We start from the raw sequence: 144,179 nt of genomic DNA on the forward strand, positions 1-144,179 counted from the left end.
TTTCTAGTAATATCTGTTTTTAATATCAAGTAATGCCAGCCTCATAAAATGAGTTGGATAGCATTCCCTCCTTTTTTATTTTCTGGAAAAATATTGTGTAGAATTGGTATTATTTTTTGAAATGTTTGAGAAATCTTGACGGTACAGCAATCTGGCCTGAAGAGCTCTTCTTGGAAGGTTTTTTAACCACATATTCTATTTTTAAAATACATATTAGATTATTGAATCTATATATTTCTTCTTCATATCCATTTCATCTTTATAGTTATAAATGTCTGTAGGATCTGCAATGCTGTCCCCTCCTTTGTTCCTCTAATTGGTAATTTATATCTTTTCTCTTTTTTTATCTTTGTCAATATAGCTAGTCATTTAATAATTTTTAATTTTTTTTCCAAAGGACCAGCTCTTTGGTTCATTGATTCTTTCTCTCTGTTTCTCTTTTAATGTTTTTCCATTTTTTATCTGTTGCTATTTATATTATTTTCTGGGAATTCTGGAACAATTTCCAGGAATCAACACTGTAGGTCACTGTGTTTAAAACTTAAAATAAATTGTGACTTATAAGAAATACTCTTTACATCATATCTTGATATGTGTACAGAAAGCCTACATACATATAATTAAAACAAACTTTCTTGTATTACGTGTGATAAATTTCATTTTTCCCTAATTTAATTCCATTCGGTTCCAACCTGGCTATATTCTCTTGTGTTAAGAAAAATCTGTTCACAACCTGCTAACTATATTCACTGACCGCTAGTGGTTAGTGATCTACAATTTGAGAAACTTTGCTGAAGATTATTCTGATAACAGGTCATATATACCACACTTTGTGAAAGTGGTTACTATTTCTTGATCCATGTCATTGATAAAAATAAAAAACAAGAGAGGATACATTATCTAGTCCAACAGCATATCCCTAGAAATCTATTGACAGGTTGAAACAGAGCCATTAATGAATATATTGATACTTTGCATGTGGTGGTTTATATATCCATTGGACAAACACTGAATTTAGGTAATGTGAATACAGCAGTGAATAAAGCAGTCCTTCACCTATGATATTTCTATCTTAGTGGGTAAAGTAGTTAATAAACAGAATGTATAAATAAGTATGTCAAATGATAATAAATGCAATGATGAAAAGTAAAGCAGGATAAAGGAGAAAGACATGGGATGCCATGCTATTTTATTTGGCAGAGTTAGTGACTATTTCTCTTAAAAGAGAAATGAAGAAATGAGAAATAGCTGGGGAATGAGTGTTCCAAACAGGGGAAAGAGCAAGTGCAAAGGCCCTGGGGCAGGATCAAGGAGCTAGAGAGGAGAACATCGGGGGAGGAGAGTGGTAGAGATGGGAGCAGAGAGGTCGTAGAGTCCAGGCCATGGACTGCTTTACAGGCCTTGACAATGACTGGATTTTACTCAGAGAAAGGGGAAGCTACTGAAGTGCTTTTGCAGCTGAGTTACATGATCTTATAGACTTACATGCTAAAAGACACAAACTGCTGTGGGGAGAGTAGAACACAGGGAAGTAAGATGGGGCAAAGGAAGGTATTGCAAAGGTCCAGGCAGAAGGGGGTGGTGACTTGCGTTAGGGAGATAACAAAGGTGGTGAGAAGTGATGAATTCTGCTTCTATCTAGTACGTAAGACTGACCATACCTGCTGATAAATTGTATGGGGGTTCAAAAGAAGGGAAAAAGCCAACCCCCAGTCCCTATCATTCCATTTTATGTATTTTTATAACATTAGTTGCCATTTATAGTTACACTATGTATTTTTTATTTCTTGTTTATTGTCTTCCTTAACCCATAGATTAGGTATTGCATGAGATTAGAAGCCTTGTCTCTCTGTTCACAGTCATATTCCAGCACCTAGAAGAGTGCCTGGCGCTAAAGATGCTCATTACATATTTGCTTGTATGAATGAGTGAAAGGAAGGGAATTTGACATCCATATTGAGTCCTAAATATATTTTGGCCTTTTCACCTCTAATTTCACTTCTAGGAATCTATTTTGAGGAGATCTTCACAAATACAAAGACTTATCCCCATAGACACTCATCAGAGCAACTGATGCTAATAGTGGAAAATCAAACACATCCTAATTGTTCAACAAGAAGAAAATCTGGGGCACTTCCCAAAGGTTTAAGGAAGACTTTGACCACTTTCAGGGCAGGACAGTGGATGGCAGGAAAGAGCTCTCTCTGCCAGGGCTTTAGCACCAGAGCCCAGCAGACCCATGGGCAGAGGACCATGCCAGCTGGATGGCAGGGTGATGTTAGTTCACTTCAAATCATGCATTCTAATCACAACTCTTAAAATCTTGAGGGTTTAATTTTAAAAGTTTTACAGCGGGCTTTGAGCCAGTTCCTGGGGCCTCATTATTGTCAGCTGTCTTCACCATGGGCCTGTGTGGAGGGACTTAGGGGGAAGGAGAGAAGTAACTAAGGGAGGAAAAGGGAGGAGAAGTGTACATATAGAAAAACACGAGGGAAAGTGAGTGCAGAGCTTCAATTAAAACCCAGCTGGGCAATTTACATCAGTGAGTCTAACTCTGAGAAGGAAAAGGTAGTCTTAGGAAATGCTGTGGGAATATGGGTTTGCTTGGCCCCTCGGAGGTAACACTTCCCATAGACATTGCAGTATAGCTCATGGCAGGAATCCGGCATCTTCCTGTGGGAACTCATGCTGCTGTGCTCAAACTTGACACACTGGCATGTACAATTTTACTAATTAATGAAACCTACACTTACTCTGAGTGCTGAGTGCTGGGGAAAATAAATGAGATATAACCCCATTTTTTCCTCACCAAAGAAAGAATCCTTTTTAAAAAACCTTGCACACAACAGAGTCCTAGTATCCAATCTTCAGTATATTTATTCCCAAATCAAAGGATTTCTAAGCTGAATGGTAATCTGAGCTATTTTGCTTCTTTATTTTACGAATAAGGAAAATGATGTCCATAGAGTACCTCAAGGTAGTAGAGAAAAGAAGAGAATGCTTTGTTTTCTGACCCTTATTTCAGCTCTCTCTCCATGATTCTGTACTGTTTTCTCATTTTTTAATGGATTTACTTATTCAACAAATATTTACTGAAAATTTATGTGCAATGCACTGGTTAGCCACTGGGGAAAGATAAAAAGGAAATGAATTATATTTTCCAGGGATGTATACTCTGCATGTACATGTTCTTGTACTCATTCTTTCTCTCTCTTCTCTCTGCCTAACTCTAAAACCAACTTTAGGTGCCCAAGATTTTGATCATCGGGAGCCAAATGCAGGACCTAATGCAAAGGAGAAAATGTAATTACCATTTAGGTTTCCAGAGATTCTAAGATTTGGGTGGAATTCTTGGAGGAAGAGGCTGTCAGGTTGGCCTGGGGATCCTACAGTTGTGGGTATATCTAGTGTAGCACTCAGGGATCTTGGCTGGATAGCAACAGAAAAGAAAGCTTTGGCTAAATTTTGCAGGAAGGAAATTTACTGGAAGTAATTTGGGTAATTCTCATAACTAATGTTATGTATGGAGAACTGGGCCTGAATACCCTAGGCACCAAGATCTAGATGTTTGGAAGTGCAGCAAAAATTATGCCACAAGAAGAGTTTGGTTGACATGTGGCTGCTGTGGTCACTGGTCACTGGATGCCACCAACAGAATTAATTCCATACTTTACACTCCCCATGTGTCATCTGTTTGGTTTCAGTGTCCCAGTGGACATGACTGACTACTCTAGCTACAGGGTTGAGGGGAAATATATACGTATCTGGCATTTTTAGCACATGTGTTGTGAAGAAGAACCTTGTCTTACATGGTGACTTGGACTATTTGAGAAGACCCCAAACAAAATGAGGGTCCAAATGCTGAGCAGCCAAAAAAGAAAAAAACCCCAAACTCTAAAAAGTCTGTTTAAAATTGAATATAATTGAGTTGCGACCAAATAGGCAATCTGTATAAATTTAGTCAAATTTCCACTTTTTTATCCATAGAAGGTTTCTAGGTATGAATTAATAAATCTTTTGTCAATATAGGTTTATCCTAGATACTCAAAGATATATTGGGAAGTAAGGTGCTATGATTAGGGGGAAAGCTCCCAGATATTTTACTATAATGAAAATAATCTCTGAGCTAATTAGATATCTGTAAAAGAAAAAATATCTTTTACACATTAGTCTCTTAAACGTCAAGCATATAACAAAATTCAAATCCAATTGAATTAATAGAAAATCACTTTGGCTGACTTATGGAACATGTTCTATCTAATCTCTTTCCTTTTACTTGAGAACTACTTTATAATTTCCTATAAAACTAAATTTAATTTACTTCCCCCCCTTTCAAGCACGTGTCAAAATTTCTCACTCCATACTGGATTATTCACATTTTCATTGTAGAAATATTCTCTAGTATTTCATTATCTTCAAAAACAAACTTTTCTCTTAGTCCTTTATCCCTCTAGTTATCACCCTTTTTCTTTGCTTCCTTACCAAGAAAAATGTGTCAAAAGTGTTTCGAATATGGGTCGTCTCAAATCCCTCACCTCCCGTTCTCCTCGACCTGTTTTCTGACTCAGCCACCACCCACCTTGACAAGATTGCCAGCAGCCTCCACAAGGACCGACCCCAAAATTGTGTCTCCACACTCGTTTTACGTGACGTTTTCACGAGCATTCAACAACATGAACTGTTGACATCTCCCCCCTTCTTTGCTATAAAAAAATATTTTCTTCTCCACAGTTCTGTGATACTGTAATAAATTTGGGCTTTCTTCTTATCTCACCAAGCTAGTCTTTCCCAATCTCATTTGCTTTCATTAAAATAGTGGCTTGCAGCATACTAGTGTTCTTCTGCTTAAGGAATCCAATGTGGCCTAAAGCTTTGAATACCGTCTATATTCTAATGAGTTCTAAATTTATATCGTCAGACTGGACCACTGCTCTGAAGTCTAGACTAATCTATCAAACTGCCTATCTAATAACTCCTCTTAATTTTGTACTCCAAACCTCTAAAGTCTAGACTCATATATCAAACTATTTCATGTTTTCTCTTAATCCCATACTCTCATTTCCCATTATCTCAGTTAAAGGTATGAAAAACACTGAGGGCTCATTTGCAGCAACATGGATGGACCTAGAGATTTCCATACTAAGTGAAGTAAGCCAGACAGAGAAAGACAAATATATGATATCACTTTTATGTGGAATCTTAAAAAAAAGATACAAATGAACTTCTTTCCAAAACAGACATAAAAAAACAAACTTATGGTTACCAAAGCAGAAAGGGGGGTGGGGGAGAGATAAATTAGGAGGTTGGGATTAATATATATATACACACTACTATATATGAAATAGATAACCAACAAGGACCTACTCTATTGCACAGGGAACTATACTCAATATTTTGTAATGACCTACAAGGGAAAAGGACCTGCAAAAGAACCAATCTATCTATCTATCTATCTATCTATCTATCTATCTATCTATCTATCTATCTATCTATCATCTACCCATCTACCTACCTATCTATCATCTATCTATCTCTAAATTGCTGTGCAGTAAACTTGAAACTAACACGATATTGTAAATCAACTATATTTCAACAAAAAATTAAAACAAACAAACCAAAAAAACCCAGTGAGGGCTCAAGCCAAGAGCCTAGGTGTCATCCTCGACCTCTCTTTACCTGTCCCCATCACGTCCACTTCATCAGCTGTCTATTAGATACAATCCCAAAATATAGAGGGTCATATTTTCTGAAAATAATGACTATTTTCCCCTTCCTTTCCAGTCTGTTTTTCTTGTCCAAATGCATTAATAAAGACCTCCAAGGATATGCTGAAGGTAGCACTAAGAGTGAACATTCTTTTCATATTCTTGAGTGTAATGTGAGTGCTTCTACTTTTTACTACTGAGTATAATGCTTGCTAAAGGTTTCTGGTACATACACTACTTGTTATAGGAAGTTTCTACTTCACTGTCTTACAAAATGTTTAATCATGACTGTGTCTTGAATTTTTCAAACTATTTTTTGTCATGATTGTAAAGTTTTTCTCTTATAATCTGTAAATTCAGCGAACGTATTAGATATACTATAAATGCATCATCCTTGCATTCTTGAGATTTATCTGTTCCCCCAAGCTACCTTCTCTGGATTTGGAGAACTCCTGTGGTCACTTATGCTCTGTAAAGCACTTTGCACTGAGCAGGTTCTTGGTTTTCTTTTACCATGTGATACCATCTCCCTGGATCTTTTAGGGGGAGGCTGCCTTCTGGCTTTCCAATGCTGTGTTAGAATTTTAGAAAAGATCTGGTCTTTCTAGTAATCTAGGGCCAGGGGTTGAAAGAGGCTGGAGCCTGTGCTTAGTGTGCCATCTTGAGGACAGACAGGAAAGGACTGGATTACTTTGGTTGATGATATAAAAAGATTTGGGGATCATTCTGACTTAGAGGAATGCCCTTGATCCAGAATTTAATGACCTATAGCAGGACTAGGGGGAGTGATAATTCAGAGAAAAGAAAAACCTCTCCAAAATTAATGTTGGCTGAAGTTCAAGTGAAGAGAGAAAAGAAACAGGTATGCGAAGAAGTGAAGACAGAGACCATAAAATGTCAAGACCTAAGGAATTTATTTTAAAAATGATTACATCCCTTGAAAGTTTCCATCTTCATTCCCCACAAAAATTTTGCTGAAAACAAACATTCTCATAAGTACTGAATCTTGAATATATGAGTGGTTGGGAGGAGACCAATGGAAAGTTCCCACTCATCCAGTCTGACCACAAATATGACCAAAATTTTTGTAGCCGGGTATGAGGTGTAAAAAAATAGAGGAAAGGCTAAAGTCATATTACTGCTTCCTTTTACAATAATGGAAGAATTTCTTTGAATTTCAGTAAATATCATAGGGCTCTATAAGATATTCAATGTGGACAGGCGTTGGGAGTACTTAATCAGTCTGGTCAGCCAACAAATACCTATCCATAAAAAACTTTCGATGCGTCAGGAACTGTGCTATTTATTGGGGATAAAGTCTGAGAATACAGATGTCAGCCTTGCCTTCATGAAATGTGCAGTCTGGTGAGGGAAGAGAACATTAAGCACACATTAAATGTGAATGTGATGAGAAGTATTGAATGAAGCATGGGTGGTGTGGCTGCCAGTAAGCAGCGTGCATGGTCAGGACACAGCTGGGCATGGCGTTTCCTCTAAAAAAGGACTTTTAAATTGAGACCCAAAAGAGAAGACCAAGAACCATTGTTCAGCCTTTCCGACCAGACTCCTGTCTTTCCAAAGATGGGAAAAAAACCAAATTCTTTGTCTAGCCTCTCTGTCCAAAGGTACCTTTAAAAACAAGAGTGTATGGTTTCAGAATCATGGAATTCTAGAGGTGAAGGCTTTGGTGACTGTTGGTTATCTTTACCATCAGTGGAAAACTGGCTTGTGTTACCACTGTCTCAACTCATGTTATACTGCTGCTGCCCACTGTGAGTAGAGGAGAGAGATGTGAAAGCAGGAGGGTCTATTCCAGGTAAATCCTTCCTGAGAAAAGGCAGGAGTCACATTGCTCCAATAGCAAACTGGAGAGGACTTAAAAAGGGGAAAAATTTTATTTGGACATTTCTGATGACAGGTAACAGGAACTCAGCTCAAACTGGTAGAAGCAAAAGGAAGCAATTTATTGATTCAAGAAACAGAAGAGTCTGGGTGTTGCCATGGAGCTTGCAGCACTACTAGATCTAGATTCTTGAGCAATGTTCTTAAGGATATAGATCTTTGTCTTTGATTGTCATTGTTTTTCTTTGTGTGGGTTTCATTGTCCATCTCTTTATGCAAAGATGATATTGCAAGGCAGCTCCTGCCTTAAATGGCTCATGGAACCCGTGATCTCAGAAAAAAAATTGTTCTTCCTCCACCAATGACTTTATTACTTATCAAAAAAGGACACTGCCTGGTTCTACTTAAGTCATGTGAACATCCACAGTCCAGTCACTAGGTCCAGAGGATGGAGTACTCTGGTTGTCCATGGTCTTGTGCCAGCTCTTATGATGGGAATGCTGTGGTCCCTTGATTGACCACCCCATTCCAATCATGGAGAAGGTAGAGGCAGCTCTCAAGAGGAAGCTTCATAGAACAGATGAAAAAGTGAGTAAGTCCACTAAAGAAAGGCGCATTTATGTATTTTTCCTCTTTGAGCTTACATTTGGCTCCTGTAACTAGAGGAAGAGTAGCTATGATCATATGTTCTTACAGTTAATGCAATGATTGGTTTCAAATTCTTGCTCTGCCACTTGTTAGTTTGTCACTTTGAAATGTAAGCGTCCTTGTGTGCCAGTGAAGATTATATATGCATACATGGCTTAGCAGTACTCCATTCAGCATGGATTTGCAGCAGCATTAATCCTCCAGCACAGAAGATACTGACCAAAATGCAACCACGTGCCTTACAAAGGTGTCACTGATATGCATGGAACAAGCCAATATTTCTTTTTTTTTTTTAACATCTTTATTGGTGTATAATTGCTTTACAATGGTGTGTTAGTTTCTGCTGTATGACAAAGTGAATCAGCTTTATGTATACATATATCCCCATATCCCCTCCCTCTTGCGTCTCCCTATCCCACCCCTCTAGGTGGACACAAAGCACCGAGCCGATCTCCCTGTGCTATGCGGCTGCTTCCCACTAGCTATCTATTTTACATTTGGTAGTGTATATATGTCCATGCCACTCTCTCACTTCGTCCCAGCTTACCCTTCCCCCTCCCCGTGTCCTCAAGTCCATTCTCTACATCTGCGCCTTTATTCCTGTCCTGCCCCTAGGTTCATCAGAACTATTTTTCTTTCTTTTTTTTTTGGATTCCATATATATGTGTTAGCATACGGTATTTGTTTTTCTCTTTCTGACTTACTTCACTCTGTATGACAGACTCTAGGTCCATCCACCTCACTACAAATAACTCAGTTTCGTTTCTTTTTATCGAGCCAATATTTCTTTCATTTGCTTGCCTTGGTCTATCTTTCTGACACTGACATCAAATTTTCTCAGATAACAGGCTTTGAATTGTCAGCAAATTGTTTGATCATTTCCCAAAGGAACCACATGGGGTGTTTGGTAGGCTGTGTGGCAGCTCCCATCTGTAGAGGTGAAATGGATGGTCCTCTATGCTACAGGAATAATTCTAAAGAATTTTGTGAAGTAGTAAATCAGTACCCCCTCCCCTATGCATATGGAATATATCCTCATGAAGTTTAACCTATTATAACGTTAGAGCTTTAATTTCCAGGAACACATTTTCCTACTTGGAACAGGACCTGTAATAGTTCCTAACTCAGGGTCACTGCAATCAGGAAATGACTTGGTCCAGTTAAAGCACTTACTAGCTGGCACACAGTGAGTTCTCTATCATGTAGTTGTTATTATTCATTTTCTTTTTATTATTATCATTTATTTATTTTTATTTATTTTTAAAATTTAATTATTTATTTTTGGCTGCATTGGGTCTTCGTTGCTGTGCGCGGGCTTTCTCTAGTTGCAGTGCGCAGGCTTCTCACTGCGGCGGCCTCTCTCGTTGCGGAGCATGGGCTCCAGGCGCGCGGGCTTCAGTAGTCGTGGCTCGAGGGCTCTAGAGCGCAGGCTCAGTAGTTGTGGTGCACGGGCTTAGTTGCTACACGGCATGTGGGATCCTCCTGGACCAGGGCTCGAACCCATGTCCCCTGCATTGGCAGGCGGACTTTTAACCACTGCGCCACCGGGAAAGCCCCTATTATTCATTTTCAACAAGTATCTGTTGACCAACTACTGTGTTCAAACCATGCAGACAAAAGATATTTGTGAAACATATGAAATAATTTTAGGATAAGGAGAAATGTGCTCTAAAGGGATCCAAGGAAGGACATTCCTGGGTTAAGTCTTTGGGTCTGAGCAGTTCCTGTCACCCAATAAAGCAAATGTAAAACACTAAACAAATCAAGAAAGAAATCTCTTAGGATTAAAAAATAAAACTAGAGAAAACATGGTTGAGTTATGCAAATTACTAATTTTGAAAATCACTGTCTAATTTAATCTCTGTGTTGCAAATGAATTAGGATATTCTGAACAAGATTGAGAAAAAAAATAAAGCTGAGATTTGGGTTGATTATGTGAGGATTAGATCTTTTTTTTTTTTCTTTAAAGGAATTCCTTTATTTTTATTATTTATTTATTTATTTTTGGCTGTGTTGGGTCTTCGTTTCTGTGCGAGGGCTTTCTCTAGTTGCGGCAAGTGGGGGCCACTCTTCATCGCGGTGCGCGGGCCTCTCATTATCGCGGCCTCTCTTGTTGCGGAGCACAGGCTCCAGACACGCAGGCTCAGTAATTGTGGCTCACGGGCCTAGCTGCTCCGCGGCATGTGGGATCTTCCCAAACCAGGGCTCGAACCCGTGTCCCCTGCATTGGCAGGCAGATTCTCAACCACTGCGCCACCAGGGAAGCCCCAATGATCTGTTTTAAAGTGAACATTTCTACAGTTCTTCACTCCTTTCTGTAGTGTGCATATGATTTCATGGATTTTCTTGCCACTCAGGCAGACAGGCTAGGCTGGCAGCCACTTCCTTCTGGACAGGCCAGCCCCAGGCCTCAAAGGAAGGAGCCAGATTCTTCTGCACCTTTTCAGAGAACTTCTTCACCACAGATTCATCTTGCCAGGGTTGTCTTTGGGGATGTCAGAGAGGGTCTGGTACTCAGGAAAGAGCTGGACAAATGGCTCCCACCCAAAGGCCTCCTGGAGCTGGGAAGAGAAGGAAGGGGCAGAATGAGGTGTCTGGTCTACAAAAGCCATGCCCCCCCCCCCCCCCCGGCACATACACACATAAAATTACATGGTAATGCTTAGTTATAAGCTATCTTTTAACACTGATTTAATTCTCATCAGTGGGTCTCTCCTTCTCCATTCTCTCATATGCTCATTCCAGTGACTGGTGTCATACCTTATTCTCCCTCACTCCAGTCTCAGAGACGGAGTCTGTGCTTGCCCTTTACTTGGTCTAGAATAAATGATAGTTACTTTTAGTGTTATTATTTTTCTCACTCCTAAGCTTAGTGGTAGATAAAGATTTTAATCTGACATAGGTGAGGATCATCTTGTGTAGCTGAAAAGTGGAATCCTTCCATTTGAAAACACAGACACCACCCAGATGTAATGATATTTTTATTCTTTGTTGAAGACTCGACTCTTAGTAAGTCTGCCACATTGTCTTATGGAGACAGGCAGATGTGTAAAAAGAATGCATTTTTTGTGGGTAGAGCTAGGATGAACTCAGACATAGGGAGAGATGTGTACTCAGAGTCAGTTCCTGGAAGGCCCTCTGAAATGGATAGTTGGGATTATAGAACTTTAGAGCTAGAAAGCACACAATCCTGGTCCATCATTTAGGAATCTATGACCCTAGAGAAGCACTGCCTTGAAGACAAGTTAAAGTAGAATGTTTCAGCCAACACCACTATCATTCTTTCATTACTGCTCAGCTGCGATCACAGACTGAGCCATTAGGAGATATCTAATACTAATTATAATCAACTTATTAAATTAAATTTTAATTAATTAAATTGAATTAAACAAATAACTGACAACCTGGGGTCATTTCAACACAAGTGTAACATGGGGGAGCAAGTAAATAATACCTCAAAGGAACATATTCAGGGAAGGCTTCTTGGAGAAGGTGACAATGGTCTGATTTTGAAAGACGAACAGTTTTCTTGGTATATAAAGAAGGCAAAACTATTTCAGTGAGAAAGAGCAATATTTGCAAATGTACAGAAACGTGAACCATGGTAATGTGTTCTGAAAACTGTAAACAGTTTGGATTTGCTGGCGTATGAGTAAGAAGGCAAGAATCTGGATCTCGAGGCAGGAGGAGAAGGCAGAGCCAGTTACTAAAGAGTGTGGCATTCTACCTGAAGGCACCAGGGAGTTACTGAAGTTTTATTAGCTGAAATGTGTGGGTTTTTTGTCAGCACCTTTGGAAGACAGGTCAGTTGGGATCATGGATAGAAGTAGGGAGACTAGTGAAGAGGCTATTGGAATAGTTTGGATGACAGATGCCTGGGACTTGAATCTTGACCATGTGGTGGGAATGGAAGGTGAGGGGTCAGGGAGGTGGCCGCCTGACCTGAATCCAACCCCAGAGCTATGGAAGTCCAGGTTAGAGAGCAGTGAAGGGAGTCTGCCCCCAAGGGCTTTGAACTGAACTTGTAGGTCAAGCTTCTGGGACACTATGACTCTTTCATGCATATGCTCAGACAGATTAGTTATTGCTAAGGAAAATGGAGCAGTCCAAATTTATTTTGCTGCCTGAAGTAATCTCGGAATCTTTGGAATCGTGAACATCCAGAGACGGTGTGCGGTAGTGCCAAAGGCGCGGGGGTCTGGAGTCAGAACGCCAAACCTGAATTCTAGGTCTTCCCCTTTCTCTCAATTTTAAGGTCGATGACAGACTGCTTATGCCCTTTAACCTTCAGCTTCTGCACTTGCCAAATGAGGACTGTGATAATACGTCCTTAATGTGTTTCATGAGGCTGGCAAGGATTAGATGGGGGAAATGGAAGGGGAGGTTTTGAAAAGCTGAAAAACACTACACATGTTACTTATTTTATAATGGAACTAGGATTTGTCCACACTTGGGGTTTGAGTAGGAAGATACCATTTTGAGAAACTTGCTACCAGGTCACTTTCCCCAGCCTGTGTCCTCGTAATGCATTGTTATAGTGAGGTGATGTTCTTGTCTTCTGAACTATAAAGATAACTCAGGAGAAACCACTCAATTTTGTATTTGGCAAAGCTGCGAGTCTACCTCAAGGTTTCATGGCCAGAACTGTGTTATCATGGTATACTTTTCACAATGATTCCACCCACTTTCATTTATTTCCACAAAGTTCTGAGGTGGAGGGGAGGAGTAGGACACGTATCATTATCCATTTTAGGCATGTAAAACCTGAGCCACAGAGAGACACCACCATGCAGCCATCTCCCATGTCCAGGGGAGGCGGTGCACCCATGGCTGGTGGCGGTGTTGAAGGAGTTGTAGTGTGGTCCCCGTTTCCCTCCATTTCTGCTCTGTACCTGAAGATACGTTTCCAGAGCCGTCCACATGTTCCGGTCACTCAGGGGGGTTCCCTTGTCCATGTGCACTTTGATCCTCTGCTCCCGACTTTGAGGACTCAGACGAGAGTGGGCCTGATTCCTGGGGATGTCCAGCACTGTCTCACTCACATAGACTGACCAGAGGTTGCACATGGCCTCACTGGTATGAGGATGGATAATCCATCCAGAATGCTGCAAGTTGTGGCCCATCTCTTGGAAGAGACCGCAGATGCCTTTGGATCTTATGATCTTCTCATCAAGGAACACAGGCACTGACTGCACATGGCACATGATGGGGTGTCCAGAATGCATCCAACCTGAAGGAAGCAATAGGGAAGAAGAACTGAGGTGATGAACGATGTTCTTTGTAGATTATATCTCTCCCACCATCCCAGGAAGCCCAGAACATTTTAAGTAGTCCCAGATTAATCAGAAAAGCATCCGACTTTACGCTCCTGTCCAAGCTTATTTGTAATCTAGCCGGTCTCCTTCCCAGTTTCTTGGACTTTTTCATTTTCATCCCTACTTGACCCCAGGGGTATATGTACATGGAATGTGACTATTAGTGTCATCATTCTTTTTTTTTTTTTCCATTTTTGCTTGGGTGACTATTCCCATGAATTGCTATGTGGGTGATGATGTCCTGTGTCTGCATTTGGGACTCTGAGGGAGAACGGTATAATTTCTCCCTTCTCTAATTTAGTCTTAATCCATTTTATGGAATCATTTTGAGAGCCTGAGGATGGCAATCAGGCTTCCTCATTTTCTCTAAATACCTATATTTACACCAGGTTTTTTTTTGTTTGTTTGTTTGTTTTTAACATCTTTATTGGAGTATAATTGTTTTACAATGGTGTGTTAGTTTCTGCTTTATAACAGTGAATCAGTTATACATATACATATGTCCTCATATCTCTTCCCTCTTGCATCTCCCTCCCTCCCAACCCTCCCTATCACACCCCTCTAGGTGGTCACAGAGCACCGAGCTGATCTCCCTGTACTATGCAGCTGCTTCCCACTAGCTATCTATTTTACGTTTGGTAGTGTATATATGTCCATGCCACTCTCTCACTTTGTCCCAGCTTACCCTTCCCACTCCCCGTATCCTCAAGTCCATTCTCTAGTAGGTCTGCATCTTTATTCCCTTCTTGCCCCTAGGTTCTTCCGACCATTTTCTTTTTGTTTTTGTTTTTGTTTTTCTAGATTCCATATATATGTGTTAGCATACAGTATTTGTTTTTCTCTTTCTGACTTACTTCACTCTGTATGACAGTCTCTAGGTCCATCCACCTCACTACAAATAACTCAGTTCCGTTCCTTTTTATGGCTGAGTAATATTCCATTGTATATATGTGCCACATCTTTTTTATCCATTCATCCGATGATGGACACTTAGGTTGTTTCCATGTCCTGGCTATTGTAAATAGAGCTGCAATGAACATTTTGGTACATGACTCTTTTTGAATTATGGTTTTCTCAGGGTATATGCCCAGTAGTGGGATTGCTGGGTCGTATGGTAGTTCTATTTTTAGTTTTTTAAGGAACCTCCATAATGTTCTCCATAGTGGCTGTATCAATTTACATTCCCACCAACAGTGCAAGAGGTGTTCCCTTTTCTCCACACCCTCTCCAGCATTTATTGTTTGTAGATATTTTGATGATGGCCATTGTGACCGGTGTGAGATGATATCGCATTGTAGTTTTGATTTGCATTTCTCTAATGATTAATGATGTTGAGCATTCTTTCATGTGTTTGTTGGCAATCTGTATATCTTCTTTGGAGAAATGTCTATTTAGGTCTTCTGCCCATTTTTGGATTGGGTTGTTTGTTTTTTTGTTATTGAGCTGCATGAGCTGCTTGTAAATTTTGGAGATTAATCCTTTGTCAGTTGCTTCATTTGCAAATATTTTCTCCCATTCTGAGGGTTGTCTTTTGGTCTTGTTTATGGTTTGCTGTGCAAAAGCTTTTAATTTTCATTAGGTCTCATTTGTTTATTTTTGTTTTTATTCCCATTTCTCTAGGAGGTGGGTCAAAAAGGATCTTGTTGTGTTTTATGTCATAGAGTGTTCTGCCTATGTTTTCCTCTAAGAGTTTGATGGTGTCTGGCCTTACATTTAAGTCTTTAATCCATTTTGAGTTTATTTTTGTGTATGGTGTTAGGGAGTGTTCTAATTTCATACTCTTACATGTACCTGTCCAGTATTCCCAGGACCACTTATTGAAGAGGCTGTCTTTTCTCCACTGTATATGCTTGCCTCCTTTATCAAAGATAAGGTGACCATATGTGCATGGGTTTATCTCTGGGCTTTCTATCCTGTTCCATTGATCTATATTTCTGTTTTTGTGCCAGTACCATACTGTCTTGATTACTGTAGCTTTGTAGTATAGTCTGAATCAGGGAGGCTGATTCCACCAGCTCCGTTTTTGTTTCTCAAGATTGCATTGGCTATTTGGGGTCTTTTGTGTTTCCATACAAATTGTGAAATTTTTTGTTCTAGTTCTGTGAAAAATGCCAGTGGTAGTTTGATAGGGATTGCATTGAATCTGTAGATTGCTTTGGGTAGTAGAGTCATTTTCACACTGTCGATTCTTCCAATCCAAGAACATGGTGTATCTCTCCATCTATTTGTATCATCTTTAATTTCTTTCATCAGTGTCTTATAATTTTCTCCACGTAGGTCTTTTGTCTCCTTAGGTAGGTTTATTCCTAGATATTTTATTCTTTTTGTTGCAATGGTGAATGGGAGTGTTTTCTTAATTTCACTTTCAGATTTTTCATCATTAGTGTATAGGAATGCAAGAGATTTCTGTGCATTAATTTTGTATCCTGCTACTTTACCAAATTCATTGATTAGCTCTACTAGTTTTCTGGTAGCATCTTTAGGATTCTCTATGTATAGTATCATGTCATCTGCAAACAGTGACAGCTTTACTTCTTCTTTTCCGATTTGGATTCCTTTTATTTCTTTTTCTTCTCTGATTGCTGTGGCTAAAACTTCCAAAACTATGTTCAATATTAGTGATGAGAGTGGGCAACCTTGTCTTGTTCCTGATCTTAGTGGAAATGGTTTCAGTTTTTCACCATCGAGGATGATGTTGGCTGTGGGTTTGTCATATATGGCCTTTATTATGTTGAGGAAAGTTCCCGCTCTGCCTACTTTCTGCAGGGCTTTTATCATAAATTGGTGTTGAATTTTGTCAAAAGCTTTCTCTGCATCTATTGAGATGATCATATGGTTTTTCTCCTTCAATTTGTTAATATGGTGTATCACATTGATTGATTTGCGTATATTGAAGAATCCTTGTATTCCTGGGATAAACCCCACTTGATCATGGTGTATGATCCTTTTAATGTGCTGGTGGATTCTGTTTGCTAGTATTTTGTTGAGGATTTTTGCATCTATGTTCATCAGTGATATTGGCCTGTAGTTTTCTTTCTTTGTGACATCTTTGTCTGGTTTTGGTATCATGGTGATGATGGCTTTGTAGAATGAGTTTGTGAGTGTTCCTCCCTCTGCTATATTTTGGAAGAGTTTGAGAAGGATAGGTGTTAGCACTTCTCTAAATGTTTGATAGAATTCGCCTGTGAAGCCATCTGGTCCTGGGCTTTTGTTTGTTGGAAGATTTTTAATCACAGTTTCAATTTCAGTGCTTGTGATTGGTCTGTTCATATTTTCTATTTCTTCCTGGTTCAGTCATGGAAGGTTGTGCATTTCTAAGAATTTGTCCATTTCTTCCAGGTTGTCCATTTTATTGGCATAGAGTTGCTTGTAGTAATCTCTCATGATCCTTTGTATTTCTGCAGTGTCAGTTGTTACTTCTCCTTTTTCGTTTCTAATTCTATTGTTTTGAGTCTTCTCCCTTTTTTTCTTGATGAGTCTGGCTAATGGTTTATCAATTTTGTTTATCTTCTCAAAGAACCAGCTTTTAGTTTTATTGATCTTTGCTATCGTTTCCTTCATTTCTTTTTCATTTATTTCTGATCTGATCTTTATGATTTCTTTCCTTCTGCTAACTTTGGGGTTTTTTTGTTCTTCTTTCTCTAATTGCTTTAGGTGTAAGGTTAGGTTGTTTATTTGAGATGTTTCTTGTTTCTTAAGGTAGGATTGTATTGCTATAAACTTCCCTCTTAGAACTGCTATTGCTGCATCCCATAGGTTTTGGATCATCGTGTTTTCATTGTCATTTGTTTCTAGGTATTTTTTGATTTCCCCTTTGAATTCTTCATTGCTCTCATGGTTATTAAGTAGTGTATTGTTTAGCCTCCATGTGCTTGTATTTTTTACAGATTTTTTCCTGTAATTGATATCTAGTCTTATAGTGTTGTGGTCGGAAAAGATACTTGATATAATTTCAGTTTTCTTAAATTTACCAAGGCTTGATTTGTGACCCAAGATATGATTTTAAAGTCTATTTTGTCTGATATGAGAATTGCTACTCCAGTTTTCTTTTGCATGGAATATCTTTTTCCGTCCCCTCACTTTCAGTCTGTATGTGTCCCTAGGTTTGAAGTGGGTCTCTTGTAGACAGCATATATACGGGTCTTGTTTTTGTATCCATTCAGCCAGTCTAGGTCTTTTGGTTGGAGCATTTAATCCATTTACATTTAAGATAATTATCGATATGATTGTTCCTATTTCCATTTTCTTAATTGTCTTGGGTTTGTTAATGTAGGTCCTTTCCTTCTCTTCTCTTCTCTCTGTGTTTCCTGCCTAGAGAAGTTCCTTTAGCATTTGTTGTAAAGCTGATTTGGTGGTGCTGAATTCTCTTAGCTTTTGCTTGTCTGTAAAGGTTTTAATTTCTCCATCAAATCTGAATGAGATCCTTGCTGGGTAGAGTATTCTTGGTTGTAGGTTTTTCTCCTTCATCACTTTAAATATGTCCTGCCACTCCCTTCTGGCTTGCAGAGTTTCTGCTGAAAGATCAGCTGTTAACCTGATGGGGATTCATTTGTGTGTTATTTGTTGCTTTTCCCTTGCTGCTTTTAATATTTGTTCTTTGTATTTAATTTTTGATAGTTTGATTAATATGTGTCTTGGCGTGTTTCTCCCTGGATTTATCCTGGATGGGACTCTCTGTGCTTCCTGGACTTGATTTACTATTTCCTTTCCCATATTAGGGAAGTTTTCAACTATAATCTCTTCAAATATTTTCTCAATCCCCTTCTTTTTCTCTTCTTCTTCTGGGACCCCTATAATTAGAATGTTGGTGCATTTAATGTTGTCCCAGATGTCTCTGAGACTGTCCTCAGTTCTTTTCATTCTGTTTTCTTTATTCTGCTCTGCAGTAGTTATTTCCACTATTTTATCTTCCAGGTCACTTTTCCGTTCTTCTGCCTCAGTTATTCTGCTATTGATCCCTTGTAGAGAATTTTTAATTTCATTTATTGTGTTGTTCATCATTGTTTGTTTCCTCTTTAGTTCTTCTAGGTCCTTGTCAAACGTTTCTTTTATTTTCTCCATTCTATTTCCAAGATTTTGGATCCTCTTTACTATCATTATTCTGAATTCTTTTTCAGGTAGACTGCCTGTTTCCTCTTCATTTGTTAGGTCTGGTGCGTTTTTACCTTGCTCCTTCATCTGCTGTGTGTTTTTCTGTCTTCTCATTTTGCTTAAGTTACTGTGTTTGGGGTCTCCTTTTTGCAGGCTGCAGGTTTGTCCTTCCTGTTGTTTTTGGTGTCTGTCCGCAGTGGCTAAGGTTGGTTCAGTGGGTTGTGTAGGCGTCCTGGTGGGGGCGACTAGTGCCTCTGTTCTGGTGGATGAGGCTGGATCTTGTCTTTCTGGTGGGCAGGTCCACGTCTGCTGGTGTGTTTTGGGGTATCTGTGGCACTATTATGATTTTAGGCAGTCTCTCTGCTAATGGATGGGGTTGTGTTCCTGTCTTGCTAGTTGTTTGGCATGGGGTGTCCAGCACTGTAGCTTGCTGGTCGTTGAGTGAAGCTGGGTCTTGTCGTTGAGATGGAGATCTCTGGGAGATTTTCCCCGTTTGATATTACGTGGAGCTGGGAGGTCTGTTGTGGACCAATGTCCTGAAGTTGGCTCTCTCCTCTCAGAGGCACAGCCCTGACGCCTGGTTAGAGCACCAAGAGCCTTTCATCTACACGGCTCAGAATAAAAGGGAGAACAAATGAAAGAGAGAGAGAGAGAGAAAAGGAAGGAAGGAAGGAAGGAGATAAAATAAAATTAAATAAAGTAAAATAAAATAAAATAAAGTTATTAAAATAAAAAATAATTATTAAGAGAAAAACTTTAAAAAGTGAAATTAAAAAAAAAAAAAAGGACGGACAGAACCCTAGGACAAATGGTAAAAGCAAAGCTATACAGACAAAATCACACACAGAAGCATACACATACACAGTCACAAAAAGAGAAAAAGGGGAAAAATATATGTATCTTTGCTCCCAAAGTCCACCTCCTCAATTTCGGATGATTCGTTGTCTATTCAGGTATTCCACAGATGCAGGGTACATCAGGTTGATTGTGGAGATTTAATCCGCTGCTCCTGAGGCTGCTGGGAGATATTTCCCTTTCTCTTCTTTGTTCGCACAGCTCCCGGGGTTCAGCTTTGGATTTGGACCCGTCTCTGCGTGTAGGTCACCTTAGGGCATCTGTTCTTCGCTCACACAGGACGGGGTTAAAGGAGCAGCTGATTCGGGGGCTCTGGCTCACTCAGGCCGGGGGGAGGGAGGGGTAGGATGCGGGGCGAGCCTGCGGCGGCAGAGGCCGGCGTGACGTTGCAGCAGCCTGAGGCGCGCCGTGTGTTCTCCCGGGGAAGTTGTCCCTGGATCATGGGACCCTGGCAGTGGCGGCTGCACAGGCTCCCGGGAGGGGCGGTGTGGATAGTGGCCTGTGCTCGCACACAGGCTTCTTGGTGGCGGCAGCAGCAGCCTTAGCGTCTCACGCCCGTCTCTGGGGTCCGCGCTGATAGCCGCGGCTCGCGCCCGTCTCTGGAGCTCCTTTAAGCGGCGCTCTTAATCCCCTCTCCTCGCGCACCAGGAAACAAAGAAGGAAGAAAAAGTCTCTTGCCTCTTCAGCAGCTCCAGACCTTTTCCCGGACTCCCTCCTGGCTAGCCGTGGCGCACTAGCCCCTTCAGGCTGTGTTCACGCCGCCAACCCCAGTCCTCTCCCTGGGATCTGACCTCCGGAGCCTGAGTCTCAGCTCCCAGCCCCCACATGCCCCGGCGGGTGAGCAGACAAGCCTCTTGGGCTGGTGAGTGCTGGTCGGCACCGATCCTCTGTGCGGGAATCTCTCCGCTTTGCCCTCCGCACCCCCGTTGCTGCGCTCTCCTCCGTGGCTCCGAAGCTACCCCCCTCCGCCACCCGCAGTCTCTGCCCACGAAGGGGCTTCCTAGTGTGTGGAAACCTTTCCTCCTTCACAGCTCCCTCCCACTGGTGCAGGTCCCGTGCCTATCCTTTTGTCTCTGTTTTTTCTTTTTTCTTTTGCCCTACCCAGGTACGTGGGGAGTTTCTTGCCTTTTGGGAGGTCTGAGGTCTTCTGGCAGCGTTCAGTAGGTGTTCTATCGGAGCTGTTCCACATGTAGATGTATTTCTGATGTATTTGTGGGGAGTAAGGTGATCTCCACGTCTTACTCTTCTGCCATCTTGAAGCTCCTCCTGTATTTTAAAAAAGTTACTTAGAATCAAATCCCAGCAGAGTTTATTGTTGTAGTTGTTCGCTTATGTGTTTTGGTGGGACGCAATGAGCTGATTCTAAAATTTAAATGGAAGCAACAAAGAACCAAGAATAGTTGAATGTTCCTGAAGGAAAAAAAAAGTAGAACAAATATCAAGATTTATTATAAAAATATTGCAAAAGCATAGCATTGTCATAGAGATAGAAAAATTAATCAACAGAAAGGAAGAGAGAGTATCCAGGAAGACCCACCCATATACAGACACTTGACCCTGTAGATGAGAGGAGAGAGGGGGAGCTTTTTAATGAACAGTGCTATGATAACTGGGAATCCATGTTTTTAAAAACTGAAATTGTGTTTCTACTTCACACTACACACAAAACTCATTCAAAGATCTAAAATTGAAAGAAAATTTATAAAACGTTAGAAGGATACTGTAGAAAAAATATCTACATGAAATTTGGGTAAGCAAAAAAATTAATCAAGATACAAATAGCACTAACCATAAGGAAAAGATTACTAACTTTGACTACATAAAGTTAAGCTACAATGTTTATCAAAAGATACCCTAAGAAGACGGGCAACCCAGAGTGGGAGAAGTTATCAGCTACACAAAGAACTGACCACAGTTATATACACGAAATATCATGACACAGAAAATCCAACAGAAAAATGCATGAGAGAATTAAATGGGCACTTCAAAAACAAAAACAAGGGGGCTTCCCTGGTGGAGCAGTGGTTGAGAATCTGCCTGCCAATGCAAGGGACACGGGTTCAAGCCCTGGTCTGGGAAGATCCCACATGCCGTGGAGCGACTAGACACGTGAGCCACAATTGCTGAGCCTGCGCGTCTGGAGCCTGTGCTCCGCAACAAGAGAGGCCGCGATAATGAGAGGCCCGTGCACCGCAATGAAGAGTGGCCCCCACTTGCCGCAACTAGAGAAAGCCCTCGCACAGAAACGAAGACCCAACACAGCCATAAATAAATAAATAAAAATTAAAAACAAAAACAAAAACAAATAACCAAAATCTAAATGTCTAATTAATATATGGAAACTGTTCGACCTCATTAGTAACCTCTGTGCTGGATCTCTGAACATGTGAGATTTTGCATGAGCCGTTTAAAAGCAGTCTCTGTTTCCTACAGCCCTCTGGCTCTCCTGTACACAGGCCCCACAGGCCTAAAAGCCAGAGGTTTTGGGGCTCATCTTCCCAGTGCAGGACCCCTGGGCTGGGAAGCTCAATCTGGCGCTTGAACCCCTCGCTCTTTTGGGAGAGCCTCTGCAATTGTGATTATCCTTTCATTCAAGGGTGTTCTACCCGGGGTGTGGGTGTTGACTATACTGCATCTCCACCCCTCCTACCCATCTTGTGGTTCCTATTTATAGCTTTAGTTGTGGAAAATCTTTTCTGCTAGACTTCAGGTCATTCTCATCAATAGTTGCTCCGTAAATAGTGTAATTTTGGTGAGCTCATGGGAGGAGGTGAGCTCAGGGTCTTCCTACTCTGCCATCTTGGCCACACCTCCTACAATTATTATTTGAATTGTACATGTTTTATGCAATTTTTTGTGAGCATGATGTATTTCATAATAATAAGAATATTGTTGGGTTGCTTATTGTGACTCTAAAAACTCCAAATTTAGTTATTAGAGCACATTATAACTTGTGTAGAAATCATGACAATGTTCATAAAAATACTTTTCCCCCATTTTTAAAGTCTGTATTATAACAACAGGATTATGGCAAGTAAAGATGAAAGTCCTACCTGCTTCTCAGTTGTATCGTATTGCTTCTTCATTCAAATTGTCCCTAGCACAGATTCAAAGAATTTCCATGTTTCCTTTAAATTTGATCTTTAAACGTCTTAAGACTATATCCCAACTTCCAACCCCTACTCCAAGATCTCAGTATCTCTGGAGGGGTTCCCAAGAGGTTTGAATATTTTTGATAGGAAATCATAATATTCTAGTCAAATTAATTTAAATCACTGTTGCCTTAAACTGAGTACTGTGTACATCAAGGAGTCTTGCTTCAAGTGAAGACAAAGAAAAATAGAGTAGAATCTCCCTCAGTACTCTGTTCTTCTTTGTCCTTTTCCACTTGAGTGTAGGATTTGGGTAACAATTAAAGGGATACATTGACTCAGATCCTTCTAAGGGCAACCAGCTATTCACAGTCATACATCAATTTCTTGCCACTAGAGGAATAGCTAGAGCTCCCTAGAACATCAATTCTGATTAAGATATCCACTGCATAATTCTGCTTAGAATCTTTATATATATATATATATATATATATATATATATATATATATATATATATATATACATATACACACACACATATTTTTATGTATATTTGGTTGATATCAATATATGAGACTAAAATTGTACTTAATCTGTATATTTGACCAGCTGTTTTCAGATTTACTTGTTCTATATTAGTTTGGATCCAGTATACCAATTGTCCCACACACTAGGGCTTGATCCCAGGTCCCAGATCATTGGAGGTGGTGCAGGAATTTTCTTTGTACCTAAACATTTGATTCTGCAGCCTTTCAAGATCTTTGGGCAGGACATAGATGTTGCTTTTAGTGCTGTCTTAAGCAGGGCCACAAAGTTCTTGACAAAAAGTTTGAGAGCAGAGAATCAAAACTAAAGACCCATGAGGTCAGAACTCTGCTCTTAAGAGTAGACTTTAAGAGATCCTGGTCATGGATCCTATTTTGGTGAGGTGATGAATGACCAAGATATGGATGAAACTCCTCATGCATTTATTTCCAAATGTACTTGGACATATTTTGGTAGAGGTCTTATTAGCCTTAATTGTCCTGTGGCTGGAGATATTTTCATTACTCAATTTTTTAAAAAATATATATTTATTTATTTTATTTATTTATTTTTGGCTGCATTGGCTCTTTGTTGTTGCGCGTGGGTTTTCTCTAGTTGTGGTGAGCAGGGGCTACTCTTCGTTGCCGTGCGCGGGCTTCTCATTGCGGTGGCTTCTCTTGTTGTGGAGCACGGGCTCTAGGCACGCGGGCTTCAGTAGCTGTGGCACACGGGCTCAGTAATTGTGGCTCGTGGGCTCTAGGGCACAGGCTCAGTAGTTGTGGCACACGGGCTCAGTTGCTCCGCGGCATGTGGGATCTTCCCGGACCAGGGCTCGAACCCGTGTCCCCTGCATTGGTAGGTGGATTCTTAACCACTGCGCCACCAGGGAAGCCCCATTACTCAATTTTTAAAAAGTAGTTTGTAGCACTTGACGTCCTTCTGTGAGTAGCTTTTTTTCCCCCAAATATTGGCCCTTAGAGGCACCAAGCGGCCAAGTTTCCTTTTCTGTGTGGTATGAGACAAATGGAAAGGCAGCCTGTACTGTGACCTGAAAAGCTTGTAAACATCTTACTACTTCTTTTCCCCAGTGGGAGGTCACTAATTTACACATGTCCCAAAGCGTTAGGCTGGAGAAGCCTACCCAAATCTTGAATGGGCTACCGCTAGTTATAAGGCTACTAATCTTTGTACCTCTTTCTTAGAAGAGCTAGTGTAAATGAGAGAAAGGTAATGTTTATTTTGGGAGAATATTTCTCTGTGGTCTAGATGGCCCCAAAGGTATATTTTGGGAAGCCTCTTGGGCTTGTTCTAATAATCATTTATTTTATGAAAGTCATAAATTTAGTAAAAAGTGTTAACTAAAACTTCATATGTGTAATTGATAACGGCAATAACTCTTTTCTATGCCAAGAATCTAAATCCATTTTAACAACATTATGAGCTAAAGAGTAGGTGAATTTGTTTCCATTCCAGTTGAAGCAAATTGATTTGGGTGGTTTTTTTTATGGATATTAAAAGTGAAGAGCATATTGACCAATCTGTTTCTTCATGGGAAGAGTCACATGAATATGTCTTTTAAACTAAAACTAAGACAGAAACGGAGTTTGCCTCCATGGGAATAATTACACTGTTACAACTGATGGTCAGGAGCTGTAAGGTTTTCTAGGTGGCCATAAGGGGGAGACAAAGAGCAACATAGGCGACCAGGGAATGCACAATGCCAGAGATTTAGTCAAGATAGAAGATCACTTTAATTCCCTTTAGAAGTGCTTGTTATTTTATTTCAACAATATTTGCCACAAGTATGAGGTATTGTGGTTCCATTTAGTGTGACCAACCACTAATGCTTTAATTTTTTGAAATTAATTGTCCATTCTTCTAATAAGTCGGTGGCTATCTTGTGCTCAGGGGATAAGATAGAGGTATAGTCCTTTTTAATCTCCTTTAAAACTTTAAAGTAGCCATTACTACTTCCCTGAAGTGTCCTATGGTGATTTCTTGCCTTTGAAAATTATCCAATTTGCTAGAAATTTGGGTATTTCAGATATTGGATCTAGTAACCTATAAGAATGCATGGGCTCCTTTGTCTAATAACAGTCTTAGACGTGAGTATGGAAGTTTGGGTATCCTTTAGAATGAGCAAAGGACACTTGGATACAAGCCCTGAGGTTAAGACAAGCTTCCTCTAGGACTCCACGAAGTTGTTATTTGAAGCATAGGATCTTTAAAACCTTTCAGACTTGGTAGGGCAGGGTCTTGGTATTGAGGGATGTGTGCCTTGGATGCATGACCCTTATGGTTAAATAATTCCTGTTTGAGTAACTAGAAATAATCTGTTTGGTTTTTAGTAGTTTTTATGTGGTCATTTTGTGATACAGTAGCCATACACATAGTTCCATGCAAGTAGAGCTGCAGGTTGTGGCAGACCCAGTAATATAATATACAGTAGTATATAGTATGCTGGCTAAAGTGTGGGTCCTGAGTCCAACTTCCAGGCACGGAAATGTGGTTTCACCACTTGCTACCCCTGTACCTCTGCTTCTTTCTCTGAAAAATGGAGACAGTCATAGTACTTATTCCATAGGACTGTTGTGAGGATAAACAAATAAAAAGCACTTATAACAGTTCCTGGCAAATGGCATTTATTGATGATTCACCGGACCTGCATAGACATCCTTCGGAGCAAGTTTGCTCTGGAATACAGAATACTCTGAGAGTGTCGCAGTTACACGCAATTAATTCTGAACTTAGAAACAAGCGGCAGAGCCACAGTCTCTCTGTAAGAGGGAGAAGGGCTCCAACTTCCACTACAGAGAATGTGGGGAAAAGTCAGGTTTTGTCTTTGTCTCTATGGCAACCTCTTAAACCCAGCATTATCCATTCATTTACTCATCCCTAGCATCATGGGTAAGAACACCAGTTCTGGAGTTGAATTGCCTGGGTTCAAATCCTTTCTCTACCTATAGAGAAGCTAATCACATGCTGAGACAACCAGAAAATCAGGTACCAATATTTTCTTAGAGGTTAAATTTTATATTTAATAAAAATTCAATAGTGAACATGGCATAAGTCAGAACTTTGTTGAACTTCCATTTTCTCGGTGAATTTGTGTCTAAATTGAAAATCATTCTCGGAGAAAAGCTCTACAGTTTTTTCATTGCTGTGGGCTTCAGTCAAGCCCCGACTCTTCCTCTTATTAGCTTTGTGACTTCAGAAGCTGTTTAATATCCTTAAGTGTTCATTTTCTCGTCTACGAAATGGGATAATAATAGCACCAACCTCAGATTCCGTAAGATAACTCATAGGAAATACCTCACACAATGTCTGGGACATAAAGACTGTCCATTATGTGTTAGGTGTCTTTACTGTTCTTTCAATTAACAAATATTTACTGAGTACTTTTCATGTGAAAAGCACCTGATGAAGGACACTAGTGAAATAAAAGGAAATTATCCTAGAATTGGGAGAAGGATGTGCTGATGGGATTCAGAAAAAGACATTCCCTAGGTTAGTTCTCCACCTGAGGAGTCTCTCTATTCTCAACAAAGTTAATGGAATGATATTGAAAACAACAAAAATATGGTTTAAAAGCAAGCTAGAGGAAAATGGGTAGATGTACACCCCATTAATCCTGAGGAGGCATCTCTAATTGGAATGCCACCCAGCCAAAGAGCCGGGATGGGTTGGAATGAGATTATGAGAAAGCTTGGGGATGCTGGTTTGTGGGGTGATAAGTGAGTGTGGGTTAATTCGGTCTGCTGCACTCAGGAATCCTGTTCCATTGGAGCCTGTCCTGTCCATGGCCCTCTCAGCACAGTAGCTGTCAATAACTGACAGTGCCTTGATTCCAAGGTGACCAGAGGAGTCAGCCACCTGTTTTGTGCTAAGAACCAATGGGCTTATGGAGTTGGTAGGGCTGCTGGAATGGGTTTTTCCTTTGGTTGAAGCAAATGTACTCGAAGATGAAACTAACCAAGAAGACCAAACCCCAATAGCTTTGTGACCTCCAGTTTGAGTTCATACCACATTCTTGGGGTTAGGTTATACCCAAGAATCTTTCCAGAGGCAGAAGAAAGGACATATAGGATGGGCTAGGATCTTGAGGACTATCATTGATACCATGTCTGGGAACAACACTGGTGTTCACTAAATACTCTCACACAAGGACTGAATGCTAACCTCAAGGAGGTTGACTCTGAAGGGAGATTCAGTTTTCAGGTTGTCCACACGAAAGTGGGCAGACAGGCTACTATGGGGCCTGGTGAAAGCTGAAGAACTCCCTTATTTGCATATGCAGGTTGTGTTCAAAGACGTTCACCATCATCAAACAATAGATTTTTATCCCATGTCATGGATAAGAATCCAGATGCAGACAGAGTTTAGTGATTTTCCATGGAACCAAAGCTGGTTCAGGGCCCCCTCCATTATACCAGCCTGTCTCGCTTGCTGTTAGAAAGCTTTTCAAAGCAGAATTTAAGAGCTTTGTTCAGGGCTGGCTGGGGTGAGGGAGTGATATCAGATTATAATGGAATCCATGGTCTTTAGAACTACCGGTCATAAATAGAAACGAAGAGCCTGCAGAAACTCAAGATGCCAAGATGAAACATCCTCTTCTGGAGGACGAGGATGGTGAAGCAAGTCTCTTGATGAGAGCAAGAGTACAAGCAGAGAAACAATCAAAGAAGCATAGCAGCACTTTCCTGAGAAAGTTGGTCTCATTTTGTCTTAGGACCTTAAAGGCCTTCCTGAGGACAGGTAGGAAGTAGGATTCAGGCTCAAGGTACACTAGGCAAGAAAGAGGGTGGCAGAGTTGGTGAGTGATCACCCCCCTTCCACACACACACCCCTTGGTGCACATCTTTTAGTCCTCAGTTTGGATGTACATCTGCACGGGGTTTTCCTGCCACTCAGGCAGACAGGCCAGGCTCGCAGCCACTTCCTTCTGGACAGGCCAGCCCCAGGCCTCAAAGAAAGGAGCCAGATTCTTCTGTACCCTTTCAGAGAACTTCTTCACCCACAGATTCATCTTGCCAGTGTTGTTTTTGGGGATGTCAGAGAGGGTCTGGTACTCAGCAAAGAGCTGGGTGAATGGCTCCCATCCAAAGGCCTCCTGGAGCTGGAAGAGAAGGAAGGGGCAGGATGAGGTACAAGTTTATGAAAGTACCTGCAACATGCGTGTTCATGAGTGCATCTCATTTCTGGTGATTTCTTCCCCTTAATCATTCACTAGCTTCACTTCTTTGCTTGCCCTTATCTCCCCATCTCAACCCTGCACATAAACACAGTCTTGTTGGCTCATTCCACTTCTTGGCCACAAACCCTGTACCCCCTGAATGTAGTAGGGGACTACACGAGGAACCTAATGGCTGAAAAGAGGTAAATACTCAATAAATGACAGTTATCATTATTATCTCTATTTTAAAAAATTATATCCCCAGTTCCTAAATGTTTTCTCAGGCATCAGACAGGTTTGAGCCCGACTGAGATGGGGATTGGGAGCCAAAATCTGGGAACTTCCGACACCTTCCAGACATAATAAAACCCTTGTTTTTTTTCTCTTTTTCAGCCATCTCAGAGCTGTGACTATTTTCAAGGCTACTGTTTTTCTCTGTGGAACACTGCCTTTGGGGCAAAACAAGGAAGAAGCAGGTATGTCACAAGGGGCTCAAAATGAGAGTGACTCATGCTTTATAGGGAACAGCCCACCTGAAAGCCATGGGCAGGAGACTCTTACTTGCCAAGATTTTAGAGATTTAGAATTAGCAGGGATCTTGAGGTTTCCGAGACCACCCCCTTTTATGGAGGAGAATCCTCTGACTCTGAGGTGTAAAAGCCTGAGGGCAGGTGGCACTTTGATCAGCCTCCCTCTGATCTCACTGTTGTGCTCTCACTGCTTATCTGCTCTCACTGCTTGGCCTTTGACAATCGTCCTGCTTATCTCTCTTAATTAATAATCAACAAATTAAACATTTATCACACATATAGCATTAAAAAATATCTACAGTGTGCCAGGTATTTCACTAGGCAAAATGATTAAGGCTCTTGTTTTTCTGGCGGTCACTGGTCAATGGGAGAGACAGATGTGTAAGTAAACAAATTACAAAAAAATTTGGCTTGTCAAGGAGATGATGTCGGGAGAGAGGACAAGAGAGCTCAATTTTGCCAGGTGACTTGACAGGTAACAGACAAGGTGTTCAAGCACATTTCAGCTGCAGGAAGGAAACGTGAGGAGGTATAGAAGCGAAAACAGCAAGATGTGTTCATAGTGGGAAGCAGCTCGGTAAACTGCAGGATAATTATGGAGATGGGAAATTGGGAGATGGAGCTGGAGGTGTTGGCCAAAGCCTGATGATAAAGGGCCTTCTGCACCCAGCTAAGCAGCTTCCATTTTATTCTGTGTGCGAAGGAGAACACTTGACGAGCTTAAACATGGAATATTCAGATTATTTTGGAAGTGGTGTGGAAGATGGATTGTAGGTGGTTGAAGCAAGATGCTGGAAAAACTGAGGAGGCTTTTAAAACAGAAGAGGATACTGAGGATCTATGCTAAGGCAACAGCAGGAGGAATGATGGGGAGCAGACCTCCCACAGGTGAAGAAAACAGAAGGTATCTCTCTGTCCTGGGACCAAGTCTCAGACTCCAAGGTGAGGGGTCTCCCCAAAGCTTTTGCAAAATGATATTCATGGTGAGTGGGTCAGTAGGTAGGGTGGAATTAGGGCTTTGCCTTACACTTCAGTGGCAACTACCATGTAAGGTCTCTTTCCCTGTAGACCCTCAGACTGGCTCTAGAAGAATCCTGAGCTGATGCTACACAGTTCTCTCATTGACTGGGGCTGTCTCACACTCACTCTTCAGAAAATGAGTGAAAAAAGAAAAAAAAAATCAAAGAGAGGGTTCAGAAGTGCAAAAGCCCAGGCTTGTCATTAGCTCCTGATTTTAGGTTCTGGGTCCATCATTTAAATGTGTGACATTGGACAGGATGCTTAAACTCTCTAACTCAGTATGTGCCTGTAAAAAGTGGGCAATACCCACTATCTAAAGAGTCATGGTAGACAGTATAGGAGATCTGATACGGGGAGTGGCTTTGACAACTTGAAAATATAAAAATTCAAAGCAGGACGGGGGAGGGGAAAGGGATTTATGCTTATTTCATAGGAAATCTACTCACTTTGGGACTTCGATGTTCTTCTCTTGGGTTGGTTATTTACTTATTCATTCTAAAGACATTTTGGGTTCAAATGGGTGATGGAAGTATGAGAATCTCATTGACAGATTTACCTCCTAAGAGGCCTTCTTGTAATGCAGTTGCCCCTAACACATCACTGTAATTATGAAGGGATGCAACACTCACTTGACCCATAAAACTAAGGTGAGGGAAAACAAAGCAAAGCAAAACAATCACCATTTCCGAGGCACCTACTAGGGGACAAAGGACAGACGAGTGAGTGGGAGAGCTGTGACTCGGTCTTAGGAGTGTCTCACTCAGAGCTTCTGCTCTTGACCGATATACCCAGAGACTACATCCTCTACTTATTTTCTTTTCACAGTATTTTTCATTTCCTCTTACATACCATCACAAAACCACAGTACGTGAGTGGGACAGGCATCATTATCTCCATGTTAGAGATGTATGACCTGAGAAGCACCGCCATGCAGCCAGGGGAGGTGGTGGGCCCAGGCTGATGGGGGTGGTGAAGGAGTTGGAGAGCTCCTGGGATCCAGGGTGCTACACGACTGAGGGTCTAGTGGCCCCCATCTCCCTGAATTTCTGTTCAGTACCTTTAGGTACGTTTCCAGAGCTGTCCACACATTCCAGTCATTCAGGGGCGCTCCCTTTCCCAGGTGTGTTTTGATCCTTTTCTCTCGTTCTGGAGGGCTCAGAGCTGGGTGGGCCTGAGCCCTGGGGATGTGCAGGACCGTCTCATGCACATAGACTGACCAGAGGTTACAGGTGGCCTCGGTGGTGTGTGGGGGGAACTCCCACCCGTGCCACTGCTGGTTGTGGCCCAGCTCGTGGATGGCTCCCCACAGACCTCTGCTTCTCACGCCCATCTCACTGATGAGCTCCTGCACTGACTGCAGGTGGCACATGATAGGGTATCCTGAGTGCATCCAGCCTGGGAACGCAAAAGGAAGAGTGAGGCATGGTGGGTGTGGTCCACCCAAACCCATCTCCCTTCATTCCTCTCCATGGTGTAACTTTTTCTCGCCATCCTGGCTGCCACCATAATTCCAGAATCTCCATGCTGATTGGAAAGCAGATGCTTTCTTTGACTTGGTCTGAAGGGTCCCTGCCCTTCTTCCCGGCCTCCACACTGGAGTTATGCCTCTCCCTCTCTCTGGCCCACCAAATATTAACACTTTATATAGTCATTCTCACTATAATTCAGTGCTTCCTTTTGTGTGAGTTTTCTTTGCATGTGAGTCTGCAACATTAGGTCCTGTGTCTGAATTTGAGATCCCTGAGGCTAGAGCAGTGCCATTCCTTCTCCTATGTAAACTACTGTTGGCCAGATTTATACTTTTTAACAGTGAAAATCTTCTGTTTTTTTGAAGATTAGAAAACAGGTCCAGAGGAATTTTCCACATGTTGGAACCAGATTTCCTTTTTTTTTGGCCTTCTTTCCTCTGAACCACTGAATACTTAACATAAACCTCTTTACTCTCTCTTTTCATTGCCAACTCTGACTTACGTTTGAAGGAGATATTTCTGTTTTAAACTCTCCTTGAAACAACGCTCACTGACATCTTGAACTCCTAGTACCAATTTTTCTGAGACTGTTCTCCCTCCTGTGAAATCTTACGCTTTAGATGAACATGATTTACCTTTTCGCATGTAAACATCTTTTCATCTCCATCAAAGTTCATGTCTTGAACGTCTTTTTTTCCCTTACTTTACTGGTAAAATTATGCCTTACACATATTGGATGTTTAAAAGAGGCAAAATAGATGTCAGCAGAAGGAAGGAAATAACAAAGATCAGACAGAAAATAAATAGAGATTAAAAAAACAATAGAAAAGATCAATAAAACCAAGAGCTGGTTTTTTGAAAGGATAAACAAAATCGATAAACCCTGGCCAGGCTCACAAGAAGAAAAGAGAGGGGACTCAAATAAACAAAATAATAAATGAAAGAGGAGGAATAACAACTGATACCACAGAGATACAAAAAGTCACAAGAGAATACTATGAACGGTTATATGCCCACAAATTGGACAACCTAGAAGAAATGGATGAGTTTCTAGAAACACACAGCCTGCCCAAATTGAGTCAAGAAAAAACAGATAATTTGAACAGACCAGTTGCTAGAAGTGAAATAGAACCTGTAATTTAAAAAACTCCCTACAAACAAAAGTCCAGGACTGGACGGCTTCACAGGGAAATTCTACCAAACATACAAAGCAGAACTTACACCAATCCTTCTCAAACTCTTCCAAAAGACGGAAGAGGATAGAACACTCCCAAAACCATTCTATGAAGCCGCCATCACCCTGATACCAAAACCAGACAAAGACACTACAAAAAATAAAAAATAAAAATAAAAAACTACAGGCCAAAAAAAGGCAAAATAATAAATAAATGGTGTCCACAGACTAGGAGCATCCCTCTGGAGCACCCACCGGCTGAGATCTGCACATCAGCAACAATCCTCTCTGGACGGAGGAAAGGAAAGGGCTGGGCTGCCAGCCTGGCTATAGCCCGCATCATCTCATCCCAGAGGTGGAGTAAAGATTCGGGGTCCTCCAGGGCCTGGAGGTCTGCAGTTGGCACCGTCAAGATGATGTTGTCTGTTGCCAGCTCTCCCCAGGGAGCTGTGCTCTCCTGGATACTCCTCTCCCACTCCTCCAGGGATGTCTTACCTGGGAATAAAGGTCATGGAACCTGTCACCCACTTCCTCAACTTCCCTTGAGCTGAAAAACACAACTGGAAATCCAGGAGGAAGACACTAAAATGATGAACTACTATCATGAGGGTCTATGTGCTGTGAAGTGAAGGACAGGTCCCCAGACCCTTCCCTGTGTTCTGCCCTGAAGTCTCCATGGACACAGGGTGTCCCTCATCTCCTGCCTCCACTGGCACCTCCAACAGTCCCTCCTCCTTCTGTGCACCAATCCTCTTCCCTCCCCTCCTTCAACCAGCCCATCAACACCACAGCACCCCCGGCTCTCCCACTCCCCTCCACGTTCAGTCCACTCACCCAGCCTGTAATATGGGGCAGGCACAGCCCTCTTGATGGTGACGGACACGGGGCCCAGTTTACTGCCCTTGGGCACGATCACATAGAGAAGGCCACCCCAGAGGCAGGAGACTGACAGTTTGGTCTTATCCATGCAGCACTGGTGAGTCACCACAGGAGCTCGAGACAGCTTGCTGGCACTCGTCAAGTCATCGGTGTGGCAGCCAATCTGTACCTGGAGAGGCGATTCCACCATGTGTGCTGTGGGTGTGTGGTACTGTATGGATGGAGGGTATTAAAAAACTCCAGCTTCCCCTTTCTATGAGCAGTGCATGCAAACCTGTGAGCTTTTAGCACTCCAAAAATCATATGGACTGAAAGGTACGCAGAATCATTTTTCTAGGGATTTAAGCAGCTCCACAATGGACCACCACCAGGCAGACCAGGCATAACCCCAAGGCTGATACTGACTAGGGTCCCGTGGTGCCTCTGTACCAGGCAGAACCTGGGCTCTCGCTCCAGGGTTCAAGCCCCTGAGATGATTCCGATGCTGGGAATGAGGCAGAGGGAATCTTCATCTGCCCTTTGTGCACAGACAGGAGGCCCATCCAGAGGCAGTGGGATATGGGGTGACGGGGGAGAACTGGTTCTCTCTTCCCCCTTTGTCCTGTCCTCCCCTCCTGGTCAGATAGATTGAGTGCATTTTGTCTGGAGTCCTGTGACTGCTTTTCTTAGGTTTAATGTAAGTGAGCTCGAGAAAGGAGACTAACCCAAAAGAGACCCTTACTATGGTAGGAAGTGACCCTCAAAATTGAGGCAGGAAGAATTTTAATTCTGCATGACAGCCTATTTTTATGAGTGACGGGGTTAAGTACACCCTTCAGCGATCAAGGTGAAGAGGTAAAACCCAGAAAGGCCGTGCTGGAGAAATGAGTGAGGTTCCGAATACGTAACAGGTGCTCCTTCCCCTCATACCCCTGTCGGGAGGTGGAAACCTGAGGGCTTGTGTTTGAGGACTGGATCTGATGTTAGGAGCTCTGGCATCTTCAGTCACTCCCTTAGGCTCCCTGAAACTTAGCTGTTTCATCTGTGAAATCTGTAACGTGGGCAGAACAATGCCTTCCTGCACTCCTGGAGGAAGTGCGAGCTGGATGAGAATGAAGCTCTGTGGCTCTGAGAAGTGGCAGTGGTGTTCTGGCCTTACCTTCAGGCCAGCAAAGACTGCAGCTTCAGACAAGGAGACTTCTGCATTTTGTCCATTTGGGAGGTAGAGCCCTGTACTCACCCAGGAATCACCGCTGCCTGACAAAAGCCATAGGAAAGGCTGAGTTATTCCCCCACCTGACCCCACCCCACCTGGAACCTCACAGCCCCTCCCAGAGGTACAGCCCTGCCCTGCGCACCTCATCTCATCCATGCTTCTTGCATGCATCCCACCTAATCCCTGAGCAGAACCCCAACCCCCATCTCCTGGGAAGTACCTGTTAGAGAATGGAGCTGGCCCACCTGAGCTTCAGCACCTGCAATGTCCTGCAAAGCTCGCTAGCCCCACCTTCCCCCAGGTCCCTCATTCTGTACCTGGGTTGCTTCCATCAATCTCCACTGTGATGGCGTGTTCTGAGGGGTACGAACCGGAGCTGCAAGACCAGGTTCCAAGCCCCTGTGCCAGCTGAGAGCAGTCTGTGCCGGAGCGTGCCAGCTCCGTGGCCAGGCAGAGCAGTGCAGCCTCATAGGAGTCACTGGCAACTGGGTTTTCCCTGCTCACAGCTGGGAGGCCCGAGAGATGCAGCATCTTCCTCAGGAGCCGGTGCACGGAAGCGTACGCAGGGACCCCCTCTGCGGGGATCTGCAGGAAGCCTGCTCCGTCTGCCCCCAGTTTTGCCAGCCAGCTCTCTTCCAGGTTCCCACCCCCGTGGTTCACGATAAGCTGGAATTCAGACAGTGCCTTGCGGAAGTGGTAGCTCTGCTTCTCAGGGGTAGGGACAGGGAAACAGCCTGGGTCCAGAGTCCGAGCTAGGATACTGAGGCCAAAGCAGTTGAGTATGACGTTACCAGGGAAACTAGCCAAAGTGGAGCGGCCGGGGTTCTGGGAGGCCCACCACCAGGCCTGGCCCCCGATCAGCAAGCCCCCACCCTCAGCCACAAACTCCTGCAGCTGCTTAGCCTCCTTGTCACTGTAAGCCACACAGCAGTAGACGCTCAAGTCAGCAGTCAGATGGGGCTCCAGACTGCATTCCAGGCCACGCTCTGACAGCAGGGCACACAGATTTTTTAGACGTGTGTTCACCCCAACTTTGCTCGTCTGGCCTCTGGCCAGCCAGCGCACAGCATTGAGCAAAAAGGGCCCCATCTTGGGCGTACAGAGCATGCCCTCGTGGGCAGCCAGAACCACGCGGCCCTGGCCATAGCGGGCAGCGGCCAGGAAGCAGCCGAGAGAGGCATCTAAGCCCAGGGGGAAGGCCAGGGCCCCGTGCACGAGCAGCTGCGAGGGGATTCCCCCCGCCTTGATGTCCAGCTCTGAGACCCCTTCCAGGAGCTCCTGCTGATGCTGCCTGAGATCCTCCCCAAACCTGGAAAAGAGACAAAGGAAGAGGAACAAAGGGGCTACAGTCAGTTAGTGAACCACTGAAATGAGCTCACTGAATAGAGAAATCTGTGTGGGTACAAAGATACACAGTTCATGCCAGTCTTCTTATTCTCGCTAAGATTTGAGACTTGAATCACTTGTGTGACTCGCTTTATTGCAGTGGTCTGGAACTGAACTCGCAGTATCTCCAAAGTCTGCCTGTTACTGAACATATAAATGAATTGTTAGAAAAATGGATCTGTTATTCTTAGAGAAAGTAGTCCTACTTAGACATTTTTCAGAGTAACATTTCTGTAAAAGAAGGCACTAAAAATCAAATCCCCCTCTCCACGTGCTAGCACTGATCTAGGAACATGTTACAAGTAAACTATTTAATGCTACACTTGAAGATTTATAAAACTCACTCTTTTTAAAAATTGTCACTTAGGTGATTCTAATGTGCAGTGCAGAAGGACAGCCACTGCAGGCCAGCTTCTCCAACTCTGAAGGCACTCCAGCCGTGTGGCTGACAGGGTCTTGGTGCTCCGGCCGGGTGTCAGGCCTGAGCCTCTGAGGTGGGAGAGCTGAGTTCAGGACATTGGTCCACCAGAGACCTTCTGGTCCCACGTAATATCAATCAGTGAGAGCTCTCCCAGAGATCTCCGTCTCAGTGCTAAGACCCAGCTCCACTCAATGACCAGCAAGCTCCAGTGCTGGACACCCCATGCCAAACAACTAGCAACAAAGGAACACAACCCCACCCATTAGCAGAGAGGCTGCCTAAAATCATACTAAGTTCACAGACACCCCAAAACACACCACCAGATGTGGTTCTGCCCCCCAGAAAGTCAAGATCCAGCTGCATCCACCAGAACACAGGCACCAGTCCCCTCCACCAGGAAGCCTACACAACCCACTGAACCAACCTTACCCACAGGGGGCAGACACCAAAAACAATGGGAATTACGAACATACAGCCTGCGAAAAGGAGACCCCAAACACAGTAAGTTAAGCAAAATGAGAAGACAGAGAACTATGCAGCAGATGAAGGAGCAAGGTAAAAACCCACGAGACCAAACAAATGAAGAGGAAATAGGCAGTCTACCTGAAAAAGAATTCAGAGTAATGATAGTAAAGATGATCCAAAATCTTGGAAATAGAATGGAGAAAATACAAGAAACGTTTGACAAGGACCTAGAAGAACTAAAGAGGAAACAAACAATGATGAACAACACAATAAATGAAATTAAAAATTCTCTACAAGGGATCAATAGCAGAATAACTGAGGCAGAAGAACGGAAAAGTGACCTGGAAGATAAAATAGTGGAAATAACTACTGCAGAGCAGAATAAAGAAAACAGAATGAAAAAAATTGAGGATGGTTTCAGAGACCTCAGGGGCAACAATAAATGTACCAACATTCGAATTATAGGGGTCCCAGAAAAGAAGAGAAAAAGAAAGGGACTGAGAAAATATTTGAAAAGATTATAGTTGAAAACTTCCCCAACATGAGAAAGGAAATAGTCAATCAAGTCCAGGAAGCGCAGAGAGTCCCATACAGGATAAATCCAAGGAGAAACATGCCAAGACACATATTAATCAAACTATCAAAGATTAAATACAAAGAAAAAATATTAAAAGCAGCAAGGGAAAACCAACAAATAACACACAAGGGAATCCCCATCAGGTTAACAGCTGATCTTTCAGCACAAACTCTGCAAGCCAGAAGGGAGTGGCAGGACATATTTAAAGTGATGAAAGGGAAAAACCTACAACCAAGATTGCTCTACCCAGCAAGGATCTCATTCAGATTTGATGGAGAAATTAAAACCTTTACAGACAAGCAAAAGCTAAGAGAATTCAGCACCACCAAACCAGTTTTACAACAAATGCTAAAGGAACTTCTCTAGGCAGGAAACACAAGAGAAGGAAAAGACCTACAATAACAAACCCAAAACAATTAAGAAAATGGTAATAGGAACATACATATTGATAATTACCTTAAATGTAAATGGATTAAATGCTCCAACCAAAAGACATAGACTGGCTGAATGGATACACAAACAAGACCCATATATATGCTGTCTACAAGAGACCCACTTCAGACCTAGGGACACATACAGACTGAAAGTGAGGGGATGGAAAAAGATATTCAATGCAAATGGAAATCAAAAGAAAGCTGGAGTAGCAATTTTCATATCAGACAAAATAGACTTTAAAATAAAGACTATTACAAGAGACAAAGGAGGACACTACATAATGATCAAGGGATCAATCCAAGAAGAAGATATAACAATTGTAAATATTTATGCACCCAACATAGGAGCACCTTAATACATAAGGCAAATGCTAACAGCCATAAAAGGGGAAATCGACAGTAACACAATCATAGTAGGGGACTTTAACACCCCACTTTCACCAATGGACAGATCAACCAAAATGACAATAAATAAGGAAACAGAAGCTTTAAATGATACATTAAACAAGATGGACTTAATTGATATTTATAGGACATTCCATCCAAAAACAACAGAATACACATTCTTCTCAAGTGCTCATGGAACATTCTCCAGGATAGATCATATTCTGGGTCACAAATCAAGCCTTGGTAAATTTAAGAAAATTGAAATCATATCAAGTATCTTTTCTGACCACAACGCTATGAGACTAGATATCAATTACAGGAAAAAAACTGTAAAAAATACAAACACATGGAGGCCAAACAATACGCTACTAAATAACCAAGAGATCACTGAAGAAATCAAAGAGGAAATTTTAAAAATACCTAGAAACAAATGACAATGAAAACACGACGGCCCAAAACCTATGGGATGCAGCAAAAGCATTTCTAAGAGGGAAGTTTATAGCAATACAATCCTACCTTAAGAAACAAGAAACATCTCAAATAAACAACCTAAAGCAATTAGAGAAAGAAGAAGAAGAACAACAAAAAAAACCCCAAAGTTAGCAGAAGGAAAGAAATCATAAAGATCAGATCAGAAATAAATGAAAAAGAAATGAAGGAAACGATAGCAAAGATCAATAAAACTAAAAGCTGGTTCTTTGAGAAGATAAACAAAATTGATAAACCATTAGCCAGACTCATCAAGAAAAAAAGGGAGAAGACTCAAATCAACAGAATTAGAAATGAAAAAGAAGAAGTAACAACTGACACTGCAGAAATACAAAGGATCATGAGATATTACTACAAGCAACTCTATGCCAATAAAATGGACAACCTGGAAGAAATGGACAAATTCTTAGAAAAGCACAACCTTCCGAGACTGAACCAGGAAGAAATAGAAAATATGAACAGACCAATCACAAGCACTGAAATTGAAACTGTGATTAAAAATCTTCCAACAAACAAAAGCCCAGGACCAGATGGCTTCACAGGCGAATTCTATCAAACATTTAGAGAAGAGCTAACACCTATCCTTCTCAAACTCTTCCAAAATATTGCAGAGGGAGGAACACTCCCAAACTCATTCTACGAGGCCACCATAACCCTGATACCAAAACCAGACAAAGATGTTACAAATAAAAGAAAACTACAGGCCAATATCACTGATGAACATAGATGCAAAAATCCTCAACAAAATACTGGCAAACAGAACCCAGCAGCACATTAAAAGGATCATACACCATGATCAAGTGGGGTTTATCCCAGGAATACAAGGATTCTTCAATATATGCAAATCAATCAATGTGATACACCATATTAACAAATGGAAGGATAAAAACCATATGATTATCTCAATAGATGCAGAAAAAGCTTTTGACAAAATTCAACACCCATTTATGATAAAAACCCTCCAGAAAGTAGGCACAGAGGGAACTTACCTCAACATAATAAAGGCCATATATGACAAACCCACAGCCAACATCATTCTCAATGGTGAAAACCTGAAACCATTTCCACTAAGATCAGGAACAAGACAAGGGTGCCCACTCTTACCACTATTATTCAACATAGTTTTGGAAGTTTTAGGCACAGTAATCAGAGAGGAAAAAGAAAAAAAAGGAATCCAAATCAGAAAAGAAGAAGTAAAACTGTCACTGTTTGCAGATGACATGACACTGTATATAAGAATCCTAAAGATGCTACCAGAAAACTACTGGAACTAATCAATGAATTTGGTAAAGTAGCAGGATACAAAATTAATGCACAGAAATCTCTTGCATTCCTATACACTAATGATGAAAAGTCTGAAAGAGAAATTAAGGAAGCACTCCCATTTATCATTGCAACAAAAAGAATAAAATATCTAGGAATAAACCTACCTAAGGAGACAGAAGACCTGTATGCAGAAAACTATAAGACACTGATGAAAGAAATTAAAGATGATACAAACAGATGGAGAGATATACCATGTTCTTGGATTGGAAGAATCAACAGTGTGAAAATGACTCTACTACCCAAAGCAATCTACAGATTCAATGCAATCCCTATCAAACTACCACTGGCATTTTTCACAGAACTAGAACAAAAAGTTTCACAATTTGTATGGAAACACAAAAGACCCCGGATAGCCAAAGCAATCTTGAGAAAGAAAAACAGAGCTGGGGGAATCAGGCTCCCTGACTTCAGACTATACTACAAAGCTACAGTAATCAATACAGTATGGTACTGGCACAAAAACGGAAACATAGATCAATGGAACAGGATAGAAAGTGCAGAGATTAAACCCACGCACATATGGTCACCTTATCTTTGATAAAGGAGGCAAGAATATACAATTGAGAAAAGACAGCTTCTTCAATAAGCGGTGCTGGGAAAACTGGACAGCTACATGTAAAAGAATGAAATTAGAACACTTCCTAACACCATACACAAAAATACAGTCAAAATGGATTAAAGACCTAAATGTAAGGCCATACACTATAAAACTCTTAGAGGAAAACATAGGCAGACACTCTAGGACATAAATCACAGCAAGATCCTTTTTGACCCAGCTCCTAGAGAAATGGAAATAAAAACAAAAATAAACAGATGGGACCTAATGAAACTTAAAAGCTTTTGTACAGCAAAGGAAACTATAAGCAAGATGAAAAGACAGCCCTCAGAATGGGAGAAAATATTTGCAAGTGAAGCAACTGACAAAGGATTTATCTCCAAAATATACAAGCAGCTCATGCAGCTCAATATCAAAAAAACAAACAACCCAACCCCAAAATGGGCAGATGACATAAACAGACATTTCTTCAAAGAAGATACACAGGTTGCCAACAAACACATGAAAGGATGCTCAACATCACTAATCATTAGAAAAATGCAAATTAAAACTACAATGAGGTATCACCTCACACGAGTCAGAATGGCCATCATCAAGAAATCTACAAACAATAAATGCTGGAGAGGGTGTGGAGAAAAGGGAACCCTCTTGCACTGTTGGTGGGAATGTAAATTGATACAGCCACTATGGAGAACAGTACGGACATTCCTTAAAAAACTAAAAATAGAACTACCATATGACCCAGCAATCCCACTACTGGGCATATACCCTGAGAAAACCATAATTCAAAAAGAGTCATGTACCACAATATTCATTGCAGCCCTATTTACAGTAGCCAGGACATGGAAGCAACCTAAGTGTCTATCGACAGATGAATGGATAAAGAAGATGTGGCACATATATACAATGGAATATTACTCAACCATAAAAAGAAACGAAATTGAGTTATTTGTAGTCAGGCGGACGGACCTAGAGTCTGTCATACAGAGTGAAGTAAGTCAGAAAAAGAAAAACAAATACCGTATGCTAACACATATATATGGAATCTTAAAAAAAAAAAAATGGTTCTGAAGAACCTAGGGGCAGGACAGGAATAAAGTCGCAGATGTAGAGAATGCACTTGAGGACACGGGGAGCAGGAAGGGAAAGCTGAGACGAAGTGAGAGAGTGGCAATGACATACATACACTACCAAATGTAAAATAGCTAGCTAGTGGGAAGCAGCTGCATTTCACAGGAGATCAGCTCGGTGCTTTGTGACCACCTAGAGGTGTGGGATAGGGAGCATGGGAGGGAGACGCAAGAGGGAGGGGATATGGGGATGTATGTATACATATAGCTGATTCACTTTGTTATATAGCAGCAACTAACACAACAACGTAAAGCAATTATACTCCAATAAAGATGTTAAAAAAAAATTGTCACTTAAATCTGATGAGCATATTTACTACTTCTTATTGAGAAATGGTCAAAATGTAATGAATTCAGGAAAGATTTTGTATTTCAAGAATTTTTAAAACCCATTTGTAGATACTTTGTGAAGCAACAGGAGATTGGTTAAATAAGTTAAGGTTAACTGCAGATAGCATATCATATGGCAATTAAAATAATTATTGGAAAATGCTTAATAGAAAAAATTTTAAGTCAGATTCTAATATACTATGCTCTAAATAAGCCAAATTTTGCAAAACAAACTGCCAAGAACAAACAAACAAACAAAAAACAAAATCCACAAGACCAGACAGAGAAACATTATCCAAAGTATGTTTATCAAAATGTCTTCAGTGATCATCTTGGCTAGTGGGATTTAGATGATTTTAATTACCTTTACAAAACTTTGTCTCATAATAAAAATCAAATGTTAAAAAAAAGGTTTACTCATTCAAGTAGCAAAACATTACTGAAAAAAATTCCTCTTGTACAGTTTCTCCTTAATTTCTCTTTAGCATGAAAATGGAGACACATCATGTTTTAGTTTTGTCATTCCATTTTCAACTAACACGGCCAAATGTCAAAAGGGTTCAGGCATCACTTTAGCTTGTACCTTTTTTCCACCTGTAGAGGCTTAAAGACTTATTTTGTGGGGCAATGACGTTGAGCCACAACACTTAGCTTATAGACTTAGCTTCCACGCTAAGTGTTCTGCCAGAATCTTCTGACAGGCACCTTGTGAAGTCCAGCTACCGATAAAACACCTTCACTGTGGAGAGCTGTGATAATGAGACTGGGAACCTGAAGGTTTACACTCATGTGCTTATAAAAATATCTAACTGCCACTGTCCAGCTGAGCAGGTCATTGGTGGACTCTGGCTCTGACTGGTCAGGATGGTCCTGCTTCCTCCCTTGGCAGAGTAGTTGGAAGAGCCTGTGAAATTTACATCCCCTCTCCAAGCCACCACTTGCTTACCATCACTTGTGTCTGGGAGTACTCAATAAAGACGACGTTCCTAAGTTGGCTAACATAGTACCTGATACATAGTAAGTCTTCAGCACATGTTAGTGGGTATATAAAATACACAAATACACACAGAATATTTATCTGATAATGAAAGACTTTATATCTGATAGACAGGGACCTTAATACCTAAAAGTATTAAGGGCATAAAGGGTTATGGGTTGAGTTGTGTCCCCTCCAAATTCATTTGTTGAAGTCCTAACCCCCAGGACCTCAGAATGTGACCTTATTTGGAAATAGGATCCTTGCAGATATAATTAGCTAAGTTAGGATACGGTGGGCCTAATCCAACATGACTGGTGTCCTTATAACAAGAGGAAATTTGGACACAGACACACACACACACAGGGAGAACGCCATGTAAAAATGAAGGCAGAGATCAGGGTGATGCTTCTACAAGCCAAGGAAGGCTAAAGATTGCCAGGAAACCACCAGAAGCAGGAGAGAGGCCTGGAGCTTATTCTCCCCACAACCTCAGAAGGAACCAACCCTGCCAACCCCTTGATCCCAGATTTTTAGCCTTCAGTGGTGCGATGACAAAATTCTGCTGTTTAAGCCAGCCAATCTGTGGTACTTGGTTATGGCAGCCCTAGGACATTAACGCAGTCACAATTCTGAAAACTGATCCACACAGAACACTCTGGGGGTAGGTGATCTGTAAAATTGGTCTGGATGTATCCTAACATTCTTGGACTTACTTTTTTTTTTTTTAATTAATTAATTAATTTTTGGCTGCGTTGGGTCTTCGTTGCTGCGTGTGGGCTTTTCTCTAGTTGCAGCAAGCGGGGCTACTCTTTGTTGTGGTGCGCGGGCTTCTCATTGCAGTGGCTTCTCTTGTTGCGGAGCACGGGCTCTAGGCGTGCGGGCTTCAGTAGTTGTGGCTTGCGGGCTCTAGAGCGCAGGCTCAGTAGTTGTGGTGCATGGCTTAGTTGCTCCGTGGCATGTGGGATCTTCCTGGACCAGGGCTTGAACCTGTGTCCCCTGCATTGGCAGGTGGATTCTCAACCACTGTGCCACCAGGGAAGCCCCTTGGACTTACTTTTAAAAACACTGATAACTGAATCAGAAAGTTACCCAGGGGTAGGACCATATCTTGTGTGTCTCTAGTTCCAACAGCACCTAGCGTGGTGTCCGGTGGGAAGCACTACCTAGTGGTAGTAAGACATGCCACAGAAATGAGGGGGCGATCATGTAAAATTAACATGCAATGGGCTGAGAGCAGCCCTCTGAGCTGCAATGCCTCTCACCTTTCTTCTGAAAAAGGACTCACCCTCTCACTTATACAGGAGTACATGTGTGTATATGTATTTGTATTTATATGTGTTTATATATACACATAGGCATGCATGTATACACAGAGACATGTGTGCACACCCATATATGTATACATATACTATATATGAAATGATTATATGGGCCTGAGGAAAACTATGGAAGATGACATCCTGGGTTGTCAACACGGTTCCTGGGGAAGGGGTGGGAAGATGGTGTGCATAGTACCATGAAGGAGGAGCAAATAAAAACCTGGCATTTAATCATACTACAGCTTACTATTTATCAGTTACAAACAACAGGTAGACCTCTGAGAACTAACATGGTCAGATGTTCCAAAACATTTTTTTGAGTAAAAAATTTAAAAATAAAAACTAACAATTTGGTGATGTAATTTATATAAGACAAAAATAAAAGTAAATATATGTCAATATACATGTCAAAAAAGTCAGGACAAAATCACAAGAGTGTAAGAAGTATTCTGAATTGTGTGCTGGAGACAAGGGGTTGGTACTGAAAGAGCTGCTTAAAGGGGACTTGTCTCATCAGTATTTTGTTTTCAAATACGGAGAATGTATGAATATATTTCTCAGGTAATTAAGAATTAAATTTAAAATGTTAAGGTAACTGATGGAAGAATAGAACTGAGAAGCATAATCTACAAATATGTTGGGAGAATTTAAGGAGTAGAGAAACTAGGTCAAATACTGTAACAAAGAAGAAAAAATGTAAAAAGAAACAAAGGATAAAAACAAAACAGGAAAACAACGAGGCAAGAGTAAGAAATACACTTGAATTATCACTATCTAGGACTGGATTAAATTTTTATATGAAGAGACAGATGCTCTCAGACTGGGCTAAAAACATCTAGGTATAAGCTGCTTACAAAAGACACAATTGAAACTATCAATAAATGGTACACAAAGATTGAAATGAGGAAATCAACAAAGGTATATCTGGAAGATACAACAAAAAGAAAGCAGAAGTGCCGGTATTAATATGAGGTGCAATTGATTTCAAAGAGGAAAGAATTAAAATAAACAAAAGATGAATATTTTCTATGAATAGAAGTTAAGCCTTCCAAAGATATAATTTTCATTAATTTTTATGGGCCTAAAAACAAAGTGCTGAAAGCAAAAACTGCTACAAAGAAAATTAAAATTTGATGAATTCATAATCACATTTGAAAATGGGAACAGATCTCTCAGCATCCAATGGATCAATTAAAAAAAAAAAAAAAAAGGATAGAGATGATTTGAGCAGAATGACTGACAAACTTGATTAGAACCAGAACACAATGGTGCAATATAGCCTAGAATCTGAGGATGAGAAAGTGAGAGCCTAGAATGCTGTACTCTGTCAATTTGTTGTGTAAATATAACAAAAATGCAGACATTCTCAAACATGATACATTAAAACTATAATTTTTTAGAACACACACACACAGGCATAGACAAGCAATTGAGAGGATCCATATCAAACTTCTAAGAGCGGCTGCCTTAGTCCAGAGGCATGAGACTGGGAATGGTGGTGTGTGATGAAAGACAATTTGCCACTCTCCTCTATACATTTTTTTTTAATTGGAGTATAATCGCTTTACAATGTTGTGTTAGTTTCTGCTGTACAATGAGGTGGATCAGCTCTATGTATACCTATATCCCCTCCCGCTTGGACCTCCCTCACCACCCCCCCACCCTGATCCCACTCATCTAGGTCATCACGGAGCACCGAGCTGAGCTCCCTGTGCTATACAGCAGGTTCCCACTAGCTATCTGTTTTACACATGGTATCTATGTATCTTATTTATGTCAAACCTAAGCTCCCAATTCATCCCACCCGTCCCCTCCCGCCCCCCAACCCCTGTGTCCACACGTCCGTTCTCTACATCTGCGTCTCTATTCCTGCCCTTGTATTTTTCATTATAAGCTTGAATTCATTTTGAAATATTTTTTGTAAAAAGGTGAAATGTTTCGGGACTTCCCTGGCGTTCCAGTGGTTAAGACTCTGCCTTCCAGCGCAGGGGGTGCGGGTTCAATCCCTGGTCAGCGAGCTAAGATCCCACGTGCCTCGCAGCCAAAAAACCAAAACGGAAAACAGAAGCAATATTGTAACAAATTCAATAAAGACTTGAAAATTGGTCTACGTCAAAAGAAAAAAATCTTTAAAAAAATTTTTAAAAAAGGTGAAATGTTTCTCAAAAGAAAAGAAAGGAGGGAGAGAGGGAGGGAGGGAGGGAAGAAGGGAAGGGAGGAAGGCTGGACAAGCAAGCATAGAAGATGGGATGTCAAGGAATTCTCAACAGATGTTTCTATTTACCAATATTTAAGTCTTGTATAATATCTACTTACAGTATTTAAGTTTGGATAATAACATAATGAAAGTAGCTATTATTTAATGAGGTTTAATATATTCTAGGCATTTACATATACAGATCATCTCGTTTAATCATTATAATAAACCTGAAAGTTATTATTCTTGCTTTATAGATGAGACAGAAAAGTTAGGCTATTTGCCCCATGTTTCTTAGCTAATAACTGGAAAGGACAGGAAACAAATCCAGGGTGGTTTGTCTCTAAAGCCAATGTTGTCCACACACCAGTAATCTCTCAATTACTGAGTTTTGAATGAAGCCCACAGTTGGGTATGCGGCAATCAACAGGTATATTTTGTGCAAAAGAGGCTTTAAATAGACATGAAGGTGTGAATAATACTGCATTTATGGAAAAGGAAAAGCATGTGCTCCTTCAGAGCTGGAAGTGCAAGAGAGGGCACTGAGGAAAGGGAGAGGTGGCAGTGCTCAGGTACCAAATCACACCTGAGCAAACAGGTGATACAGGAGATGGCTTTCTGAATGGAGATTTAAAACCTGTCATAGTAACGACAGCAATGATCAGAGAGTTCAGTGTGAGGCGAGATGCTGTCATTGTCACCGTGCATTGGCATTGTCTCTTCTCTCCCACGTGCTGGCTACTAGACCTATTTCACCTGGGGTGTTTGCTTCTTAATTTGTTTTCTTCACTCTGAAATTCCCCCTTTTCATCTCATTCTGTCTCTCGTTTTATATAACATACATTTTTAGAAAGTTCTGTTAGAGCGTGAAGCATTCTCAAGGAGTGAATGTGTCTTCATTCATGTATTTATTCACTAATTATATAGTCTACAAATATTCTGTTCTGTTCATTGGGTCATATTTTTCTTCCAGGCATGATTGATTCTGTTGTCTTTCCACACTAAATTTCTGTCTAATATTTCCCTTTTAAATTTAATATAGCCTTTTTATATAGTTATTACATAGTTTTTTTTTTCACTATGGGCATGAGCAGATCTTTTGCATGTTCTGATATCGTGTGGGTGAGTTCCTCTTGATAGTCTTTCTAAGTTACCCCAGACCAGTTTGTTTGTAGACACGTACCACATCCACCACCTTCTCAAATTATATTGGGGTCTGTATAATGCTTCCTTCCACTTTCTTATTGCTTAACGTCTGTATCTCTAACTGAAGGGCAAAGATCAGCTGGGGCCTATTGCTGTCCTTACTGGGGGCTTGTCCCTCCACTCTTCAGGGACCTAAAGCAAGGCCTACTCCACCCAACCAGGCATGGAATGCACTGGAGGTGTTCAACCCACCATTGTCTTTGGAAGATGGCAAACTCCAGCATCCCTTTCTGCCTCCACCAAATTCTGAAGGAGCTTTGCTGCTTTTACATTTGAGGGTTTTTTCCCTTAAGTGTCTACTCACCCAATTTGTTCATTCTTCTACAACATGAGAAGGCATCAGTCATACTTCTTGGATTTGTTTCAGCTTTTTCCTTGTGGTTGTGCATCGTGGGTAGGTACGGTCTCAGGAGATGCTGCACACCGTGCCACACATCAGTCACCTGGCACTCCCACCGACTGTGCTTTAGCAGTACGTGGGATCAGCATCAAAACCTCCACATGCAGTTGTCTGCTTACTATTCTTCATACACTTGGTCAGATTTGGTGGAGAGGGCAATTCTGGGATCTAGGCTCAGTTCACACTACCTTTACCTGGAAACTCTCTACATTTATGGATCTTGAATATGAAAACAGAACAGTGCTACTTACAAGCTGAGAGTCCTCAGACAAAGACCTTGCACTCTATGGGAATGTGGTGATGATCAAGAGAGATAACACATAATCTTTAAGAGAGGCATAAACCTAAGCTACTAGTTTGTATTTACTTTTATATGAGCAGCTCCTAATACACTCTAGACCTTGTAGGTTATGCCATGTGTAAGAGTAATGAGCTGCTGATCTGAGATTAATTTTTCCCCAGACTCTCTTGTGTCTTGGCATAAAAGCAGTAAATGCCTTTGGGTCTGGCTTTGCATCTTAAAGTACAGGCAGGACCTCCTCAGGTGTGTAAACCTAGGTGTGCAGGCAGCTTTTGCCCTTGGGGATAGGACCCTTGAGAGGATCTTTTGTTGGTTTTATGAGACTTCGCCTCCCCTGGGCAGACAGGGCAATTCCCTTAAGGAGCTCCAGAGCCTCCTGCAGCAATTGAAAGTCAGCAAACCTGTTTGGTCAGCCCAGGAGCCATTGACCAAGATTTGTTGGCAGGAAAGTTCACTGAAAACCTCAAAGGAGACATGCGTGAAGGCGGCAGGAGTCTGAGCTGAGGGCCTGGGCACCATACAGGCCTTTTAAGACTTTAGAATTGATGGGGTCAGTCAACTCCAGCTCAGTTTTGGGCTGAGGCTGGAAGCCTCTGAGACACAGCACGTTCTATAACATGAAGCTGTCTGTAGGCTCAACCCTGGTACCCAGGCCACCCTTTCCCTTCTCGTGGTTTAGGATGTGTATTCGTTCATATATTTATTCATTAATTTACACAGTCTACAAATACCTGTTACTCTCTACCATGTTTCACACATCAGGCACTGAGAATAACGCAGCGCACATGACAGGCAAGATCAGTGCATCCGTGGAACTTTAGACTTTAGTTGGCTAGACAGGTACCAGCAAGTACACATGTTGGGTATTTACAGATTGTGATCACTGATGTTTAGGCAAGAGATGGAGAAAAGTGAAACTGGAAGTTTAGTCTTAGTTTCAAGAGAGTCATTGAGGAAGACTCCCCTGAGGAGGGTGTTTGAGCTGAAACTGAATAAGGAAAATAAATTGGCTTTTCAGGAGCTGAAGGAAGATCCAGAATAGGAAGAGAAATTTGAAAACCAAGTCTTACATTCAGCTTTGCCGGAGCTACCAGTGTAATTTTTTCGATTAACTGAATTTCCAAATATCTGATATTTTATAAGACAAACTGTAAGGAAAAAATGTTGCCTGCCATCCCAGTTCTACAAGGATCAAGCCATTGGCCAGTGCAGTCACGCACTGACTTATATAAAATTCGAACATGAATCTCATCAAGCCTCTCAACCAGGAGGTGGGAAACTTTTTCTTAGCAGCCCAATAATAAATATTTTAGGCTTGTGGGCCACATGTTTTCCACTGACACAACTCAACTCTGCCACTGTAACTCAAAAACAGCCACAGACAATATGTACACAAATGGACACCGCTGTGTTCCAATAAAACTTTATTTACGTAAACAGGGGGCTGGCCCACAGGCCATAGTTTGCCAATCCCTGCTGTAGAATCCAGATCTAACTTCCAATTTACAAGAAATATAGAGAACAGAGGAATACATTCAATGACACCACAGGGGTTCAATCAGCAAAACTCAGACTGTTTTGAAGGAAACACATTCTGTACTGTGGGGAAACTGTTCAGGACAAAGTACCTAGTTTCTTCAACAAAAAAGCAGCAAGAGATAAAAAGAATTGGAAAAGAAACTCAACATTATATGAGACATAAAATTCATATCAAGCAATCAAAATATTTGGGTTTTAATAAAAGACCAATTCCAACAAACAGTATAAAAATAAGACAATTATGGAAACGAATAATGACATTAAGAAAGTATTACTTCTTTTGGGTATGATAATGGTGGTGCCTTGTGGTTATGTTTTCGAAACGATTTACATCTTTAGGGATACATATTAAAAAACAGATGGAATGATATGATGTCTGTGACTTGCTTCAAAATAATCTGGGTTGAAGCGAGGGTGTGGCTATAGATAAAACTAGATTGACTATGAGTTGGCTGTTACTGAGCTTGGGTAATGGCTGCATGGGGCTCTTTGTACTGTTCTCTCTACTTTTGCATATCTCTGAACTTTTCCATAATTAAAAGTTAAAACAAACATAAAATATATTTCAGATTCAGTAGCAGAGATGAAAAATGTAGGCGTGGATGAAGAAAAACAGGTTTAGTTTGATGGACAGGAGTCCTTTGGAACAATTAAGAGCAGTTAGGTTGATGTGATTTAACCTTGTTTGTCCCTTAGAATTAAAGAGAAGTTGGAGTGAATCAGATCCACCCTGCCTCTCTGAGTAACTCATCGCCTCCCAACCCTCTCAGAGGGAAGGAAGACCAAGCGAGCCAGGACTTGGGGCTGAGGACACTGCTAAATGCTTACTAAATATGTGTACGCCCTTCCTTGTAGCAGAGTCTTGATTTCTTCAGAGATGCCAGGGCCCATTTAAAAATATTCGGCCCTTCGGACCCTCTGGCAGCTAGAGTTGGCCAGGTGAGCTAATTTTGGCCACTGAAATATAATAGAAGCCTAATGGTCAGGGCTTCCAGAAAATATATTATTTTCTGCATTAGAAGGGACATATTCAGCAGGTGTATTCATTCTAGCTTATTCTTGCGGAGGTGTAATTATAGTGCCTGAAGCAGTAGTACCAATCTTGTAACCATAAAGATAAAAGTGAAACATCATGATGGGAGGGGTGGGAGCCACGGGGGTGGGGAGAGAGCAAGAGAGGGAGAGGGAGGAAGGGAGAGAGAGAGGGAGAGAATGGATATGCATGAACGAACCTGGGTCATCATGAAGCAGGGACTCAATGCCCCAAGCCTAATTATCTTGCCCAGACTTTGTTACATGAGAAAAATAAACTCCTACGTGGTCAACCCACTATAACAAGGCTTCTGTCACATATGGCCAAGCACAGTGAGTCACTGATAACAAGTTATCTAAAACCCCAAATATCCAAAACTAAACTCCTGACCTCCTCTAATCTGTCTTCTCATAGACTTTCACAGCTCCTTACGTGGCAACACTCATCTTTAAGGCATTCGACCACCAAAACGCTTGACTCCTCTTTTCCCCCCTCACTCCACATTCAGTCCATCAGCCAAGCCTGAAGGCAGGAAGGAGGAAGGAGCTGAGGTATGTGTCTCTCTCAGGCTGTGTCTCTGGCCATCACTGTGTCTTCTCTTAGGCTCCAGGTCCCATCAGACAGCCCCCCCATCTGGGGTTCCAGCTCATGCTGGACAGGCCTAACATGGCCCCAGCCTCCACCAGGTGGCTGCAGCCCCTGGGCTGCGGGACCACCGCTGCCCTCTGCCAGCCCTGCTGCTGCTCATCTCCTGGTTACCTCGCTGTCTCCTGTGCAGTTTTCAGCTCTTGTGTCGCCTGCTTAGTCAGTTCCCCATATTAAATCCCTTCTGTTTGAAACACCAATTAATCCTGACCAGGCCTGATTGATAAGCCTTCCCTGATGACCCTAAATAAAATATTCTCCACTCCCCTCGCTGTCACTCTATCACTTATCCTGCCTTACTTTCCTTGTAGCTCTTATCAATACCTGCTAGAGTATGTATCTATTTGTTTCCTTAGTTGCCTAATTTTCCACTGGAATATAAGTGTCAAGACAGCAAGGGTCTTCTGCATGGGGCCTGGCACATGGTATGTGCCTCACACAAACAAATGCTTTTCCATTCCTTTAAGAGATATTGACACACACTCTCCAAGTCTCAGGCACTAGACAGATTGATGAATAAGACAAGTTTTTCTAATAGATCGACTGTCGCTTTGGCCACAGGTGGGAGTGGCAGTGAGAACCCAGCCGCTCTTGGGCTTCAGTGCATTTTAATTGTCCTATTTTCTATTTGTAGTGGTTCTGAAAAGCAGTGGAAAATCACGTGTATTAAAGTGGAAGCTCACCGAAGAGGAGGATCAAATCTATTGTGAACATGCATCAGACTCCCCATAGGGAAACACCACTCACCTGACCTGGAGAGGGATCTTGGGCACCTTCTTAGAGACCTTGAACCGGCTTCTGTCCCCACAGGTATCAGTGAAGTACACCCCAGCCACACTGGTCACCTGGTTCCCTGGGAACTTGGACAGCACCTTGTCATGACCATGCTGACTGGCCCAATACCAGGCTTGGCCCCCCATGAGCAGGCCCCCTCCACGTTTCACAAACTGAATCAGCTCTGCAGTCATGGTGTCATTGTAGGCATTGATGCAATAAACCCCCAGGGGTTCTCTCGGTTCTGGCTGAATCTGTGCCTCAACCCCAGAGCCCTGCAGGATGTTTGCTAGTGATGCCAGGGATGGGTGCACTCCAACGGGAGCCCCAGGAGAGGGACAGAGCCAGCCCACTGCATTGAGAAGAAATGGGGCCAAGCCGGCGTCTAGCAGGTAGCCCTCATGGGACGCAACCACCAGGCGGCCTCGGCCATAGGAGGACGCAGCAATGAGGACCTGGCCCTGGTCATTCACCATCACCGGGAAGGCAGCCTCTCCAGTGAGAAGGAGTTCACTGGGGATGGGGCCTTTAGGGACATCCCAGCTTGTCACTCCATCCATGAGGGCCTCAAAGGCAGCAGCAGGAGTTGTCGCCATGGTTCAGTCAGCTGCAGGAGAAGAAAGCAAAGACTGAGCTTGGTCAGAACAAATGAAGAAATGAGTGAAAACAAAAACAACTAAATGCATTCAGATGAAAACCACTTGTCAGGTTCCCCACTGTGTGCCACAGCCTGGGGGTGCAGCAAGGAACACAACAGACAAGGTCCCTGCTTTCACGAATCTAATATTTGAGAAGGGGAAGGACAATAATTAGATAGGTAGATAAACAGATAAAATGCAGCAATTAATAAGTGTTAGATGAAAATAAAGCATAGTGATGTGATATCGAGCAACCGGAAAATTACTTTAGATTGGGTGACAGGAAAGGCCTACAGCAAAAAGTGACCTTGAAGCTGAAACCTGACATTTAAGTTGAGGCCTGAAATGCTGCAGGAGAGCACGTGAGCAGTGAGAAGCCCCAGGGTGGCTGGAGGAACAGACAGGGAGGAGCAGGACCTGAATGGAGTGAGGGCGGGGCTGGATCCCACCCGAGCAGGTAGGTCAAGGTGAGAGCTGACCTGAGTTGACTTAGTATTTTACTTCTCTGGAAGAAAAGGTCAGCTGACCTTTCAGAAACTAGATTTGTTCTGGTAGCTTTGACCAAATGAATTGGAAACGCCTCCCAATTTATCATATCCGCCCTAACTAGGGAGCTCCCCGCCTCTACTTGGGGAGCATCCTGAGGTTTACCAGGTCTTTTAATTAAAATTTGGTGTGTGCCTAGAACTGAGTTAATTATTCCCTTCAGAGCAGCTCCTCTTGGATAAATTACTTACACTTCAGTCTCTCCATTTACATAAAGAGAATAGTACAGCCCTTGGAGGATTGTTTTTGAAGATGAAGAGAATGCAAATAAAAATGCCTTGTCCAGTGTCAGGTATACAATGAGCACTGAGAAAACACTAGTGTCTGTCCCTCTGCTGTCTTTTCTAGCTTCCTAAGTGACAAGAGCCATGTAGTAGGTGCTCTGGGTGTCCCGGACCGCCTCTGACTCCAGCAACTGCCCTGGAGGACTTTCCTGGGCACTGGGAAACCTTTCTCACCTGGCAGGTGCCCTGAAGTGGCAGTGAGCTGATAACAGGGTAAGCTTCACCCGGGGGAGGGTGTCACAGATAAATGCCACAGGGCTGTCCTAGGTGCATTCTGGAGCCCCTCACAAGGTCACCCAAGGAATTGGGTTCCAGCTGCCCACAGTGGTAAACAGCTCGGCGACAGGCCCTTCCTTGCTGGCTTCCCCTCCTTCCTGGTCTCTTCCTCCCCATGTCCTCACTGTGCAGTACTGGGCTCACTTCCCAAATAAACTACCTGCACTCAGGTCCTTCTATCAGGCTTTGCTTTGGGGAACAATCTAAACTGACAGAGACCAAACCCTTCCCTCCTGCTTCCACACACCGTCAGCCACCTCATTTTGTTCATCTTCTCTCACGTGTCTCTCAAATATCAGTCCCTTCAGTTTACATTCATATCTAGATGAAACCAACCTGGTTTCTGTCCCCAGGATACATTCCCACCTACAATCTCCCTCAAGCCATCCTACTCACATGTCTTCCTAATCAGAACCCTCAGGTTCATCCACTCCCCCAGGTGAAAACTGAGTGGCTCACCCTGGATTTTAAGCCTCCAGGGTACGGGCTCTCCACAGTTTTTTAGACTTTTTCCCTTCACTTTCTCCACCAAATCTCTGGTACGCTTGGCTCCCTGAGCATGCCCTGTATTCCTTGTAAAGTTCCAGCTCCTTTTTTTTTTTGGTTTTAAACTGCCGTTCCCATCTACCACCTCTTTCTTTATATTGCCCCCAGGAAAGTGAATTCACAAAAAAGCACCAGTTCCCAGCTGGAGTATGGAGCGCGTGGGTGAGTGATCTCAGCTTGCGGGTTTGGGGTGGGAAAAGGCAACCAGAGATCAGGAAGCCTGAGGTCAAGCCAACCACCTCTGACAAGACAACGGAGGTCTTTCACGAATCCGGGCCTCCCTAGTTTTACAGGAAAAGCACCAAAAAACCCAGGAGATGAGTATTAAATATGTTCTCAGAATTTTGACCACAACTCTCCATAACTACGTGCACGCGCGCGCGCACCCAGAATCACACCCACACACAATCACACATCTTTTGTCAAATTCTTGACTCACAAATTCAAAGAGGCGAGAGAAAAGTGTTTTGAGACAAACAGCAAATAGGGAAAGAAGGACGAAACGAAACAAGAACGTGAACCTAAGAAGACAGAGACACCCCGATTGCCGGGAACCTTCTCGGGTCTGCAACTGGCACCTTGGGGCGCACCCGTGTCCCCCCCAGGTGCTCGGCCCCCGGCCCACCCTACGGACGCGCTCGGATCGGCGAACTCACGCTGGGGCGGCCGGGGTGCGCGGTGCAGACCGGAGCAAGGAGGCCGGAGCCGAGGCTCGGCGGGCGGTCCCGGCGCGGCAGGCGGGGCGGGGCGGGGCAGGGCGAGGGGGCGGTGCCCGGGAGGCTCCTCCCCGCCCGCCGCACCTGGGGCGGGGCCGGGCTCCTGCGGGGTGCAAAGCCCGCCCCCCCGGGAGGCGGGGCCTCTCGGCCGGCGGGTGTCCTGGCCGAAACCGGCTCCCCAGGGTTCTCCGAGGGTCGTTTCGGAGCGAGAGGGAGCCCCGCAAAGTTGCTGTCACAGTTGGTGAGGAAAGCACACGCCAAGTCTCCAATAAGTCAGACTCGGGGCGAAGAATCCCCCAACACAACGTAACCCCCGGCCGAGGCTCTGCTTTGGCCCCGCGTGGAACCGGGCCCCCTCCCCTCCGGTCCTGGGGTGCGGCGCCGGAGAACCGAGGCTGCCGTGTCCCCGCCTCAGGGCGGCTCCTGAGTTGAGGGGCTGCCCCCTGGTGGTCAGCGCCCGGCCTTGCACCCCGTGCCGGGCGGGATTCTCGGCGGTCCACGGAGCTCCAGCAAGAGAACTGAGTCTGGGAGTGTAGGCAGAAATGCCGCCCAGTGATGTGCTTGCTGGGAAGGAAACGTGCCCGTTACAGCACCAGACACGTCCATTCCAGCTAAAGCTATAGAGTGGCTGCTGCTTGGATTTCTACCTAAAACTGGTGGGAAGGTCAAAATCAAGGTTAAAGAGTTCTAAATTTGCCGCGAATCTGATTTTGCACAGCTTTGTGCGGCAGATGCGCTGTTTTAACTTTTATGGAGTTTTTGTTTTGTTAGGGGGAGAGAGTGACAGGTAGGGGTGGGGACACGCGTGCGTACTTGAGGGTGATTATGGAGAAGGGGGCTTTAGATTCCTATTTTATAATCCCCCCACCCCCGTTTGGGGCTAACACTGGTTATACATGTAAATCATCGCACTGTTCATAAAGTTACCGGATGTATCTATTTTTCTTAAAGGTTCATGACTGTCTCTTTATAAGCATTATTTAAAAGTAGCAGTTAATCTCACATCCTCATTGAATTTTAACATGTTGTGGACACTTCACTCATATTCTCTTCTGTCTCGGGGCTTATCAAGGCCATTGCCTTCACCACATCTCGAGCCCATTCTCTTTGTAAAATAGGTAACACCTCATCCAGGTTCTTCCTGTCGAGTTCCCTTTTATGTATTTTCATTTTTTAAATCTCTTTTTTGACTTCTTCTTGGATAAAAATATACTTTGGTAAACTCCGTTTCTTGCCTCTCTGTATAGAACATGTCATTTCTTCCCTGCAGCTCACCCTCCCCTTTGCCAAGAATGACGTTCAAACCTCGCAATCCAGCTTCTGCTTCTTCCACTTCATTTCCTTCCCAAGTCCAGGCTCCACCCCTGCCTCCTTGCCTTAAGTGTACACTGGGTAGTGCTGACCGACTCTTCATTTTCACTCTTTGGTGTTAAACTAACATAATGCTAATTATTACTCTATTTCTCTTTGGATCTTTACCAAAATATACTTTCAGGATTTTAAAGCAGTTTTTTTTTTTTTTTCTTTGAGAGTGGGCACAACCAGGAATGAAGTGCTGATACTTACTTCAATATGTTGTGAAATGCTTTTTGTTATGGGCTGAATTGTGATTGAGTTAAAATGAGGCCAGTGAGGCGGGGCCCTAATCTAATATGACTGGTGTCCCCGTGAGAAGAGGAAGAGACACTAGGGATGCCCTCACAGAGAGGACAAACCATATGAGGACACAGTGAGAAGGAGACATCCCTAAGCCACCGAGAGAGGCCTCAGGGAAACTGACCCCTGCTGGCACCTTGACCTTGAACTTCCAGTCTCCAGAACATGAGAAAGTAAATTTCTGTTCTTTAAGCCAAAGACAACTCAAAATTACCTAATCAGTAAATTCTAACAGTAAGTTAGTGGTTAAATTAAGCTACATCATACAGTGGAACACTTTCCAACTGTTAAAAGGAATGAAGTAACTCTGCAGGTACTAGTATGGAAATGTTTAAAAGTTTAATGTTTAAGATGTGTTGGTTAGTGTGTGTAATATTATTTTGTTTAATATAGAAAAAGATGTTATATAGACACACAGCTTCTGTGTGTGTGTGTGTGTGTGTGTGTGTGTGAAGAACTTGATAACCATGGTTACCTCTGTGTGTAATATTTATTATCTTCTTTATATAGAAAAAGATTTTATATAGACACACAGCTTCTGTGTGTGTGTGTGTGTGTGTGTGTGTGTGTGTGAAGAACTTGATAACCATGGTTACCTCTGATAAGTGATTCCAGGGTGTATGGGAATGGAGAATACTTTTCCTTTTCATCTACTGTAGTTCTTTTTTTTTTTTATAAATTTATTTTATTTATTTATTTTTGGCTGTGTGCGGGCTTTCTCTAGTTGTGACGAGCAGGGGCTACTCTTCATTGCGGTGCACGGGCTTCTCATTGCGGTGGCTTCTCTTGTTGCGGAGCATGGGCTCTAGGCACGCGGGCTTCAGTAGTTGTGGCACGCGGGCTCAGTAGTTGTGGCTCTCAGGGTCTACAGCATAGGCGCAGTAGTTGTGGCTCACGGGCTTAGTTGCTCCGTGGCATGTGGGATCTTCCTGGACCAGGGCTCAAACCCGTGTCCCGTGCATTGGCGGGCGGATTCTTAACCACTGAGCTACCAGGGAAGTCCTTCTTTTTTTTAATATAAGTTTTCTTTTTCTTTTTTGTTTTTCTTTTGGTTTTATTGAGATATAATTGACGTACAGCACTATATAAGTTTAGGGTGTACAGCATAGTGATCTGACTGACATACATAAGGAAATGATGACCACAGTAAGTTTAGTGACCATCCATCGTCTCATATAGATGCAAGGTTAAAGAAATAGAAAAAAAATTTTTCTTTGTGATGAGAAGAGTTAGGATTTACTCTCTGAACAGCTTTTGTATATCAGGTACAGCATGTAAATTATCTTTATCATGTTGTACCTTACATCTCTAGAACTTATTTGTCTTATAACTGGAAGTTTGTACCTTTTGACTGCCTTCCTCCAATTTGCCTTCCTCCCACACCCAGCCTCTGGTAACCACAAATATAATCTCTTTTTTCTTTTTCTAAGAGTTAGTTTGTTTTTGAAGTATCATTGAACTACAACACTGTATTAGTTTCCTGTTACATAACATAGTGAGTTGATATTTCTATACGTTTAAAAATGATCCCCTTGATAAGTCTAGTTGTTGTCTACCACTGTACAAAGATATTACGTAATTATTGACTATATTCCTCACACTGTACGTTTCATACCTGTGACTGATTTAGTTTGTAACTAAAAGTTTGTACCTCTTAATCTCCCTCACCTCTTCCCCACCCCCACCCCCCTCTGACAACCGCCTGTTCGTTCTCCGTGTCTATGACTCTGTTTCTGTTTAGTTTTGTTTGTTCATTTGTTTTGTTTTTTAGATTCCACATGTAAGTGAAATCATACAGTATTTGTCTTTCTTGTCTGATTTATTTCAGTTAGCATAATACCCTCTAGGTCCATCCAAGTTGTCAACAGTGACAAGATTTTATTCTTTTCTATGGCTGAGTAATACTCCATTGTGTGGGGCTGCAGGGCCTTGGTGGTACCAGGGCTAGTGCTGGCCTACTGGCAGGTGGGGCTGGGTTCTGGCCCCTCTGGTGGGCAGTGGCGTGTCCTGGGGTGACTGGGGGTTCAAGGGTCCTATGCTGGCTGGCCTGCTGTCTGCTGGGGCTGTGTTTCTACCCAGCTAGCTACTTGGTCTGGGGTGTCTCAGGACTGGGCCTGGCTGGCTGGTTGGTGGGGTCAGGTCCCAGTTCTAATAAGCTAGAGGACAGGCCCCCAAATCGCACTTGCCAACCCCAGTGCTTCATGGTGGGATGAGCACCCCAAAATGGCTGCTGCCAGCATCTATGTCCCCAGAATGAGTCCCAGTTGCCTCCTGCCTCTTTTGGAGGCTCTCCAAGATCAGTAAGCAGGTCTGACCCTGGCTCCTTTCATATTACTGCTTTTGCCTTGGGGCCCAGAGTGTGTAAGATTTTGTGTGTGCCCTTTAAGAGTGAAGTCTCTATTTCTTACAGCCCTTTGACTCTTGCGAAAGTAAGCCCTGCTAGCCTTCAAAGCCAAACATTCTGGGGCTTGTCTTCCCAGTGCAGAATCCCCAAGGCTGGGGAGTCCCAATGTGAGGCCCAGACCCCTTGCTCCTTGGGGAGAACCTCTGCAATTTTCATTATTCTCCTGTTTGTGGGTCACCTACATGGGAGTATGGGTCTTGATTGTACCATGAGTCTGTCCCTCCTACCCCTTTTGTTGTGGTTCCTTCTTTATATCTTTAGTTGTAGAAGATCTTTTCTGGTAGATTCTGGTTTTTCTCATCAATCCTTGCTCTATTATCCTTGTAAATAGTGTAATTTTGGTGTGGCCATGAGAGGAGGTGAGCTCAGAGTCTTCCCACTCCACCGTCTTGGCCAAACTCCCCTCCAGGGGTTTTCTTTAAGGTTGCTCGATGTGCAAAACTCCCTCCTACCAAAGTGCAATTTCCTTCTCCTAGAAAATGACTCTTTTTTCATATCTTAGCTCAGTCATCACTTCCTTAGGAAAGACTGTCCTAACCTCCAGACTATACTAAATCCTCCTTCTGATAAACCTACACCAAATACCTCTGCTCCTCTGTTCTTACCCAGGTTGTAATTTTACATTTATTTGTATATTCATCTGATTAATGTTGTTCTCTCTCATCGGCTCTCATGGTATGAGTGTAGAGTCTGTCTCCTATTTGCCCACCATTGATTTTGGTTCATTTCTGGAATGTAGTATCTTAATAAATATATAAATGTAGGTTGAATAAATAAGTATATAGTGAATGTTCAAGAAATGTCTATTGAATTGGTGAGTAAATAACTAAGTCTTTGGAGGATTAGTGCAAACCTGTAAATAACTAAGTCTTTGGAGGATTAGTGCAAACCTGATTGGCAGAGAACCAAATGCAGTCATGTTTCAGAAAGAAGGAGCATGGCGAAACCTATACAAGGAAGACAGTTTGGATAAAACAGATCAGAATTTCCGAATACTTCAGGATGGAAACCCAATGTGAGGTGAAGTTAGTTGAGTTCTTGGTCTCATACCAGCAAACAACTGACCTTTGAGAAGCAAAGTGGGAAACGAACACTGAGGGAGGGTCAAGCAAGTTCCATGTCAGTGCTGAGCTCAAGATCTCTTTTGTGAGTTTGTGCTCTTAGGTTTTAACTGGTTTCTATCTACATCAATCTCAGTCTTTATGGTAAAATACCATATTTACTTTACCATATTGTTCTAAAAGAACTCCTGAGACTATTTCAGTGTTGATCTAATAGAAGAAGGGATTTCAAACAAAGGTGATTTTTCCAGGGTCAGAGAGAAGAAGCAGACCCACCATCACTAACGTACCTGCCATTTGGCGGCAAGGGTTGGCTAAAGAATGGAAACAAAGCAACATAGGGCACAGCATAAGGGTCCATTTAAAAAAACTGGGAAATGAAAGATGGTGACCAGCATGGATGTGACAAAGGATCATTGCTCATGTGAAGGTGTGGACCCCCAGGCCTTTCCTCCTACCCAGGAGAACACAGAAACTAGTCCATGAAAGTCAGCATATTCTCACGGGGCACATATTCTGTGAGGCACTCTGGGAGATGACGGTGATACTGTGGTCAGTAAGTCGAGAGAAGAGAGGAGACACGAAACAACTATAGTATCAGATGGATTTATGTAGGTGCTGAATTGGCTGCAAATTAAGTGCAAGGGAACAGAAAGGAAGAAGCAATTATTTCTAATCAAGATATCAGAGAAGAACTTACAGAGGTAACACTAAAACTTAGCTTTGGAGAAATATGTATGATCTTTGTGGGCAGATGAGAGTGGCAGACATTACAAAGTGAGGCTATGTCATAGTCTGCAGCATGAAGATGTGCGTGTGAAAAGCTTGGTTTGAGAAAGAGAAAATGTTCATTGTGAGTGAAGCTTGTTAACAAGACTTGTATATATAGTGCTAGTTCTACGAGGCATTTGGGCCAGATTTTAAGGGACTTTGGCTGGTATACTAAGGAGCTTGGATTGTAGTCTCCAGTTTGTAGAAAGGTTTTTAAGAAATGCCATGTAGGAAACACTGAGGTTACCTCCTCAACATCTATTTTCTACCTCACCTCTCTTGTCCTTTCTAACCAAATCCCAATTTTGTTCAGATAATCTACCTCTCCCCTACGAGATTCAGGGGGAAATGAAGCCATTTCCAGTTCCCAGGGTAGATATGAGCCAAGCATGCCAATCCATACCCTTTGTACTGCAACGACGGGCTCTTTTTGGGTTATAAATAATGTAATAATTGTTTAGCATACTCAGTAAGCATACACAAATCAGAATTTTCATTGTTACTAGTGGTACCTCAGTCCATTTTTGTCAAATAGAGGAAAATCTCTGCAGTAATTCCAGTTTTTCACTAAGCCAAATGCAGGGGTTACTTTATACACATGCTTTCCAACTGTGGGCTAGCATTAATAGTCACTGGCCTCCTTCTTCAATTATTTTTAGTTATGAGTTAAACTTAATGTGGTCCCATATAGTCTTTCCCTAAAGGGCCTCAAGAATCTGGAAAGGATTAGCCACACTCTAATTTAGAAATAGAGATGGATGAATCCACCTATGTGCCTGTACTGGTATGAGTCACTGGCGAGGTTACCTAAGTCACTAAGATGATCCAGAACAGGTGTCTACAGCTGTTTTAAGAAGGAGTGTTTTTGTGGCTATGAAAATGCTCGGCTCAGATCTCCAACTGCAGGGAGTGGGTATGCAGCTGACAGACGGACCCAGCTGCTGTGCTCTAGAATCCTTGGCGCCAAAGCCACGCGGCCCAGGAGCTTCTGCTGGCCAGTGATTAAGTATGGTGGGGGCACTAAGGAGACATGGGACTTTTTTGGTGGGGGACTTTGGCTCACGGACTCTCCAGAGGCCTTGACAAAACCTTCTGAGACCTACAATGCAAGCCATTCCCTCTTTCACTCTCTCCTTCACAAAGGTTAAAACTACATCGCAGTCTGATGGCTCTTCCAGCCCCCTCTGGGTCTCTCTCCATTTTCTCTCACAAGTGTTTCCCTTAATAAACCTCTTGTACACCTGACCTCATCTGGCTTCTGCCTCTTGGAGGACCCAGGTAATATAAGTACCGTTATAATTATATCTCCTAACATTAAAATGCTCAAGTGTATTCATTAAAATTGTGTTGTAGTGGGAGTAAAGAGCAAAGTCATCAACTTGAGAGTATTTAGGGAAGACTCATCCACATTTTTCATTCTGTAGTACATGTATGATAACCTTTATTCAAATTATAGCATGGTCTATTTCCAGGGGCAAGTTCCTGCCTGCATATTTATTTAAAGCAATAAGCTGGAGTTTGCTGGCCATCTCGACAGGTGGCCAGCCCTAATTCAGAGTTATAAAAGTTTTCATATTCTCCTTTGGTGTATTTGTGAAATTAATGTGGGGTGATATTTTCTTTTTTGGGTTATAAGTGTATGGAATATATATGGTAGGAGCCAGTAATATTCCAACCACAGAAGATGTCTTGGAAAAAATCACTGCCACTCCAGAGATTTCCAGGCTGAAACTCTCTCCCTCCATTGATGAACGAGGGAGGGGGCTTCTTACATTTTTAAACTCCTCCCATTTCCAGGTCAGACGTAGACTTTGGTTTTGTACCGAAGATTTCAGCCATCTGGGAACCAGTGGAGCTGACTTAGCCCAAGGCTGAGTGGATGTTCTTCCTCCAGCTCTGAAATATCAGACCCAATGGGTAGGCACACAACAGATCCAAGTTCCTATAATTGCACCTACACCAGTGTGGTTTATACATCTTCACACACAATCCCACAAGGGTTGCAAATATCAAGATGCCAGAGGGGCTGTTGTATGGGGACTGGGAATCATGGAAGGTCACATATCTCCATAACAAAATTCCTACAAAGGAAGAGTGTGTCAAAGTTCCTAGTCTTATAAAGACCAGCAACATAATTTTTTTTCCTGCAAATGTAACATTATTTTTTTTCCTGCAAATGTTATTTCAAAATTTATTCTGAAGTTCCTGTGACATGAAGGCCTTCCTTTTTAAGTCTTTCCGTTATATATTGAGACTTGTGATCCAAAGTGTCTTTTAATTTGAACTGAGGTCGAATGGACATCATTCAGCTTGGGCAGGTGGGGGAAAGGGGGAAGGGTGGATATAGAATGAGAAGCCAGGAATAACTGAGTCTAAGGTTCCCACTACTCTCTACACATTTGTCGTGATGGGCATCAATATGTAAGACTAAAACTTTCATTGCTATGCAAATTTTGTCAATTGTTTCCAGATCAATTTTCTCCGTATGAATTTGGTTCCAAATTCTACTTACTGGATCCATCGGGTCATTGACAGGGGCCCAGAAATTAGTATAGAAAAGTATAGAGTCATGTCTCCATTCAATCCCTTTGGTAGAGGCCATAACAACTACTGAGATGAGCCCCTCTTTCTTTTTAGTCAGAGAAATTTCAGAGGGGAGCAGCTGCAAAATTTATTGTGAAATGTGGCTTGACTTTGAAGTTTGAGGAAGACATTCAAAAGTTACAAGTGTCCATTAGGTTAATGGCCCCTAATATAATGTTAAGGTCAGAAATCTGTGGTCAAGACTTACATCTGAGAAAGTAGCTATTGACTATTCTAGGGATGAAACTCATGTCTGTCTTGCTGCTCTCAATATGCCAAATATAATTTTACCTCTCTTTGCCGTGAATTATCTGCAAGGTTTGCTCCATCATTTCCTTTAAGAATTTGCTCAAATGTCGCCTTATCAGAGAGGCTTTCCTGGACCCCACTACTCATTGTCTACTTCTCTATCCCAGAACACTCTCTTCCCCATCCTTAGTTTTATAATACTTCACAGGACTTATCATACCTGATATATGCTTATTTGTTCATTTTTATGTTCTAACTGGAACATGGGCAGGAGCTTTATTATGTTTACCTTGTATTTCCAGACCCTGTAACAGTAACTAGCATTGCAGTCGGTGTTCAGTACATGTTTATTTAATGAATTTTTAGGTGAGTTGATGGCTAGACTAGAAGAGGATGCCCAAATGTGGGAAATGCATCTTTCAGAAACCAAAATTTTATACTGGTTTTATGAATGTTTAAGAAACATGTTATGAATGTTTCTTAAAAGAGGGCAGATAAAACAAGAAGGTTTTTTATTTAACTTGGAGAAGTGTTTCTCTAGTGGCTTCATCTAGTTTAGTGCTAAAAAAATATTGAAAATCTGGGTGAGGCCATGGACCTTTACTACCTTAATCTCTTATCCCAACAGAGATTGTAAGTTTAGCAAGGGAAGTTTGAGCACTGGGGAAATGGTTTCTGCTACACTTTCGTCCAAGCTTTATCTGTCTAATGGAAAAGCATCTTCCAGTTTCTGTTTTAAATTTCATTTCCTTCTGTGTGCCCCAATTATAGCAGTTAGCAAATGAATTTACATGAACTGTAAAGGTATATTGTTATCCCTCCTAGGTAAAAGCAAACTGCTACTCTCATGACTGCTTTCTATTCCTCCTAGGGATGGCCCAGAATCTACATTTAAGGAGTGGGCATGTTTCAGACAATAAGTGAGTGCCCCTTGAGTATTGAGCATGGTCCCAACTTCATTTTGGTTTATAACCAAGACTAACACCAAGTCTAGGGGATCATTAGGGAACCATCCTTTCCCAGGATATCTCTTGTGATATTAATTGTGATATTACTTTTTTTCTAACTTATCCCTTATGCTCAGTCAAGAGAAGTACAGTTTTGAATTTTCTGTAAGAGAAACAAAGGCTCTTTCTCTATTCTTTTGCATTAGGAAAGAAAAAAAAAAGCAGCCCCTGACACCCAGGAAGTTGTCTGACACTCACAGCTAGAACATGGCCATGTTTGCCCTGTCAGACATAAACAATTTCACAGAACACTGACGTCAGACAAGGTCACTCTGAGACTATGATAAATAAAGTTAGATGGAAACAAGATCTCTGGGCAACCACAAAATACCAAACACATCTCTCTCTTGTCTAAAGTGAGTAACTGCTGCTTTTTTTAAAAAAAAGCCAATTCCAGCTTTAAGCTCACTTCAGTCAGCCCTCCTTAAGAGATGAGATTTACTGAGAAAGTCAGTCATAGAAGTGCCACTGCTTCTTGAGAGCATCCAATCCAGAACAAAGCCTTGCTTCCTTAGACCCTCCCTTAAACTACCTACCCAAGCCCAAATCCTATAACAGGTTCTTTCTAACACTCTTTTACTGAGACTCGCACAGTTCCCTATGGTGTGCATTTCCCCCAGCTGCCATAAGTAATACATCCAACTTGTTCAACTACAGGTGTGTTTCTGCTGGTCTTTGGCTGGAGGGCATTAACACCATCACCTGCTATACCTGAGGATATTCTCTCCTCCCCACCCCATCAAAGGCCCTTCTTTATCCAGTACCAGAGATCCACTAGGTTTTATCCAAAGGTCACTCAAACACTACTGACATGAGTCACCTCTTTGCCCTTTTATAGTTTATCTCAAAGTTTCCCTGTGAGGACCTGAGATGTAAGTCTGCTCTAAGTTTTGATTAAGTTTGTCGTCAATAAATAAGCTTATAATGCCAATCGTCCTGTGATTAAATGTCAAAAGCCTTAACTAAGGCTTGTTATTGTTTGCTTTGTAACAGTTTAGTTCCAAGGCTACACAGATAGCAAGAAAGAGAGAAACTATTAAAAAAAAAAGTTGGAGTTTCCTCTCCTGTCTCTATTAACCTTGACAAAGGGTGAGGAATGAGCTTATGATCTTTTCAGGTTCTTGGCTCCTGTTTAAATCACAGACACTTCACAGATGAGAGGACTAGGCATAGATAGAGCCTGCTATATTGTTGAGAAGCGGAGAGGGGTCTTCTCTGTATGTCTCTGGGGCCTCTTCCCAACCACTTGACTTGTTTTTATACTGCACATTTGATCATTTTGCCCTCCCTCCTACCCTTTCAGCACTATCTCAGTTCTCAAATTATACTAAATAATTTTGGCAATCTGTGAAAGTGCCTATTATGTCCAAATTTAGGTAGTTCATGCAAAGAAATTTTTAGTACCTCCACGTACATATTTCTTAACCAATTATATGAGTTCCTATATAGTGCAGATGAACAGGATTAACTTTCTGATGGCACTCAGGTGCACATATTTGTATTAACATAATCCTTGGCTCCTGACACTGTCATCACTGGTCAATGCATACCTTGTTTTTAACTTACTCATTCATTTATTTTATTTATTTCTAATATAATGAGCACCTATGAAGCCAACCACCTAACATGACACTAGAACATTGGAAATAAACTGCTCAAGCTTTCCTATCAAAGAAACGCTTCTCTTTATAGAATTTAAATCACAAGAATCCAAATAAGTAACATTTCTGTAACTCTTGAATTAGATGTGGAATTGTTTTTGTGTATCTGTAGCTAGATGTCTAAAAAGTTAAGGATAACCTCCACCCCTTCTCTACCACACTTGGAAGACTGACTCCAATTATGTGGGTCAATGAAAGAAATCTGTTTCAAAATGGAAGCCAAGTAGGGGTCCAAAATCTTTGAAGGAGTAAAGAACATAGGCGTGAATTAGTCTTGAAAGAAGGGTGTGATACTTTTGTCAGCAAGAATAGTCAATATCCAGGGCAGTATTTGATTACTTACTGGCCTGTTTAGTACATATATTAGGTGAGGTTGTGACATTGGGTGGGGACATTGGTTTAGGGACTAGGTAAATCAGAGAGTGATCTTAAGAGGAGATAGGAAAGATTTCCAATAAATGCAGTTGTTGAAGATTGGCAGTAAGGTCAATACTCATTAGAGAGCTCCAGTTGGCCTTGGAAGGTAGACAATAGAAGAGAGTAAATTAACGAAGAAGGAAGAGCCACCAAGAAACTAGGCATAGCAGGACACATGAAACTTGGGAGATGTCCACTAGATAGCTGGCTGTTTCTCCCAACTACAGGGAAAAAATAGCTGAAAATCGATTATGATATTGAGGCAGTTTGGCAAAGAACATACCAAAGAGACTAACAGATGGATAGAGATCCTCTGACATCACCTGGTCTCGTATATGACTAAAACTTATCAAAACTGTCAAATGAATAGTTCAGGAAAGCTTACATCACGGTCTTGAAATGCTCCTGGAATAGAGACAAACATCATGTGCCTTCTTGGGAAAGAACACTAGTTGGTGATTTTCATGAACACCCTGTTGCACGTTCATTCACTCAACAGATACTGAAAACCTGCTAGACAGTAAGCTTAATCAGCAGACACATGGTGAGATCAGGACAGGATTTGTTTTCTGTGGAACACCTGTAGAAACAAGAGAAGGGGAAGTGTGTCTGAATAGCTGGAGGGTATTTAGTGTGGTTAGAACTAGAGAGTAATGGGGAGATATGATGAGCCTTGGACACACTGGGTGGATCCAAATACTTGAGAGCCATTTTATGTGTTTTGATTGGACTGTATCTTAGTCAATATGAAGCCATTGAAGGGTTTTTATTTAAGTTTATTAAAAATTTTTCAAAGTAATACATGCACAAGGTAAAAAATTAAATAGTACAGAAGGACTTAAAATGAAAAACACAGTTTCCCACCCCACCCTTTTAACCCTAGTCCCATACCCTAGAGGCAATGCATTTAACAATTTCTATTTTTAGATATTCTGTTAACTTCCTAACATTAAATAATATGTTTGAACAATAATTTTTTGACTTATTAACTTTAGACAATCTTTAATAATCCCCCATTACAAAAGATAAGGATTTAACTTACACTATTCCCACCTTTCATTTGCCTATCCTTTTCCAAATTTTTGACAGATGTCATTTTTAATACTTCTATTGGTTTATAGTTTTGAACAGTAACAATCCTTTAGTCCTTGTTCCATTAACTGTAGACTTTATCTTTTCATCCCCATTTTGAATAGGTTAAGTAATTCTACTCTTCCTTCCACCTCTCTTCCCCCAACTAATTCTCAACCTCTTTCTGCTTTCTTTTTCCTTTTCAGGATTACTTACTTTCCACTTCATTTCTGAATAAAAGATTAAGCCTTTCATGTTTTATCTGTAGGCTGATCAGAACACTGAATACCAATAAATAGTATCTACATTATTTTGGCTTTGTAAATACTGTTTCCTGGGAGCTAAGTAGAAGCTAGGATATTTTCTTCCAAACATATCCAATGTCATGATTCCTGTGTCACTTGAAATGAAATGTACCTACTGCCAATGTCAAAACGAGTCTCTTCTTACATTCCATGAGTATTTTTTTATTATTGTCTCATAATTGAACTTGAATTTGACATTTTTGTTTTCTTTTTTGTTTACTAAAGAATGTATCTCCTCCATATTCTCAAACATTCCAGCTTCTCAAGGATAATATCTACGGCATAGAATGCATATGCTCCCCAGAGAGCCTGAGACTGTGTACTCTCATCTGAAATGGGTCTCTTGGATAACTGTCACCCTAGAGTGAGCCATCCTATGGGATAACTGTCACTCTGGAGTGAGCCATCCTGCTGGATAACTGTCACTCTAGAGTGAGCCTTCCTGTTGGATAACTGTCACTCTGGAGTGAGCTATCCTATTGCATAATGGTCACTCTGGAGTCAGCCATCTTGGGTGAGGTCCACTGTTTTCTGGATTCCATTTCTTTCTCTTTCCCGATTTTCATTCTCATTTTGCTGGAGAACTTCCTCAGTAGGTGAGAGAGAACTTCCTTTCCAGGTGCTAAGAGGGTAGACTTTCTGAAAACTTGCATGTCAGAAAATTTCTTTCGACTTGACTCTCGACAGTTTGGCTTGCTATGGAATTCTGGGTACAAAGATTTTCCATGTATGAAGACACTCCTCTGTTGGCTTCTAGCATTGTATTGATGATGAAAAATCCGCTCCCAGTCTATTTCTCATCCCTTTTTAGTTGAGCTAATTATGATGACCTAATTTTATTTTTTTCTCTTGGCACTTTCAATATCTTCGCTCTATCCTTAATATTCCAAAATTTCACAAGATTATGTCTAGATGTAGGTTGTATAGGGTCCTCTCAATCTGGAGACTTATTTCTGTTCAATTCTTTTTCTTTTTCTTCACATTTTCTGTGTTCTCTCTTCCAGAAACTCCTAACAGTTAGATATTGTCTATGTCTCTTTCCCCTCTTTATATTTTCTATTTCTTTTTGCTCTATATCTAGGGAGATTCCCTCAACCTTATTTTACAGCCTACTAAATATTTTTGGCAGTCTTATTTCAATTTAAGGGCTCCTCTTATTTTCAGGGTTTCCCCTTTCTTTGTAGCATCCTGTTTTTATTTTACAAATGCACCTCATATGTCTCCGAAGATATTTAAGTCATTTTCTTCCATGTTAACTGTTTCCCCTAGAGTTTGTTATATTTTTCAAATCTCCTGGTTCTGATTGGTTATTTTTCTCACATGCTGCTCCCCTGGTCCCTCCCCCAACCCCTACCCCTAAGGCTCAATGTCTGGGAATTCCTAGCTGACCATTTGCATTGAAGAATCAGTATAACTGTTTTTATAGGAGTTGTTGTGGCTTCCCTCTGCCATTGTGTGGTCTGTCTGCTTCTCCAGTAAGCCTTTCTGTGACTGAAAGCACTTGGTTACTTGAGTAGGGATCTCAGCCATCTGTAGAGAATTAGCTAATAGGCTAGGGGCTCACTTATTTCCACAAAAGAGAGAAATTTATTTTGGAGCACCAACTCCTGCCTCTCCTCAAGCAGTTTATTCGATTCCTTTACACAAACAACAACAATAACAACAGACTTAATAGAAACCAGTGGTAGGTTGCCTGTATTCTGTGCAAAGGTTGGGGTAGAATGAGATGGGGTTCAATTTCACAACTGACATAATTCTTTAGTAGACAGACTTTTCAGGTGCCCAAATCTCTTTGGGGTTACGTGTTCAGATCAGCTTATATTCCGTCTGAAAGGAGCTGCACTCTTTCATTATCACTTCTTCCACTTTCTTTCTTCCAGAAATGTGTTGAGATCTTCTTCACTTATAACCAAATTCCTTCAGTTTTCTTTGCTGAGATGTGTCAATTCTCTTTTACGTTTCTTGACTTCGGTTTCAGTGGGGCCTGGGGAGGGAGGGAAGTAAACTTACATGTTCAGTTCATCATCTTAAATTCAAAGTCCCATTGGAAGCTTTTAGACAGGGGAGTGACATGGATAACTCGATATTTTTAAAAGGTCCCCGGGGCTGTACTGCTGAAAATGGACTAAGGAGGGCAAGAATGGATATAAAAATTGTTCTAAATGACTGAGGATCTAATTTCCTTTCTGAAAACATGCAGTGTCTGAGACTTTTGGGAGTCAGACCCTTTACCAAAATAGCCCATCGTTCAAAATCCAATAAGCTAGTAGAATGCTTTCATGGTGCCCTGGAGATAAGGACTGAAACCCAAAGATCCCGGAACCGAGATGACTGGGACGATACTAAAGGGATCATCCCAGCACTGTCCATTGGGAAGCACTTCAGGAGCCTACCTCAAAGTCTTCCTTTGAACTGGCATTTGGGGTAAACAAAAGGACTTTCTGTTCTGATAAAATTAGATGAGGGCTAAGTAAAAACAGCCAAAGTGCTGGCAAGGAGGGACATAAAGGTCCTTCTATTTGCTGGTTCATTTCTTCATTTACTCATTTATTTGCTTGTTCAAAGCACTGTAGTTACTAACACTCATTTGTATTCAGAATGCCTGGGTTCAAATCCCAGATCTATCACTTATTAGCAATAAAGGTTTAGGCAATTTACTCAATCTCCATAAAATTCAGTTCACTCATTTGAAAAATGGGAGCTGTAAGTTTCCATTCCATAAGGTTACTGTGAAGATTAAATGAAACGATCCATATACTTGGCACATACTCAACAACCCACTAATTGATAGCAATTATTTTCAATGCTGAATGAATATTTAACATCTATGTTTAAAGTACTTGGATGATAGATATTCATGAAATAAGGGAGAATAATTCTAGTATTAAGAAATGACACAATAAAAGAATCGAAAGAAAAATATTGTCTAGGTCAACTCTTATTGTCTATGCATCCACCCAATTCCCAATTAAGCAAATAAAACAGTGCATTAAAGCAACTAAATCAAAAGAAGTGAGCTAAAGGAAAACTGGCTGGATGTACCCAGCATTAATCCTGGAGCCCCAACTCTAGCTGAAACTACGAAGAATTGGGAGGTTCTGAATAAGATTGGAAGAAAAGTTTAAAAAATCTCTGAATGTAGTGTAATTAAATGAAATTTGGGTCAGTTGCATCCAGTTATCTTGTTCCAGTGTAAAGATTCTATTTGTGCACGGACTTTATCTGCCGAACAGCGACAGGAATCTGTGTCACTACGGAAATATAAACACCATCACTCAGCCGGATGCTCCTTGTTTGCTAAGGATGAACATCATCATGGAATTGTTCTGGTTTTTCAAGCGACTTCCACTCTTAATCAAAGAAGGGATTTTACCTGAAAGATGGAATTGAAGAAGGAGACCAAACCCCAAGCAGCTTTTAAAACCCCACTATAAATATAGAGACCTTCCTTTAGATCATAGGGCAATATACCAGAATCCTTTCAGAGTCAGTGTATAAAAGTGTAGGATGGGATAGGATTAATTCACTGCATCTGTAAGTGCCATCTGAAAGTGCAGTCCTGATCTAAAATGATAGAGTTAATTTGACAATAACAGTGGCAGCTGACAATTTCTCAGTACCTACTAAATGCCAGGTACTGTCACTTTTAGAGGTACTAAAATTTAATCCTCACAATAGTCCTATGAAATAGATCCCATTTTATAGATGAGGAAATTGAGTCACAGAGAAGTTCAGGAGCTTGCCCAGAGTCATATAACTGGTGAAAGAACGAGGACTTGGATGTGGTAAGTCAACTGTGAGAGATGATGACCTTAACCCTTGGGCTGTGGGAAGAGAATGGGGAGTAGGAAACTCACTACTCTGTGGACCAGCATGAAATAAAACCACCCCTTAGAGTGCATGCCCGGTATCCACACTCCTCAGAATCACCGGTCTGAGTCTTCACCCACAACCCTGTGAGGCAGGGATGTTTACCCTCACCTTACACACAAAGAAATGGGAGTTCAGAGATAAAACGACTTTCCCAAGAGCTAACCCTAGTTATGGGCTCTTCGTAATACACCAGACAGCTTTTGGAAAACTACCCAAGACATAAAATATGTGAGTCATCAGGGAGCGGCCTGAATATCATGGTAAATTAGTATTTCAGTTGGGTTCTATGGTCAGGTTTTTGGGGAAATGATCAAAAATAAAAGCTCAGGGAGTCCTCAGGGTGAGAGCCACCCTCTATGGGCTATGGCCCATGATGGTGAACCAAGGGCTGGCATAGGAGCAGGGGCCAAAGCTCTCAGCACTGGCCCAACACAGGGTCAGGAGCGCATCTGATGGCTGAGAGCAGAGGAATGAGCTCATAAACAGAAGGCTTTGCTTCTGAGGAATTATGATTCCACTTTTTTCTGTGTTCTGAACCCACTCCCCAGAGATATGACTAAGATCTAGGGGCAGTGAGCTTGAGAGGGCAAGGCTAGAACCTAAGAGACAGAGGTCGAGGAGTGAATCCCCATCTCTGCCTAACTCCCCAAACCTCTCTACCTGCCACCTCGCTGGGCACTCCTTACATCTGTGTGAGGAGGTACAATTTCATAATATTTTCCTTCCACTCAGGCAGATAGGCCAGGCTGGTTGCCACTTCCTTCTGGATCGGCCAGGCCCAGGCCTCAAAGAACGGAGCCAGATTCTTCTGCACTTGGTGGGAGAACATCTTCACCCACAGATTCATTTTGTCGACATTGTCTGTGGGCAAGTTGGTCTGGTTCCTATACTCAGTGAAGAGACGGATGAACGGCTCCCACCCAAAGGCCTCCTGGAGCTGGAACGACAAGGAAGAAGGAGGATGAGACATCTGATCTACAAAAGACCCAACAAACACTCTAAATGAGTTAATGCATCTCACCCCTTAAACACCAGTTTCATATCTATCAATGACCCTCTGCTGTTTTACCTGCCAGCCTCACGTGCTACTCTCTCCTGTTCTGACGATGAGAAGGGCCTCTGAGCCGGCACAGGGCTCAACACAAAGCGGACACTCAAGACAGCTGTGGTAAAAACTGCAGTGATTAATATCAGGATTTACTACCAATATCATTATTCATCTATCTCACTAGATCATGAAAGTAGTCATAGGATATTACACGAGGATTTAAAATTGGTTGAAGTGAAAAAATCCACTGTTTTTCATAGTTGCAAAGTTAAACCCCAACAATTAGGGAACTCCCAGCCCTATCCTGACATAATCCACATTAACTGTAGGTCTATGTCGATTTGCAAGGCGACCAAAAACGGCCTTTGGGAAAAAAGGTGAGTCCAGTAGAAGCAGAAGACGATGTAGAGTCTAGGTAGCTAGCATTAAGAGTAAGGCATAATTTTAGGAAAAGGCAGCCATCCCGAGGCTGTTGGAAACAGCCCATGTTAATTTATTTATTTTTGGCTGCGCTGGGTCTCTGTTGCTCCACGCGGGCTTTCTCTAGTTGCGGCGAGCGGGGGCTACTCTTTGTTGTGGTGTGAGGGCTTCTCATTGCGGTGGCTTCTCTTGTTGTGGAGCACGGGCTCTAGAGCATGGGCTCAGTAGTTGTGGTGCACGGGCTTAGTTGCTCCGTGGCATGTGGGATCTTCCCGGACCAGGGCTCGAACCCGTGTCCCCTGCATTGGCACGTGGATTCTTAACCACTGCGCCACCAGGGAAGCAGTTCCAACCTCAACTTGATTTCACAGAGGAGGAACTTCTGTCCCGATGACAAGGTTAAAGCAGTCTCCTAGCAGTGTCACCGTCATTCTTGTGGTGGAGGGGATCCGCAGTGAGAACTCCAGCAGGTGGAAGGGCCAGAATAGAGTGTGGCTGGCCTGAGACTGAGTTCCAGAATCCAAGGTGATGAAACTCTCCACAGTGAGCTGGGAACTGATCCAGGGACTGGGGGGCTGGAACTGGGGTGTTGCGTGATAACTAAAAGGCAAAGGCCACCCCCATGTCCAGTCCAGTGGGGAAACCTGGCTTGCCTATAAGGTGGAAACTGAGGCACAGCCAAGTCATAATGAGAAGACGGTTTACTCACCTAGGGAAAAAACAGCTCCTTTCCCACATATTTGTGTGTGTATGTGTGTGTGTGTGTGTGCGCGCGTGCACGCACAAGTCGGGGCGTGTTCGGCTTTAGGGAGCTATTTAAACAGCGCAGTTTGGCTTCAGTCTCAGGTATGTCTAGGTTTAAAGCCAGTGACAGCAACTATATTTGTAGTATCACATTTGCCTCCACCAATTTTTAACCTTTCTCAGTGCTTTCTGTCTACTCTCAAAAATCTCTTCAGAGTTCTGGGGTGAAGGGTGGGACTGAGGCAATTAAGTCCACCTTAGGGCCATGCAAAGTGATGCCCCGAGAAGCATCCTCAACTAGCATCTTCACACCTGGGCGCTGTCAGCACCTCCCCCCACCTGGTGCGGGAGGTCCCCCAGGCACCACACTACCATCTGCTCAGGGTCCCCACTGCGGGGCTCCCACCACCCCCCGCGCTGGCCCAGCACCTGTAAGTACGTTTCCAGAGCCGTCCACGCGTTCCAGTTTTTCATATTGGGACCCTTGCCCAGGTAGATTCTGACTCTCTTCTCCCGAACTGGGGGCCACAGAGCGATATTGGCTCGTCCTCGAGGGATGCCCAGAACCGTCTCGTGCACATAGACACACCACAGGTTGCAGGTGGCCTCGGTGGTGTGCGGGGGGAACTCCCACTCCTGCCGCTGCTGGTTGCGGCCCAGCTCGTGCACAGGGCCCCACAGCCCCTTGGTTCTGATGAGTTTCTCACTGATGAGCTCCTGCACCGACTCCAGGTGACACATGATGGGGTAGCCTGCGTGCATCCAGCCTGGGAAATGCAGGAGGGGGAAAAGAGGGTTAGAGCGCTCCCCACCCATCTAACAAAATTATTCTCTCTATCGAATCTCCCAAGACACCCAGCCCCCGCCGACCCCATGACTTCCAGAACCCTGTAATGCTCAGAAAGGCAAAACCCAGACCCTCCCGGGCCTTCCTCCTTATCCTCTCATTCTGTAATAACGCTTTCATCGCCGCTCTGACTGGCTATGGAGCCGAGGCAGGTTACAGATCGCCATTCATGTTACTATTCAATTTTTCTATTTCTCTGAGAGTGCTCTGTCCATGTGAACCCATCATTATACTCTTTTCTCAAAATTAAGAACTTGTGGTTCTCATTATTTAGACATGGAATTGCCCACGTCGACACTACCTTATAGTGATCATCTACATAAGCCAAGAAAACTAAGGTCCAGAGAGATTTCCTTGGTTCTTTAATTTCTATACACCCTTCATTTTTCAGGCCTCTTGACCCGCTGGCAAAGATCTCTTTATTCAGTGCTTTCTCCCAACACCTGTGAGCTAGGAAGAGGCCCTCGGTCGGTTTTATCCACTCCTTGAAGTCCCCTGATGGAAGTCTGTGAAAACCCAGCATGTATTTCCTGCACCATTCCCACTGTTTGATAACATCTCTTGACTAAAACTGTTACATATGTTAACATACTGTGTACATATAGTTCTACGGCCTGCTTTTTATGTGTCACATAACCTCATCATATTTCCTTATGCCATCAAAATATCACTTTAAATGTCTTCCTTAATGTCCATTGAAGGTATATACAATACATTACTGAACCATTCCATAACTGTTGGGCACTTAGGTAGTTTCCAATGTTTTGTTGGGGGACACAGCCGAGTCTTTTTTTTTTTGACGCATTTTTTCCCTTTCCATTTAAATAGCAAGGATTACATTTTATATGTCTTGCCATAAGGTCACTTCTACCCTGCTGGCTGCCCACTGCATCGCTGTTGCAAGAAGGAAGGCCCTAAGGGGGGGCAGCACGCACAGAGTTTCGCCCCAGGCACCCACCGACTGAGATCTGCACGTCGGCAACGATCCTCTGAGGCAGACGCAGGGGGAAAGGCTCAGCCCCCAGCCGGGCCACGGCCTGCATCACCTCGTCCCAGAGGCGTAGCAGCGGCTCAGGGTTCTCCAGAGTGCGAAGGTTTGCGGTTGGCACTGTCAAGATGATGTTGTCTGTAGCCAGCTCTCCCCAGGGACCTGGATTCTCCTGGATACGCCTCTTCCATTCCTCCTGGGATGTCTCCCCTGGAAGACAGGCCACAGCGCTTGAAACTTGTTTCCCCAAATCCCTGACATTAACACGTTCAACTTGAACCCCAGCAGGAGAACACCAATGCCATGAACAACCACATACCTGCTCTATCCTTCTTCTACAAAGGTCCCATCGATGTGATACAGTTTGGTCTTTATCCCCTTAGCCTCAAAGCTGACTATAAGGAAGCTTACCTCCCTTCCCTCCACCAGTCCGAATCTCTCTCCTCCTGTACCAGGCAGCCCAGATGACCTCCTCACCCCCAGCTCTCCCTGTCCCTCGGCGTTCGCTCCAGGGCGTCCACTCACCTAGCCTGTAGTAGGGAGCATGCACAGCCCCCTTAACCGTGACGGGCACAGAGCCCAGCTTGCTGCTCTGAGGCACAATGATGTACAGGAGGCCCCCCCAGAGGCAGGTGATCGACTTTGTGGGCTTGTCCAGGCAGCAGCGGTTAATCACAAGGGGGCCTCGGAACAGCTTGCTGGCCCTGGTCAGGTCATCGGTGTGGCAGCCAATCTGTACCTGGAGCAGAGAGATCCCCCACGTAGTGACCTTGGGGCATGCACGAGCCGAAGGGGAGAGCGCCCAGGACATGGGGACAAGAAGGGTCACGGGGCCATGACCCTAGGCAAGTCCAGGCATCCCACCATTTATAAGCCCTGTGCGCTAAACCCGTGAAATTGTATCATCCCTCAAGGTCGTATGGACCACATCGTGTAAATTCACTCTCAGGGCGGGTCAAGCAGCTCCACAAAGGGTCATGCTGAGATGCCGATGCAGGGGCACCAGGTGTGACCCAGATGCTAATTCTGAGGTGGGCGACTCCCACACAGAGTCCCTTGGTGTCTCTGTAACAGCCCGAATCCTAGGCTGCCTATTCCCCCGTGGTGATTCTGGCTTTGGGAAGGGGCAGAGGGGATCCTGCCTTTTGACCTGAGAGAAGGCCCAGTGGGAGAAAACGTGACCGGTTGATGTAGTGAAAGGTTGATTCAGTTCCACCTGTTCTCCCAGGCCCCTATTCCTGCGCCAGTGGAGTCACCCCTGTCCTCAGAGGCATCCTGGGACTGTTCTCCCGGGTTTATGCTAAACAAGTTCCAGGATAGATACAGGCACAAAACAGATGCTAACCATCACGATGACCCACAAGGGGGATAGAGCAGGATGGCAGCTTAATTTTGTGAATAGGGTGTGTCTATGTGGAAGTGACAGAGCTGACGTGGACTGGGCAAGCTAGGAACAGTGTATGGTGTCACCGGGAAGAAGCTGGAGTCAGAAGGACCTCGTGCTTTGATGTGAAATGTACGCGGGATGGAACGTGGACTGAGATTTATTGGACTGTGTGCTAGGGCACCAGCCATCTGGGACCTTTCTTATTGCCCACCCTATGACATAAGTTAAAAGCACAAAACTTGAGCCAGAAGTTGGTTAGGTTTGAGCCCTGGGTGCTGAAATGTATCAAATCCATACATTTAAATTAATCAGTTAGCTGTTCTGCACCTTAGTTGCTTCATCCTAAGCAACTAAGGGGGTAGAAGTACATGCCCTGTATTGCCAGTTGGTTTTGTAGGAAGGTCAGGTAAGATGCCCACTACGAAAGCAAGAGCATTTGGCTTCCATATTTGGGTTCCACGTTATGTGGTGAGATGGGGCACGCCTTACCTTCAGGTCAGCAGAGGCAGCAGCTTCAGGCAGCGAGACCTCTATAATTTGCCTCCCGGGTATGTAGAGCCCGGTGCTCATCCAGCAATACCTGGTGCCTGCCAAAAGCAAAGGAAAAGTAGACATTACCCTTCCTCCATGATTCCATCGCCACCCAGCTTCCAGAGTCCCTTCACGAGCTCTGCACATCTTCCTGCCTCCATGCTGCCCTGGCTCTACTCTTCCAAACATCACCTAAAACCTCAACCCCCATCTCCTTGAGAGTGCACAGCAGAGGATGGAGATGGCCCCCTGGGGGTGATCAGATCTGGAGCTGAGCTGCTGAAGTCATCACGACCCACTGCCCCCCAGTTCCCACCCGCCAGGCTCCCACCCCTCATTCCTTACCTGGATTGTTGCAGTTGACCTCAACAGTGATAGGAGATTCCGAGGGGCGCAGGTAGGGGCTGCTGTACATATCTTCAATTTCTGGGACTAACAGAGAGAGGTCACTTCCAGAGTGGGCCAGCCCAGTGGCCAGGGAGAGCATAGCACCCCTGCAGCAGTCGTTGATGACAGGGTTCTCTCGGGTCGCTACTGGGAGCCGATAGCGACTTAGCAGCTTCCTTAGGAGCCGATGCACCGACATGTAGGCAGGGATCTCTTCTGCGGGGATCTGCAGGAAAGCTGCGCCATCTGGTCCCAGCTTTGCCAACCAGCCCTTTTCCACGTTCCCTCTCTTCCTGCCCATTATAACCTGGAACTCGGCCAGGGTGGAACGGAAATGATAGGTCCTTATCCCTGCCTTAGGAGTACGAAAGGGCCCAGGGTTGAGGCTTTGGCTGGTGATGCTAATGCCAAAGGGGTTGAGGAGGAGGTTTCCTGGGAACCGAGCCAAAGGGGACACTCCTGGGTTCTTGAAGGCCCACCACCAGGCTTGGGCTCCAACAAACAGGCCCCCGCCCTCTGCTACAAACTCCTGCAGCTCCTTGACTCCCACATCACTCACGGGCTCAAAGCAATAGACACTGGCATCGCTGGTCAGATTGGGCTCAATGCTGCTGTCTATGCCCCCCACTGCGAGCAGGCCGCTCAGAGTCCTCAGTTCTGTCTGCACCACGATCTTGCCTCTGCGGCCCGCGTCCAGCCAGCGGACAGCATTGAGCAGAAAGGGGCCCAGTTTACCAACGGTGAAAAGGACCTTGTGGCCAGTCACGACCACCCGGCCCCGGCCGTAGCGGGCAGCCGCTATGACACAGCCATGGTAGGAATCCAGCCCCAGGGGAAAGGCTAAAGCCCCGTGCACTAGCAGCTGGGACGGGAAGCAGTCCGAGTTGCTGATGTCCAGCTCAGAAATCCCGTGCAGGAGTTCATCTCTGTCCTCAGAGAGATCATTTTCACAACTGCAAAAGACACACGTGTTCTCTATTACAAAGCGCTCAGAACAGCACCCAGCATAGAGCAAGTGTCAGACTTACTAATACCATTTTTAGCTCTTACAAGGGAACTGGGAGAACAAAGTGGGCAGACCTGGCCTCACTGGGTATGGAGACTTGTTTGAGGGAAGACAGAGGCACTCAGCATTCATTCTGCTCTGCTCATTCTCTGTGTACAAACCCTCCAAAGGAAATCTCAAAAGAAGTCCTGCTGGGTATACCCAATACTGTATCTTAAATATTCTGGATTTAAGTGTTTGTTTCAGCCTTTTAAGCACTATACCGAGAACTGAATGGGAAATCATGGTTTCATTCTTATAAGGAGGCTTGTTTATAATTTCATGCAGCTAATCTTCTACAAATAAAGTCAACAGAGAGCTGAGTTAGTTAGTGGCGCTAGTGAAGAATCACTATTATCTCAAAAGGTGGGGCAGGGAGCTGACCGGCCTCAACTCTAGTGGGACCCTCCTGTTACGTGAACCCAAGAGGACTGACTGCCTACACCCAGAATCCCACACGTTCATTGCCGGCCCAACAGGAGTGATACACATCCGTGCTATAAGGTTTTTCTCATCACCAACTGTTCCTATCTAAGGGTAACAAACTCCTGTAAGACTTCAGGACACCTATAACCCCCAAAATGGGGGATGCAGCCCCAGGTAGTGGGATTATGAGGGGGTAAGAGGTAGAGGGATCTCTAAACTTGAGGTCCCAGAGCTGGTTAAGTCACTCTCGTTAGGTAAATCTCTGGCAACTGTATGGTCAGAGGCAGTTGTAAGGAAACACTGAAAAATGGGGGTCAGGTAGGTGGCATATTTACAGTATTTGTGTTGTACTCTCTGTGGTTGGCAGAGCTGTAATTAACTGATGGGGAAACTATAGTCCTCTTAGCAGGTGCAAACCTTTCCTGAAGATAAAGGTATCACCCTGAAAGATGACTCTCCACCTCCTTGAAGCACTAGCCATTAAAATCATTCAACTAGCTGTTCTTGCTCTGATTCCAAATTTACCAAACAACCTTGTGATAATAATAGTACTTCCCAGGATCATCTGCCTAAAGAAAGAAAGTCACTGGCCAGGACAATCAAAATCTTCTATTTTTTTGTGACATTTATATTTCTCTAGCAACATCTTAGTGTATCTTTAATTTGCTGATTCTAAAGCAAAAAACATTTGTTTCTAAATTTAAGTACTTTATGCATACAAAATTAAATAGAAAATATTTTAGTTCTTTTTTTTTTTAATAGCTCTTTATTGAAGATGTGGCACATATATACAATGTAATATTACTCAGCCATAAAAAGAAACGAAACTGAGTTATTTGTAGTGAGGTGGATGGACCTAGAGTCTGTCATACAGACGGAAGTCAGAAGAGAAAAACAAATACCATATGCTAACGCATATATATGGAATCTTTAAAAAAAAAAAAAAAGGTTATGAAGAACCTAGGGGCAGGACAGGAATAATGACACAGATGTAGAGAATGGACTTGAGGGCTTGGAGTGGGACGGGGAAGCTGGGGTGAAGTGAGAGTAGCATCGACATATATATACTACTGAATGTAAAATGGTTGGTGGGAAGCAGCAGCATAGCACGGGGAGATTAGCTCAGTGCTTTGTGTTTTAGTTCTTATCATGAGTTCTGTTCATAAATATCATGCAATTAATTGTTTTACAAGTGTAGTCAGTGAAGAGGTGATTTACATTGGTATCAAGGTTTATACATTAGCCTGTTAAGACAAGATGAGCAATACTGAATGTGCAAAGTTGAGACCCAGACACTGCATCACTAGCAGGACTTCATCAGCAGGACCCTAGATGCTCCCTGCTGAGCCGGGAGCATCGTCAGAGACCTGTCTGTTATTTCTGACAGCCATGGCTTATGTGCAGGGGGAGATAAATAATTGTTTCATAAAAAAACCTGAATTGGATTTTTACTTTTCTTTTCCCTCTCTGTTCTGAAATGAAACAAAAGTTATTAAAAAAAGACAATAAAATCATGATAGCACTAGAGTCACTATATTTCAAGAAGGGTGCAATCAGCAAGCTGGGACAGGAGGAATTTATAGGAAATATAAATCAAATGAAATCAGATTGATCAGAAACCAAGATAACAGAAGAATCTGTAACTGCACATATGTGAAAGAGAAGATCAAGAAAACAAGAGAACAGGGATTAATCATCATTTGTGAAAACAGCTATCCTTCCTTGCCTTGTTCTCAGTCTCAGGGTATTTCACCATTAAGTATGTTCTTAGCTATAGGTTTTTCAAAGAGGACTCATCACACTGAAGGAGTTCCCTTTTATTTCTAGTTAGCTGAAATTTTGTCATGATTTGACACTGAATTTTGTCAAAGGTTTTTTTTGTCTGTGTACATCTATTGAATATATATGGTGTTTCTCATTTATTCTGTATTAACAGATTAATTTGATATTTGAATGTTAAACCAGCCAAGCATTCCTAGAATAAGCCTTACTTGGTCATGATGTATTATCCTTTTTATATATTGTAGTCTACTTACAATATTTTATTAAGAATTTTTGCATCTATGTTCATGAGGGACACTGTTCTGTAGTTTTCTTGTCTTGCAATGTCTTTTTCTGGTTTTAGCATCAGAGAAATAATGTTTTAATAAGTTACAAAAACTTTCCTCCCCTCTTATTTTCTGAAAGAGTTCATGTAGAGTTAGCATCAAAAAAGATACGGTCCAAACTGTAAGCAGTGATTACCTCTGGGAAGAATTAGTAAGAGGCAGAGGTGGAGGCCGAAGATCTTTCACTTCTTACTTTGTATACTTTGGGACTATTTCTCTTTTTTCCAGTAAGCATATATTTTGAAATTGAAAAAAGGAAAATGTGCATAAAAAGGAAAAGAAAACTGAATTGTGACTTAGCATTTCTCTTCTAAAGTGGCATATCTTCCCACTTGAATTCACTCTCTAAAAACTTCTAATTTATTTTGTGAGAACCAGTTAATACAATTCTACTATACATGGCTAGGACTGTAGTAAGCAGCTCAGAGTTAGGTAGGTATGCCCACCCCATCTCACAGGGCCATGACCCTGACCAACATCTGCAGTTAGCATTCTATCTATCCTAGCAATGACCTCCAAAGACTTGTGGATCCTTGTTACAAATAAGCTTATTAATATCTGTTCAGATATTTTTGTTTTCCAAACTACTTGGGGAGTCATATACATGTTGATTATCTTCAGGAATTTGGCAGTTTTCTTGTTTCATTTCGGCTCATTTGAAGTAAATAGTCAATTTTCAAAATCCTGAAATCTTCATAATCTGAAATTCAAAAGACTTTTCTATATAATATCCCTTGGCCATCTTTCAAAATGAAGTGGAGATGTCTATATACATATATATATGTGTGTGTATCTATCTATCTATATATATATGGCATCAATTTATATGACGTTTGCCAATTCAGGTTTCACAGGGATGTTTTCAAGACAAGGAATTTGGAGCATGTGGACATTTCAGAGCATGACCACTGTTCGACATGCTTTTCTCTGCATCTCTGATGACCGTGAATATACAGGGATTACTGAAGACTGAAAACCAATCTCAATGGAGTAATAGCTGAAATGAGGTCAAGGACCTTCTACTCCAGCACTTCACATTTAGGGGGAGAAAGAGAGTTGAAAGCACACGCTAAGGTCACAGCGTGCAGTTGCTGGCAGCAAGCCCAGGTTTCCAGGTTCTACTGAACCTTGATATCACAAGCCCTCTTCCTACAACAGTTACTTGGTTTCTGTGATTTCCTCCAGGCCTGGTTATTGGAGACGTTTCTGCTCTTCTAATTCTCAGATCTTTGGAAATCATTTTTTTGAAATAAGAAATAAAGCCTGAGACATCGCATATACCGAATAAATTGCTGGCTAAATGAATGGATGAATGAACACACATAGAACTAGAACTCTAACAGAAGCCTGAGATTTGTGTTAAAATGAGACAAGGGCCTTCTTATCCAAAAAACAGAGCTAACTATTGTGGTGGGTTCTCCCCAAACCTCCCTCAGATTGGTTATCTAATGATATGTTTAATCAGCATCAAGTCCCTTTATTGGTAAAGCCAATTCAGTGTCTAGTCCCTGTTTTGTTAAATGTAGAAAGAGGGTAAAACATGGCAATCCATCATGATGCTGCTGCCTCAGTTTGGTGGATGAAGTAGGAAAAATACCAGTTAAAATATCAATAGCTTATACAACTGGAGGAACGTACATGACTTGGGGCAAAGCAGCATAATGATGGCTGCCAAGTAATTTTCAATGTTTGGAAATGATATTCATGACCTCATACGCTTACATTACCACAGCCTGAAGGCTGATGTCAAAATAATTAAAGTGTTTTAGGTACTTTGAACATGTTTCTTAATTCATTTAATCCTCACAACCACCCTTAAAGGTAGTCATTATTAATCCTACTTTAGAGATGAGGCTTACTTATGGCTCAAGGTCTTACAGCAAGCACCAGACAGAGCTTGGGAACATATTAAATTTGGCCTCCACTAAAATCTGTGCTTTTCCCAGTAGATATGAAATCTCTTACTAGAATCCTGAGTCTTGAAATGAGGCTGTGTTTATGACAATGGATCCAGTGTTTGTTCAAATGAAATACTTAATAGAAAGAAGGTGGGACTGGTTCTGCATTTAAAGTACAATAGCCATTGCCCTCAGATCTGGAGATACAGTGAAGACCTCCGAGGATAAGCGGATGGAAGATTAGAAATTGTTCAGGGAACAGAGTACAGGCGGTGTGGTCATACAGACAACATGGTGGCTAGTGCTCTAAGTGCAGATCATGGTGCCTTCCAGGCAGGAAAGTGAGGGCAGTGACTATGAGACTTGTGTCCTGATATCTGCAGGTATTCTCACCAGGCTAAAAGTAGATTATCTGGTTTTATTACTTAGGGTTTTATTTTTCCATCATAAAAGTAGTAACTTCTTCTGATAAAAATTTGATTCATCTTGATAAGACCTGTGGACAGTTTATTCTTAGAAGGTTCATCCCAGTATCTTATTTTAGTAAGAAATGTGCAAGTAGCAAGGTTAAAGCTATCTTAGTTCACACTCGCATGTTCAAATGTGGGTTTAAAAATAAATAGCAAGATATTTGGGCAGAGTAACTAAACCCACAGGGGCTTTCAATGTGAACCTGACAGCCTATGATGGAAATAATCTTCCTTCTTGAATTCTAATAGAAGCATGTTGGTATCTAGTATTGCTGAAAATGCATTGATGATATGTTATACAGTATTACATAATTACAAGAAGACTTAAGAAAGATCCAAATCTTCAACAGTAGGCAAATGATTAAATAAATGAGGTATATACACTGGCATTTGCATAAAATGAATCAAGTATAATTTTAAAGATTACATAGAATGAAAAATGTTTATGAGCAGAATTCAAAATAGCATGTATACTAAGATGACGAGGGAGTAAAATTATGAATGAGTGGGGAAAATAATGTGCAAAGGTGCAAAGAGTTGTATTGTGGGTTTATGATTTAATAATTTTAAAATGAAAATAAAAAAATAAGAGATCCAGCAATGCTGAAAAAGTAATCTAAAAGAGTATCCAATGAAGAAGAATCATAATTCAAAAGTACAGTTGACCCTTGAACAACATAGGTTTGAACTGTGCAGGTCCACTTCTACACAGGGTTTTTTTTCAGTACTAAATACCACAGTACTGCACGTTTCGCAGTTGGTTGAATCTGAGGATATGGAACCGAAGATACAGGGGGCCTACTATACGTTATACGTAGATTTTCAACTCTGTAGATGGATGACCCAAACCCTCAAGTTGTTCAAGGGTCAACTGTATTGGCAACACTGCATGTGCATGTGTGTGTGCATGTTTCAGAAATATTAGAAAGGAAAGTGAAAAAAAAGTGATTAAGAGAGTTAGAATTTTAAAAATATTTTCTGCTTATTAAATAAAAAAGCATTTGTGTGTCATAAAGATGTGGAAGATTTTTAATGTGATTTCTGAATTGCATGTGAAGCAAGGTAATGAAATATATGCCTTCTTAAAAAATTTGATAGGAAGTTTGAAAATTAAAGTTTATAACTGAAAATCATCTATCAGTATCCCACAATCAAGAGATCTACCTATTACTGATATTTTGGGCTTTCTTCTTATGTAATATTTTCTACACATAGCTATATTTTTTTTTTAACAAAATTGGGAACATATTGAACCACAATTAGTATCCTATTTTATTTCACTTAATAGTATCCTCAAAGATTTTTCCCTTGTCCTTAAATATTCTTGGAAACATAATATGTTTAATGGTTAGTTAATAATCCATTGTATAGTGTTCTATAATTTATACTCTTCCCAATAACAAATAATGCTGAATTGCAATCCTTATACATGAATCTGATTATATCTCAGTTTATTTTTTAAAGTCCTATTTTGACAAATATATTTTCAAAGGTTAATTGAGATTTAATTTACATAAAGTAAAATTCACACAATTTAGGTTTATAATTAATGAATTTGGATAAATGTATAGTTTGGTAACGACCACAACAGGAGGCGGGAGAAAGATAGGTTGATGTTGACCTTTCAGCATTGTTTTGATTTTTTGAACTCTGTGATTATATTACTTTGTAGAAGGAAGGAAATAAGGGATGAGCAAGGGAGAGGGAAGGAGAAAGGGAAGGAGGGTTGGATGGAACGCACATACTGGGTGCTTGAGAGCTAATATTAAGGAAACTGCGGGGTGAGGAGGAGAGGTTTTTCTTTTCTCTTTTTCCCTACTCATCTCAACCTATGCATAGGTGTTTCTTAATGTAGATAAGTTAAGAAATGTATATACGTGACACACACACACAGACACATATATTCTCTTGTACCTTTTCCTTCTCTTCACTTCATCTCAGCCAATTAACTTAGGAAATCACTGCTGCCATCTTCAATCCATCCACAAGTCAAAAAATGACCCTCATAACATATAAGTAATTCTATGATATACCTACCTGCACAAGCACAGAGTCAAGAGTTGCGATGCAGTCTTACCTAGTGAATAACCGATGCTAATGACCCATAATCTCCACAGGAGATTCTATGCACTTCCCTTATTAAGTCTGATTTTTCCTCCTGCGTTAGCCTTCAAGTTGATTTCCCACGTGCACGCATGCACACACACACACACTCACACGATTTAACCAAAAAGAAAAAAATTCAGATTCAGTGATGATGAGATGATGATATAGGCATAGCCAAAGAAAAAAGAGGTATGATTTTGATAGAGAAAAACATCTTTTAAGGCAACTAAAGGATTACGCTGTTAAGAAATAGAACTATGCCCAAGTTTTACCTTCCTGTTCCTTAGAATGAAGATCACTAGTAAGCTGAAGTTTGATCAATCTGATCAGTCACTGTGCCTCTGAACAACTCTTTCCTCATTGCACATATGAGAATGGAGCTGTGGGGTGTTCCAGGAGTTACATGCCAAGGAGAGGCCACAGCTCATCCCCTAAATCTCTGTACTAACCCTGGTGTACCCTCCTCACTCAGCTCTACCTCATTCTGCTCCCACTGGACAGAAATACCAATGCTCTTTGCTCCAAGGATGCTGAGAGTTTTCATGCACAATACAGGGCGTGGCCTGGTGTGATTTTTCTACTTCTGGGACTACCCCAGCTGCTCATCTCTCTCTTCATCCATCCAATCATCCATCCAACACATGTTTACTGAGCACCTACTAACCTGCTCCATGTTCAGCACCATATGTGGTGCTGGAGCACAATGTGAAGGGAACAGGCTGGGCAAGGCCCTCAAAGAACTTTCTGTGTAGCCTATCTCGGCACCCATCAGCTGCCTCCTTCATCCTCCATCAGCAGGTCTTTTGCTTCCAGAGATAAAAATCATCTGACTCCTAGATTTAAGATCTAGCACACAGAACTTGTGCCATCTTTCTGGTATCTCAACTTCTAAATCCTCTAGTTTTTATTTCCATCCTAACCCTATCTGGCTGGACATTTCAAAACCTTTCGCACAGCTCTCTAGACTTTGTCTTACTGGACCCCTCATGTCCGTCTTCCTTTTCCTTACATTTCAGCTGCAAGCAACCTTCACCTGTCACCTTCCTGGATTAGTCATGTGAACCCCGGGATTCAGCAATATATTTTACTAAACAAGATGCTGGGGGACATCATGGTCACTAAGATGTTTCTCCCCTCAAAGAGCTAAGTGATCTGGTCTGAGGAGGCAACAGGGATCCTGCCCCTCCTGCGCCTCAGGGTATTTTAATACTCTGGTTGATTTACGGCGAATCCACGTTGAGTGCCAAATTCTCTTCTGTTAGCCTGGAAGTAGCCTGAAGACAAGAAGCACCTTCTGCTTTTTAACCTGGGACCAACTCCCCACTGGGGTAATGCACTCACCTAACTAAGACTGGGATCTTGGGCATCTTCTTAGAGACTTTAAAGAAACTCGTGTCCCCTTTATTGTCGGTGAAGTACACGCCGGCCACGCTGGTCACAAGGTTCCCAGGGAACGTGAACAGAACCCTTTCATCGTCGCCCTGGTTGGCCCAATCCCAGGCTTGGCCTCCAATTAGCAAGCCCCCTCCACGTTTCATGAACTTGACCAACTTTTCAGTCATGGTTTCGCTGTAGGCATCAATACAGTAAACCCCCAGGGAGTCTTTCACTTCTGGTTCAACCTTTGCCTCTACACCAGAGCCCTCAAGGATTTTGGCCAGAGGTGCCAGGGATGGGTGTATACCAACAGGAGCCCCAGGGGAAGAGCAAAGCCAACCCACTGCATTGAGGAGAAAAGGAGTGAGCTGGGCCTCCACCAAGTAGTCCTCGTGGGACACCACCACCAGGCGGCCTCGGCCATAGGAAGAGGCAGCAATGAGGACCTGGCCCATGTCATTCACCATCACCGGGAAGGAGGCCTCTCCAATTAGAAGCAGTTCACATGGGATGGCATCTTCGGGGACATCCCAGCTTGTCACTCCATTCATAAGGGCCTCAAAGGCAGCAGACGGAGTCGCCATGGCTGGATCGGCTTCTGCAGAGAGGAAAGCAAAGACTCAGCCTGGTGAAGAATGGATAAACAAACAAACAAGCCAAGAGTTCACTCCTCCACTAGCTGGGGCAATTCTTCCCATTAAGCAGATGAGACCGACACTGTGAACTGACTCAAGCACTCATCAGGGCCGTCAGTGTCTCCAATCCAGGAGACCCTGTTGTGCCCTGTCAGCTAACATTCTCATGGTCAAACTAAACAAGCTCGACATTTTGCATCACAGAAGGAAGCAAACGAAGTGAAGAATTCGGGCAGAATTGCGTCTCCAAAGACATATATTTAAGTACTAATTCCCAGCACCTGTGAGTGTGATCTTATTTGGAAATAGGGTCTTTGCAGATGTAATCAAGTTAAGGTGTGGTCATACTGGATTTGAGTGGGCGCTAATCTAATGACTAGTGTCCTTATAAGAAGAGGATATTTGGACACAGACACAGGTACACAAGGGAGAGACACACAGGCTATGAGAACATGTAGGCAGAGATTGGGGTGATGTCTCTATAAGCCAAGGAATGCCAAAGATTGCTGGCACACACCAGAAGGTAGGAGAGAGGCATGGAACAGATTCTCCTTCAGAACTTCCAGAAAGAACCAAACCTGTCAACACTTGGATTTCAAACTTATAAGCCTCCAGAACTGTTAGAGCAGGGGTCCCCAACCCCTGGGCCGCGGACCACCACCGGTCTGCAGCCTGTAAGGAACTGAGCCACAAAGCAGGAGGTGAGCGGCGGGTGAAGCTTCATCTCCCACTCCCCATCGCTCCCCATCTCTCACATTACCGCCTGAACCATCCCCGCGCCCCCCGCCGCCCGTCCGTGGAAAAATTGTCTTCCACGAAACCGGTCCCTGGTGCCAAAAAGGTTGGGGACCGTTGTGTTACAGAATACATTTCTGTTGTTGTAAGCTACCCAGTTTGTGGTACTTTGCTGCGGTAACCAGTGGAAACCAACGCAGTGGTGTAGCACGTTATCTCCCCACCCCCACTCCTCCCCATTCGGCTTCCACACTGATCGTATTAATCTCAGCTTGGGGCCAGAATTTCAGTCTGAAAAATCTGGGTCCTCATAGAGGATTCTTTGGTCACAGTCATAGGCTGGGTAAGAGGAAAGCAGAAGTCCTCTGGCTTGAGTCCAGGTCCCAGACAATCAGAAGCAGAGGTTAACAATTTATGAACTTACGGCAGATTCTTACTTGCACCTGGACATAGCAGAGAAAGGTGTGTATGTCTGTGGATGCGTACTCACAAAAACCCTCTGCTTCTTCACCATGAGCTCCCTGCTTAAGGTCTCTCTGCAGTCTGAACTCCTCTATATGCACTTCACTGAAGCACTTCCCTCAAGGACAGACGTGTTTAATAGTCAGGACATCCAGGCCTCACTGACCACTCGGTGGGTCTGGACAATGCTGCTCTCCTGGTCCTTGAGGCTATTACCACCTCTAACCTTACGGCCTGAGCCAAGCTCATCATGTGTAACCTCTCAAACCGCTTCATTCCTATCCTTCTCTTCCCTCTTCTGAAAATGCAGATATTCTTTAGGTGTTTGTCTCTGACCCTTACTGCTTTTTTCCCTGTGAAAGAATATGCTCACTCAAGGTACTACGGCAAAGCAATTCCGAGCTTAGGCTCTGGAGTTAGGCTGAACTTAGCTTCCTCGTTCATTAAGTAGGGATAATACTATCTACCACATAGGATTGTTCTGAAGATTAAAGGAATAGCATAGGTTAAGTGCCTTTCCATTATGTATTACATATGGATCTATAGATGTAGATATATACGTGTTCAATTATTATATATATATCTTTGCTTAAAATTACTTGGTTAAGAATAAGCTATTTAAGTATGTGCAAAATAGGGAATTATTATAAAGCGAAAAGAAATCTAACCTGATGTTAGATTTTACCAACACTGGATTAAGCATTTATTGACTCTGATTTTACAGGTTTCATATTTTGGAGCCAGTACTAATACTGATGATTATATTTTGTTCTCAAGGATTTCTATGGGCCCTTGGCAGAGGCCTTCTCTGTGCCTTCCCCAGGCCACAGATGCAAAGGCCCTGGTCCTGACATAAGTAATAAACTCAAGACCCCTACTGAAAGCACACTCTGCCATTTGTAACTGTCTCTAAAACTAAAGTGTCTTAAATTTATTATTTTCCCTCCAGGTTAGCTCCTCTTGGGTAAAAACATAAGCTCGAGGTCCCTAGTTGTTAAAGAGGGTAACCTCCACCCCAGAGAACTATTGAGAAGATACAATCAGCAAACAGTTGGTTAATAAGAATCTGTCACGTCCCTGGCTCCTCCTGGGGTCCACAAATAGCCAGGACAGCAAACGGCAAGGAGTCACAGTTGTGTCCTTTCTCTCTTCTGCTCCATATCCAGCTGGTCACAATGTCGTTCGTCCTTCATGGTTTCCAATCACACTGCCGTTCACCTAGTTTGGGTCCTCAGTGATTCATTCCTGGAGTCAATGGACCCAGCTTCTAAGTCACCAGCAACTGTTCTCACCTTTATTCTTCTACAGCCACTGATTGTATTATTTCCCAGAAAAGAACCCCCCAGAGCTTCGCCTTTGCCCCCAGGGGAAAATCGGAGCTTCCTCTTGGGGTTTAAGGCCTCCAGGGCTGGCTGCTTCTTACTTTCCAGCATATCTCTTGCAGTTTCCAGGATACTTGGCCTTCCTGGACATGCCCTGCTTTCATTCTAGGTTCTCTTTCCATTCTCTTTCTTCCTGTTCCCTCTCCCACATCTTTCAAGCCACTGAAATCCTACCTTTCTAAGAGAAGATATTCACAGAAAAGGAAACTTAACTAATCTATGAAAATATGCTCAATATCACTAATCAGGCAATTGAAATACAATGTACGTTGCCCATAAGATTGTCCAGAAAGAAGGGGGCAAAAAAGAAAGAGGAAGAGAAGGAGGAGGAAGAGGAGGAGAGGAAGGTAAAGATAATAATGTCCAATGTCCCAAAGGCTATGGAAACACTAGCACAGTCTGTTAGAAGGACTGAGAATCTGAAAGCAATCTGACAGCGGCAACTCAGTTTCAAAGGTGTGCCCATCTTAAGATCAGCAAGCCTGCTAATAACCTTTCTTACAAAAATAAGAACAGCAGTATTAAAGATATATGCACAAGGATGGTCACTGCCAAACAAAACTACAAATGGAGATAGATGAGTGAAAACCTAGACAGGGAGATAGATAGATGACAAACAATATTTCCTAGAACCATTTTTGACTCCCGTGGGTACAGGATCTCTAACCCAAAGTCACAGCTACCCAACTTCCATGTATCCCCCGGATAGGCCATGGCACCGAACCTGAGACCCTGGGGCACAACCCCCGGGCGGCCGCCCATACACACGCTGTAAACAACTGCCATGCTGCCGCCAGCGGTGGTACTCCAAACACACCTAGAGCAGGGAGCTCGTAGTTCTGTCTCACTAGTTGTGCTCTGAGCTAGTTCATGGGAGAAGAAATATCTGGAGAGAAGTGACGAAGGGATGCACAGGTGGCCTGGAGATTTGAAAAGTAGGGGACAAGGGAGAAGAGGGGTGCTTTTCCTGCTGAGTCTCCCCCCTGGTTCCTGGGCTTGACGGGTGGCCTGAGGTGAGTGGGGTTTGGGTGGAACCACCTGAGCGCCCTTCTCTCTGCCGGTTTTCCTTGTTCCTGCACCGTGAGTGAGGCTGCCCTGTCAGCCTTAGTCTGATAGCAAGGCTCTGAGTGTGGCAAGACAAGCTTTGAGAAGGAGAATGCTTGAGAAAAGCATGATAATCTGTATTACAGAATATCACGAGGCTTTTATAAAGAACAGCGTTAAACCTATTTTTCTTCTACCTAGAAGAATGTCCTAGATCTATCTGAAGTGAAAATTTCAAATTGCTATAATATGTAGGACAAAAACCCACCTTTGTATGGATGAAAATACTAACAATAGTAGTACTAGTAATTTTAGTAGTAGTGACGACAATATAGTGCTTACCAGGTTGCAGGCATCATTATAAGTGCTTTACATACATTATTTAATCCTGACAATAAACCTATGAGGTATGTACTATCACTATCCCAATTTTAAAAATGCACAAGACCAAAAAACAAACAAAACAAAAAACCTGATGGCCAGAGAACTTGTTACTTGCTTAAGTCACATAGGTGGTAAGTGGATCCTTCAATCAAACCCAGGAAATCTAGCACTGGAGTCCACGTTCTTAAGTACCAGAAATACATAAGCCTGTTACTAGGATTTTATATAAACAGAAAACTATGGAGGCCACATTTCAACAAGCTAACACTGACTGCATAGGAAAGGAAAAGGTGAAAAGTATTCTTTCTCTTTATATAAGTCTGCACAACAATCCTCTGAATTGTTGCATGTATTGCTATTACAATTAAAAATAGCACAGGTAATATAAATTCAATCAAGTAAACACATTAAATGATTGAATATATAAATGATTGGATTCATCAACTGATCCTATCTCACTCATTCTAAAATGTCTTCCTTCATCTCCCAAGTTGTGCATTTGTCCACCAATAAATGTGAATTCCTCCTCTGTGGAGGTTTCCTGAACTTTGTAGCTGGTTCTGTCCCCATTTTAACCAGCTATCAATGACTCCCACACTCGATTTTTCAACCAAATGCTTCTTCTTTGTGCCCGAATCCCTGTTTGCCCTCCTAGCTTGGTGAGCGCAGATGGACATAGCCTGGGGGAATCAATTATTTCTCCCCTTAAGTTCTTCATCCTTGGTTCTCCTCTGTGGATCCTGCTTTCTCTCCCCAGGCCCGCTAACTAATGGAACCCAAGGCACTTCGGGGGTAGAAGGCACCTCAGGCACGACCTGTAACTCAGGGAGAGAGCTTTACAGATCCCTTACCCCTTCCACAAAGAGGCCCCATGGTACCTAAACGGGGTCTCCCTTTAAGAGACGTATCTAGAAGGGAAGAAGGGTAGTGGGCCTGCCTTGGATACTGCACCACATCCTGCACTGTAGCTTGATTTGAAACCCCCAAAGTAGAGTAAGTATCTGAGGTCAGGGGACGTGTTTTATCTATCTTGATTCCCCAAAAGAATGAAGAGGTGCTCCACGGATGGACGACTGAATCATGGATGTGGATGTAAGGGCAAACCTGGGATCAATTCTTCAGCATATAGCTACTTGGGCCTTGAAAAATGATCCATATCACAGACACCCAATCCTATAGGTCTTCTTGTCTTCATGCCTTTTTTTCCACGAACGCTTTGTTTATTTTTCCTTATATGTCCAGTATCTTTTCCAATGTCCACCATCTTCTGTTAATAGTAGCCAGAATTGGGGTGGGTTCATACCAGCCCAATCTTACTTATTTTTCACTTAAAATGGTTTAATTCATACATTTAAAAGAATATGTAATGCACGTGGAAGAATTTGGATGGTAAAATAATAATAAAACGATTTAAAAATTAAACAAACTTCCATATACCAATCACCCAGCTTAAAAAACAGACCGTTACTAACATCTTTGAAGGCCCTCCAGAATCAATTCCTCCCCCCATCCCCATAAAAATAGGCATGATTCAGAACTTTGCTTTTTCTATTCCTCTAGTTTAATCTTAATGCGCTCCCTTCTTAATTCCTAAGTTCCCCCTGGGCTCTCTGTCTTTCTATCACTCATATTTGCTCACTTCTCTCACTAGGTAAATCCCAGGAAAATAGCATAATGGAGGAGTATGAGCCCATGAGTGAGACCTGAGTTAAAAAAAAAAAAAAAATCCAGGTGTTGCCTCTTACTGGCTGTTGATCATCCGGCTTCAGAGGGTGTCCTATCAAATGGACAATATGGGAGAGGGCCGGCCTTGACTCCGAGGGGCTGTCAGGACTAAGTTCTGGTGTGGGATACCCCTCCCTCCTTTCCTCTCCAGGCCCTCACCAGGCCAGACTTTCCTCCCCAGGCCCAGAGCCAGTCTGCAGAGGGCATGTCGGTGACGTCAGAGGAGTGGAGAGGGGGCTGAGGTGGGGGGAAGCAGCAGAGGGAGGGGTGAGAGGAGGGAAGACAGCGGAAAAGCTCGCGTGCGTTGGCAGGGAATTCTCCAGGCCCGCTGGCACGGAGGTCTGGGTGGGTTGGAGGTACACAGACCATCGGCCCCTCTTAGATACACACACACACATCCCCTAGTCTCCGTGGGGGCAATGCAAGTGGGCGAGGGATCTCAGTCCCAGAGAGTGTTTGCAAAGATCAAAGGGCAGTAGGACAGAAGTGATGCTCTATCACCAGCTCCCTGTGTGACCCTGAGCAAGCCCTGCCACCTCCCTGGGCTACGGTAGTCTCACCCGATAAAGCTGCGAATTAAATGCTGTTTCTCTAGGCCATGTTTGTGCGTAACTCGACAACACAAAGCAATTAAACAAACATCAGATGTTAGAACCCCAAGAGGAGGAGCAATGCGGCAGGAGGGATGCAGAGCCAGAGAACAGAGAACAATCTCTCACAGGAAGGCGGACACAACAGCGAGGGATTGTGCCCCTATCTGGGAACCGGCAACCCTGCCGCTCGCCGGGGCCCGCAGGTCCGCCCGCGCCCCCCTCGCGCCCCCTCGGCCTCCGGCACCGCCCTCTCCCTACCCGAGCTCAGTCCACGGCCACCCGCCCCTTGTCCAGCCTGCGGGGCATTCGGAGAGGGCCACTCACCAGGTCGCCCTGCAACTTCCAAGGCGGCAGCTGGAAGAAGGAGGGCTGGAGGCAGAGGGAGACGCAAGGTTCTGCGGGGAAGGGGCGTCCCTGCAAGCGGCGCAGGGCGAGCGAGCTGGGCGGAGACGGAGCCGGGGGGTGGGGGCGGGTTCCGGACTAGTCTCCTCCTCCCCGCTTCCTCCTGGGCGGGACCGCGACCCCGAGGGGCGGCGCTTGGCAGGGAACAGCACTTCTTTGTGTCGCCGGCCCTGTCGCCTTGGCATTGCGGTGGCCCCCAATCTGGCAGTGGGGACGGCCGTCTAATTAAAGACAAAACTTCTCTGACTAGTTATTAGTAAAGGAAATGGCTGAACAAACCATAGGACACAGTCTACAGAGTATTATTCAATTCTCATGAAGAGGTTAGATCTCCATTTCGTTGGAGGAATGTACTTGACATATTGCCTAGGGAAAAATAAAAATTGTAGAAATTGTTGAATATGCTTTCATTTTCATAATAAAAAACATCCCTCCATATATTTATATTATGGTGGTGAAAAGATAGCTACATCTCTACCCTACCTGCTAATATTAATTTGAGGAATAGCGCAGGGCAACTTTTATATAGCGCTGCATCATTTGCACTGTTATTTGTGTTGTTTTGTAAATTAAAAATAAGATATTTCAAGCAAACAATAGGTGGCTAAAATTTATTCTTCTGTGTACTTTTCAAATCCTCTTTCTTTCCTAAAGTCCTTTCTGAAGACCAGTTGACAGTTGCTCCTCCCTTCTCGGAATTGCAAGTTCCTACTTTGTGTGGTGACTTCACCTAGCTCAGGTGCTACGGTAGTATAATGTAGGATAATGGTTAGGAACTCAGACTGTCACCAGATAACCTGGATTCAGATCTTAGTGCTATACTTTACGGGCTGAGTGACTTTGCACAAGTTACTTAATTCCTCTGTGCCTCGGCTTAAGCCTGGTGAGTGAATACAAAGTTCTTAGATCCATGTCTGGCATATACAGTAAGGCTGTATGACTACTTGTTAAATAAAATAAATATTCCGGTCATCCTAAGATTTAATAAATATGTTTCAAGAAAATGCACACTTTTTCATCTTGACTAGGATTCTGGTCCAAATCCAAGTCATATTTCCTTTCTCCATCTCCCTTCAATCCCCTTTCCCCAAATTGAATCATATGAGCAATATTCAATAGGAGCATGTGGGCAGGTGAGCTCACTGGCAGGGTTTACATAGAGGAAATGCCAGGAACAGAAATCAAGAGGACCTGAATTCAGGATCCTGCTCGGTGAAGGAGTGATGGCCAGGATGTCTTTTATCTTCTCCAGGGGTCAGGGTCCTCTGATAAACAAAGAGGGCTGGTGACTTGCTTGCTAAGACCCTTTTGGGTCTGAAATGCCAAGACTAGTAGCACCAAGGTAAAACCCTGAAACATTGTTTCATGAACAATTTAAAATTCAAAACAAAAATGCATATACTGCATACATAAAAATAAATAATAGAAGGACAAAAATATACATGGGAGGGATACAACCTAACTTACCTCTCAGGATGGTGGCATGAGACTTGGTGGGGAAAAGGTTTTAAATGTCAGATTTTGTTTCTTAAAAAGGAGGAGAGACACACACAGAGGGAGAGAGGGGGAGTGATGTTGAGAGAGAAAGAGGGAGCTGAAGGAAAGGTGATAAAATGTCAACATCTGATAAATCTGTTATATTATTTTCTGTACTTATCTGTAGCTTTGAAAGATTTTATTATGAAAAATGTTTAGAAAGGGCAAGAATGCATTAGACTTTTGATGGTTGCCTTCCTGGAGGAGAAGAAATACAGAAGTAAAGAAATAAAAGCCAGAGTGGTAGAAAAAAAAGCAGAGCCAGAAACAGACATGGAGAAACCGCAGGGAAACCTCTTTGAAAGACATCTGCCTCCTTAGGCCCAGTTGGTCTCAGACCAAAAACCCGACCACTTTCTCAGTCCCGCTGGGCCCACTCCCCTGGGACCCTGGCCGCGTCCCTCCCTCTCCCAGCCCGGCCGCAGGGAACTCGGTTGGTGCTCCGTGGCCTGCTCTGGTCCCAGAAACCATCTTTGTACAAGACTCACCCGTAGTCCAGCAATAGCCACACCCGCTACTTCAAAGGGGGAAGGGACTCCTCTGCAGAGACGTGACACGGAGACGGGGGCACACAGCCCGGGATTTGAAAATTGGTGGAGGTGGTGGTGGAAGCCGCGGGTAGAGGTGAGCAGCGGTGGGGGTGGGGGAGGGAGAAGGCGGCCGTCCCGGGAGCTGATTGGCTGACGCAGCGGTGGGGGCGGAGCCTGGCTGGCAGCCCCCAAACCGCAGAGGCCCCTCTTTGTGTCAGTTTCTGCGCGCAGATGCCCCCAGCAAATCCAGGACGGAGAACCCCCGCCCCCGCCTCGGCAGTGCGGCGGGGCAGTTTGCGGAAAAAGAAATCCGTGAGACTATTTACCAGCAATCGAGTTGGTGGATAGTGATAGTTCTTTATATAAAATAATACAACTATTTCCAAGGATGTGTTAAATCTATATATATTTGCCAGGAGTTTGGCTATATTTATATTTTTAATAAACATTTAACGTGGTAGTAAAATGGAGAGTTTGCATTTTTGTGCAAATAAATTTAAAAATATTTTTATATGCTTATATAAACACAAATTTTATGGAAGACATACATCAAACTATAAGAATCGGACAGTAAAGAGAAGATTACTTGTATTTTTTCTTCATACATCTCATTAACGTTTCAACGGTTATATTATTTTGTGGTAAAAATAGATAAATTTAATCAACTAAGAATAGATAAAATATCCTTGCTCAAGCAGCTGGTAGTGACCCTTCTATAAATATGATTTCTCCCTGTGTATGGGTTTCTTGAATTTCGTTCCTAGTCCTGACTCATTTTAATCAAGAAAGAGTGGGATGCAACACTTGACTTTTGAGCCAGGATCTGGCTTTATGCCTGACCACGTACTGTCTTGAATCAGCTGTCTGCTCCTCTAGCTTGGTGAGCTCAACATTAGAAACCAGGGTGACATATATACACTACCAAATGTAAAATAGATAGCTAGTGGGAAGCAGCCGCATAGCACAGGGAGATCAGCTCAGTGCTTTGTGACCACCTAGAGGGGTGGGAGGGAGGGAGACGCAAGAGGGAAGAGATATGGGAACATATGTATATGTATAACTGATTCACTTTGTTATAAAGCAGAAACTAACACACCATTGTAAAGCAATTACACTCCAATAAAGATGTTTTAAAAAAAAAAAAGAAGAAACCAGGGTGAAAACCACAGCCCCTTTTTATGGCTGGCCCCAAAGGCCTACAAGATCTGTGGGACCTCTGTATACTGTCCTGTTTCCTCACCCCTCACCCATCACCACCCTGGTCCCTATACGCCGGGTACCGAAGAAGCTGTCCCCAGACCAAACTATTCTCAGGAAGAGACAATTTTAAAGCTTTCTCCCCTAGCACAAAACAGTGTCCAGGCTGGACCTTCCACAGGAATGTGGATTCAAGGTAAAGTGGGTAGGGTACCACACCTTGTACTACTTCAGGGTTTCATTACAACTCCCCAAACTAGAGTAAGCACAAGCCAAGAACTCTCATTCTTCTCCAGATTCTCCACTTCATGTGGCCGTAAACAGGTGCTCCATGATGTCCAATTGATGGTTGAATGGACAAGACAGATGATTGTGGGGTGAGGAAAGCAATCCTAGGATCACTCCTCTATGAAACAAATAGGACCGTGACATAGAAAACTGACCAAATTACAAATTTTCTGTATTGTAAGTTTTCTCCTCATCTTCGTGCTCTTTTAATTTTCTCCCTTAAGCCTTTTGTTTTCTTTTCTATGTCTCCCAAAATTTCAACTGGTTCTATCCTCTCTTTCTCTGTTTCAGACTCCACCTTACTAGCTCAATTATAAATCTTGTATCCTTTCTTATTTCTACTTCCCCTAGAGGTTCTGTTTTACTTTCCAGTTTCTGCCCTGAGTAATAGAGACTGCCATGAAATCCTGAAAGCACTGAAATAACTTTTGAGATATTAAGTTCTGTAGATACTCAGCAACATAGGAATGAATGAAGAAGTTATTAACAGTCCATACTACAAAATGTTACGCAGTTTTTAAAAAGATGAGCTCAAGTCAAACCTTGAGAAATGCTCTCAACATATATTTTCAGTGAAAAATTAATGATCCTACTTTTGTAGGTTTCTGTTTATCTAACAGGAAAAATAAGGATATATTTGGCCACCTCAGGAAGTGGGAAGGGTTGACCAGTAATTTTTTCTTTAGATATTTTGTATTTTTAAAATGTTACAAAAATTATTTTGAAATAAAAAATAAGACTATTCAGTAATACCACTCTTAAGTATATACCCAACAGAAATGCATACACACGTCACCAAAAGACAGGTACTAGAATGTTCAAAGCAGCACCATCCTTAATAGTCTGGAAGCTACCCAAAAGCTACCCTCACTGCTTTCTCCTCCCTAGTGCCACCCCGGCCCTACCTTCTTTTTTTTTTTATTATTTATTTTTTATTTTTTTATTTTTTTAAACATCTTTATTGAAGTATAATTGCTTTACAATGGTGTGTTAGTTTCTGCTTTATAACAAAGTGAATCAGTTATACATATACATATGTTCCCATATCTCTTCCCTCTTGCGTCTCCCTCCCTCCCACCCTCCCTATCCCACCCCTCTAGGTGGTCACAAAGCACCGAGCTGATCTCCCTGTGCTATGCGGCTGCTTCCCACTAGCTATCTATTGTACATTTGGTAGTGTATATATGTCCATGACACTCTCTCACCCTGTCACATCTCACCCCTCCCCCTCCCCATATCCTCAAGTCCATTCTCTAGTAGGTCTGTGTCTTTATTCCCGTCTTGCCACTAGGTTCTTCATGACCTTTTTTTTTTTTTTTTTTCCCTTAGATTCCATATATATGTGTTAGCATACTATTTCTTTTTCTCTTTCTGACTTACTTCACTCTGTATGACAGACTCTAACTCCATCCACCTCATTACAAATACCTCCATTTCATTTCTTTTTATGGCTGAGTAATATTCCATTGTATATATGCGGCACTACCTTCTTTAAACTACTTTTTATTTTTTGGCCGCGCCGAGGCATGTGGAATCTTAGTTCCCCCACCAGGGATGGAAGATGCGCCCCCTGCATTGGAAGCACAGAGTCTTAACCACTGGACCACCAGGGAAGTCCCCTACTTTCTATTATAAGAGTCTTAAATGTTACTTTCAGACTCACAAATATTGAGAATTTATTATCAAAAGGTCTGCTTTAACAGAAACTCTAAAGGATATATCTCAAGAAGAAATAAAATAATCTTAGATAAATAATCTTAGATAAATAATCTGAGATGTAAGACAAAATGGTGAGAGACTTCCAATTCTGTCATTGAGAAAATACCTTGTTTAGAACAACGCTTCCACTAAAAACAGCAATAAAAGTTGGATAAAATGCAGGAAACAAGGGAAGACTTTGAAGAGCAAACAATATAAGCAGGATGAGAGAAGCTACAATCCTGAGGGAAGGAAAACACAGGACATGAACTGCACATTCACTGTGGCTTCTTCTTTTAGGGCATTTTCCAGTTCACAATGCAGGATAACTGAGGCCAAGCAGGAAGTGTCAGCCTTACTGGTTCAAGATTACCAAACCAGTTAAAACTCAAAGCGGTGAAATTTCAGACAAGAAGAAACCTCAGAGAAGTGAATCTAAAAATCTATGTACAAATTCCCCTTAAGTCACTGGCTGACTCCTAAGCTATGCATGCACAGGGAGAGACCCAAAAAAGTTGCAGAAAATAATGGCTAAAATGCCAATCAATTGAGCAGTCATTTCAGTAGCTGTACTAATATGGAAATATGGAGGTCAAGTCCCACCAAAGTAACTGATTTTTATCAACACTATCTGCTTTCAGTTGAGACATGAGAAAAACCATGGCATATGAATAAGAGTAATGCCTGAGAAGTAAGGTCTATGCTCTTGGATAAAGGAAAAACCTGAAAGGGACCAGTTCTAGGAAAGCTTAAAGCTAATCTCTGATAGTATTAAAGTAATCTGCTGGTACTTTATCTGTCCCCCATTCCAGAAAAATCCTCTTTGATAAACAATAACATCAACCAGAACTTTCTGATTTTTCATTCATGATGTCCTGCATCCAATCAAAAATTTAGAAGGAGGCTAAAAATAAGGATGAATTATCAAGAACTCAAGAGAAACAACAAAAAATAGAAACAGACAAGTGGTTCAGACATTTGAGTTCTTAGACAGGGACTGATTTTAAAATAACTGTGATTAATGTGTTCAAAAATAAGAAAAACAGGCTGGAGAATTCCAGTATAGAATTAAAACATAAAATATTAAAATGGAAATTTTAGAAATAAAACATAATCATTGAAATCAGGAATTCAATAGTTGGTTGTAATACCATATTAGACACAAATGACCAAAGAATTGATGAACTGCAACAAGAATCAGTAGAAAGTATCTAAAAATAACACACAGAGGAAAGAAAGGATGCATAAGGAGATGAAAGGATACAGTAAAACTATAATAAGAATTATGAGACATAGTAAAAAGTCTTGACATATGTGTAATTAGACTCCCAGAAGAAAAGGAGAGTGAAACAGAAGCAATATGCTAATAATTAATGACTGAAAATTCTCAAGAGATGAAAAACATCAAAACTCAAATTTAAAAAAACCCCTCCTCATTCCCTAAGCAGAATAAATACAAAGAGAACTACACCTAGGCACATTATAGCCAAATGCTAAGAAACAAATTCAGAGAGGAAATCTGAAAGTCAGCGAGAAATAAAGGATACTTTCCATTTAGAGGAACAATAATACATCTGGCTTTTCAAAAGAAAATGATAGAAACCAGAACACAGTGGTATTGGTTAAAAAAAAAAAAAAAAAAAAGAAGACAATTTGCCAACCTAAAACTCTATGCACAACAAAAATATCCCTCAAAAAATGAAGTCAAAATAAAGACAATTTTAGATAAACAAAAGCTGAGATAATTTGCTAGCATTACAGTATAAAAAGCAGTACTTCAAAATTAAGAAGAATGATCCCAGATGGGAGTACATAACTATAGGAAGGAATTGAGAATACTGGAAAGAGTAAATACCTGGGCAAATATCAATACTGATATTTAAATAAACAAATACATCTTGTGGGATATAAAAGCATAATAAATATACAATAACAATAGCACAGCTGCAAGATGGGGGTTAATGAAGATAAACGGTTTTAAATTTATTGCATTGTTTGAGCCTTACCCATACCCTGACACCAAAGTCAGACAAGGAGACTATAAGAAAGGAAATTACAGACCAACATCCTTGATGAATATAGATGCAAAAATCCTCAACAAAATATTACCAAAGTGAGTTCAACAGTACATTAAAAGAATCATACACCATGATCAGGTGGGATTTATTCCAGGGATGCAAGGATGGTTCAACATCTGCACATCAATAAATGTGCTACCACATTAACAAAATGAAGGATAAAATCATCTCAGCAGATGCAGAAAAAGCAATTGACAAAATACAACTCCCTTCCATGACAAAAAATTGTCAACAAATTGGATATAGAAGGAATGTACCTCAACATAATAAAGGCCACATATGGCAAGCCTACAGTTAACATCACACTCAAGAGTGAAGGCTGAAAGCTTCTCCTCTAGGATCAGGGACAAGATAAGGGGTCCCCCTTTCACTTTTTTTCAACATAGTATTGGAAGTTCTAGCCAGAGCAATGAGGCAAGAAAAAAAAAAGCCATCCAAAATGGAAAGAAAGAAGTTAAATTGTCTTTGTTCGCAGATGACTAACTTCTTTTCTTAAGCTTTTCTATGTATAAATTTGCAGAGACAATTCGACATTATTACTTCTTCCAATCCATGAACAGAATATCTTTTAATTTGTGTCTTCAGTTACTTTCATCAGTGTTTTATAGTTTTCAGTGTACAGGTCTTTTACCTTCTTGGTTAAATTGGTTCCTAAGTATTTATTGTTTTTGATGCTATTGTAAATGGGATTCTTTTTTTAAATTTCCCTTTCAGGAAATTGCTAAATTGCTGTTAGTGTATAGAAACATAACTGATTTTTGTAAGTTGACTTTATATCCTGTAACCATACATTCAACTGATCTCTGACAAATGTGCAAAGCACACACAATGGGGAAAAGATAGTGCCTTTAATAAATGGTGTTGGAATAACTGGATATCCACATGCAGAAAAACGAAATTGAATTCTTCCCTCATACCATATACAAAAAGCAACTCAAAATGCATTAAATACTTAAACATAAGATCTGAAACTGTAGAGCTACTAGAAGAAAACATTGGAAAAAAGCTTAACATTGGGCTGGGAAATAAATTTTTGGATATGACCCCCAAAACACAGGCAATAAAAGCAAAAATAAACAAGTGGGGCTATATCAAACTAAAGTGTCTGCACAGGGAAGGAAACAACAGAGTAAAGGGACAACCCACAGAATGGGAGAAAATATTTACAAACCATACATCCAATAAGGAGTTAATAATATCCAAAATATATGAGGAACTCAAACAACTCAATAGCAAGAAAACAAATAATCCAATTAAAAATAAGCAAAGGACCTGAATAGACATTTTACAAAAGAAGATATTCAAATGGCCAACAGATATACGGGAAAGTACTCAAATCCACTAATCATCATGGAGATGCAAATCTAAACCACAAGATATTACTTCACACCTGTCAGAAGGGCTAATATCAAAAAGAGAAAAAATAACAAGTGTTGGTGAGGATGTGGAGAAAAGGAAACCCTTGCACATTGTTGATGTGAATGTAATTGGTACAGTCACTATAGAAAACAGTATAGAGATTCATCAAAAAAGTAAAATTAGAACTACCATATTATCTAACAATCCTAGTTCTGGTTATATATTCAAAGGACATGAAATCAGTAACTGGAAATAATATCTGCACTGCCATGTTCATGGCAGCATTATTCACAGTAGCCAAGATATGGAAACAACCTAAGTGACTAACAAATGGATTAATGAATAAAGAAATTGTGGCATATATACGCAATGGAATTTATTTAGCCATTAAAAAGAAGGAAATCCTGCCATTTGTGACAATATGGATGAACCTCGAGGCATTATGCTAAGTTTTGAAATAATTCAGAAAGAGAAAGACAAATACTGTACAACTTCACTTATATGTGGAATCTAAAAAAGTTGAACTTATAGAAGCAGAGAGTAGCATGGTCGTTACTAGGAGTTGGCGAGAGGCTGGAAATGGGGAAATATTGAGCAAAGGTTGCAAAGTTTCAGATATGCAGGCTGAATAAGTTCTGGAGCGCTAATGTATAGCACAATGACTGTAGTTAACAATATTGTATTATATACTTCAAATTTGCAAAGATAGTATATCTCAATTGTTCTCACCAAAAAACGGTAAACTATGCAAGGTGATCAATATGTTAATTAGCTTGATTGTGGTAATCATTTCACAATGTATACATATATCTAAACATCACATTGTACACCTTAGATATATGCAAGCTTTATTTCTCAATTATACTTCAATAAATGTTATGAGTTAAGTGTGCTATACTACTAGAATTACTGCTAAGACATTTGACCTAAAACATTAGAACATGTAACTTCCAAATAAGAGAACGAGTAAAATGGGGAATAAAAGAGAAAAAAGAAAGAGTGGTTAGGAATGAAAGAGACAGATAAAGCAGAAAAAATTAAAAGCAAATATAAGATGGTAAAAATAAATCCAATTGTATTACTAATCACAGTAAATATAACTGAATTAAATTATTCATTGATAAGTTATAAATTGTCTAACAAAAATTTTAAAAACCTAGGATTTAAAAAAATACACATAAGTTTATGACATATATGCTGTTTTATGTATTGGTATCTCATTGTGGTTTTTATTTCTTTATTTTTAAAATTTTTATTTTACATTGGACTATAGTTGATTTACAGTGTTGTGTTAGTTTCAGGTGTACAGCAAAGTGATTCAGTTATACATATACATACACCTATTCTTTTTCAAACTCTTCTCCCATTTAGGTTATTACAGAATATTGAGCAGAGTTCCCTGTGCTATACAGTAGGTCCTTGTTGCTTATCTATTTAAAAAACAGTAATGTGTATATGTCAATCCCAAACTCCCAATCTATCCCTCCCCACAACCTTTCCCCATAAATTTGTTTTCTGTGTGTCTGTTCTGTTTTGTAAATACTTTCATTTGTATCTTTTTTTTTTAGATTCCACATATAAGCAATATCACAAGGTATTTGTTTTTCTGTCTGACTTACTTCACTTAGTATGATAATCTCCATGTCCATCCATGTTGCTGCAAATAGCATTATTTCATTCTTTTTAATGGCTGAGTAATATTCAAATGTATATGTGTACTACATCTTCTCCATCCATTCATCTGTCGATGGGCATTTAGGTTGCTTCCATGTCTTGGCTATTGTGAACAGTGCTGCAATCAACACTGGGGTGCATGTATCCTTTCAGACCATGGTTTTCTCTGGATATATGCACAGGAGTGAGATTACTGGATCATATGGTACTGTATTTTTAGTTTTTTTTTTTTTTTTAACTTTTTGGGTTTATTTATTTATTTATTTATGGCTGTGTTGGGTCTTCATTTCTGCACGAGGGCTTTCCCTAGTTGCGGCAAACGGGGGCCACTCTTCATCGCGGTGCGCGGGCCTCTCATTATCGCGGCCTCTCTTGTTGCAGAGCACAGGCTCCAGATGCGCAGGCTCAGTAATTGTGGCTCACGGGCCTAGTTGCTCCACGGCATGTGGGATCTTCCCAGACCAGGGCTCAAACCCATGTTCCCTGCATTGGCAGGCAGATTCTCAACCACTACGCCACCAGGGAAGCCCTATTTTTAGTTTTTTAAGGAATTTCCATACTGTTCTCCATAGTGCCTATACCAATTTACATTCCCACCAACAGCGTAGAAGGGTTCTCTTTTCTCCACACCCTCTCCAGCATTTATTGTTTGTAGACTTTTTGATGATGGCCATTCTGACTGGTGTGAGGTGATATCTCATTGTAGTTTTGATTTGCATTTCTCTAATAATCAGTGATGTTGAGCATCTTCACGTGCCTGTTGGCCATCTGTATGTCTTGGTTGGAGAAATGTCTATTTAGGTCTTCTGCCCATTTTTTGATTGGGTTGTTTGTTTTTTGGTATTAAGCTGTGTGAGCTGTTTGTAAATTTTGGAGATTAATCTCTTTTCAGTAGCATCGTTTGCAAATATCTTCTCCCATTCTGTGGATTGTCTTTTCATTTTGTTTATGGTTTCTTTTGCTGTGTAAAAGCTTTTGAGTTTTATTAGGTCCCATTTGCTTATTTTTGTTTTTATTTCCATTACTCTAGGAGACAGATTGAAAAAGATCTGTGATTTATGTCAGAGATTGTTCTGCCTACATTTTCCACTAAGAGTTTTATAGTACCTGCTCTTAAATTTAGGTCTTTAATCCATTTTGAGTTTATTTTTGTGTAAGGTCTTAGAGAATTTTCTAATTTCATTCTTTCACATGTAGCTGTCCAGTTTTCCCAGCACCATTTATTGAAGGGGCTGTCTTTTCTCCATTGTATAGTCTTCCTTCCTTTGTCATAGATTAATTGACCATAGATGCATGGGTTTATTTCTGGGCTTTCTATCCTGTTCCATTGATCTATATTTCTGTTTTTGTGAAAATACCACACTGTTTTGATGACTGTAGCTTTGTATTGTAGCCTGAAGTCAGGGAGCCTGATTCTTCCAGCTCTGTTTTTCTTTCTTAAGATTGCTGTGGCTATTCAGGGTCTTTTCTGTTTCCATTCAAATTAAAAAATTTTTGTTCTAGTTCTGTGAAAAATGCCATTGGTAATTTGATAGGGATTGCATTGAATCTGTACATTGCCTTGGGTAGTATAGTCATTTTGACAATATTGATTCTTCCAATCCAAGAACATGGTATATCGTTTCATCTGTTTGTGTTAGCTTCAATTTCTTTCATCAGGGTCTTATAGTTTTTAGAGTACAGGTCTCTTGCCTCCTTATGTAGGTTTATCCCTAGGTATTTTATTCTTTTTGATGAGATGGTAAATGGGATTGTTTCTTTAATTTCTCTTTCTGGTCTTTCATTGTTAGTGTATAGAAATGGAACAGATTTCTGTATATTAATCTTGTATCCTGCAACTTTACCAAATTCATTGATGAGCTCTAGTAGTTTTCTGGTAATTTCTTTAGGATTTTCTAGGTATAGTATCATGTCATCTGCAAACAGTGACAGTTTTACTTCTTCTTTTCCAATTTGGATTCCTTTTATTTCTTTTTCTTCTCTGATTGCTGTGGCTAGGACTTCCAAAACTATGTTGAGTAAAAGTGGTGAGAGTGGACATCCTTGCCTGGTTTCTGATCTTAGAGGAAATGCTTTCAGCTTTTCACCACTGAGTATGATGTTGGCTGTAGGTTTGTCATATATGGGCTTTATTATTTTGAGGTATGTTCCCTCTATGCCCACTTTCTGGAGAGTTTTCATCAAAAATTGGTGTTGAATTCTGTCAAAAGCTTTTGGCAAATTCTATCAAACATTTAAAGAAGAGTTAACACCTATCTTTCTGAAACTCTTCCAAAAAATTACAGAGGAAGGAACACTCCTAAACTCATTCTATGAGGCTACCATTACCCTGATACCAAAACCAGACAAAGGTGCCACAAAAAAAAAAGAAAATTACAGGCCAATATCACTGATGAACATAGATGTAAAAATCCTCAACAAAATACTAGCAGATCAAATCCAAGAATACATTAAAAGGATAATACACCATGATCAAGTGGTATTTATCCCAGGGATGCAATGATTTTTCAATATCCACAAATCAATCAGTGTGATACACCACATTTACAAATTGAAGAATAAAAACCATATGATCATCTCAATAGATGCAGAAAAGCTTTTGACAAAATTCGACATATATATTTAAAACATAGATTTAGAAAGATTTAAAGTGAAAGGATGAAAGAATGATAAATGAGGTAAACACCAATCAAGAAACTCTTGATTTGATGATATATGAACAAATTAAGAATTCAAAACAAAAGCATTAATATTTTATTTTATTTTAGCCATAATATTTTATATCCCTACATTATGATAAAATTTTCAATTTATTCCAATTCCCTAATAACATTGCCTTAAAATATATAAAGTAAAAATAAACAGATCTACAATGAGAAATTTTAAAATTCACCATCATAGTGAGAGATTTTAATGTATCTATTTTTGTATTGATAATTTAAGCTGATAAAAATTGGTGAAGATATGGCAGCTCTGGATTGCATAATTAACACACTTGTTTTAAAGGTATATACAGGACATTATATAATTAGAGACTACACATTATTTTCAAGCACACAAATAAAACTGACAATGTGCTAGGATATAAAGCTAGATTCAATAATTCAAAGGAATTGGTATCATAATTCTCTGAATTAATTATAAATTAGCTAGGCAACATTTATTAGAAGATAATAAAATATTCTTTATGGAGTGACTGGAAATTAAAATACATATTTCTTAAAATTTCATGGCTCAAACAAGAAACCATAATAGAAATGATAAATATTTAAAGTATGACAGCAAAATATTCATATCAAATCTTGTGAGATAAAGCTAAAGAGCAGAGACACAAATTTATAGCCTGAAGAGTTTATGTAAGAATGATAGCTCAAAATTAATGAGTTAAGCATATACCTTAAGAGCTTAGAAAAGAAATAACAGAAAAATTCTAAGAAAGCAGAAAGAAGTAATAAAATAAATAATAATGAAGAAAACAAACAGTTTGTGTGTGTGTGTGTGTGTGTGTGTCAAAGAGCTAACAAAGTAGTCGAAGTTCTGGCAAAATTAATCAAACCAAAAAGAGAAAGAAAATATACACACATTAGTAATGAAAAGGGGGTCATAATAATAGAAAATATTTAAACAGATAATGAGAGAATATTGTGAACAAGTTTGTTCCATTAATTTTGGTTAAATATCTTGGAAAATGCAATTTATGAAAACTGATTCCATAAGAAAACCTAAATAGTCTTATAATCTTTAAAGTAATTGGACCAACAAGTTTAATATCCTCTGACAAACTAAACTCTAAACCCTGAGTGTTTTGCTGGTGATTTGAAGTAATATTTGACCAGATAATTCCAATCTTGCACAAATTCTTCCAGAGAATAGCAACAGTGAGAATACTACTCATCTTATTTTATGAAATGATATTAACAACAGATAAAGTTAGTAGCATAAAGAATATTTACAGGCCAATCTTAATTCACATATATAGATACAAATATTTAATGCTTATCCTTACATCTATATCCAAAAGTTATTAGATATTTATCATAGAGAATTTATTCCAGGAATGTAAAGTTGATTTAATATTACTTTGAATAAAACAAACTTCACCACATTAACATACTTAAAGAAAAAAATCATATGAGAAAATCAATAGCTATAGGAGAAGCATTCAATGAAACATTTACTCATAATAAAAGTGCTTACCAAAAGAAGAACTGAAATTTCTTATCATGGGACAAAGCATTTACAAAATAACCATCATGAATGCAATATTTAAAGTTGATATAGTGCAATCTTTTTCTCTATTATCTTAAGAATAAAACAAGACACCCCTCCCTACTTTTATTTAACATTATGCTGGGGTTCCTAGCCAATGCAGTAAGACAGGAAAAAGAAATTAAAAGTATAAGGATTAGAAGGGAAGAAACAAAACTGTCATTATTTTCAGATGATATAACTGCCTTTTTAGCAAATCTGACTCTATAGGTAATTTAGAATTATTAATGGAGGTTATCAAGTTCGATATATAATCAATATGTAAAAGGCAATTGGATTTCTATACACCAGCAACAAACAATAAGCTACAAAATATAATTTTTATAAAAGAAAACATTTACTATAGCAATAAGAATATAATGTACTTAGAAATAAAGTCAACAGAAACGAGCAAAAGGAAAACAATGAAAGATATTATAAAACATTACAAAACATTAAAAAATATTAATGGTAAGCTAAATAAATGGCATTATATACCAAGTTCTTAGATGGAAAAATTCACCTTGAAGAGAACATTTCTCCCCAAATTGAAACATAGAATTAATTCAGTATCAATAAAAATTCCAGCAAGTTTGTTTCTTTGCTTGTTTGTTTCCTGTTTTGAAGAACTTGACAAGTTTATTTAAATATTTATATGGAAGATCAAAGGTCCAAGAATTGCTAAAAAAAACTCTTGAATTAGAATGAAGAGGTGGGAGAATCTTTCCTACCAGATTTAAAGACTTATTATAAAACTATAGTAGTTAAAAACAACTTTGTATTGATGTAGAGTTAGACAAATAGATAATCAGAGAGAGTAGGGAGCTTAAAACAAATTCATGCATATATGAAAAACTTGATTCATGCAGATCACTGGTGCTGGGACAGTTGATTATTCATATGGAGTAAACAGTATAACAGAAACTTCCAGGTGGAATAAGACATTGCCAAATACAAAACTTTAAAAACTTTTAGAGGAAAGTATAGTAAAATTAAAATTAAAATTCAAAACTTAATTCATTGGCAGAGATAGGCAGACATACGGAGAAAGAAAAGCTAAGCACCATACTGAAAGCAGATATTTGCAGCATATATGGTTAACTAGGGATTGATTAGCATCCAGATTATGTAAAGAAAGCATTCCAATAGACAATAAGAAAAATGCAAACAACCCAATATGAAAATGAATGAAAGAGAGGAAGCAGAATTTCTCACAGAGAAAGGAAAATAGCTCATCATTATATGAAAATATGGTCAGTTTCATTAGTTATCAGAGAAATGTTAATCAAAATCAAAACTGAATGCTATTTCATGCCTGCTAGACTGGCTAAAAATGAAGTTTGATAATACCAAATTGTGACAGGTATATGTAAAAACAGGAACTCCCATCTGTTGCTGGAGAGAGTGCAAACTGGCTCAACACTTTGGAAACAGTTTAGCAATAACCTAAGAAAGTTGAACATACACAAATCTTAAAACCCAGTATTCTACACCTAGGTGTACACTCCAAGGAACCAGAGTGAATGGGTGCACGTGAACCAGAGAGCATGTACAAGATAGTTACAGGACATTATTTGTTAACATCCCTGGTAGTAGGCAGCCTTTAAAATGGCCCCCAATAATCGCTGCCTCCAGATATTCATGGTCTTGTTTAACCCCCTCCCTTTGAGTGTGGACTGAACTAGTGACTCACTTCTAATGAACAGAAGATGGCAAAAATGATGGGATGTCACTTTTGACATTAGGTTACAAAAAAGTCTCTGGCTTTTGTCTTTCTCCGTCTCTGGAAGCCTTCACTCTGGTGGAAGCAAGCTGCCGTGCTGATTCTATACAGAGGCCCATGTGGCAAAGAAGTGATGTGTCCAACCAAAGCCAGTGAGGCCAAGAGGCCTGCCAACAGTCATGTGAGTGAGCCTTAAAGGGGTTCCCTCCACCCAGCCTTGAAATGACTGTAGCCCTAGCCAATACCTTGCTTAGAGCCTGAGAAAGACACTGAGTCAGACTCCCAGCAAAGCTCCTCCTGGATTCTTGACCCATTGAAACTGTGAGATAATAGGCTTTTTGTTTGTTTGTTTTGTACTAAGCTGCTAAGTGTTGGGGTAATTTGTTACACAGCAATAGATAACTAATATAAACCCCAAAGGAGCAACAACCAACAAATGTAGAATGAATGAATTATAGTAGACTCAAGCCATAAACAGTGAAAATGAAGGAATCATCAACTGGCATGAACCTCAAAAACTTAAGAATACGTATGGTACAATGCCATTAATACGAAAGTAAAAAATAGGGAAAGCCAACACATATATATGTTTTTGGAATATACACACAAATGGTAAAATTATAAAGGAAAGCAAAGGCATGATTAATACAAAATATCAGGATAGATGTTATCTCTCAGGGAAGGGAGAAGGATAGGCATGACCTAGGATACAAAGGGGCTTCTAGGGTACTGCTACGTCCTATTTCTTGACCTAGGAGATGGTCAGGCACTCACTTTATTATCGTATGTACCTTTGTAATAAATTTTTAAAAAATCAAACCAAAGAAAAAAAGAAAGCAAAGTATTGAAGTGAAGTCAATTCACAAATAAATATTTTGGGGTACAGAAGGATGGATGGATGGATGGATGGTCAGCTAGACATATGTTCTGTCTTTTATGTCTAGTTAGACCTGCACTTCCTCCAAGAAGTTTCCATGATTATCTGATTCGTAAATTTTTTTCTCCTATGCGTAAGGCCTTCTCCCTCCATTTCAGGTTGAGCCAAGTCAGGGGCCAGCTCGGGTCTGTTTACCTGGGAACTGTTCAATCCAACCCTGACTGCCTCAGGCCAAAGGCACTGCAGACTGAAGAGTCCGCCCAACTCCCCGCACCCACTCTCCCGCACCTTGCCCCTCACCCCCCACCGCAGACACACTCAGAGCCTGAGGGCGCGGAGAGCACTTGGGGAGGAAAGCACTTGCACCTTGCGGGCTCTGCAGAAGCAAGCCACCCCCAAAGAATTCAAGAGCAAGTCCCTGGGAGGTGAAATGACATCGCCTCCACGGTTCCTTTCAGCTGAAATCTCGAGGGCTCCCTGCGGAGCACAAAAAAGCACAAGAAAACAGGGGGTCCTGCGCCTCCAGACCAGCAAGGGTGAGTAACAACGAAGCAAGAAGGGAACAGAGATGGAGCTGCAGGGAGACGCCAGACAAGGAGACGAGAAGTAAACAGCAAGCAATCCTCGGTGGCACTCACCTGCTGCCTCCCCTTGGGAACCGCAGAGGCCCCACGGCAGCCCTCACGCCTCCCGGACGCCACACAAACGCACGTCCCGGGCATCCGCATCGCCCACGTCGCCCGTCTCCCCGCCCGGCCACCCGCGCTCCGGACTGTGGCCTGTGTCACCGCCAGGCCTCTCCGGTCCAGAACCCATCGCGGGCCCACACTCACCCTTAGCCCCGCTATTCCCTGCAGCGCGGGTTGGGGGCAGAGAACACCGGCTAGGAGGGGGCGGCGGCGGTTCCCAAGGGGCAGGAGCTCCTCAGGCGAAAACGGACTGGGCCGCTGACTGAGGACTGGGACGTAGAAAGGACGGGGTGGGGGGGCCAGGAGGGGGGCGGTCCCGGGACCTGATTGGTGGCCGCGGTGGTGGGGGCGGAGCCTGGCCGGCCACCCCAATCGCAAAGGCCCCGCTTTGTGTCAGTTTTTGCAGGAAGATGCAGCCTTAAATCCAGGATGCAGACCCCAGCCCCTGCGCTGGGAGTGCAGCAGGGCAATTTGTCGAAAAAGAAATCCGTCAGACTATGAACAAGTGAGCGGTTGAAAATAATAATATATTTTCATATAGTATAATGCACAATTATTTCCAAGGACGAGTTAAGTCTATGGGTCCTAGACATATTTTTAATTAAAAGAATGAAGTTGCCTTAAAATGGAGGGTATGGTTACATGCTTATATAAGAAGAAAACAATCTCACGGTGCTTATATAGGGCGAAGGGCTAAGAATGAAGAAGTTGGCTATTGATACTTACCTTCATAACCACTGAATTTTTAAAAAATATTACATGTATTGTTTTATAAACCAAATAAAACAGGAAGGTGTTAAAATTTTTTTCTGACCAACAAATAGGTGACAGATATTGGGCATGAGGGAGAGACAGAAAGGTGTAGCTGTTGAAAGCCTGAACTCTGAAGCCACTGCCACATCTTCTACTTACCAGCTGGGGAGTGCATTCCTTTCCTATGGGTGCCCTAACAAATGACCACGAACTTAGTGCCTTGAAACAACACATTTGCTATCTTGCAGCTCTGTAGGTCAGAAGTCCAGCGAGTGAGCATCTCACTGGGTACATGGTGTAGGCAGGGCTCCCAGTTCCTTCTGGAGGCTCTAGGGGAGAATCTATTTCCTTGCCTTTTCCAGCTTCAAGAGGCTGCCCAAATTCTTTGGCTTGGGCCCCTTGCTCCATCTTCAAAGCCAACAATCTCGTCCCTTGGATCTCTGTTTCTGTCATCACATCCCATTCTCTGCTTCTCCTCTTTCATTTGTTTCTGAGTGAGTTTGACCTGTTAGTTCCTTTGTGTCCTGGACCCAGCAGGCGTCCCTCAGTTCTAAATCTACTGCCCTTTTTATGCTCATTTCCTTGGGTCTTTCTGTTCATCTTCTCCCTTTTACGTTGTTCATCTTTGTCCCCCAGATAATTTAGTGTTTTACGGGTAGGAAGTGTTGTGGGTAGAACGTCTTATCACCAGAACACTCGCGTTGTTCTACTGCTGCTGAAAAGTCTGCTGCTTCTCAGAGTTGTTGACATACATGTGACATGTGTGAGAAGGACGTTCTAAACTCCCAGGGGCTGTCAGGTAACTTCCCAGTCTCCGTGGGCTCCTCTCTCCCTCCTTTCCTCTTCAGGCCCTCCCCAAGGCCAGACTTTCCTCCCCAGGCCCAGAGCCAGTCTGCAAAGAGCATGTCGGTGACGTCAGAGGAGGAGGGGCGAGGGGCTGGGGGTCGGGGGAGGCAGCAGGGGGAGGAGGGGAGCTGAGCAGAACTGCCTGGTCCCCATTGGCAGGGAATTTGCTGGCTGAAGTCCACCTAGTCTGCTTGTGTTTGCAGGCTGGAGGAGGTTCACAGGCTGCGCTGGCCTTGTCTCCTGCCAGCCCGCAAAACACACACACACACACTCACAGCAAAGCCTAAAGGACTGGGCCAGTGATCTTGGCCTCAGGGATTTTGTACTGAAATCACTGGAGCCTAATTAGACATCTGAATGTCCAGGGCATGCTGCATCTCCACCTGGGCGCACCCTTTCTGCTGCCTGTGTTTCAGTACTCCTTTTTTGATAAAGGTGGAGACTGGAGGAGATGTTTTAGCTCTGAAACTCTGTGACCAGTTGCACAGCAAAAACAACCCCAGCTGAAAATGGTGGGCTCTGCTGCTGTGTCTGGGAAGAGAGTGTGGGCGGGCAGCCATGTACTTGCCTTCCGACTGTCAGTTTTTGAGAGGAGGAGGGATATGGCAAGAGAGAAATGCAGCTGTCTTGGCAGAGAGAACGAGAAAGACAGAAAGCTCAAGGCCAAGGAACCCAGGTCTTTTAGCAACACTCAGTCTGCAATCCCTCAACACCCATCTGCATCCACCAGGTCCCCCAGGATGCCCCACTCAACTGCACAAACATTGGCTTTTCCCTTCACCTTCAAAGGACTTTGTAGTCAGAAACTACCCCTCTGTGCCTGGGTTGCCAGGTTGCTCACTTCTGGAAACCTCTGAGAAGTGAACCCCGTTGTCTGCCCTCCGATCCCAGGTCAGGCCTGGTAGGGTAGTTCTGAGGGAGATCAGACTTTGCAGGGAAGTGAGGGGACTCATGACGTGCCGGGGTTTCGAGTAAAGGAGGCATGGGAGAAGGGAGCAGAGGTTGTGCTATGAACACAAAGGCTGACCCTCCCCTGAGTAAGAGGGAATTCTTCCTGCCTTCAAACTGGGACGTGGCCTTTTGTCCTGCCTGCAAACTCCAGCTGAACCATGGGCTTTTCCTGAGTGTTGTGCCTATTGACCTTCAGACTGGAGTTACCCCTCCACTTTCCTGGGCCTGCAGCTTGCAGACTCACCCTGCAGATTTTGAGACTTGCCAGCCTCCATAATTGTGGGAGCCAATTCCTGATAATATCAATAAATCTCTCCCTATCTATCTATCTATCTATCTATTCATCCATCTATCCTGTTGGTTCTGTTTCTCTGGAGAACTCTGACTAATACGGCCCCCACCTTCTCCTGGGTTATTCATTTGGAACTTGCTGACCAGCACTATGTACACCCCCCGTGCCCCCCGCACTGCTCCCAGCCTCTACATGGCTCTGCTGCTGGTCACTCCTGTTAACTCCTGAATACAAGCCCCTCACAGGGGCTCCTCTTTATTCACAGAAGCGAAGGGTGAACTCAGGACAGGCCTTACTCCATGTGTTTCCTCGTGCTTTTTTTCTCCTCACCACCCATTAGAGATCTATGTTGTATAGCAAACAGACTTCCATTGTGGAAGGGGGAGATTTCAGTACACTGATTGTAACTCTTCACCCTAGTCTGGGATAAAACCCCAAGGGAATCTGCTACAGGAGAGTCTTTATGGTTGCTTCCTTCTCTCCCCATTTTTCTCCTCATCTCCTCCTACGTCCCTCCCTATGGACTTTTATAGGGACTAAAATAGATGTTTAAAATGGAATTATTACAAACACCAATGCAAAGAAGAAAATTTTTAAAGCTCAAGCTTGGAATATTTTGTGTTTGGAAATCAAGTTTGCTCAGTCTTAAGTAGGAACTTCACTGAGAAATAAATATAATCAAATTAGGAACAGTGGGAGGATGGGAGAAAACTGGAGGAAGACTGATTAAGCTGGAGAATTTTTTTTAAAAAGAAAGGTTAGGTGCTATCTCTTTTTTTTTAGGACAATGACTTCCTCATTTTTATGAAAGCAATAAATGCATAAATAGATGGGGAAAAAAGGAAAAACATAAAGAGGATCATACTGTACATACTATTTTTAATTTAAAAGGTATCTGTTTTAGATGGTTTGGGCTGTTATAACAAAAATATAGACTGGGTGAATTAAACAAGAAATATTTATTTCTCACAGTACTGGAGGCTGGGAAATCCAAGATCAAGTTGCCAGCAGATTTGGTGTCTGGCAAGAACCCTATTCCTGGTTCATAGATGGTGTCTTCTTGATGTTCTCACGTGGCAGAGAAAGAGAGCTCAGATTTCTTCATCCCCTTCCTAGAGCACTAATCCCATTTTTGAGGGCTTCAACCTCATAACCTAATGACCTCCATCACATTAGGGTTTAAGATTTCAACATATGAATTCTGGGGGACACGTTCATTCCATAACAGTATTACTTTTAAGCTAACTTGAATTCAACAAAGAAGATGAAGAATTGCTCAGGTAAATGTTTCTCTACAACAAGAACATCTGAAATAATGTTAAGTGTTCTGCACCAGGGTTTTCTCCACTGGGCTGGGTGTGTCCTCTACTCATGGCATGATACTTTTGAACCCTGGGAAACCATGAGTGCTGCAGGTTTCCCTGTTCTCTGCCAAGACCATGATGGAGGTAGAGAGAAGTTTCTACACCTGAAATATTGTACTCTGACTTTTTCCAGGGCTACTCACCATGTCATTCCACTGTCTCAGGACTGGATGATAGAAGTGAGAATTCTTTGCATTTTATACACTCACCTTCTTCCCTCAGTACTATTTCTCAGCCTCTGCTGGGGCTGTTAGCAACATGAGTGAGGGTAGTGTTTAAACATTATTCCAGGATGAACCAAAATCTAATTTTTTGTAGAGGCAGGATCTGGAAGCTGGCTTCAAATACCCATTTTTATATAAGACATGGCTAGAAGAGAGCCTGGTATACAGCAAGGGCCATGCATTTATTATTAAATTATATTCACTTTCAGAAGTTTATGAAATGAGGTTGTGCCCCCATTCCTTCTTTACTGTATGATAAGAAATATTTCTTTTGTGCTTTTACACCTTTCTTTAAATTAATTTCATTACGTATTGATGGAAGCGAATTTTGTGATCTGGCCTCCTTCTGCCATCTTTACTTGGAAATTCCTACAGCTGCCATCTAACAGAAGTAAGCATTTATGCTAAGCAACATGTTTCTGGAAGGATTTCATCTATTTTCTTTTATTGAATTCTCAAGTGATCACACTTTTTACATTAACTTAAAAAAGTTTTATGGGTCATTTTTCTCCTAGTCTCTCAAATAAATAGTCTCTCTGCCCTAAATCTGCAGTCTCTTTCTTTTGCTCTCTGTCTCTCTTTAAATCCCATTTAGAAATTCAAATAAGGTGTTTTGAAGAAAGAAAAAAAATAACCTAACATCCTTCTAAGGGAAGAAAAACAATCTATTTTAAAGCAGGATCCAAAAAAAAAAAAAAAAAATGTCTTGACACTTTTTTTGGTCCAGGCTCAGGCTGGGACACTCTTGGGGAGACACTCTCAGACATTCCTTGGCTTATAGAAGTTACTGATGATGGCACTACCAGAGCCTGGGGGCATGGGAGACTCCAAATCCACTCATTTTCCTCTAGCTAGCTTCTTCCCAGGCCCCCATTCCCTCAGATTCAGGGCCTGGATTTTAGGCATGTGACCCTGGGCAAGTCAGATTTAGGCTGGCCATTCCTGGAGGAAGCTCCCAGATCCTGAAGACACTAGGGGTCTGCCTCAACAGAGCTTGGGGCAGAGGAAGCCTCCCAACCCATCCATCCATCTTGAGCCAGCCAGCTGCTCTACCCTCATCCCTTTAAACCAGGGCTGGAATACTAGGCCAGCAAGTCCCAGAGGGGCTGGAAGCTGACCTAGACTTGTGTGTTCAGAAAGGCAGGAGACTCAAACAGACCCTTGGATGTAAGGGAAGCCTGTTTTCTCAACCCACCCACATCCCTTAAGCTAACTGCAAGTTCTTCCCCGAACCCATCACACTCTAGGGTCTCCATGTCTGGTCTAGTAATGGTCAATCCATGTTCATAGTGACCCTCTTTATCTAGAAGGTATCCTCTGCCCTCAATCTCTGCTGTTGCCAAAAACAAAACAAAACAAAACAAAACCCCAAACCTCTATGTTTTGATTTGCTTATGGATAGAAAAATTAACATCCTCACTAAGTTAGATACCCATGTGGATTAACTAAAAAACATCCCTAAGAAATGGTGCAACCTACCAACGTGACTGATGCACTTCCAATGGCAGGTGCAGCAGGGCTGAAGAGGTCAAACCCAAACCTGGGTATGCACACACTGTGATTATGTGAGGGTTTGGCTTCAGGGTATAAATCCTATTTATATCCTGCTTTTTTTCCAACTAAAATAGTGTGTGTGTGTTTTCATTACATTTTCTGACTGGTCATTGCTAGTCTGAAGGAATGCTACTGATTTTTTTTAAAGAAACTATCAAGAATGATATTAGTTATTGATTTAAAATTGATATAATATTTATCAGGTTAAGGAAATATCTTTTTATTTCTTAGTGTACCCAAATATATAAAATCTGGAATGGGTGAAGCATCTTATTGAATTTCTTCTGTTTTTTTCTTAGTGATCCAGTAGATTTCCAGATTTTAACTTCTTACATTGGAGGAATGTATGTACTTGGTTATAGTAAATTCTGTTTTCATTAAGCTGTTATACATTTATTAAGCTGTTTATATTTATTTAGAAATGAAACTCTTTTTTTCTGGGATATCTAGGGACAGAGTTCTGTGGAATACCAATTGGGAACAAATTGGTCTATGGGTTTGTTTTCTTGTTCTAACTTTGCCAGGTTTACTACCAAAGCTATGTTAACTTTATAGAATCTAGACATGAATAAAGCTTTGTCAATATTTTGGTTTATTTATAAAATACTAAAATAACATATTTTTCATGATTATAAAACTACCACATGTTAATTACAGAAAATTGGGAAAATACCAAAAATCAGAGAACAAAAATACTTGTCACCTATATGTATTCCCAATATTAGAGATAATTGTGGTTAACATTCTAATCAATTTTAATTTATCTATATAGGTATCTATCTTAGATTTATGTATATTCAGATATTTATAAAATTGAAATTATCGTGTGTATTGTGTACAGTTCTATGTTGTATTCTTTTCGCCATGATTTATATTTTGGACATTTTACCATGCCATTAAATATTCTTTAAACATATTCTTTTAATAGCTGTGTAACAGTTCAACTCATTTACTGAAATTATACTTAATTATTTTCCATTTTGAAATTAGGTTATTCCAGAAATTTGCTAGTCAAAATAGTCTGGTTAAAAACATCTGTTTTACTTACATCTTGATCTGCATTCTGATTATAGGATGGATTCCTTGAAGCAGAAGTAATGAGCCAAAAGACATAGCCTTTAGAAGATTTTTGATACATAGTGCCAAATTATCCTCTAGAAATGTTTTATATATTTCAGCTCAACATAAACGTATCCATCTGGACTTCCAATGGACTGAATATCTTCTTTTCTAAACATTATGTAGTATTTCCACATGTTGACTGAAATCTGTTTTCGTATAGTTTGAAACATGTGTGGCCTAATAGGCTTTTGTCTCCTTTCTCTCCTTCCCGGAGTCCAACACATGTAGAGCCTAAAATGAGAGAAAGGCATATTTTGAAATGTAAGCTAGTGTATTGGGACGTTAGGAAGATTTAGTAGCTTAAAATCAGATTGCAGTTGATATATCTGCTGCTCACGACTGCAGATGTTAGTGCCGGGCACAGCAATCTCTGCACACGGCCCCCAGCCGCCATCTTGGAAGGCACCGTCACGTGCAGCCTCTGCACACGCCCGCTGCCGCCATCTTGGATTGCACTGTCACGTGCAGACTCTCTGCACACGGCCCCTGGTCGCCATCTTGGAAGGCACCGTCACGTGCAGTCTCTCTGCACACGGCCCCCGGTCGCCATCTTGGAAGGCACCGTCACGTGCACGTGCAGACTCTCTGCACACGGCCCCCGGCTGCCATCTTGGATGCAGTGTCGTTCGCCTCACTTCTGCACACGCCCGCCTGAGGCGAGGTGCTGGCGGCAGCCGTTCCGCACTAGGAACTCCGGTCGGAAGAGCCGGGTGCGAGGCCTCTGCGCGTAGCCCCCTGTGAGCAAGTGAAACCGGACTAAGCACAAAGGAAATAAAAAAGGTTAGGCTTTAGTTTATTACCGAGATTTTATTTTTATTGTCAGGAAATAGTTAATGGGCTTCCCTGGTGACACTTCTGGGGCAGAACATTGGTTGAAAACGGCCCAGATACCTCAAGGGGACATTTGTGAAGCTGTGCAGTGAGGTGTGATGGGGGATGTAGCCGCCGCCTCTGTCTCCCCAGAGAGGCTCTGTCCAAACGAAGTCATGGTGTGGGGCTCTGCATTCAGACCTCGGTTTTCTTGGCAGGAGCGGGTGCCGGTGCCGGGGACAGTTACCCGTGAGCAGGCCAGTCTTTTGTTTGCCGTGTTGCTGGGCGCCTGGTAGGAGAATGAAGCGAATGGAAATTCCAGCCACACAATGATATTTTCTCTGTCTAATGTGTCCTGTTCCTGCTTCTGCTCTGCGACGGAGGTTTTGCTTCTCTCTCGCCGCAGTCCAGCTGGATTGAAAATGAAGGTCACTCTTTCCCGCCCCTTTGCCCTCCAGCTCGGTCCCTCGGGCCGGGTCTTCGGCATCCTCCCGGTGGGCCTGGCCTTCTGCCCAAAGCGGGGATTTGTCCCGAGAGGCACCGAAGCTTACTTTGTCCTTTACTTGTCTTTTATTTCCTGGTGAGGATTTGTTTCTGTGTCTTCTTCCCTTGTCACTTTTCCAGCTTGAAATACATCCCTCGCTGTCATTTTGCAATTCTCAGAACTAGAAAGAAAACCAGTAGGAAAATAGAAAAATGGCATTAACCTGTTATTATCATAATAATTGTTCCTTTTATAGCTAAGTCTTGAGGAAGCATCTAATTGTAACTGGCTTTTGGGAACAGCAGTGAACAAGCATAGTTTTTGTATAGAAATGCCCTTGGTTCTTCGGAAGTTGAGAGTTTGACACCAAGAACCATGGACACTTGCATACAATGGAAGTGACCAAGTGTCCTAATTTTTTTTTTTAATTTTTATTTATTTATTTAGTTAGTTTTGGCTGTGTTCGGGTCTTCGTTGCTGTGCTCGGGCTTTCTCTAGTTGTGCGGCGAGCAGGGGCTACTCTTTGTTGCGGAGCACGGGCTCTAGGCGCGCGGGCTTCAAGTAGAGCTTGCGGGCTCTAGAGCACAGGCTCAGTAGTTGTGGCGCACGGGCTTAGTTGCTCCGTGGCATGTGGAATCTTCCCGGACCAGGGCTTGAACCCATGTCCCCTGCATTGGCAGGCGGATTCTTAACCACTGCGCCACCAGAGAAGTCCCCCAAATGTCCTAATTTTATTGGGTAAGTCCTAACTTCCTTCTGCCTTTGATTCCCCCATCCGTTCTATGAGACCCTAGGCAGGTCTCTTGAGCTCTCTTGGTTTCAGGTGAGGCTAATAAGATCTTACCTGAAGTCAGGGGCAGGACCACATCATCTCTGAAGGCCCCTCAGTGTTGAGATCTACAATTCTGTGAATACTCTTTACTCAAAGATCCCAGAAACAAAGTCACAATCCAGCAAAATTTCAGAATTCCCACTCTCCACAGAAGTGTTCTGAGATAAGAAGAAATGCTAAAGAAATGAGATCGTATGTAAGTCAGAATACAGATCTCTAAAATAGAGAGGACTGAGAAAATGCCTACCAGATTTCTGTCTATTAGGCAATGGGCAAAAATTCTAATTATGCAATGAGATTATACAGAGTTTTCTGTAAGGCAATAATAAAGTCCCTAAAAATGTGACCTGGTTCAGCTAAGGCACAGACAGGAGGCATTCAGAGTCGAACACAACTGACTGACTCACTGGCATAACCAGGCTCAGAGCCGTTTGGGGTTCTTTTTGCTAATGTATAGTTGAAATGGAAGAGGAGGAAGCCAAAGCCAGGGAGAAATATGCGACTCAAGATAGAACGGCTGAGACTGTATCTTAGACCCAAGCTCAAGTCTCAGAGTATGATGGACAAGGTGACAGGCAGAATTGATGGTGGCTCTTTGCTTCTAAAGGCAGAGAGGACTGAGATGCAGCAAACCCCACCTTGGCCGGGGGGAGGATTCAGGTGGAAAGGACATCTCAACTTTTGTTATTCATGAAGACTGGATGGACATGAGATCACAAACTTTACTCTCCTGTAGGGATTTCACTTTAGTACTGAAGTTAAACAAAGTGTCTTAATAGTCAGTTGGATGATTTTGTTAAATAGATGTCGGGCATTTGGATCAGAGACCGGCCCAATTCATTATTGATCACACAACCTCCCTGACCTTTGGAGATTCCATTATCTCCTCTGAAGAATTTGGCACTACCTATGCTTCTAAATGGAATTACCTAGAATGTGTGGCTGGAAATGGTTTTGCATGCATCTTGATGACAAAATGAAATGCATCTCTATCTGTGCAAATCTACCTGTATTAGGTCCTATAAAGCACTTGGTTGTTGCTTTACAAGAAAATATGGGAATTTGTGAGTTTTTCTTGTTATGAACACTTGCTTCATTTATGATCAATTTATACTCCACAACTTTACTTAAGTGTTATTCTATATACAAACACTTCATTTCAATTAAACTTTTTATTGAAAGTTGAATTTCAGAGCAATATCTCTGAAGAAAATTTAACCACAATTAGGCTTCCAAATTAAATTTAAAATTCAACTGCTGTGTTATTATCTATGTGAAAAACTCAACAAAGATGGCAAGACGATTAAGGTCTATATTTCAGATGGTTAAATTTACATATGCCCAGGCAATAGTGACTCCATCATGATTCACTCCTCTGCCTAGAAGACGGTAGGTTCTTTTGATATTGGATACTTTAAAATGTAGAGAAAACCAACTATCATTTTATTAGAAATATAAAAGACAAAGGAATATGTAAAATGGCAACAGGTGTTGCATTTAATTGTCATTATCTCTTTAGTCTTCATCAGTCTAGAACAGTTCTTCAGTCTTGCACATTATGATATTGAAACTTTTGAAGACTACGGCAGGAATTTTATATATCTTCCATTTGAATTTCTCTGCTATTTCTTTGAGATTAGTTTCAGGTTATGCATTTTGGCAAGAGTATCACAGAAGTGATGCTGAGTTCTTAATTCTATTGGATGTTACATAATTTCAACTTATCCCTTTACTAATGATATTTATGTTCATTACTTGATTAAGTTGGTGTCTGCCAAGCAGTTGAGAAGTTGTTTCATTTTTTTTTAAAGGAATTCCTTTATTTTTATTATTTATTTATTTATTTATTTATTTTTGGCTGTGTTGGGTCTTCGTTTCTGCGCGAGGGCTTTCTCTAGTTGCGGCGAGCAGGGGCCACTCTTCATCGCGGTGCAAGGGCCTCTCACTATCGCGGCCTCTCTTGTTGCGGACAACAGGCTCCAGACGTGCAGGCTCAGTAGTTGTGGCTCACGGGCCTAGTTGCTCCGCGGCATGTGGGATCTTCCCAGACCAGGGCTCGAACCCGTGTCCCCTGCATTGGCAGGCAGATTCTCAACCACTGCGCCACCAGGGAAGCCCGAGAAGTTGTTTCTTTAGCAAAAATCTCTCATTTAGTTCTTTTACAATACAGTCCTCTAATGCTATTTTAGTTTAGTGCACCCCACCTTATAACCCCACAAACTCACTTTTTCCAAATGTGGTGGCAATGACATACCTAAGGCCACTGACCTGGCTTTATTTGTATTTGCACAATTTTGGTGTCATGTTAGCCTTCGTTATTTGATTATTTAGAACACTTTTCTTACCTTTTTTTTTTTCGTTTTAAAATTTATTTATTTATTTTTGGCTGCGTTGGGTCTTCGTCGCTGCATGCGGTCTTTCTCTAGTTGAGGCGAAGGGGGCTACTCTTCATTGCAGTGCACGGGCTTCTCATTGCAGTGGCTTCTCTTGTCGTGGAGCATGGGCTCTAGGCATGCGGGCTCAGTAGTTGTGGCTCGCGGGCTCTAGAGTGCAGGCTCAGTAGTTGTGGCGCACGGGCTTAGTTGCTCCGCGGCATGTGGGATCTTCCCAGACCAGGGCTTGAACCCGTGTCCCCTGCATTGGCAGGCGGATTCTCAACCACTGTACCAGCTGGGAAACCCTTACCTTTTTTTTGATATGCAGTATCGCTTGTCCTCAATTTATATGTAGGAACATTGTACCGTTGGTTTCTAATATCTCACTTTGAACATACAAATTAACGTGCAGAAAGTATATTTCTTCCAGTTTATACAACCGTTTATAAGGAAGACTAATTAGATAAATCCTTTTATTCTATATAAAAACAAAATATATGTGTTAGAATTATTTGTCTATATTAGGTTGTTAGGGAATCATATATAAAATGCAGTTTTGATTTTCAAACGAGAAGAAGGACTTGACGGGAGGGTGGGAAGAAAGTGAGATGGCAAAAGCAGCCGGGAGAGGAAAGCTGCGTCCACATCCGCCATCGTGAGTGGAGGCTGCACCCGGGTCTGGATGCCACGTGTATGAGTGCTGGGTGGCGGATTGCCATCTCCAGTCCCTCCAACATGTGTAAACAGGGGGGTGGGTATGCTAAGCTCCAGGGGCTATGTAGCAGAAAGAGCAGGTGGAAGGTAGCAAACTTGGGAACTCCTGCCTGTGCTCCATCCTTAATTCCTTTTGTGATGCTGTCCGTTTTCTTCTCTGGACCTCAGTTTTCATGCCCTGTGGGGAAAAAAGGGATATGTCAGGACTGTGAAATTCTGAGATGAGAAATAAGGCGCAAGAGTAACACAAGTGGAGTACAATAGAAACAGATAATCATCAAGAAAACTTTTGCCCACTTTGGGCTCACAGTGGGCAAAAAAAACCCCAGAGACACACCTTCCTATGTTCCACACATTCACAAAGGTCCGAGATTCCAACCACATGAGTGCTCAAAGACTGCCTTCCTCCCCACCCCCACCCAAGGAACTTTCCATCTGTCCTCTCATCCTTGATACCTATTAAGCTAAATTTGCCATATTCCTGAAACTCTTAGAGGTAAAATCTCCCTCTTTTGTGCTGCTCTTCCCACTCAGAATGTGCTTAGAAGGAGATTCATTGTCAGAGAAGTGATGAAGAGACAGATAAACAGCCTGCAGTTTTAAGAAGTAGGAAAAGAGAGTTATTATCCATAGAAGCCTCTTGTTCCTGCCGGGCTTCACTGGAGGCCCGAGGAGCTGGCGTTCTCTGTGGAGACGCTTCTGATTCAACAAGATTTATAGACACAGCTCTTGGGGCTCCTATGCTTAAGAAACTCATAAAGCTGGGTGCAAAGAAATTACAAAACTATTAAAAAATATTTTAATCTTATTAAAATGTGATTTTTCTTCTTTTAAAGGATCAAGTCTGACATAGCTTTCTCACTGAAGTGCTGTCAGAGACATTCTGCACAGCTGGAGGTGGCGAGTTCCAACAGGGTTTTGAAAATTATCACCAAGGGGCTTTCAGGTAAAGGAGCATACAGGAGAAGGAAGAAGGTTGTTTTGCATTAAAATACATACATACATGCATACATACATACAATTAAAAAGCTGAGCTGCCTTCTAGGAATGGAAAGAATTAGTCATGGGCGTGGGCTCTCCAATGGCATTAGGAACACCGTGCTTTTACCTGCCCACAGAACTTCTCTGTTTCAGGGGATCGGGCAAGCAGAAAATATTTCCTTTAGTCATACTAACACAAAATCAAACCTGTTCTTTCAGTGAACTTCAAATACCAACAAGACAAATAGATGACTGCATTGGCAGAGGAAGGAAAACAGTTTAAAAAGGCTGTCTAAAGAGATTATAATTAACAGCTTCCCTAATTATCCATGTGGCTCACCGTGTTCCGTGGATGGTCTTTCACCTTAGCGCAAATTTGGGGCTCAGTTTAGGGGCTAGGGGTGAGGGAAGGTTGATATCTTTAAATTTCAAAGATTATTTAAATGCCTTCTTCTGTGGTAGGAGACTGAAAGAATATCTAAAGGAAAAATAAAGTTGTGGACCAAAAATTAAAGCCAAAAGTGAAATATTTCCGTTAAGAATTTAAACAGATAGGTAGAAAGATAAAAATAAACCTCCCATCATTACAAGATCCAAAGAAAGCTACTCTTAACCTTAAATATTTTCTTCCTTTTCCTATTTTTAAAAACATAGTTGCAAATTGGGTTTAATTAATTAATTAAATCTTTCAACAATTATTAAAATTTTTTTTCTGAAATAATTGTAGATTCACAGGAAGTTGTAAAAAGATGTACAGAGCGTTTCTGTGTACCCTTCACCTAGTTTTCCCTAATGGTAACATCTTGTGTAATTATAGTACAGTATCACAGCCAGGAAACAGACATTGGTACAATCCACAGAGCTTGTTCAGATTTCACCAGTTTTATATTCACTTATTTGTGTGTATGTACAGTATAAATAGTTCTGTGCTGTTTTTATCACGTGTGTACATTTGTGTAACCACCACAATCAAGGTACAAAACTGTTCCATCACCACAAAGCTTCCTCATGCCACCCCTTTACAGCCACATGCACCCTAACAACATACAATTTTAATTTTTGCGCAGTTTCACTGTTATGGCCCTAGAAAAATATTATTGAACAAGCAAAAGTCCCTGCTCTATTGAGAAGAGACAGAAAATAAACAATTTTAAAAAATGACTACAGGCATATCTTGGGAATATTGCATGTTCAGTTCCAGACCACCACAATAAAGTGAACATTGAAATAAAGGGAGTCACATGAATTTTTTGGTTTCCAGTGCACATAAAAGTTAATGTTTACCCTATATTGTAGTCTATTAAGTGTGCAGTAGCACTATGTCTAAAAAAAATTACATACCTTAATTAAAAAATATTTTATTGCTTAAAAAATGCTAATCATCATCTGAGTCTTCAGGGAGTCATAATCTTTTTGCAATAGTAACATCAAAGATCACTGGTCACAGATCCCCATAACAAATATAGTAATAATGAAAAATTTTGAAATACTGCAAGAATTACCAAAATGTGACACAGAGACACAAAGTGAGCAATTGCTGTTGGAAAAATGGCGCCGATAGATTTGCTTGATGCAGGGTTGCCACCAAAACTTAAATTTGTAAAAAATGCAGTAACTGGGAAGCTCAGTAAAATGAGGTATGCCTGTAGAAAAAAAAATCAAAAGGCTTTTAGGACTGGAAAGAACTAGTCATGGGTGTTTTCATGATTTTAGGAAAGGCATACCTCTATGAATCTAAGAAGCTGTATTCTGGGTTTCAGGTGGATGAGACAAAAACATTGAGGAGATTGACAGCAGGAAGTTCTGAAGATTTTTCCAGATAATGAAGGTAGATAGAAAAACAAACCAAATATATCTTTTCAATTAGCTCTGGATGCTTAAGCTAGGAAATTGACTCTGGCAGGGACAGAAGGCAGGCGTTGAAAACTATCAGAGAGGCAATTGCTGACATAGCTTGAAGTAATTTTCCTGATTATCTGTGGTGAGTCATCCTTTTATAGGGCAAAGCTGTCCTGTTGGTGCATTCAGGTCACGCCAAGACAGTGAACTGAGATTGGTGCCTTGAAGTTTCAAGGGTTAATCTTTGCGACATTTCTTTGAGGGTCTCCTCCCTGTGGTTATAGCCTGGGCCCAAGTTTTTTAAAGAAAAATTGGATGGACAAACAAAAAAGGAAACTTTCTCTTTTTCTTTCTTCTCTTATGGCATTTTAACAGATAATTGGAAAGAAGAAAAAACCCAGTCATTATACCACTCCTGTTATTTACCAAGTTTCCACATATGTCATCATCATCCAGTATTCATAGTTGCAAGCAATAGATGTAAATTTTGGCTAATTAAAGCAGAAAACACATTTATCAAGGGGTACAAAATAACTCACATAGTCTCTGAGAATCAGGCTTGGAGTTGACCAGTGTCATGCAAAACGGTCAAAAATCATTCTGCAGAACTGATTCCATGAGGACACCACCCCAAAAGTCTTTCGTGGGCCTGGACAGTGTAGTGTGTGCTGGACTTGCTACAGCTTCTAGTGCCAGCCTTATCACATTTAATTCTGGGCGGTTCCTCCCTCTGCCATTACTGGTCTTTGTGCCAAATTCTGGCATGAAAGCACCTGAGCGACAGAGCTTGGGTCACGCCTGTGCCCCGGCTGCAAGGGATGTTGAGAACATTCTAGCCTCTGATGAGGGAGGATACCCCAGACAGAGAGGGAATATTCAGATGCGGGTTAAAAAACGTTTTTCCTTCTTACAACCTTAAGAACTCCTCCCCTGTAAAAAGCTCTCGTCTACCACAGTGCACAACTCAAGTGCGCTAGCTGACTTCTCCAGTGGCGTCAAAGACTCATCCATCTCTAAGACCGGAATTCCTGGATGGACCCTACTCCTTCTCTAGAGTGTGCAAATCCTCTCTGGATATTCTGTAATTGGTGGGATAATGTGAAAAATGCGGCACCGTGAGCACACCCTATATGTAAGAGGGGGGAAAGGAGATGAAAGAAGAAAATGAGTCAAATATACAAATGCACACAGGACACATCAAGGAAGAAAATATGTGAAGATGCTAAATCCTTATTTCTGTGACTGGTATTGCGGTCACAGTGTTTGTGACTTTTGTCCACCATCTGTCCCATGATATCTTTACCCTTACCCAGCTTCACTGCTTGTTTCACTTCACCCAGAGAGTCAACCAATGTTCATTCTGAGAAAACAGAAATGTTGAGAGTGGGCATTAGCTATGTAGAAACATAATATCGTGTACCACAGTGTCTATCTGTTGACTTCTGTTTTTCTCTTTTTCATTTTGTAGACATTATGTTTTTTCAGGGAGGTATTTTCTCAGCCAGTGCCAATAAATTAAATTCCTCCTGGCCACCTGGAGGCTACAGGCATTCCTAATTAGTAGCTGCTTATGAAAGACATTCTGGGCCTGTAGGCGAGAGGAGAGAGAGAGCTGTCAATACAGGAGCAACATAAGAGGAGATTCTAAACAATAAAACCATTAAGAAAAAACTTGGTTTTTAAAGTTGGACGTTAAAAATGTTTGAGAATAAAAATCAGATTCAGAATTTAATAACCATAAAGGCATCCTTGAGGGTTGTCTGCAAAGCAAGCCCTTTGGGGATATTTGGATTTCAAAAGTTGACTTGTTTCTGTTGTGGAATTTTACGTTTAACATCCACAAGCCTTTAGGATAACTAATCACCATGGACAATGATACTTTAATGTGTGTAATTTTAGAACATCTATGAACAGGTATGTCTTTTTGTTAATCAAAAATACCATGATTCTTCTATTTTCTCTATGCATATGAAGGTAAATGAAGGATTTTGGCAGATTCCTAATCTTAAAATGATGCATTTGAGTGAGTGTTGATATGACAGGTGTTATAGTGAGAAATGTCACTGTTCTTCTGCCTCTGGAATAAATAAATAAGCGCTATATGCTGGTCATAGATTAGAGCAGTTTCTCAACCTTGGCAGTGTTGATGTTTGGGCTGTATAGTAGTGTGTTGTGCGGGATTGTCCTGTCCATTGAAAGGTGTTTAGTAGCATCCTTGGCTTCTACCCATTAGACAGCCAAACGTTCCCTTGGGGTTTGGGGTGGGGAGCAAAATCGCCCCCAGTTGAGAGCCACTGGATTACAGTGTATACAACCAAAAACCCTCACAAAACATTGTTTCCCAGCTGGAAATACCCTAATTTTTCAATAGACTCTTCTACCTGGGTAATGGGCTACATGGTGAAACTTTTGAATCTCTTAAGCATTAGACCATTTCCTTATTTATTTTTCTGAAGAATACAAGTAAAATTATGAGTTTTGAGTTCTTATGAGCCGTGGTTGGAAGCACTTTTCACTGTTAACTCATTTAGTACATTGCCTTTTGGGGAAAGCACTTTTATTATCCCTACTTTATAGAAGAGTCACCTGAGGCCCAGAGAGGTTAAGAAACGTCCTTAAGGCCACACTGCTAGTAGGGGATAGAGCCAAGATATTGGAAATTGATTTTTAGAACATATTATTTTCTTTTGAATTACTTGGGGCTGACAAAATTTTCTGATAGTACAAAAGGGTATATTATAAAACATAAATCTTTTCTACACATTCACTGTAGTCTTCTTCCCAAGCAAACACAGTTTGTATATATGTATGTATGTATGTATATACAAATAGCCCTTCTAACGCAATTTGTACGCATACAAACTGCTTTATATCTTACCTTTCTTACTCTTCAACATATCTTGGAATCCATTTTATGTCATTAATATATAAGGAGTTACTCATTATTTTTACACTAAAATGATTGGCTCTTGATAGGATTAAAGAAATTTTTAATACAAAATTTAAAATATGAAAGAGAAGGAATAGTAGTGAGTCTCCGTGTTTATGTGTGTACAACACTCAGCTTCAGCAACGATGAGATCATGGCCGATCTTGTTTTGTATGTAACGCCACCATTTTTCCTTCCTTCAGTTATTCCGAAGCACTATTTCATCATGTACCTCTAAAAGATAGAGACTCGTTAAATTTGTTACCAAAGTACTATTATTACACTTAATAAAATTTAACAATAGTTCCTTAAATCATCAGTTATCCATTAAACGTTCCTATGACCACTTTTCTCCCACTTGCATCCTAATTTTTAAAAATATTCTTTGTACTATTTAGGTATTAGATCAGGGATACACCAAATTAAAAGCAAACTATATTAGAAGCACACTGAATCTCCAATCTGGATCTGACTCTGCGATGGTCTGGTCTGTAGAGGCTGAAGACCACATGCTGCTCCTGTGTCCTTCGCATGAGATAACACCGAGTGGACTCTGCTTTAGACTCTCTATTATATAGTCGTCTGTTAAAACTTTCTAAAAATGAGTTTAATGTTTATGCTCAATTTTATCATTTTAGCACTTTCCATGTCTTTGTGTGTATCCAGATTTCTGTCTGGTATTATGTTCCCTTTGTCTGACAAATTTCCAAGAACTTTTTTGTAGTGTGGGTTTTCTAGCAATAAGTTCTGTTTTTGTTTTTTCTGATGAACTCCTATTCCTTCTCGATCTTTGAAAGATATTTTCTCTGAAATTTGGGTTGACAGCTTTTCTTTTTTTGTCAGCACTTTACAATTGTCACTCCATTGCCTTCCAGCCTACATAGTTTTGATGGGGGTAGAGGCTCGTTCTGATTCTCAGTCTTAGGCTCATCCTTTGTTCCTGAGTCTCAGGCAAGGGCCTTCTGCAGAGCTCCCTTTGGGTTTGTGTTAGAGATGACCAAGCAGGGCGCCAGGATCTTCCTCCATGCCAGCCAGCAGTGAGCCACCTCTCCGCCTGAGCATCAGTGGAAACTACGTGGAGAGCCTAGACTTGCACCCCTACCTGGCCGTAGTGAGGTGCCCTCCTCCTTTTAGTCTTCTCATTGTTAAGAAAACTGAATTCATAATGTAAAAACTCCCCCCAAATAACTCTCCAGGCCCATATGGTTTTACTGGAAAATTCTACCAGACAGAGAAGAAGTAACACGAATTCTGCCTGATATTTTCCAGAATTAGAAGAAAGAAGCGCTTCCAAATTCATTTTATGAAGCTAGTATTATCCTGATACCAAAATCATAAAAAGATGACACATAAAACTACAAACCAATATATCTCTTGAAAATAGATGTAAACATTCTTAACAATGTATTAGCAAATAGCATACATCAATATATAAAAAGAAATATACAGCATAGTGGAGTTTATTTCAGGAATGCAAGTCTGGTTCAACATTTGAAAATAAATCGATGTATAGACAATATTTATAGACTAAGAGAAAAATTACACAATCATCAACTAATGCAAGAAAACATTTGATGAAACTCAACATATATTCATAATAGAAATCCTCAAAAAATAGGAATAGAGGGGAACTTCCTCAACTTGACAAACAGCATTTACAAAAAACCCACAGCTAACACTATACTAAATAATAAATGAATGATTTCCCCCTAAGATCAGGAATAGGGTGGTAATATCTGCTCTCAACATTCTTATTCAACATAGTGCTAGGCATTCTAGCCATGCAGTAAAGTAAGAAAGAAAATGAAGGCATGTAGATTGGAAAAGATGAAATAAAACGGTCCCTACTAGACAGTTTCTATTGTCTACATAGAAAATCCCAAGAAATCTATGAAAATCTCCTAGAGTAAGTGAATTCATCAAGGCCACAGGATATAAGATAAGCAAAAATCCATTGTATTTCTATATACTAACAATACGTGAGCACTGAAATTAAAAATACAATACCAATTACAAGAGCTCAAAAATGAAATAATTTTATGTAAATCTGGCAAAATATACAGAATTTGTATGTTTAAAACTACATATTGCAAATAAAAGAAATAAAAATGACTTAAATAAATGGAGAGATACTATGTTTACAGATTGGAAGACTCAGTAAAGATTTGAATTCTCCACAAATTTATATATAGGCTTAACACAATTCCTATCAAAAGCCCAACAAGCTTTTTTTGTACGTATACAGAAGACTGTTTTAAAATTTATATAGAAGGGCAAAGGAAGTAGAATAGTGAAACAATTTTGAAAAAGGAATATAAAATAAGGGGGGAATCAATCTATCCAGTTTTAAGGTTTATTATATATCGACAGTAATAAAGACTATGTGGTATCCCATCTATGTGGGATAGATGCATAGATCAGTGGAACACAATAGGGGACCCAGAAATAAATACATGTATGTACCCTACTAATTTTTGACAACGGTCCAAAGCAATTTAATGGAGAAAGATAGACTTTATAACAAATGGTACTGGAGCAATTGGCCATCCATCCATAGGCAAAAGAAAAAAAAGCAGCTCCATAGGTCTTACAGCTTATTAAAAAATTAACCTAAATGGGCCATGGACTTAAATGTAAAGCTATAAATTTATAAATTGCAAGATATTACCATTGGGGGAAACTAGAAAAGGGTACAAGTGATACTTCTGTATTATTTAATACAACAGCATGTAAATCCACAATGATTTTAAAATACAAAATTTTATTTAAAAAATAGTTTGAATCACTTCACAATGTATACATATATCAAATAATTGCTTTGTGCACATCAAATATTTTACAACTTTATTTGTTAATTATACATCAGTAAACCTGAAAAAATGTTTAAAGAGGTGTAGAAGTTTCACCCTTCTGTGTAAAGGATATTGGGTGACCTTATTGCTTTTCCATTTTTTTTTTCAGTAGTTGCTGAAACTCCCTTTATCAACATTCTGTAGAGCTGGATTTTAAAATCTGTCTATTTAATGCTGATGTCTATTTTCTGAGCTCGTAGTACTATGAGAAATGTACTAGGATGTCCATTATACTCCCAATGCTCGCAGAAGCCCATGAGACTGCACGTACATCAGGGGACTGAGGTACATCTCTCCTGTCTCTAGAAGAAGAAATAAGGGCATCTGGATCCAAAAGGGGAGAAATGGTATTTACACTAGAATTAGATGCAGCCCTGTCACTTCTCCCTAGATTGGGACATTGAAGGCTAAAGTTTGATTTGGGTTATAGGAGAACATACTAAAGCCTCAGTAAGCTGCTTCTCTTTTTAGAGTGACTTAAGGCTATAATGAAGATGTTGGTGGGAGAAGGATGGAGAACAGCCTTCCACAGGGAGAAGGGCAGCATGGAGGCCCTGCTCTTGTGAATTGGGAATGGGGGCAGCAATTAACATTCTAATGCACGGGGCTCCTGAGGGGAATCTGTTGGCCCTACGTTGCCAGTGCAACTGCTGCCAAAGCTCATTAGGTCTGTGTTGGAGCTGTTTTTGGAGCTCTTGTCAACTTCCTCCCAGTAGTGTTCCTCACAATCACAATTAGTCCCAGATGACTTATGAGCCTGGAGCCCAAGGAATTTGGGGGTTTCTATTCTATATGGTCCATCCCTTTGTTGGAAGGGAAAACTCTTTAGATCCACTTAGACATAGATGGTAACAGATGTTTATTTTGTTAGACACTGATTAATATTTGAGAGGCATCAACAGCATGTGGGAGTGTGAAATTATGTGACTTACTAGGGACTTTGGATTGGGGATATGAAACATGACTGGTGAAATCTTCTTATTCTAAGTATCATAGCAAATTATGTAGTAAAATAATTCTGCTTTGCAGAAAGCATGAGGCTTGGGTATAATATTTTTCAACAGACTTCTCCCAGGTTTAGTACTGATATAAAGAGACAAAGACACTAAAGGAAGAAGCCCAGAATTATAAAATCTTTAGTTAGGTATTAGCATTAACTAGCAGATGGTGGGAATATTAACATATTACATTTTCAGACAGGAAAAGATAAATTATTAATTGCTTTAAACCTCCTGTCACAATTATTTCTGAAGGGTTTGGTACACATGATATTATGCTTTTCCTTTTAATAACATAAATTAAGATGTAAGGCAATTAATGGCTTATGCAAAGACCTTCAGCACTTAGGGAGTGAATTGGAGTTAGGATCTATGTCTCCTAACTCTCATCCCAGGGTTGGTTCCTCTAGAATTGGCTGTAGGGACTGCACTGTGGAGACTTGCCAGACAGAGGGAATTTTACTGCAAAAGAAAACCCTAGTCTTAGCAACAGGGGACGAGAAATATAAAGAAGGTGAGAATTCACAGGATGAAGCCATAGTAAAATATGTCACCAAAAGTGAATGTTAGGTTGCACATGTTTGAGAAACTGAGTTTAAAAAATTGGACTTGATTAAGTAAAAATTCAGGTAATCATATCAAGCTAAAGAGGTTAACAAGACCCCAAAGAGAAAAAAAAATTAATTGTTCTTTCAGCATGTCAAACCCATCTTTGAGATATCAGCCACCCAAAGGGCCCTGGGCTCTCTGTTTCCGTACATGAGGATGATGCAAACACTACTTCTCAAGATGGATACACTCAGTGTCTACATCAACCAACTCTTGAGTCACGAGTCAGAGAACTCTCTCTTTAACTGAAAGTGCCATTGCTATGGACAGTTCAGCTTTATAAAGGTATGACTCATTTCTTTTGATCAGCATGAAAGAAACATATCTGCAGGTATATAAATATGTGGGACCCACAGTTATGTGTTCTGCTTCTTTATTCAGGGCTTTCACTTGTCCCATCCAAGACCGTTTAGAATCCCAATACAGAGGTCAAATAGGTTTAAGCTTAAATGGACACATTTTCTTTATTTAAACAAAAAAAACATAACTGACTAAATTGAACTACTTAGTTGTATTAAGTTATATAAAATATGTTGTATTAGGAATCTGAAAACTTATTTTCAGTTTTCATTTCTTTGTCATAGAAGGCATTTTGGTTCTATTTGTTGTATTAATAACTGGAATAATGGGAGAAGGTACATGGAGGTACTTTTAACTAGGTTCAGCAAAGGTTATATTTTAACCGTGAGGAGTTGGTCTTTGCTCTCCAAACCTCATGCCTGATTTTTCCTATAATTTCTGTGTCATTCCTCATCCCTCTGTCATTTGTAAGGGTCTCAGTTTTTTTGTTTTTTTAATTAATTTATTTTTGGCTGCATTGTGTCTTTGTTGCTGCGCATAGGCTTTCTCTAGTTGTGGCGAATGGGGGCTACTCTTCGGTGTGGTGCACGGGCTTCTCATTGCGGTGGCTTCTCTTGTTGTGGAGCATGGGCTCTAGGTACGAGGGCGTCAGTAGTTGTGCTGTGCGGGCTTCAGTAGTTGTGGCACACGGGCTTAGTTGCTCCACGGCATATGGGATCTTCCCAGACCAGGGCTCGAACCCATGTCCCCTGCTTTGGCAGGCGGATTCTTAACCACTGCGCCACCAGGGAAGCCTAGGGTCTCAGTTTTCAACTCTTACATGACCTGTTTTTAAAGGGTCACAGTAAATTCAAGTAATTCATATTTTAAAATCCCATTTAGAATGATTATGTCTAAACAGTTCACAAAGAGGACAGCTCAACATGAAAGGAATAAATACAGATAATATATATATTTTCTTAATCTACTCGGTGTCTAAGGAAGGACTCTGTGACTGTAGAAACCAGGAATATTTGTTTATCAATGTATTAAAATTTAAATAACTTAAAAATCGAGACAATGGATTTTTAGAAGTAAATACACTCTTTGATGGGTTAAAAGTAATTTGCCGACATATCCATGTTAGGTATTTAAGTATTAGTAGAATTTTATAATAGAATGCTTTGCTCTAAAACATGCACATGATATTGAATGCTACAGTTAATATAATAAGGTAATATAATGAATCTCCTATTCAGGATGTATTTATTTATTTATTTTTAAATAAATCTATTTATCTATTTATCTATCTATTTTTGGCTGCGTTGGGTCTTCGTTGCTGTGCATGGGCTTTCTCTAGTTGTGGCAAGTGGGGGCTACTCTTCATTGTGGCGCGCGGGCTTCTCATTGCGGTGGCTTCTCTTGTTGCAGAGCACGGACTCTAGGCGCACGGGCTTCAGTAGTTGTGGCACACGGGCTCAGTAGTTGTGGCTCGCGAGCTCTAGAGCTCAGGCTCAGTAGTTGTGGCGCATGGGCCTAGTTGCTCCGTGGCATGTGGGATCTTCCCGGACCAGGGCTCGAACCTGTGTCCCCTGCATTGGCAGGCGGATTCTTAACCACTGTGCCACCAGGGAAGTCCAGGATATATGTAATTCTGTAAGCAATTAAATATCACAAGATTTGTTGGCATATTTAAGGGCTATGATTAAATTTGCATTTAGAATGATCAATCTGGTGGAAGAGTATAGGCCGCTTTGGAGTAGGCACAGGCTGAATCAGTGAGATTCAGAAGGAAGTTGTTGCACCTCATCAGCTGCAAGGTGATTAGACATGTGTTAGTACATTAGCAGTATGAGTGAGGTCTAAAGGAGAGGTGGGAGATATATAATAAAACAGTGAAAGAAGACAATTTATTCCATGGAGTGTTAAGAAAGAAGGAATAATTAAACATGACGCCTTTGGAGAGTGGGAGAATTTTGGTCTGTTGCTAGAAATAAAAGAGTCTGGAGGGAATACAGTTTGTGGAGAGAAGAGTTGAGTTGATAGTGAGATATTTAGGAAACATTCATTATGCTGTTGAAAAAAATCATCTGGACTCTTAGCAAGAAGTCTAGGAAATAATTGTAGAATTGAAAGGAAACCATACAGCCTTGATAAAAATTATTATGGTTAGAAATAAGTCCTCCAAGGAAAAGCTGTAGAAAGAAGAGTACAGGTTCTGAGCACAAAACCTTAGAAAATCCTCACAGTAATGGAGCAGGAGAATTTAAGATAATTATCCAAGAATACAAATGAAGAAGCTTAGTTTGGAAGAAAATCAGGACAGAAGAGGATCAGAGAGTTGAGAGTTTGAAGGAACAAATAGTCGAATGGTTCAAACAATAAGTAAAGAAATAAAATAGAATTAAAGTTTCTGAATCTGATGATTAGAAAGCCATGAGTGACCTTCAAGACTGCAATTTCTATAGATTAATGAAAATGGAAAACAGATTTCCATGGCTTAAAGGATGAATGTTATGAGGAAATAAACCAAGCAAGTGGACACCAGTCATTTGAGAATTTTGGATGTGAAAGGAAGAGAGAGTTAGAATGGTAATTGTATAAAAAAGATTTTGCCCCCCTAAATTGGCTTTGTGTATTTTTTATAATAAGAGAAAAAGAATTAATCAGGAGTAAGAGAAACCAAGGATGGTAGAAAGAGGGAATAAAAGAAGGAATAAGATCCCGAATGTGATCAAGAGCTTGAGATGAAAGGTTAATCGTTATCATCATTGAATGATGGACACCCGCCTTGGGGACTTTAGATCTTGAACACACTGGGTTCACCAACTACCCATTCAGTTGGCCAATATACCCACATTTTACAGATTAAAAACTTTGAAGAGAGGCAACGTAGGGTTTCCCTGGTGGTGCAGTGGTTAAGAATCCTCCTGCTATTGCAGGGACACGGGTTCGAGCCCTGGTCTGGGAAGATTCCACATACTGCGGAACAACTAAGCCCATGCGCCACAACTACTGAAGCCCGCGCGTCTAGAACCCATGCTGCGCCATAAGAGAAGCCACCGCCGTGAGAAGCCCGCGCACCGCAAGGAAGAGTAGTCCCTGCTCACTGCATCTGGAGAAAGCCCGCGCGCAGCAGTGAAGACCCAACACAGCCAAAAATAAATAAATAAATAAATAAATTAAAAAAAAAAAAAAGAGGTGAAGTATCTTGCTCTAGGCCTCAGGAAGCAGGAAAGAATACAGTTGACCCTTGAACAACACGAGTTTGAATTGCGTGGGTCTCCTTTCATGCAGATTGTTTCAACAGTAAATACTACAGTACAGTAAATGGTACAGTACTGCACCATCAGAGGTTGGTTGAATCTGCAGATGTGGAGGAAGTGGGGATGTGGAGGGCTGTCTGTAAGTTATACTCGGATATTCAACTGCACCAAGGCCCCTAACCTCTGTATTCTTCAAGGGTCAACTGTAGATTCAAAGCAGGGACTGTTAGGCTCTAAAGGTCACACTTTCTCTCAGATGTGACGCTGACCTTCATTTGCAATGAGGGCTGTAGTAGAGAGGTGTGCTGGGTGAGTCGGAGGAGCACAGGGAGACATGGGCGGCATGTTCTGCAGGTGCAAAGGGAAACAAATAATGTGATAACATAATGTGTGTCGTTTTCTTCCACTTGAGCACTATGAGCACAGGGAAGGGTAATATTCACACTTGAAATCCCAGCATCTAGGGAAGATGGCACTTCATCCATGTTTGCCAAATTATTCAAAAACGAAATGTCTACTTATGCAGATCTGCTAAATACTCAGGAAAAGTTAAAAGATTTGTTTTCTTTTCCTCCTTTAATACTAGAAAGCTTAAGAAATTATTTTCATACTATCAGTTTTACTGAGATCATATATAAGGGCTAGAGTTACAGAAAATAAAAAGAGTGAGTTAGAATGAGTTAAAAAATAGGGCAGAAAAATCAAAAGAACAAGATAAAATTACTTTCTTCTCCCTCTCCTTCCAAAGACTGGAGACACCAAATCTCAAATAGACTCATATTTTTCTGGAGTTTCAAAGCATCCAAGCTAACTTCTTAGACTTCAAATCTATTAAAGGTTTTGCTTCCTTTTTTTAAATGTCTGAAATTGTGGAGGGGATATGAGGAAATCACATTTGTTACTCTATCTCTCTCAGGGCAGAGCTCATGCTTCACCTGGTAGCATACTACTGAAATACTACGATGAGTAAGAGTTTACAAAGCACTTTACCCATAAGTTATCTACATTTGAGCATAAATATACCTGTAAGTTATGCAGCATTATCAAATTTTATATGTAAAAGTTTAAATTTCTAACCCAATCAAACATCCGATAAGTCATAAAAACAAGATTCATATTCAGGTTCTCAAATTCCACATTTTTCCATCATTCACCAGCCTTACTTGCAGTACATATCTGCCTCTTACAAATCTTTAAAAAAATAATTTATTTATACATTTTATCATGTTTTGTGTAGTAAATACATACAGGGTAGTCCTTGAACTTCGAACCATGTTTATCTTCATTGCTTATCATTTTACTTCCCATTATCATCAACAGTTCTCCCCTCCCTGGAAACTGAAGTTCGAAAGATATAGAGCTTCCAAAAATTGCACCGCAGTATCTCCAGGCTTTAACTGACTCCTTGAGATCACATCACGTCCTTTGGAAGGTGCTAGCCTCTCTCTCTTATGTAGAGTAGATATAATGCATAGTAGAATCAAGCCTGTCTTCTTGACCCGTAAATGATCTGGAACATCTGGCCAAGGTTGGCCGATCATTATGATATGCATTCTTTTAAGAAGTTATTCTTATGGTTCTTTAATTCAACAGCTTCTTTTATTTCTGACTCTCTGCAGATTAATAATCCTCTGTTTTTTAATGGGAGCAGATAACTAGACTTGAATGAGAGAATTCATCCTCCTCGGCCTGTCTAGTGACTGGGACACTCAGGTCGCTCTCTCTGTCCTGTTCTCAATCACTTACGTGGTGACAGTGCTGGGCAATGTCCTCATTCTTCTTATGATCAGACTGGACAGCCGACTCCACACTCCCATGTATTTCTTTCTCACCAACCTCTCCCTTGTTGATGTCTCTTGTGCCACAAGCATTGTTCCTCAGATGCTGGTGCATTTAATTGCAGAACATAAAGGAATCCCATATGTAAGCTGTGCAACCCAGTTATTTTTCTCCCTGGGCCTGGGTGGGATTGAGTTTGTTCTCCTGGCAGTGATTGCCTATGACCGCTATGTGGCTGTGTATGACCCCCTGAGATACTTGGTCGTCGTGCATGGAGGGCTCTGTACTAGGTTGGCGATCACATCCTGGGTCAGTGCCTCTGTCAACTCTCTCATGCAGACCACAGTCACCTTTCAGTTGCCCATGTGCACAAGTATATCGATCACACATCCTGCGAACTCCTTGCTGTGGTCGGGCTGGCCTGTGTGGACACCTCCTCCAATGAGGTTGCAATCATGGTTTCTAGTATTGTTCTGCTAATGACACCTTTCTGCTTGGTTCTCTTGCCCTACATCCAGATCATCTCTGCCATCCTAAAGATCCAGTCCACAGAGGGGAGAAAGAAAGCCTTCCACACCTGTGCCTCTCACCTCGCAGTAGTTGTCCTGTGCTGTGGCATGGCCAATTTTCACTTACATCCAGCCCAATTCCAGCCCCTCTGTCCTTCAGGAGAAGTTGATCTCTGTCTTCTGTGCCATTTTGATGCCCATGCTGAATCCCATGATCTACAGTCTAAGGAATAAGGAGGTGAAGGGGGCCTTTCAGAAACTACTAGGGCAATTATCTGGATTAACATCAAAACTGGCAACTTGATGAATCATGAGCATCACTTAGAGAAAAGAGCTTTGCCTGTGTGTTCTCCCACTTAATTCAGATATGAAGCATTAACTGCATTGCCCTGGCAACCAGGAAGGTGATGACAAAACGTGTACTGGTGATGCTGGGTAGGAGGCTAAGTGGTTGGGTTAGAGTGTGGGATGTGGGCATATTTTTATGTCTTGGCAGCATGTTTAGAGATATTAAGCACTGCTGTAATAGAACTTCTCAATCTTCATTCATATGACCCTGGAGTAATGAAAAAAAATACCATTTGTGTTTTGCTTTATCATTTTGTTTGTAATCATAGGCCTATTCATGGATCTTACTTTGAACTATTGGTTCTTCTCTTTTAATTTAGAAATATGTGTTTTAATTTCCAAATACGTGACTCTTTTAAAAACCATTTTACCCACTCAAATGACTAAAATTAAAAATACTGATAGTGCTAAGTTTTGGTAAGGATGTGGAGCAATGTGAACTTATGCATTGTTGTTAAGAGTATAGAATGGCAACTTCTTATAAAAGTAAACATATACTTACCATGTGACCCAGCAATTCCACTCCTAGGCATCCTCACCCAAGAGAAATGAAAACATTGTCTACAAATGACTTGTACATAAATGGTCATAGTAGTTTTGCTCACAATACCACTGGTCCTTGTTAATCCAAATTCTTTTACAAGTTTATTGTGTTTTCATTGGGAACAAAAACATTTTCACCTTTTAGATTTACTGAAAATAATGTGTGGGATATGTATCCATAACCAGTAATTGTGTGAATCACTGTTCTGAGGAGAGTGCTGCTATCGAGGCTGATTAAAATGTTTTTGAGCTCGACCTTTGACATGTGGCGATAAAACTTAACTTTCGAGTGCTGGAGGTAAGTCAGAGGAACCATCAAGCAAAGGTCTTGTTTTACACGGATGGAGTATAACTAAAGGTGTTTGTATGCATGGCTGTGACTGGCCCAGGAAAAGCTACATTTCAAGCTCTTCCTGATAGTATACGAACTGAGAGGACTTTTACCTCACAGTTTACAAACAGTTTGAGATGGTACCATTCAAATGTTAAAACTGTCCAATCTCTGAAAAATCTATTACCTCTTTTCCTAGACTTCAGATACAAAATAGGCACATAAAATTTGAAATAGTGTATAAAATATTAAAGATGTATTTAGTCTAAGAAAGAAAGATTCCTCAGCCAAAATTAATGTAAAATAAGACACATTTCATTTGGTGAATAAGGATAGTTGAGTCAGCTGCGCAGTGGTCACCCTCCAGTCTCCATATAAACGCCTTCTCCCATCCCTCCTCCTCACACAGCAGGGACCTAGTTGATCTTTGTAAATCTGCTGAGCTGAGTTAATCTAGAGCAGACCTCACCTCTGAGAAAAAGCCTCCATAAGGTAAAAGAGGGGGAAGAAATAATTGTACAAGAGATAAAGAAGGGGAAAGGGGAGAAAGAATATGGTAGTGGCTCATCTTCACACTCCCTTGAAGACGTCTTCTTTAGGTCCTTTCTTCCTTGTCTCTTCTTTAAGTCAGGTGATGTGCAGTTCTTCCACTTGTGAACACACTGTCACACAGTCTCAGTGTTCAAGCAGAGTCAAAGTCCCATTTGATATTTAATTTTACCTTAAAATAATTTAGACCTATAATTTGTGTTATAGACAAGCATCCCCAAACATGTCCATGCTAGTGGGCTAAATTTCTCTTGGTGTTAATTAAGAAATATTAATGGAGTATCTACTATGTGTATGACAGTGAATTGTTTTTGAGGTACAATAAACCATATGATGCATTTCTGGCAATAACATGACCCTAGAGCAGGGATGACAGATGATGAAACAGTTAAAATACAGTGTGATAAGTGTCACAGAGAGACTAAGACTTCAGGGGTGATTTCAGGAGTCTTCTGTATGAAAGGACCAGAAAAGGTCCAAGTGGAGACCAGAAAAGTGAGGAAAAGTTATTCAGATGACAACAATCCAAACAA

At 41.5% G+C, this 144,179-nt stretch overlaps 3 protein-coding genes and 2 pseudogenes across 8 annotated transcripts; 2 read left to right on the top strand and 3 right to left on the bottom strand.

Annotated features, from left to right (window-relative positions):
- Window positions 1-10,529: 10,529 nt before the first annotated feature.
- On the bottom strand, window positions 10,530-13,420 carry LOC133096684 (TRPM8 channel-associated factor 2-like; annotated as a pseudogene).
- Window positions 13,421-25,737: 12,317 nt separating this feature from the next.
- Window positions 25,738-55,425, bottom strand: TCAF2 (TRPM8 channel associated factor 2). 3 transcript variants are annotated; one of them, XM_061198850.1, is made up of 8 exons: window positions 55,355-55,425; window positions 52,382-53,015; window positions 34,832-35,823; window positions 34,458-34,555; window positions 33,275-33,488; window positions 32,696-32,935; window positions 30,855-31,192; window positions 25,738-28,190 (listed from the first exon to the last, which is right to left on the bottom strand). In XM_061198850.1, the coding sequence occupies exons 2-8, from the start codon at window positions 53,002-53,004 to the stop codon at window positions 27,936-27,938; spliced, it is 2,760 nt and encodes a 919-aa protein (XP_061054833.1). In that variant the 5' UTR covers window positions 53,005-53,015; window positions 55,355-55,425; the 3' UTR covers window positions 25,738-27,935. The 3 variants fall into 3 exon arrangements, with proteins under 3 accessions (XP_061054833.1, XP_061054834.1, XP_061054835.1); XM_061198851.1 differs by lacking the exon at window positions 55,355-55,425 and adding an exon at window positions 55,277-55,351; XM_061198852.1 differs by lacking the exon at window positions 30,855-31,192 and having other exon boundaries at window positions 28,069-28,190.
- LOC133096685 (protein FAM246C-like) lies at window positions 54,848-55,846 on the top strand. Its single transcript, XM_061198287.1, has 2 exons — window positions 54,848-54,856; window positions 55,304-55,846. The coding sequence occupies exons 1-2, from the start codon at window positions 54,848-54,850 to the stop codon at window positions 55,844-55,846; spliced, it is 552 nt and encodes a 183-aa protein (XP_061054270.1).
- Window positions 55,847-68,032: 12,186 nt separating this feature from the next.
- Window positions 68,033-113,778, bottom strand: LOC133096944 (TRPM8 channel-associated factor 1). 4 transcript variants are annotated; one of them, XM_061198854.1, is made up of 9 exons: window positions 113,658-113,778; window positions 88,219-88,852; window positions 78,783-79,777; window positions 78,396-78,493; window positions 77,045-77,258; window positions 76,490-76,729; window positions 75,114-75,451; window positions 73,159-73,409; window positions 68,033-70,583 (listed from the first exon to the last, which is right to left on the bottom strand). In XM_061198854.1, the coding sequence occupies exons 2-9, from the start codon at window positions 88,836-88,838 to the stop codon at window positions 70,574-70,576; spliced, it is 2,766 nt and encodes a 921-aa protein (XP_061054837.1). In that variant the 5' UTR covers window positions 88,839-88,852; window positions 113,658-113,778; the 3' UTR covers window positions 68,033-70,573. The 4 variants fall into 4 exon arrangements, with proteins under 4 accessions (XP_061054837.1, XP_061054836.1, XP_061054839.1 ...); XM_061198853.1 differs by lacking the exon at window positions 113,658-113,778 and adding an exon at window positions 97,641-97,788; XM_061198856.1 differs by lacking the exon at window positions 113,658-113,778 and adding an exon at window positions 95,539-95,865.
- Window positions 113,779-141,228: 27,450 nt separating this feature from the next.
- On the top strand, window positions 141,229-142,179 carry LOC133096518 (olfactory receptor-like protein OLF3; annotated as a pseudogene).
- The last annotated feature ends 2,000 nt before the right edge of the window (window positions 142,180-144,179 follow it).

The sequence above is a fragment of the Eubalaena glacialis genome, chromosome 8 (assembly GCF_028564815.1).
Source record: "Eubalaena glacialis isolate mEubGla1 chromosome 8, mEubGla1.1.hap2.+ XY, whole genome shotgun sequence".
NCBI lineage: Eukaryota > Metazoa > Chordata > Mammalia > Artiodactyla > Balaenidae > Eubalaena > Eubalaena glacialis.

Coding starts and splice junctions, on each gene's coding strand:
- TCAF2 (XM_061198850.1), bottom strand. CDS start 53,004: ATGGCGACAACTCCTGCTGCTGCCTTTGAGGCCCTCATGGATGGAGTG. Junction 32,936..33,274: donor TGCCCCATATTACAGGCTGG/GTGAGTGGACTG, acceptor CTTTATTCCCAG/GTAAGACATCCCTGGAGGAG. Junction 31,193..32,695: donor TGATGTGCAGATCTCAGCCG/GTGGGTGCTCCA, acceptor TTGCGTTCCCAG/GCTGGATGCACTCAGGATAC.
- LOC133096944 (XM_061198854.1), bottom strand. CDS start 88,838: ATGGCGACTCCGTCTGCTGCCTTTGAGGCCCTTATGAATGGAGTGACA. Junction 77,259..78,395: donor CTGCCTCTGCTGACCTGAAG/GTAAGGCGTGCC, acceptor TCTCTGCTCCAG/GTACAGATTGGCTGCCACAC. Junction 76,730..77,044: donor TGCTCCCTACTACAGGCTAG/GTGAGTGGACGC, acceptor CCTGTCTTCCAG/GGGAGACATCCCAGGAGGAA.